The sequence below is a fragment of the Schistocerca gregaria genome, chromosome X (genome assembly GCF_023897955.1).
Source record: "Schistocerca gregaria isolate iqSchGreg1 chromosome X, iqSchGreg1.2, whole genome shotgun sequence".
Lineage (NCBI taxonomy): Eukaryota > Metazoa > Arthropoda > Insecta > Orthoptera > Acrididae > Schistocerca > Schistocerca gregaria.
The window spans coordinates 668,942,337-669,086,515 of record NC_064931.1 but is presented as its reverse complement, the minus strand read 5'-3'; the positions used below and the strand labels follow the sequence as shown (position 1 = coordinate 669,086,515).

Below are 144,179 nucleotides of genomic sequence, written 5' to 3'. Positions count from 1 at the left end.
ATGGGGAGTTAATCGAAAAGTTTCAAATTGGCATTATTTCACACCGAAGTCAGAGGTGGTTCGCAAGTACACAATAAAAATTATATCGCACCAGCTCTTTTGCAGATTCTTGTGCGCTGCAATACTTTCGATTCTACCATCGTATACTTTTCACCAGTGTCAGTTCCACATCTGCATCGATACTCCGCAATCCACCTAACAGCGGGTAACGGAGAGTATCCCATACCACTACTACTAATTTCCTTTCCTGTTCCACTCGTAAATAGAATGAGGGAAAAACGACTATCTATATTTCTCCGTTTGAGCCCCAATTTCCCGTATCTTATCTTCGTGATCCTTAAGCGCTTTGTATTTTGGAGGCAACAGAATCGTTCTGCAGTCAGTTTGAAATGCCGGTTCTCTAAATTTTCTTAATAGTGTTCCTCGAAATGAACGTCGCCTTCTCCGAGCGATTCCCATTTGAGTTTCCGAAGCATCTCTGTAACATATGCGTGTTGTTCGAATCCACCAGTAAAAAATGATACACTCCGCCTCCGAATAACTTCAGAGTCTTCCTTTAATCCGACCTGCTACGGATCCCAAACACCTGAGCAGTACTCAAGAATAGGTTGCTCTAGCATCCTATGTGCAGTCTGCTTTATAGATGAATCACACTCTCCTAGAATTCTTCCAGTAAACCGTAGTCGAACATTCGCCTTTCCTACCACAGTCCTGACATGCTTGTTCCATTTCATATCACTTTGCAACTGTATACCCAGATACTTAAACAACGTGGCTGTGTCAGGCAGTTTTCGTTATAAATGATGACACACACTGTATTTTTTTTTCTTTTTAACTATCGTTTTGCACAGGAGAATGAAACGTATTGGTGCCCTGTTGTTCATTAGCACTTAGTACACGAATCCATATTTTCCTCTAATGCTCTTCGTGAAGTACTGAAAGGAAGTTTGTTTAACTATATCTTTCATTGGGAAGCCAGAAAAACTAGATTAGAAATGTCTATCGAAGCTTCGTCTTATCGGTGCACTTGGACGGCTGTTAAATATTGCAACACGTGTCATCTGCGCCTATACTCTGCAAGCCATTGTGAAGCGCGTGACACAGAGTACATTCCATTGTACCAGTTATTAGGATTTCTTCCCGTTTCATTCGTGTATGGAGTGCGGGAAGAATAATTGTTTAAATGACTTTGTGCGCGCTGTACGTAATCTTAAATGGTTCAAATGGCTCTGAGCACTATTGCACTTAACTTCTAAGGTCATCAGTCCCCTAGAACTTAGAACTACTTAAACCTAACTAACCTAAGGACATCACACATATCCATGTCCGAGGCAGGATTCGAACCTGCGACCTTAGCGGTCGCGCGGCTACAGACTGTAGCGCCTAGAGCCGCACGGCCACTCTGGCCGGCTAGATTTAAGTGTCAGGAAGTCGTTTCTGAAAGTATTTGTATTGAGTGTAGCCATGTATGGAAGTGAAACATGGACGATAAATATTTTGGACAAGAAGAGAATAGAAGCTTTCGAAATGCGGTGCTTCAGAAAAATGCTGAAGATTAGATGGGTAGGTCACATAACTAATGAGGAGGTATTGAATAGAATTGGGGAGAAGAGGAATTTGTGGCACAACTTGACTAGAAGAAGAGATCGGTTGGTAGGACATATTCTGAGGCATCAAGGGATCACCAATTTGGTACTGGAGGGCAGTGTGGAGGGTAAAAATCGTAGAGGGAGACCAAGAGATGAATACACTAAGCAGATTCAGAAGGATGTAGGCTGCAGTAGGTACTGGGAGATGAAGAAGCTTGCACAGGATAGAGTAGCATGGATAGCTGCATCAAACCAGTCTCACGACTGAACACCACAACAGCATGTTATTAACTGAGATTTAATTGAAACAAATCCTACCACTTTCTTGATGAATCTTCAATGTGCTGTTGCCGTAAAACGGCGTACTTTCACAACACGAGAGCGATAACGCGAAAGTAACAAAATACGAAACTTATTTAACCATGTTAGCTTTAGCTAAATCGCCCCGTGTGGCGGCGGCTTAAGCGTCAAGAATTGGAAATAAGTGTCATGCTTTTTCGATGACAGTTGGTTTCAAACAAGTCAGGATTTATTGTTGTCAGTCAATGCAGTTTCATCTCAGTCAGTTTTCGAACGAACGTTACGAAGAGAACTGCATGAAATAGAGATTTGGAGTAGAGTACTTCGCACGTTGCCAATGCTCACAGCAGCATGCAAAGCTGGTAGTCTTCAATGGCCCCAACAACGCGGATACTGGACAGGAGCTGAATAAAGGAGTATAGTGTAGTGTAGTCCTACATGTCGCGATTTTGCCTCTTTTCAAACGATGCAAGGCGTAGAATGCGCAGAAGGACTGGTGAGGCATTTCACCAGCACTTCGTGAAGTTCAGGTCAGAGGTTGTTGTGGTGATGTCTTGCGTACCATTACTTGGCCGCACTCATTCAGTTTTCCGTGAACGTGACTCAGGATGTTTGTTTGAACATTCATAGTGGCCAAGTGCTGCCTTTTCTTCTTCATCTTCTTGATGAGCACCTGTGGACACTAGCGTCTTCCAGAATGACGGCAGTCGCTATCACAGCGATGCGCGCATACGTTCCTGGTTTTATAAACACTCAGGCACATTACCACAAATCAACTGCCCTACTTAATCGCTCCATTTTATTCCCATATGAAATTTCTGGGGCAATTTGGAATAGCTGGTGAAACGTAGAAATAAATAACACCACAATTTGGTTGCTGTTCTATGGGACCTAATAATCAATGAGTATCTTCGCCTGGATGTGGTGGTATACCTGAATAAATTTGTGGACTATCTTTTTCGTTGAATTGGGGACATCATCAGTCTAGAGGCGATGTCACGCGCATTAGCGTGATGTTTCCTGGGGGTGACTCATATTGTGTCTGGTGTGCTCATATGACAGATTTACAGGTTGAGTCAGGAACAAACGTACATGCTTTGAAAGATAGTAGTGTTAGTGATTGTGAACAAAGAACGTCATGTGAACATAAGTCCTATTTCCTAACAGTTTCCGAGGAAACTGATGAAACAATGGGGAGCAGGACAAATGCAGGTGACAGGAAATGAAACATATGTTCTAAGAGTCTCCTACAGATAGACATCAGTGATATTGGGCGGTAGTTTTGTGGATCACTTCTGCTAACCTTGGAGATGGGTGTGACCTATACTGCTTTCCAGCTTCTGGGTACAGTTTTCTATTTGAATGACCCATGGTTAACCACTCAGCCATAAATTCTATATAGACAGATTCCATCAGGCTCTGGAGCTTTGTTCAGTTTTAGAAATTTCACTGTGACACTGACATTTGTGCTGTGAGAATTAAACTTTGGCAGTATTTCTGTATTTTCCTTTGTGAATAACAATTGAAATTGGAGATCAGTCCATCTATTTTTGCTGTGCTACCCTCAATTGCAGTTCTTGTGTTATCCACGAGCTTCTGAACACCAACTTTAATCTTAATGACAACACTTACATATGACTAGAATTTCTTTCGGTTTTGTGGGAGATCTTTTGATAATATTCTGCTACAGTGGTCATTGAGGGCTCCATGCATTGTCGTTTTGATAGACAAAGACATTTTGTGAGGGCTATTTTTGTTTCAATCTCCAATCAGTTTCAAAATGCAAACCATAGTGAACCTTCCACCTTTCTATATAGTTACCACTCCAACTTAGACATTTGTCATAACATTGACCTAATTTCACAATACTCCTGTCATAGAAGGCAGCCATCTGTGCTGTCCACCAGTTTTTAAGTTACTCTGCAGCTCATTGTCTGTGCCAAAATGTTGTCCTCATAGGCAGTGGTTCATTTAAGTAAAGAGATGAAAATCAGAAGGAGCCATGTCTGGGCCTTCTGGTGGGTGATCAAACATAATCCATCAAAAAACAGTGCATGAGCATCTTCTTTGGAGCTGCAGTGAGTTCCTGCAACATCGCCACACTTTGCTGTCATGGATGACAGTTATGTTATTTTGGCTACATGAAATCAGATGGAAACCCTCAGTGCATGGCAGCATGCACTTCATACCCAGTGGGAGACTGTTGTTCTACTTGCTCAGAACTGAAAAGTGCAACATGATGCAATCAGTGGGCATACAAGAGACAATGAATAACACATCTATGCAAAGCCTCAACAGATTTTCACTGTGGTTGTAATTTTTTGACCAATTGAAACTAGTGCAGTAGTCACTGTGTCTTTAGGAATTTCTTTACAGTGATTGTGATGGGAGGTACCCTCTGTGTTATACAAACTGTTCTTCTAGGCACATATCTATCCTGTACTTGATCTACTATTCCTCTAAACTTCGGTCACAGTTCTTTTGCCTACTCCTGCCACCATTAAATAATTTAAATTCCTCCTTGAAGATATGACACTACTGCCTTTTTATCTAGTTTACTTGTGTACTTTGATGGTACACCTTGTGTACATTAATGACCTCTTATCCGTTATATTGCCAGATGCTAAGTTTGTTTTGTTTCCAGATGATACACATTGCAAGAAGTAGCAAATCAAGTACAGATATAGAAATAGCTGCTAATCAAATTTTCACTGACATTAATAAGTGCTTTAAAGCTAATTCACCATCATTAAACTTTGAGAAGACCCAGTATATGCAGTTCAGCACCTGTAAGAGATTTCCTTCCAGCATGAGTATAACATATGAAGACATGTAGATCGAAGAGGTTGACAGTGTTAAATTTCTGTGATTACAACTCGATAATAAATTCAGTTGGGAAGGGCATACCACAGAATTGCTTAAGCACCTATACAAGTCTGTATTTGCTGTGAGAATGATGTCAGTGTAGAAGATATAAATATGAAAAAACTTGCATACTTTGTTTACTTTCATTCTGTTATGTCATATGGGATCATATTCTGGGGCAACTCATCAAACTGAGCAAAAGTTTTTAGGGTGCAAAAGCATGTGATAAGAATCATTTGTGGTGTAAATTCAAGAACATCTTGTAGAAACCTGTTTAAGGAACTTTGTATTCTAACCAATGCTTCTCAGCATATTTATTCCTTAATGAAATTTGTTGCAAGTAATACCTCTCTATTTTCAACTAATAGCTCAATACATAGTATCAATACTAGGGATAAGAACAATCTACATAAAGACCTAAAACCACTTACCTTGGTCGAAAAAGAGGTCCAGTATTCAGGAATACACATTTTCAATAAATTGCCAGCAACCATTAAAAACTTTGTTTCAGTTAAAGCATGGTTTAAACAGAGTTTGAAAGACTTTTTGATAGGCAACTCCTTCTATTCCATAGATGAATATCTTAACAGAGACTGTTAAGATGGCTTAAGTAAAAATATCAGTTAGATTTCAGTTTTGACACCACTTGGTCACAACAGTCAAGATTAGGTATTTTGTGCATGATAAATTTATTAATAGTGCATAACAGTGTCTCATTCTGACTGTGTGTTAATTCTGTAAATATTAGCTGTTCTAGTTTACTGCATTGTATTAACCTATTTTGACTATCTCCTGAAAAATGATCACGGTAGTAAATACTAGATTCAAATGTTTTATGTTTCTATGTTATACTTTCTGACATGTTCCACACCCACGAGAATCATCTCATTTTTTGGGTCTATGGAAGGAAAACTGAATCTAATCTAATCTAAAATCTTAGCTGAGTGGTAATGTGCGTCTCTGCCATGCAGAAGGCCCGGGTTTGATACCTGGCTGGGTTGGAGATTTTTACCGCCTGTGGAGTGGGTGTTGTATTGCCCCCATCATCACCAACACGCAAGTCGCCCATCGTGGCGTCACCTAAAATAAGACTTACACGTGGTGACTGAACATCCCAACCACCTATCATACATGATCATTTCATTTCATTTCGTACTTTGGTTATCATTGTTGCCATAACTGCCTCATGGTTACTAATACCAGTTTCAACATGGTAATCTCCAAAGACGTCAGATTTATTTATTACCACTAGATCTAATATATTCCTATCCTGAGAGGGTTTTGAAACTATCTGTCCTATCTGATTTTCAGAGAAGACATTATGTACTGTTTTGTAAAATGTCTTGATACGCATACCATTTACAGAACTGTAATTATACCAACTGACTGCTGGATGACTAAAGCCCCTTCCAGGGATAGGATTTCCTCAGAAGTTATCAGTTACATCTATATGTTTCATACCTCATTGCAAGGAACATTTGCTTTCTGAAGCACTCCAAAATGTCTCCATAAATGTACCCCTTTCAACTAAGGAATCAATAGGCTTGGCACTTGTGTCACCAACACCTTGTTAAATTGTAATACATATTACATAGTGTGGTATGTTTCAGTTTTGGTCAATATAATGGCAGTTTTGCAGCTTTAATTACTACTATGTTTTAAAGAGTAAAAACTCAATGATGAAATCTTGATTTTAGAATCAACAGTAGTTACAAACTTATTACTTTTTTATTGTGACTGGTATACACTGACATGTTGACTTATGAATTTGTCTAGGAATTTATTCCCATTCTCTGGTCTATACCTGAACGCTAGATTACTGTTTTGTTTGGCACCTGTCAGATGAAACAGTCATATTCACTTTTCACAATAGTTCATCTGTAGTTTATGGTATAGAGAACACTTTGCATGATAATAACACTGGCAGCTTACAGCATAACATTCTCAATTCTTTCTAAAAGTCAAATGTTAACATTTGTCATACCCCATAGTTGACGTTACTTTTCTCTTTTTGCATCTCATTACCTCTGTTCTTTTCCTGTTGGTATTATCAACTCCCGTAGCTTTGCTTTGACTATGTGCACTATATTGTGCAGACTTCTATCTGTTTTAAATTTCTGAGACCACCACTTTTTGGTTCTCATTTCTGCTGTTTTTACAATTGTAACCATTGAAGTCAGTTGTTAATATGTTCAGGCTACTGGTTAAAGGACTGCATTACCATGTATGCCTTTTCTTTTATTCTATGTATTGTCCACTTATGAGACAAAAGTCATTTAACAATTGTGGTACTGTAACACAATAAAATGCATAAAAATTTTACAATAGCAAACTGTTCCATACAGACCACAGTGACTGTTAGGAATTAATGTACAGATAAACGATTAAAGGTTGCATATATGGCCAGAACCAACCAGATATTTGTAACATAATATGCTTATCTGTATTTTGAATCTGTTAAGAGAGAACAAGCTGTTTGTAACATGATGTCATAAGTTTTATGTAAACAGGGAGTGGTAGTGGGTGAGAACTACTGAGGTTATCTACCTCCTTCAGCAATACATAGAGAATACTTAGAATTTTGTTTGCAAATAATTTTGACTTGTACTGCTACTAGCACTGAACTTAATTTTATTTTTATTTTCTCGAATAGCTTATAAGGAATTATTTGATGTTTCTGGTTGTTGTGATTATAGTGGCTCCTAATGTCTATATAAACCTCACAACAGCACAATATTGAAGAATATGCAGTATTTTAATGTGAATTTCATTATTCTTTCTGTTTTATTATTCAGTGTAAAAAATATGCCCACACCAGACTGTATTATATTTTGATTTAATAAATTTTGTTGTAAATTTGGAGTGTGTAGTTGCAAAAAAGTAAGACACAGGGAATAAATACCTAAATATCTAAGTTTAAGAATCATTTATCGTTTCTATCCATTCCAGATAAAAGGAGGGATAGAAGTGTTAAGAATTTACAGAAGGCACAAGCAGACAATGTAGACCCTGAGCTTAGAGTGATGGTAAGATGTATGATGAAAGAAATACAGTGCAAAAGAAGTGAGTAGAGAAACACAAGAGAGGGGTGAAAGAGACAGTCAGATCTATTTCAGTTTTAATGCTGGTACAAAATTATATTGTCATTCAGGATCATTTAAGACCAGTCTTTAAAAAAAAAAAATTTCTGTATTTAATGCTATGAGTAAATTTCAGTTATGTCTCAAGGGAGTCAGGTGTTAATAACAAATATAAACGAATGATGTTAATTCAGTACTGCAGATTTACTCTGAAATATCAAGGTATTTGTATCAACATGGCATTGTCCAACTTAAGCTACTGTCACTAGAAGCTCTCTTCACAGCCAACACAATGGAAGGCTAATAGCTTCTAGGAAGCAGGAAAGACAACAGAAATTGTAACTAGAAATCACTGAGGTATTAAAACTGTTACTTTTAGTACAAAAATGCAAGTAGAGGGAGCAGCAGCCATTTGTAACAACAGTGGTAAGTGGTACAAAGATACCCTGAGTGGTAAAAAATAATCCTGATTGACTGTAAGAATCATTTAAACAATTATTTTATAGATGATGTTGAAACATATGTCTCAATGAAAAAAATGAACAACAGAAATATGAGGTCAGTGATGGAGAATACTATTGCAAGCTACTGGTAGTACACTTTTAAACCACCCAAGCTACTGGTAGTATACATTAAAACCACCCTGCACAAATTAATATCCTCAGGAAAGTAAAAAAAACACTTACGCACATCTGTTCACTTGAACAAACTATCTCAATCTATCTATTTCTATTGTAGAAATGTAACTACGAATTAGGTAAACCAAAAGTGCATATAATGTGTTGTGTTCTTAAAGAAACATGTACGAGAGGAAAAAAGAGAATATTCAGAACTGGGATCTTCTGTGAGCTTGCGAAAGCTTTCCACAGTGTAAATCATTACACGTTATTCAGAGAGCCACCATAATATAGCATCAGAGGCAACCTGCTTGCTTCACAAGAATATTAATTACACAACAGGAAACAGAGATGTCCTAACAGATGTGTAGCACTAAATTCAGAATGCGGAAGTTTAAAGTATAGAGGCCTCGGGGCTCAACCGTTGGGTCACAGATTTTCTTTGTCTACATTAATCATCTACAAATCTTAATTAATAGTGGGGAAATATTAGTGATGTTTGCTGGAGCTGAAAGTATTCTGATCACTGGGAACAGCTCTTTAATGTAGGTTACAGCAAAAACAATAACTAACCACATACAAAAATTGTTCACAGAAAGTGTCCTAACCTTAAATATGTCAAAAACTAATATTATGCAGTGCCATGCAACAAACAAAAAACTTTAACTTCTTGAAATGGATATTAATGATCAGAAATTTAATGGATATATATATAATTTCTAAGCCTCCAGATGGACAGTCTGTTAAGATGGAATGAGAAAACTGATTACCATCTTTTGCACTAAAGGCTATTTCTCATTTTCTTGATAGGGGATATCATCATATTTAGCATATTTCCATTGTGTACTATTCTATAACATAATATCCTGAGGAAATACTGTACAAATTGAAAAAGTTTTTAATCTTCAGGAAACAGCACTGAGAGTAATATGTGGGGTTACTAAGAGAACATGCTGAAGGGTCAGGTCTCAAGATATAGGCCTATATACTTACAAGTCAATACACATAATTACTGATGATGTTTGTATGAAAAAATTGGGAATTTTTTCCGGAAAAATTGGGACATTCACAACTGTGATACAAGAAAAAAGAAAGAAAATTCATCAGTGCTGTGTGACTACCACAAAAGTACACAAGAGATTTACTGAGACAGGAAGAAAATATACAACAAACTCCCTGTCAATATAAAGGAGGAAATTAATAATGCACATGTGTTGAAAAGGAAACTAATAACATTTCTAATATATCCAACTTTCATAAAATTAATGATCTCTTAGAGTTATAAGATAAGTCCAGGTATAAGAATGGAAGAAATCAATTTAACATGTACATAAAAGAGGGGAAAAACGTCACAAGTAGAAACATGAAGCTCAAATAATGAAACATGATAGAAGTGTAAAAATTCCATTAAAAAAACATGGTAATTTTATTCATTATATGGAGATATAAATGGTATACTTTTACTTTCAAAGACAAAAATGTGCTTTTTTTAGATCATGAAGATAAAAATGTGTAGTCTTACTTATTCTCCATTGCTAAGTATTTGCACACAATTGGTTTTTGTAAATTACAGGTTGAAATGTTAAACATGGCCAACTGTGCTTAGTGAACAAGTAATGTTGGATCTTTATGAAGTATAAATGTTTCTTGTAGAAAAAAATGGTATTGTAAAATTGTATTCCCTAATATTGAATATAAACAGTCACATCCACAATAAACTTTTTTTTAATATAAGTTTACTGGTTTTGGTCTGTTTTAGACTATCTTCAGACCAACACCATGATGCAGATGGTGCCTATGAACTAAGCAGGCAATGCACCTCCATGCACATGCTAGTGTGGACATACAGGGCCTGCTTAGTTCGGAACCACCATCTAAATCATGGTGTGGGTCTGAAGATTGTTTAAAACAGACCTTATATATAAAAAAAATATATGTCTATTGCAGTTGTGACTGTTTATATTCAATTTTAAATAATAAATAAACCACTGTACTCCAGAGAGACAAGTTCTCAAAAATTACTGTATTCCCTGACAGCTCCACAGTGGTGTGGGCTGTGTTTGCATGGAATGGACTGGGTTCTCTGGCCCAACTAAACTAATCAGTGACTGGAAATGATAATGTTCAGCTACTTGGAGATCATTTGCAGCCATTCGTGGACTTCATGTTCCCAAAGAGTGTTGGAATTTTTATGGATGACAATATGCAATGTCAGTCACCACAGTTGTTCACAATTGGTTTGAAGAATATGCTGTAAAATTCAAGCAAATGATTTGGCGACCAAAGTTGCCCGACATGAGTCCCTTCAAATACATACTTCCCCATAACTGATAGATCAGTTCATGCACAAAATCGTGCACCAGCAACACTTTTACAGTTATGGAAGACTATAGAGGCAGCATGGCTCAATGTTTCAGCAGAGGACTTTCAACAACTTGTTGAGACCATGCCATGTCGAGAACATCAAGCTGCTGCACTACAACAGCCAAAAGAAGGTCCCACAAGATATTAGGAGGCATCCCATGACTACTTTTGTCACTTCACTGCGTTAGATAACATCTAGATCAACTTCATAAGTGATTAGAGTACTATATCTGCAGTAGTTCAGTTTGTCTGTTGTGTATAAATGTCTAATAACAAGAATCAGTAGTACTGTATCCTCTTTTCTCTCTAAAGCCTCTGTCAAAGTGTTTCAAGGTGTATTTTTACAAGACTTTTCAAACAGTTTTCTCAGTGAAAAACTCATTCTTTTACCGGGACAGTACATATGAAACATACATGACAGTATTCAGAAATTATGTATCATCATGGAAAAGTAACAGAAAGGAAAAGATCCAGTTTATTGATTTCCAATGACTTTGCACATGCTATAGGCAATAAACACCTCCTTTCTATGAAATGTATGATATTTGCTGGTCAGACAGAGCATTTGGTTTATGCCGAGAGATGTAAAATTGTATCAAACATGCAAGAAACTCATTTTCAGAGTGGCAATGTAATAGTTAATCTAATCCATGTCAATGTCATGTACTTAAACCCAAGGGTACCAAAGTAACGAATTGCTGTTGATGAATGTATTCTAGTAGCAAACTGTTCTACCTGTATATGGCAGTTTTTTAGTTTACTTGTACATGACAAATTCCAGGAAAACAGCTATGTATGTGATAAAATATATCCAGTCTACATCTATTAAGAAAATGAGCTATTATACCTTAATATTGAAACACCAAGGGTTTGTTGTTTGGCTTATTATGTATTTTGTTCCACCATATGAAGTAGTTTGGAGGATTAGTTCATGCCAAAGTAATATAAAAATGAAACTTCCTGGCAGATTAAAACTGTGTGCCCGACCGAGACTCGAACTCGGGACCTTTGCCTTTCGCGGGCAAGTGCTCTACCATCTGAGCTACCGAAGCATGACTCATGCCCGGTACTCACAGCTTTACTTTTGCCAGTATCTCGACTCCTACCTTCCAAACTTTACAGAAGCACATGCCCGTGAAAGGCAAAGGTCTCGAGTTAGAGTCTCAGTCGGGCACACAGTTTTAATCTGCCAGGAAGTTTCATATCAGCGCACACTCCACTGCAGAGTGAAAATCTCATTCTGGAAACATGCCCCAGGCTGTGGCTAAGCCATGTATCTGCTATATCCTTTCTTTCAGGAGTGCTAGTTCTGCAAGGTTCACAGAAGAGCTTCTGTAAAGTCTGGAAGGTAGGAGTCGAGATACTGGCAGAAGTAAAGCTGTGAGTACCGGGCGTGAGTTGTGCTTCGGTAGCTCAGATGGTAGAGCACTTGCCCGCGAAAGGCAAAGGTGCCGAGTTCGAGTCTCGGTCGGCCACACAGTTTTAATCTGCCAGGAAGTTTCATATCAGTGCACACTCCGCTGCAGAGTGAAAATCTCATTCTGGAATATAAAAATGGCTTTTGTCTTTTATATTAAGCCCATTATTATTATTAAAAAACTGAAATCAAAAATTAAAAAAAAAGACTGATCTAACAGAATCTATACAGACACAGTATTATGTTACATTCATGTTGTACAACATCCATTACAATCCTAACTACAGTGGTCAATAAAAACATATTCCACAAAGACCTCAGAAACTTTCTAATATCTTTTAAACTCTGGAGACTTATAGAGAAAGCTTGATACTTAGAACAATGGGATATTTAATGGGGAGTGAAGTCTGAAATTATTAATAATGTTCCATATTTTCAGTACCTTTTTTACTGTTTTCCAAGGTAAGAGATACTGTCGTAAGGAAACTGGTGATAAATATTAACAATAATAGTTGTAGTTGCAGTAGTGATGAGAGGGGAAACTTTCATGCTAAATCAATCTTCATCCACAGGATCAGCCACACAGTGAATTAGATACAGCAGCATTCTTTGCTACAACAACAAACAAGAATGATAGCTGCAAAAAATTTCTTTCAGCTGACATTTAAATATTGAGGGATTAATTCTGATGCTGCATCAAGTAAACAAGATTTCTTTCACACACCACATTATTCTGATATGATAGAGTGCCACATAAATATTTTTATTCTAAAAGGTTTACTAGAATTTCTTAGTGCAAAAGTATGATATTTAGCTGCTTCTCTAGAGTGACCATATACATCAGCATATACGCTGTGTCATTTAAAGAAAAAACAGATTTCCACTTTATGTCTTACAATATTGAAACTGGTTGGCCTACAATTCCTGTAACATATTTACTACAGGATCAACAGAAGACCAACAATATAAGCACCCCTCCCCCCCCCCCCCCCTAAAAAAAAGCAAACTTAGAACATTTCACTTCGAGGAGTTTGAATTAATGCATAGAGCATTTCCAATCATATTCCGCTTGTATATTATCAGCTGTACCCTTATGTTGGTGTAAAGAACCTAAGACACATGAGTCTTTAGCATTAGCTTGTGTGTGTGTGTGTGTTGTGTGTGCTTCATCAAAACTGAATGAAAAATAATAAACATTGTCTTAGTGTTAAAATCCACCTACATGAACTTATTGAACTGAAATTATAAAATAAAGGGGAATGAGACAATTACCTTGACAGCACAATAAAATCTCCATTGGTATAATTTAGGAAAGAAGTCAGAAAATCTTAAAATTATTACATCAGCTAAAATTAAAAGTAGATTAAACTGTAAACCAGCCTCTGCACTCTTGTCTGAATATAAAATACAATCACTCCAAGTGTGGGGAAATGAAAGTTATACTCCACAAACACTGCGCACTGGAGGCTCATGCCACTAGTTACCGAGGGCATGTATCAAAGGGCAGTGCCCAGTTCACAGGTATTTTAAGAGAACTTCATCTTCCTTGCTTGAGTGTCAGAAAGAAGAAATACTACTGTCAAATCACTGATCATTGATATCAGCTGTAGTCTGTTGTCCCTCCTTTCTAATCATTCTTCTTCTCAGTAAGGCATGACACAGTGCCTCAATAGCTAGGTCACAACCTGCACAGCACATAGTACCACATACTGTATTTTTCAAAGAGATAGGTTTGGCTCCCACATTGCTTATTTACTTGCCTGAACTTTTGTCGCTCCCTTTTCCCTTTCCTTAACATATCCTTCGCCACCCCCCCCCCCCCCACGCCACCCCCCCCCTCTCTCTCTCTCTCTCTGTCTGTGTGTGTGTGTGTGTGTGTGTGTGTGTGTGTGTGTGTGTGTCCTTCCCTCCTCACTCTCTTCCTCTTTCCTTTTGCTTCCTCTTAGCAGAATGATACTTCTGTTGATAGCCTTTGTAGACTGAGATAGGAATCCAAGATGTACTGTTCTCATGTTTAGGAGTTGTAGGTTTCAAATCGCCATCCAATCATTTGAAATCAAGTTGTCTGAGGCTTTGCTACATCTCTCCATGTAATTGCTGCCCCACTTCAAAGAAAGTGTTTATCAGAACTATTAATACAGGCTTTGGGAGGCAAACATAGCATTCCTTACAAATAACTTGCCCACATACACTGATGAGCAAAACTATTGTGGCCACCTGATTAATAGTGTGTTGATTCACCTCTGGAATGCTACACAGCGGAGATTATGTGTGGTATACAGTTTTTTTTTTTTTTCCTTGATAGATTTCTGGAGGTATGTGGCACCAGATATCTGTGAACATGCCACACAATTTTCGTAAATTATGACCCAGTGTTTGGGCCCTCAAACCACTGTAGTATGATTCTGATCTTGTGACACAGACTGTTATCCTACTGGAAGATGCTATTGATGTTGGGTAAGACATGAAGCAAGAAGGAATGCTGTTGGTCTGCAATAATGTTCACATAGTACACAGTTGTCATAGAACTTTCAATTATTGCCACAGGCCCCATGGAAGCCCAGATGAATGTTCTCTCAGTAGTGTCATACTGCCACCACTGGCCCATTTACATGGTGCAGTGCATATTTTGATCATATCTGGACCTGACCTGATCTATCAAGAAACATGATTCATCTGACATGGCAACACATTTCCATTTATCCATGGATCAAACTCTATGATCCTGTGCCCACAGCAATTTTAATTGACAGTGTTGTTGCATGAACATGTAATGGTTGTTTGTTGTGGACCTCCATGCTAAACAACATGTACTGAACAGAGTAGTCCAAAACACTTGTGCCTGAACCAACAATGTACTCTGTCATCAGATCTACCACAGACCACTGTCTATATGGTTTTACAGAATGGGCAAGTCTCACACCTCCACATCTTGTGATAAGGTGTGGACATCCAACGTCTTGTCCTCTAGACATGGTTTGACCATCTTTCACCCACTTTCCATAGGTGCTCACAACAGTAGCATGCAAACAGCACACCAGCTTCATCATTTTCGAGATGCTCATTTCCAGGTGATGGGCCATAACACTCTTCCCTTTGTCGAAGTCACTTACGTCCATGGATTTCCTTATGTGTGGACTTGTGACTATAATAAGTCTCCATTTGTCTCTCTTCACTTATATAATTCCATACTGTGTCACTTGCCTGAAATTCCACCAGATGGCATTCAGTCAGGTGGCGTGCAGTCGTCCTAATGTTTTTACTTATCAGTGCACGACACACATTGCCAAACCCTCACTTTCCAGCACAGCATAACCAAATCACTGGTGTTTAAACTGCTGCAATGGATTTAATGAGTAGGTCACAGCATGCAGCATATAAGGCCTGCTGTAAATGTAGTGAGTGCAAAAGTATTGGAGATATTAGAAATGTTGCTATCTTAAGAAGGTAGTTCTTTATTTTTTTCATAATATCCTTTCATTAGTGACAATATATGCTTCCCATTCTCATACCAGTTCAGTTGTCTCTATATATTTGAGGTTGAGTAAGAGTTTGTCAAACCTGGTTTGCCTGAGCAGGATGCTGGTGAAAAGTGCTAGTTTTCTATAGGTATAAGCAGTTTTGAAGTACCACTATTAAGCATGCAGTGAAATGTTATATGTCCTAAAGAGTTGTATTCCTGGCTTAACTATCTTATTATGTGAATAAGAGAAATCTCTTCAATAAATAGGAAACATCAGTCTTAACATGAGCTATGTGTTGTGCATTGTGCTTAGTATTATGCAGTTATAGCTTCGACTCTGATGACAAGGTAAGGACATGAGCACTTTCAGAATCAATGCCTTTCAACAGGATCCATGCAAGGCACTTTGCTGTTCCACTCAGTGACCATGTTCTAGTGCTACAATTGTGTTTGACAAGAAAGGTTCCCAAGCTAAGAGAAATTATATAGACATTTACAGCTAGCAGTAGATGCTAATCTGCAAATACCAGCTCTAACATACATACAATGTGAAGACCTATCAGCAAATATGACAAAGAAAAATCAACAGCAAAAATGAACTTATCCAACTCGATAGACCACCACACCTTCATCACTCAAAGAAGACACAGCAAATCAAAACTACCATACACTAAACCAGGCTGTGAAACCAACAAAAGCATCTAACGCAAAAATAGCAACTCAACCAAGTTCCACACCCAAAGACATTCAAGATACAACAAGAAAAACTGTGCACTGGAAAGCAGTACCTACAAGAGGCCCACTAAGGACAACAGCAGATCCAGTCTCAAAAGTACACCAAGGACATCTAATTTTACATGTATCAGTGAACACCGCCAATCAACTACTACCACTCCAGCAACAGGACGACGATCATCAATTCTAGTGAGAAGAAATGGAAGGTGACCATGTCATCTACAAGATTTTTTATTCCCAAAAGGCCTCAAGACCAAATTAGGATAAATAGTACACCTATCAACAACACCTCCAGTAGCAGTCCTTGCAGCAAAAACAGAAACCACATCAACAGCAACCACACCAGAAGAATAACCAAAGAGATGGAGAATTGCCTCTTTTCACCATCAGAATATTTTCTTATGTCCAACAGAGAAAACCAACTCATGCTTCAAGATTAGAAGGAAGATTTCCAACATAATTTAAATTCAGGAATAAAGGTAAGTGGCCAACCAAGTACAATCAGAACAAAACTAAAATCTCACCAGGCCACTCTTCTTCATCAGAATATACAGTCACTTAGGAATAAAGTAATGGAGCTGGAAATCTTGCTATCAAGTGAACTCAGATCTGTTGATATACTTTACTTAACTGAACAATGGCTGAAAGAAAATGAATTAAAGACAGTGAAAATAATGGATTATGTGTTAGCAGCACAAACTTGTAGAAACCAGTTTACACTTGGAGGGAACTGCATATACACAAGGAATGATATCCAATTCAATAACTTAGACAATGTTGAATCCTTAAATACTGAGAAAGATTATGAAATATCAAGCATACAAATTCCAGCATTCAAGTCACTTATAATTTGTTTATATAGATCTCCAGATAGCCACTTTAAAAAATTCAACACTCAGCTTGATACTTTACTAAATAAAGTAGTAACAAATCAAAAAACAGTTCTTATATGTGGAGACCTAAATGTAGACTTCAATAAGCAAAGCAATTCAAAATCTGAATTGATGAACATATTAGTAGCCAATAATTTGGCGATTACAAACCACTCCCCAACATGTGAAATGAAATGAATCATTCTAATACTATGATAGAACAAATAATAATTAGCTCCAAAACAATAAATAAATCAGTTGGAATTAAAGGTGGACTGGCCGACCATCATGCACAGGCTATAAGCTTTTGTGTTAACACTAATCCATCCTATAATTATATGATGAAGACTATACACATGGCAGAACGTCCAAAATTATCTCCAACAAGAATCCTGGGAGCTAGTGTATAGTACAGAAAATATTTCTGATAAGTTTCACACATTCATGAATATATTTAAATATTATTTTGATCTTGCTTTCCAATTGAAAGCTCAAACAGCACATACCACTAAATGCAACAAGTGGATTACTAGTGGTATGAGGAAATCTTGTTTTAGAAAACAGTACCTACACAATATTGAAAGAAGTTACAACACAACTCTGGAGTTTGATAGTTACTTAAAAAAATATAAATCTATCTTAAATATAATAATAAAGGAGGCAAAGAAACAAGACAGTGACAAATACATAGGAAATGCTTCAAACAGACCCAAAGCAATCTGACAAGTTGCAAAGAAAGAAACCCAATCTGATAAAAAACAGAGTCAATAATACTGCATTAAAGGCTGGCTTGGAAAACATTAATAACTCAGAGGAAGTAGCTAATATGTTTAACAACTATTTTATAAATGTAACAGAGAAACTACTACAACAGACCTCCAATAGACAACAGCATACAGAAACGGGGAAAAAAGTCTGAAGCAAATCAGTGTTTCTGCACCCAACAAATGTAGAAGAAATACAGGTTACAATAAAATGTTTCAAAATGAAACAGTCTGCAGGTGTAGATGATGTACCTGATTTCATTATAAAGAAATGTGAGGACTTGATTACTGAGCCCTTAAAGAACCTATGTAACCTATCTTTTGCTACAGGAACTTTTCCTTCACGTTTGAAAATAGAAAAAGTAAAGCCATTGTAAAAGAATGGAAACAAAGATATTTGCAACTACAGACCATTGGCACTTCTGTCTGTTTTTTCCAGAATATTAGAAAAGCTCTTCAATAAAAGACTAACAGACTTCTTAGAGGATAATGACATTCTGTCAGAAACCCAACATGGATTTAGAGCAAACTGTTCAACTGAATCAACAGTTCACTCCTTTCTGTTAGAGGCATTGACAGCATTAGACAACAAAAAACTTACCATGGACATATTTTTAGATTTGTCAAGGGCGTTTGACACCATAAATCATGTTAAATTGCTACACAAGCTAGAAAATCTTGGCATTAGGGGAACAGCTAACAACTGGCTCAGCTCTTATCTTAATAACAGGGACAATTGGTGGAAATAGATCAGGAAAGGGATAATGTCATTAGGAAATATAATCCCAAGCTACTGACTGTTAAATATGATGTGTCACAAGGATCAGTAACAGGTCCTGTTCTGTTCTTACTCTATGTAAATGACCTAAACATAACCAATGACAGCAGTAAAATATTTAAATTTGCTGATGATACGAGCATTCAAATTACAGGAAACCCAGAAGAAACTCTTGTAAAAAAACATAACAGAAGCCACTGACAGGCTAACATTTTACTTTGATAACAATGACTTAATAATAATCACTGGAAAAACTGTAGCTATGGATATACACACAGCACAAACAAAAAATCTGATATCACCAAATCTAGAGCTATATGGACAGACAATTACTAAAATAGCCTGTACAAAATTCCTTGGACTTCATCTACAAGACAACTTGAAATGGAAATCACATATCGAGCAAATGAACAAAAAATTAAGTACTTCTTGTTTTGTGTTGCATACATTAAAAAACTGTACCACCTACAACACTTTTCAGTGTGTATATTATGTGGTCGTACAAGATATTATGTTCTAGGGAAATTCTGGATATGCCATCAAAACATTCAAAATTCAAAAAAAATAAAAAATTATAAGAATAATGGAAGGGGTAGATAATCACAAATCATGTAGACCATTGTTTCGTAAAAGGATGATCCTGCCCCTTCCTTGTACACTCAATACACAGTTAAAGTACAAGAAAAAAAATTTGATGTACATGTTCAAAATGCCAATACAAAGTTATTTCAAAACAGCCTTATCCATTCTAGTATCTTTTTATACATTGCCTTACCAGATACCATTAAACACATTCAAAACATTGGCCACTTCAAATTCAAATTGAAGTCATACTTGGTTGATCACTACTTTTACCCGATAAATGAATACCTACAAAAATAAATTTTTCTGTGTTAACCCAATGTAGTCTCATACAGAAGAGCATTTGTATATTATCTCTCTGTACATATTGTAACAACATTTATTTAAGTATTCATCATTAATTGATATATTAATGTGTGTTATTATGTACAAAGACATATTATATGTAAAATTGTTAATATTGACATAAAAATCCAAATATCTCTTGCACATTGTGCAACTGTAAATGAAAATGGATGAATAAATCAGTAGTATTTGTAACATGGATTCACAGTTTTTGAGTTTGAGGAAGCGACAGTTGGATCAACAACAGTAGTCATTTCTACAAGTTATTCAACAACATTAGCAGGAGGAATAATCTGCATTTACTGCAGCAACAACAATAATAGCCAGCAAAAGCAGCCCCACCACAACCATTTCCTTTTGCTAATTTCGTTGAAGCACAGAAAACTAAGGCATTCTGTCTGTGTCATTTTCTTCTTTATGAAAAGGCAAGCAACATTTCAGACTCTGCTCATCAATGTGCCATTTTACTGTCTTCAAATCATAAACTATATGGATTAGCTGAAAAGTTACAGTTGGTAGGTGATCCAGTAATTTAAAGTTTTCTGTAGTCTGTGACTCACTGTCTGGGCATTATAGGCAGGAATCTCAGTACTGCCATGAAGAGAAAAATGTAATAAGTGCAGAAAAGACCATATCAGTGTTATGCAATATGGGCCATGGAATTTCAAAATATCTCTAGACAATATCATTTTTTGTATGCATCATGCAACATGTAGGCACAGTCCCTCAGTTTTGATGTCATCATCATGTTATTGCCTGACAAACAAGTTAAGAGTAGAACATTAAGTTCCAGAAAGCTCTTTCTTGATGAGGTATGCAAAATGTGCAAGCATTTGAAGTGGCTGTTTCTGCTCAATAAACATTCAAAGACCACATTGATAGCTATAAACACTCTAACAGTTGATGTTGTGAATCAACTGATAACATGAAAGAGTCATTATCCTGGCCATCAGTTACTGCTTCTTTAAATATGCTGCTGCAGAATGTCCAAGCAGTATGGTGCAATGTAGCAAGAAAGTTGGCTATAAGTTGCCCATCAGAACATTGACAGACACTTGCAAGCATATGTGTGTAGTGTACCATTGGCCAACAGTTGTCAGTTTGGTGCACAAATCCTGCCTAACCACCAGATGAAGCACAGCAACTATCAGTGCTGACATAATGATAAAAACTGTGATAGATGTAATAAACTGTGCATAATAGCCACTGTGTGTCTAGGCAATTAAACATCAGCATCATGGTGCAACATTTCACAAGATATTTAAGTAACCATGATACTTAAGAACACATTGATACCCCCCATCTCCCAAAACCATAGCAGCAAGTAGTTTCCTACAGTGGACAGTGGATTCCAGTAAGAGATCAGGTCCAGATTAAAGCAACTGATATACATGTAGCTCAAACTTTAAGCCAGACCAGTAATTAGTTCAACTGTAGAAACTAACATATTCAGTTTAGAAACAGTTATGTTATTATGGTTTAAAGATAATGACTAAATGTTGTTTGTCTCAGCTGTCATATCATTCACTGATTTAGAAAAACTTGAGACATGGCAATGCTATGTTATTTCACTGATCACTCTCAATTAAGAAAGAATAAGTACATAGTGTAGTAAGAAGCATAATAGAATGATATATGGTGGATCATATACTAAACATGGTCTATGTATAATTTACAATTCATTAGTGAAAACCACATCAAAATCAGTCGAGTGGATAATGAGTAATATGAATTTTGAGTTGTACATCAGGATTCGTGGAGATGCACTGCAGCTGGGTTTGGCTACTGTTACACAACTTGGGTCAATGCTGCCTCTAAAGACATGAGGCCTTAACACCACTTGTGGTTCCACATTTCAAACAAATATTAGGCTTATGCAGATTCCATAATATTATGGTATATAAAAGAGATCCACCAGAATATCCTCTTCTGCAGAAGAAAAGCAGGTGGGGAGGATTGGAAACAGTGCTTTCCAAATCAACATGTGGAAACACTCAACATGTGCTACATGCAATTAAGGAGTATGAAAATGTATTGTGAATTTGGGAGAAATTGACATTTTCAAAAATATGTGGAAGTGGTTACAAAAGAGAATCATATGCAATCAGAGCCAGAGAGTGAGTGCAGCTTTTGTACCAGTTCAAGGTCACAGACAGAGTATTCAAGTGGGGGCACTGAGACAATTAGTTTCCATCAATCTTTTTGGTCCACTGTTGGTGTCTAGAGGAAGTTGCATATACTTTTCATTATATTAGATGTTTTCTCTAAACACATGTGGTTCCATTCAGTCTGCAGAGTGAATGCCAAAGTGTTGTTTTTTTGTGCAATCGAAGAACAGTTCTTATATGTGGAGACCTAAATGTAGACTTTAATACTATTGTTAGATAATGGCCCACTCTCTATAGCAAATAATTTTAAGAAATGCTGAAAATAAATAGCACTCAATATATTAAAATTTCACTAATAAGAGTGAGTGGGTAATGAAAGAATTGAGCTAATTATGTTGCACATTTAAACATTTTAGAAACATTGCCTGGGTAAACTTTATTATGGGCTGTGAAGATGTATTTAGTAAGAGGCCATGGGATTTGCACCATGTGAATTAATATTTGGTAGAATACCCATGAATGTCATTGGAGAGGAAGCCAGTTTCCCTTTTGGGCAATTATCAACCTGAGACTAAATACAGGAATTAGCAAAGGATATAATGTTAAAGAAATGAAAGGAGAGAAAGAAATGATATGGTGACAAACCAAGCCTACCGTAATTCAGCCTTGCAGTTTGGTGCTAGTGAAGACCAAGGAGCAATCAAGCAAGGACTTGTAGGAACTTCAAAAGGTTTTGTTAGTTTATCATGATTCTTTCCTGTTAGAAAGTTCTTCACATCCCAATGCCTGATGCTTAGTGTATCCCAAACCAAGAAGGCATTTTGATTTAAGAACTTTGCTACACTTAAAAAGAAATATTCAATAAATATAGAACCAAAGTGTAGAGCGTTACTTAGCTTTGGCAAATCGCACAGTTGGATAACTGTGCAAACTCCAGCTGTGTACAACAATTATTCTTTTCTTTGTTCTATTCTCTTCCATGGCTATTTTCTTTTCATTTATGTATGTCATAGCACGTTGTGTTCAGTTTTGTTGTTGAAGGTATGATAAATTTAAAGAATACAATTTGTGTTACTACAAATTTTTGTGGAATATGCATCAGTATAAAATTCATATAGTAAGAAAGTGGTGGTAAGTAAGGCATTGGATATTGGCAGTAGGTCAGACAACCTAAGTTGTAAGTTGATTGAGTACTGACTGATCTAAAGATGGTAGTGACCATTGGTGTGAACAAGGTTCGAGCACACCAGTTTAAAAATGGTGCAAAACAGTTCATTTTAAAAAGAAATGAGGCAAGAAACTAAGGTACAGGTAGAATGTTACATGTTGTTACAGACAGATTTTTTTGATGCCATAAAGCTATCCTTGTTGAGAAACTTGTTAAATGACAAATATAATTATGGAATACATGAAACAATATAGTGCTCATATCTCCTTATAATTACATATGTCATTTAACAAGTTGCTCAACAAGGATAGCTTTATGGTACCAAAAAACTCTTTCTGTAGAAAGCGCTGGTGGATAGACACAATAAAAAACACACAAATTTCAAGCTTTTGCAACCCAAGGTTGCTTCATCAGGAAAGAGGGAAGGAGAGGGAAAGAAGAAAGGATGTGGGTTTTAAGGGAGAGGGTAAGGAGTCATTCCAATATATATATATATATATATATATATATATATATAAGACTTACCAAGCGGGAAAGCGCCGGCAGACAGGCACATGAACAAAACACACAAACACACACACAGAATTACGAGCTTTCGCAACTGGCAGTTGCTTCATCAGGAAAGAGGGAAGGAGAGGGAGAAATGAAAGGATGTGGGTTTTAAGGGAGAGGGTAAGGAGTCATTCCAATCCCGGGAGCGGAAAGACTTCCCTTAGGGGAAAAAAAGGACAGGTGTACACTCGCACACACACACACATATCCATATTTTTCCCATGTGGAAGTTTCTTTCTGTTTTATATATATATATATATATATATATATATATATATATATATATATATATATATATATATATGTGTGTGTGTGTGTGTGTGTGTGTGTGTGTGTGTGTGTGTGTGTGTGTGTGTGTGTGTGTGTGTTAAGTTTATGCATGTAAGAGAATGGACTAAGCACATGCAGTATATAATAGTTAGGAAATGGCTACAAGCACTATTGTAGGTTAAAATCAGTATGGTGCTGATGAAATTAAATGGACTGAGCAGTAATGAGCGCCTGAGTAGAATAACAAATTTTGATGTACCTATAATTAAGTACTGAAGTAAGATAAAAGTGAGCAACAACAAAGTGTGATATTTATTAAATCCAAAGATTTAATCTAAAAATGTGATGTACCCAGGTTAGCTGAATTGCATTTATGGTCATTGGTTATAAAGGTTGAAAATAAACTGGGAAGATTTCTGAATTTTTCTAGTTTAGGATGAGTAAAATCGAGGAGATATCAGGGAAGATAAGCAATGGAAAGTAAACTGGATATAGTTTGCAACTAACTGTTGTCACATGGATTGGCAATTAGTGGCATTAGGGCACCACTGCAGCACCCAATACTAAGGTTTGTAAACCTAGCCCACAGCTGCATCATAGGCAAGAAAAATAAAAGATTACAGGCAGAGGTTGCAATGATGTGAACAACAGTACCGCTATTGAGTGGATTAGGGGAGAATAATTCCCCCTGTCATTTGTATTTAAATTTATATTGCCTCCAAAACAGCTGGAGAGACTATGTCTGAGTAAGAGTAAAGTAGTGCCAATTTATAAAGGAGGCAACAAAGGGAATCCCAGAAACTACAGACATATAACATTCTCCCCTCCTGTTATCAAAAATTGTAGAAATAGCTATTAAAAACAATATTATAGAACTCATAGAATAATGAAATGTCCTGAGTGAAATGCACCATGGATTTAGGAAAGGAAGGTCTACAAAAACAGCAGCAGCAAGTTTCATTACACACATAATCAGAACTTTGTAAGAAGAAAAGAAAGTTTCCAGCATATTTCTTGATCTCCAAAAGCCTTTGGCTGCACATGCTGTACTACTCCGGCAGAAAAATTGCATAGATATGACATGAAGGGAAATACATCCAATCTAATAAAAATCATTTAAAGAAAACAGAGAACAAAGTGTAGAATTAAGATACATTGTAAACAATAAGATGGAAAACTTTTACTCTGATCTTCAATTGGTAAAGTATGGGGTAGCACAAGGCTCAATACTTGGTCCAGTAATATTTGAATAGTATATGAATGACATGGCAGAATTAGTAAACAAAAATATAATAATGTATGCAGATGATATGTTCCTTATTGTAAGTAGTGGCTCAGTGAATGATTTAGAAAAAAAAGAACTGTCATGGACATAGAAAGGGCAAATTAATATTAAAATGAAAACTATCTATTTGTAAATTAAAGGAAACCTACCTACATGGAAACATCTACATCTACATCTACATGACTACTCTGCAATTCACATTTAAGTGCTTGGCAGAGGGTTCATCGAACCACAATCATACTATCTCTCTACTATTCCACTCCCGAACAGCGAGCGGGAAAAACGAACACCTAAACCTTTCTGTTCGAGCTCTGATTTCTCTTATTTTATTTTGATGATCATTCCTACCTATGTAGGTTGGGCTCAACAAAATATTTTCGCATTCGGAAGAGAAAGTTGGTGACTGAAATTTCGTAAAAAGGTCTCGCCGCGACGAAAAACGTCTATGCTGTAATGACTTCCATCCCAACTCGTGTATCATATCTGCCACACTCTCTCCCCTATAACGCGATAATACAAAACGAGCTGCCCTTCTTTGCACCCTTGCAATGAGAACAACAAATGAAGAGAAACTAAATATAAGACTTAGGGGTGTATTGCTAATAGAGGGTGATAGCAGCAAGTCTCTGGATTGACAACAGACAGACTTATGACCTGGGAAAATCATATAGAAAAGATCAGATCAAAAATAAGCAACATTGTATTTTTAAAGAAAATATGCCATACAGTTGATGTAGATGCACTGTTAAAGATATACTGTGGACCAATTCATCCACATTTACCATACTGTATAACAATATGGGGTATGGCAGTAAATGTGCATATGAACTGACTGTTACAATTGCTAAAAAAAAAAAAGAGTCAGATGTAATGGAAGGCTATCAGCAAGAGAGTCCAGTAAAATCAAATTCAAGGTATATACAAAGTAAAATTATGACCGTACCTTCTATGAATATATATTTGGAAGTATCCTGTACCTCAGATTAAACTGTACACCAATGCTAAATGCAGAACTGCAGAATTCCATCACAAGTGCCTAAGATGACTATCATATCAACAGTAACCAACTGCAACTGGCTGATAAAGACCTCACTAAAGCCAGGTGGTTACCAATCAGTTCAAACAATATAAAAGCACTACCAGTTTTCAAAACAAAGCTGAAAGACTATGGTACTTAAAACAGCATGTTTGTACAGTGGTAAGGAATATTTTGAGACCTGTCCAAAAGTATTAGGATGAATTTTCAGTACTAAAGCAATATTTTGAGAACTGTACTACATACACTGTGTAAATGAAAAATAGACTTCAAAATAGTCTTATGTTTCATCCATTGCAGCAGAAACTGATATTGGTTGCCTACATTTAGCAAATTAAATTAACACTAAATTTTTTGTGAAGCCTGTTTTCATTAATTATTTTGCATATATGCATGAGTGAACTGTAAATAATAATATATGCACTCAGATTGTAATTTCGCCTATAGCTGTAATTTTATGTGTATCCTGACATATTTAATATTACTCTAAACAGCAATCAAATGATTAATGGATGAATAAATAAATAGATAAATATTTCCTCCATAACCTTCTCTACATACATACATACGTACATACATACAATGACCAAAAATACAGGAGACAGAAAATGTTTCATTAATGTGTTATTAGCAAATGAGAGCACAAAAATAAGTGACACTGCAAGTGTAGTGAAGCAAAAAGAGAAGTAGAGGGAAAGTGTTGTATAGCATTTCAAACTCTGTATTTGAGTTGTTATGTGGTTGTTGGTAGTCAGTCCCAGCCTTAGGCATGTTCAAATAGTGCAACCATACAGGCCCCCATGCTTATAGGGGCCCTGCAAAAAGTATTAGAGATTAATTTTAAAACTATCACCCAAAATGTTAGTATTAAAGACAAACTGAAAAGTTTAAGTGTTTTTAAAACAACTTTTAATTTTAATAACAATGTAGTGATGCATTGCAACATGACCATATAGCTACTGTTGTGCATCACAGATCACTATCGCTGCATCAGAATTAAGGGAACTATGAACTATGACAGGGATGTGTGATAGTAATATCTATTGTTAACATCTGGTTACCGCTCATCTGTAAATTAAGAGATATGCAAGTCTTCGCAGCATCCGTCTGTACCCTTGCAACTCATTGTTGTGGATAACAGTCAAGCATTGCATTCATCAGTCAGTAGGTGACTCTCACAGTATAATTTGTCCATTTTCACGAGTTTAAAAGTATGTTTCCAGTTCACCCTGCTTCATATGTTGTGTGTGCATTCTGTGTAAGATATAGTATTTTTCCTGTATTATGGAGTTTAAAGCGCTGACAGGGAAATATCTCATGAGAGGAGCAGATTTGGGAAATGCAGTTCAGGTTCTCAGAATAATAAGAAAAAGACACATCATGAACAATTTTTGAACTCAAAAAAATGTGTTTTCGAAAAGTTTCTTCAACCAATATCTTCACAAATTAAAAAATAAAACTGAAATATGCTTAAATGGTGATGGCATTAATAACAGCCTCTCATTGTGTACTGCTTTAGATAAAAATGAAAATGAAGTATTGGAATGTGAACCTCCTGCTATCCCATATTCAGTAAGTGTACTAGCAGCAATTGCAAAATAATCACAAATCTCGACCCCAGACGCTTTGTATAGTACATTAATATCCTCCATGTCAGACGAAATTGTACAGAAGGGCCCTACCTAATTTTTAAATTTTGTTTATACTTTAAATGACAACAGAAGAAAATTATCTACTCATTTTAATGTAAGAACTTTACCCAGTGGTATTCGAAATCTACTGCCTTTTTTATTGGTTATTTTTGTAAACGTTTTGGATCTCCTTCAAACAAGCTGTCAAGTGATGAGTTTGTGATTGGGTTCATTTAAGAAATTGGCTTCAAGAGCATAAACAATCATTTAATCATACAGAATGTAAAAAAGGTTAGAATGTGAGATACAGTTGAAACAAGAAAGTGTTATTAATCAAACTGACCTTGGACTACTAGGATGAGAGAAGGAAGATTGCTATTGGGTTCTAAAGAGAATTACATTCACCATCAGGTACCTGGCTCAGCATAATAAGTCCTTATGAGAACCAGTGAAAAGGTCTATCAAAATAATAGTGGTAATTTTCTTGGTTTGACTGAAATGAAAGCAGAATTTAACCCTGTTTTGTGGAACATTTAAGGCAGGTAAAAACTCAAGAAATTCATGACAATTATCTTGTAAAAAATGTTCAAAATAAAATCAAAAATTTTTTTGCCAGCAAATCAAAAAATAAATAAATAAATAAATAAAATAAAAATAAAGCATTGTTAATTTTATAAAAGAAAGTAAATATTTTTCAGTCATACTTGAATGTACTCCTGATGCAAACCACAATCAACAAATGAAATTGATTGTTAAGTTTGTAACTGTAGAAGAACACTTTCTTCACATTCTGAACATCACTGCAACAACAGGAGAAAGTTTGACTAAAACACTTTTGTCGAAGCTAAATCAACCAGGTCTTGGTATTCATGACTGCAGAAGCCAATGCTACAATAATGGTTCCAATATGAAAGGTCATCAAAGTGATGTTCAAACACAAATCCTAAAGTGTAACCCAACAGTATTTTATACATCATGTGCTAGCTACAGTCTTAGTGTTGTATTATCAGATGCATCAAAATTTACAGCAAAAGCAGTCACAATTTTTGGTGTGATTCAAACATTATACATTGTTTCCATTGCACCCACTCAGAGATGGGAAATCTTACTGAATAGGGTACCAACTGTAACAGTGAAGAAGCTTTCAGATACTCAATGGGAAAGTAGGGGGGAGAGTGTCAAAACTATAAGGTGAGAAATACCACTAATGAATTGAAAACAAAGAGTAAAGCACACTCACTTGCTGTGAAGGAATAAGTAAACTTTGAGTTTGTTGAAGGCATTGTCATATGGTATGATCTCTTTGCCAACACAGAAATTAAGGCACTTCAAACACAAGTTAAAGTAGGATGTGAAAGTAGGAACTATATCCCTTAAAAGTTTAGTGAAGCATATAGAGAATTTCCATGAGGAAGGCCTTGTTATTGTTCAGATAACTGCAAAAGAGAGAGCTGAAAGTTTACAGATTGAGCCAAAATTGCAAAAAACGTGAATTGGCAAGAAGGAAAAGCAGTTGGGTTATGAAAGAGACAACATATTTTGCAGGACACACCTTCCAAAGGAGAGATACAAATTGATTTTTTATACCCTGTAGCTGACATAGTATAAAAAACATTTGAAAGAAAGCTGTCAAGCTACAACAGTAGGTCTGCTGTAGTAATAATCTTTTGATATATTGGAATAGAAGAGAATAGAAATTAAACTTTATTGCCACATATTATGTCATTCCCAATCAAATGATTGGGATATAGGTGACTCCCCAGTTTAAAGCTACTTTCTAATCAAAAGCATACAGAATAATTAACAGCTATTTTGTAACATTAAGTACAACAGTATGATGTAATATAATCATGTTGAAAGTAAAGTAAAATTAAGACTAAAGGTAGTAAGGTAATAAGTCAGGTTTTAGGAAATGTCAGCAGGCATAAAACACTACCAAAAAAAATAAAATAAAGGACCATCTCTCTAGGTCCCTTCTTGAAGAGTGGTTTGACTTCAGTATCTCTGGGAAACAACCCTCTTCAAAACATTGATTTATTATTTGAGCTAGTGGGTTTGCAAATTCTCAAACATTTCTGTGGATGATGTAGAAAATGCTATTCTAACATTAAGAAACAAAATATCTGCAGATTGGGGTGCAATGCCCACCAAAGTTATTGAAGTGGTACCAAATTGGTGATCCCTCGATGTCTCAGAACATGTCCTACCAACCGATCCCTTCTTCTAGTCAAGTTGTGCCACAAGCTCCTCTTCTCCACAATTCTATTCAATACCTTCTCATTAGTTATGTGATCTACCCATCTAATCTTCAGAATTCTTCTGTAGCACACCATTTCAAAAGCTTCTATTCTCTTCTTGTCTAAATTATTTATCAACAATGTTTCACTTTCATACATGGCTACACTCCATACAAATACTTTCAGAAACAACTTCCTGACTCTTAAATCTACACTCGATGTTAACAAATTTTTCTTCTTCAGAAACACTTTCCTTGCCAATGGCAGTCTACATTTTATGTCCTCTCTACTTCAACCATCATCAGTTATTTTGCTCCCCAAATAGCAAAACTCCTTTACTACTTTAAGTGTCTCATTTCCTAATCTAACTCCCTCAGCACCACCCAACTTAATTAGACTACATTCCATTATCCTAGTTTTGCTTTTGTTGATGTTCATCTTATATCCTCCTTTCAAGACACTGTCCATTCCGTTCAACTGCTCTTGCAGTCTCTGGCAGAATTACAATGTCATCGGCGAACCTCAAAGTTTTTATTTCTTCTCCATGGATTTTAATTCCTACTCCGAACTTTTCTTCTGTTTCCTTCATTGCTTGCTCAATATCCAGATTGAATAATATCGAGGATAGGCTACAACCCTGTCTCACTCCCTCCCCTACCACTGCTTCCCTTTCATACCCCATGACTTTTATAACTGCCATCTGGTTTCTGTACAAATTGTAAATAGTCTTTCGCTCCCTGTATTTTACCCCTGCCACCTTCAGAATTTGAAAGAGAGTGTTCCAATCAACATTGTCAAAAGCTTTCTCTAAGTCTACAAATGCTAGAAATGTAGGTTTGCCTTGCCTTAATTTTTTTTCTAAGATAATTTGTAGGGTCAGTATTCCCTCACGTGTTCCAACATTTCTCTGGAATCCAAACTGATCTTCCCCGAGGTCGGCTTCTATCAGTTTTTCCATTTGTCTGTAAAGAATTCGTGTTAGTATTTTGCAGCTGTGACTTATTAAACTGATAGTTCGGTAATTTTCACATCTGTCAATACCTGCTTTCTTTGGGATTTGAATGATTATATTCTTCTTGAAGTCTGAGGGTATTTTGCCTGTCTCATACATATTGCTCACCAGATGGTAGAGTTTTGTCAGGACTGGCTCTCCCAACGCTGTCAGTAGTTCTAATGGAATGTTGTCTACTCCGGGGGCCTTATTTTGACTCAGGTCTTTCAGTGCTCTGTCAAACTCTTCACGTAGTATCATATCTCACATTTCATTTTCATCTACATCCTCTTCCATTACCATAATATTGTCCTCAAGTACATCGCCCTGGTATAGACCCCCTATATACTCCTTCCACCTTTCTGCTTTCCCTCCTTTGCTTAGAACTGGGTTTCCATCTGAGCTCTTGATATTCAAAGTCTTTCTCTTTTCTCCAAAGGTCTCTTTAATTTTCCTATACACAGTATCTAACTTACCCCTAGTGATATAAGCCTCTACATCCTTACATTTGTCCTCTAGCCATCCCTGCTTAGCCATTTTTCACTTCCTGTCGATCTCATTTCTGAGACGTTTGTATTCCTTTTTGCCTGCCTCATTTACTGCATTTTTATATTTTCTCCTTTCATCAATTAAATTCAGTATATCTTCTGTCACCCAGGGATTTCTACTAGCTCTCGTCTTTTTACCTACTTGTTCCTCTGCTGCCTTCACTACTTCATCCCTCAAAGCTACCCATTCTTCTTCTACTGTATTTCTTTCCCCCATTCCTGTCAACTGTTCCCTTATGCTGTCCCTGAAACTCTGTACAACCTCTGGTTCTTTTAGTTTATCCAGGTCCCATCTCCTTAAATTCCCACCTTTTTGCAGCTTCTTCAGTTTTAATCTACAGTTCATAACCAATAGATTGTGGTCAGAGTCCACATCTGTCCCTGGAAATGTCTTAGAATGTAAAACCTGGTTCCTAAATCTCTGTCTTACCACTATATAATCTATCTGATACCTTTTAGTATCTCCAGGGTTCTTCCACATACACAACATTCTTTCATGATTCTTAAACCAAGTGTTAGCTATGATTAAGTTGTGCTCTGCGCAAAATTCTGCCAGACGGCTTCCTCTTTCATTTCTTAGCCCCAATCCATATTCACCTACTATGTTTCCTTCTCTCCCTTTTCCTACATTCGAATTCCAGTCACCCATTACTATCAAATTTTAGTCTCCCTTCACTATCTGAATAATTTCTTTTATTTCATCGTACATTTCTTCAATTTCTTCATCATCTGCAGAGCTATTTGGCATATAAACTTGTACTTCTGTAGTAGGTGTGGGCTTCGTATCTATCTTGGCCACAATAATGTGTTCACTATGCTGTTTGTAGTAGCTTACCCGCATTCCTATTTTCCTATTCATTATTAAACCTACTCCTGCATTACCCGTATTTGATTTTGTGTTTATAACCCTGTATTCACCTGACCAGAAGTCTTGTTCCTCCTGCCACCTAACTTCACTAATTCCCACTATATCTAACTTTAACCTATCCATATTCCTTTTTAAAATTTCTAACCTACCTGGCCGATTAAGGGATCTGACATTCCACGCTCCGATCCGTAGAACGCCAGTTTTCTTTCTCCTGATAACAACGTCCTCCTGAGTAGTCCCCGCCCGGAGATCCGAATGGGGGACTATTTTACCTCTGGAATATTTTACCCAAGAGGACGCCATCATCATTTAATCATACAGTAAAGCTGCATGCTCTCGGGAAAAATTACGACTGTAGTTTCCCCTTGCTTTCAGTCGTTTGCAGTACCAGAACAGCAAGGCTATTTTGGTTAGTGTTACAAGGCCAGATCAGTCAATCATCCAGACTGTTGCCCCTGCAACTACTGAAAAGGCTGCTGCCCCTGTTCAGGAACCACACGTTTGCCTGGCCTCTCAACAGATACCCCTCCATTGTGGTTGCACCTACGGTATGGCTATCTGTATTGATGAGGTACGCAAGCCTCCCCACCAACGCCAAGGTCCGTGGTTATGTGGTTATGCTCTTACTTTGTTCATTAAATGACTGTGGGGAACTGTATCGAACACCCTGCGGAAGTCAAGAAACACGGCATCTACCTGTGAATCCGTGTCTATGGCCCTCTGAGTCTCATTGACGAATAGCGCGAGCTGGGTTTCACACAACCGTCTTTTTCGAAACCCATGCTGATTCCTACAGAGTAGATTTCTAGTCTCCAGAAAAGTCATTATACTCAAACATAAAACGTGTTCCAAAATTCTACAACTGATCGACGTTAGAGATATAGGTCTATAGTTCTGCACATCTGTTTGACATCTCTTCTTGAAAATGGGGATTACCTGTGCCTTTTTCCAATCCTTTGGAACACTACGCTCTTCTAGAGACCTACGGTACACACCGCTGCAGGAAGGGGGCAAGTTCATTTGCGTACTCTATGTAAAATCGAACTGGTATCCCATCAGGTCCAGCGGCCTTTCCTCTTTTGAGTAATTTTAATGGTTTCTCTATCCCTCTGTTGTCTATTTCGATATCTACCATTTTGTCATCTGTGCCACAATCTAGAGAAGGAACTACAGTGCAGTCTTAATCTGTGAAACAGCTTTGGAAAAAGACATTTAGTATTTCGGCCTTTAGTCTGTCATCCTCTGTTTCAGTACCATTTTGGTCACAGAGTGTCTGGACATTTTGTTTTGATCCACCTACCGCTTTGATATAAGATCACAATTTCTTAGGATTTTCTGCCATGTCAGTACATAGAATTTAAAGACTTTCGAATTCATTGAACGCCTCTCGCATAGCCCTCCTCACACTACATTTTGCTTCAAGTAATTTTTGTTTGTCTGCAAGGCTTTGGCTATGTTTATGTTTGCTGTGAAGTTCCCTTTGCTTCTGCAGCAGTTTTCTAACTCGGTTTTTGTACCACGGTGGCTCTTTTCCATCTCTTACGATCTTACTTTTCACATACTCATCTAACGCATATTGTACAATGGTTTTGAACTTTGTCCACTGGTCCTCAACACTATCTGTACTTGAGACAAAACTTTTGTGTTGAGCCACCAGGTACTCTGTAATCTGCTTTTTGTCACTTTTGCTAAACAGAAAAATCTTCCAACCTTTTTTAATATTTCTATTTACGGCTGAAATAATCAGTGCAGTAACCGCTTTATGATCGCTGATTCCCTGCTCTGCGTTCACTGTTTCAAATAGTTCGGGTCTCTTGTCACCAGAAGGTCTAATATGTTATCGCCGTGAGTCAGTTCTCTGTTTAACTGCTCAAGGTAGTTTTCAGATAAAGCACTTTAAAAAAATTCACTGGATTCTTTGTCCCTGCCACCTGTTATGAACGTTTGTCTCTCCCAGCCTGTATCTGGCAAATTAAAATCTCCACCCGGAACTGTAACATGGTGGGGAAATGTACTCAAAATATTTTCCAACTTATTCTTCAGGTGCTCAGCCACAACAGCTGCTGAGCCAGGGGCCCAAAGAGACATCCAATTACCATGTCTGAGCCATCTTTAACCGTGACCTTAACCCAAATTATTTCACATTTCGGATCTCCGCCAATTTCCTTCAATACTATTGCACTTCTTATCGCTATAAAAACGCCTCCCCCTTCACTGTCCAGCCTGTCTCTGTGGTATATATTCCAATCTGAGTTTAGGGTTTCATTACTGTTTACGTCTGGTTTCAGCCAACTTTCTGTCCCTAGTACTATATGGGCATGACCGTGTATTAATGAGAGCAGTTCTGGGACCTTTCTATAGACTGTTTTATTTGAAGCTATTCTCCTATGCCTGATTACTTATACTGTTTATTTTTGCATGTACTAATTATTCTCCTTTATACACTACTGGCCATTTAAATTGCTACACAAAAAAGAAATGCAGATGATAAATGGGTATTCATTGGACAAATGTATTATACTAGAACTGACATGTGATTGCATTTTCACACAATTTGGGTGCATAGATCCTGAGAAATCAGTACCCAGAAAAACCACCTCTTGCCGTAATAACGGCCTTGATATGCCTGGGCATTGAGTCAAACAGAGCTTGAATGGTGTGTACAGGTAAAGATGCCCATGCAGCTTCAACACGATACCACAGTTCATCAAGAGTAGTGACTGGTGTATTATTATGAGCCAGTTGCTCAGCCACCATTGACCAGACATTTTCAATTGGTGAGAGATCTGGAGAATGTGCTGGCCAGGGCTGCAGTCGAACATTTTCTGTATCCAGAAAGGCCAATACATGACCTGGAACATGCGGTCGTGCTTTATCCTGCAGAAATGTAGGGTTTCACAGGGATCAAATGAATGACAAAGCCATGGGTCATAACACATCTGAAATGTAAAGTCCACTGTTCAAAGTGCCATCAATGCGAACAAGAGTTGACGGAGTTGTGTAACCAATGGCACCCCATACCATCATGCCGGGTGATATGCCAGTATGGTGCGTTCACTGCAATGTCGCCAAACACGGATGCGACCATCATGATGCTGTAAACAGATCCTAGATTCATCCGAAAAAATGACATTTTGCCATTTGTGCACCCAGGTTCATCATTGAGTACACCGTCGCAGGCACTCCTGTCTGTGATGCAGCATCAAGGGTAACCACAGCCATGATCTCTGAGCTGATAGTCCATACTGCTGCAAACATCATCAAACGGTTTGTGCAGATGGTTGTTGTCTTGCAAATGTCCCCATCTGTTGACTCAGGGATCAAGACGTGGCTGCACGATCCGTTACAGCCATGTGAATAAGATGTCTGTCATCTCGACTGCTAGTGATACAAGGCCATTGGGATCCAGCACAGTGTTCCATATTACCCTCCTGAACCCACCGATTCTGCTAACAGTCATTGGATCTCACCCAACACGAGCAGCAATGTCGCGATCCGATAAACTGCAAATGCGATAGGGTACAATCCGACCTTTATCAAAGTCGGAAATATGATATTACACATTTCTCCTCCTTACACAAGGCATCACAACAACATTTCACCTGGCAACGCCGGTCAACTGCTGTTTGTGTATGAGAAAACGGTTGGAAACTTTCCTCATGTCAGCACGTTCTAGGTGTCACCACTGGTGTCAACCTTGTGCAAATGCTCTGAAAAGCTCATCAATTGCACATCACAGCATGTTCTTCCTGTCAGTTAAATTTTGTGTCTGTAGCACGTTATCTTTGTGGTGTAGCAATTTTAATGGCCAGTAGCGTATATTGAGTATTCTGTCAGTTGGTGCTGTATTGGTAGTTTTGAAGTTGATTTCATCTGTATGTGTTTCTTCTGAATGCGTAAGTGTTATATAATGTTTAATTTTGCAGCTATCAATACACTTTCCCTGTCAGTTGTATTCTGGGTAACATGATTTGTTTTGTTCAGTTTTTTAAATTCTGTTTTGCCATGTTGGTTTCTCATTTAGGTTGTATGCTATTATCTCACTTAAACATTCAAATTTATCTCCAATTTTGATTTACTGTTTTTCTGTTGCAGTTATGCTTGTAAGTGGCAGATAAGTTAGCATGATTTCTGTTATCTGAAATGATATCCAAATGGTGATTTTTTGTGCAATTAAATTTAGTGATTTAACTTCTTGTCTGGTTTCCAGAACATTATTTGCTAGGATAGCAAATTCATCAATAAACCCCATTAGTTTAAAATTTTAGCACTTCTCAGAGCTTCTAATTCTTATGTTCTCTGTGTTACCATTTTACCAGTCTCTCATTATATATTCCAGAGACAATTGAATAGTAATGTCCTTAGCCTGTCTTTTCTACTTCAATAACATTCATGTTAATTACAGAAATTTTATCATCAGTATCACATTTAAATAATTCCACCTTTCTTCTGAGCTTTCTTTTACATCAACAATACTTGATTCTTGTTTTTTCCCTCAAGTTTTATTACTTCTTTGACAATTTCAAATTTATTTTTGTTTCTATTTCTTTCAAGATTAGTTCAGAAGTTTCAATCCTACTTTTAACTACTTCCATTTGAGAATTTAATAGTTTTTACCCTGAGTTGGCAATGAGTTTTGATTTATTAATTTATGTTCTGATTTCTGCAACTTGGACACTATTATTCTGAAGTTTATATTTTAGTTCAATGGTAACTTGTGAAATTTTGTCATTTGCTTCTACTATCTGACAAATCAGTTTATTTTCCTACTTGTCAGTTTTTTTATTAATTTCTTCTACCTGATAACCCAACTTTTAATGTATGTAGTCATACAAAAACATTCTTGGGTAATCTTTTCCCTAGATGATGGTTGATACTTTCATTTGTATTTTGAGTGCCCCCATGAAGACATTTACTAAGAAAAACAGGGTCACTCAGGTCTCTAAAAATGGTTCTATTTCATTCATAACAGGCTCAGAAAGAGAAGCTTATTATGGTATATTTGACCACTTTCTTTTGCTTTTTGGGAACCACACCACGAATCTGCTCCTTTAGGGCAAAGTCTGCGAACAGAATGGTCATCTATGGACAAGTAGGTGGCCCGTACAGCTTTTCTCATTGCTGTAACATCATTCAGAGGTGCAGTTCAGCTAATGGCCAGTCCATAATAACTCTGAAGATGGTATATTTCAGCTTCTGTCAATCTGTTTCAGCCAGACAGAGATTTTCCATCAGATAGTATCTTTCCTTTCATTTCTCTTCGTAGCTTCCTCAATCTAGCTCCCATCCTCTTTTGCACATGTTCACAACACTCCACTTTTGTTACCAAGGTATCACCATAAACATTTAACTCATTAATTTTATTGAAAGCTTTAGAGTCCCCATTGCCTAGGTACTTCGTATATCTACTGTTATAAATGGGCACCAACCTCTGAAATATTTGTAGAGCTCCATCACACTCCATACCTCCACTGTAACCGTCATAATTCTAAGAACACTGATGTTCAATATGTTCTTCAGTATTACTGTGGCAGTACTTAGATAAGCACTCAATATCAACAACTTTTGTATTCTCCAGAGACGTATCACTTACAACACCATTCGAGGAACCATGTCCTCGACATTGCAATGTCCCATCAAGTGCAACAGCAATACCTCTGGTTCCACTAATATTTATAGTTTCCACTGCTGCACATTTCATAGATGCTTCACAACTGTCAAGGCATCTAAAAGTATTTTTGTCTACATGCTGAACCTACTGGGAGGAGAAGGAAGATCCATCAAACCACAAAACGCTTGAGCAGCCTTTTTACCTTTTCCTATTGCGCGCATTGCATACACTAACTTCAAATTGACATCATACGAATTATGCACAATGTTTGAAGTCATTTTTGAGGTACATTTATCGCAGGATCTACACAGAACAACTAATTTTGACGCTATGCTCTTCCTGCTACTTTGTTGTTCAGTTACTTCCAGACAGCCTACACCATCACATTATTTACATTTCGCAACTTCCTTTATCAAAAAAGACAAGATGCTCACATCAACAACAACAAATCCACTACAAACAGTGTCATTGTTAACACAGAAATTTCAATCACCAGGAGGCATGTCATATGGGAGGTTCTTTCCTGAAGAACTGATACATAGGCTACTTTCAACAGTGTGGCTTGCTTTGTTTGTGAACTGGTTACCACAGAATTTCCTTTTATTGGATTTCTTAATGTGTGGCATAGTTCTCATAGTCCATATTTATTGCACACTAAAGGATATATACTTCCACAAATAGCTGTAGCACTTGGGCAACAAACATTCAGTAACGCGTGAACTAACTGCTTCAGCAAAACAAAAGTAAATACTAGCAAAGATAATCATTTACAGACACTAGAAACCTGCACTGTTACCAACATATACAATGTATCATATGTGTAATTGTTGGAAACATAAAGTTCACAGTTCTTTTCGAAATAGTAGTGTTTTCCGTAACAGAAATAAAGGTGGCATACATGACCATAACTTTAAAATTTGGTATATATAGGTCATTTTTCATTTGAAACCCTATAATGTATATATCAATGTAATCAGGAAAGACTATAGAATTTAATAAAGCCATTAAAATTGATTTTTCTACAATTTTAAGTACCCCGTATCCTTAAGGAACATACTTCAGTCATTGGCCTTATTCATGATGATCCTTTTTGACAAAGCAGGAGACTGCACTAGAGCTAAGTTCTGCTGCTAGCTTCACTATACATCATACAGCTTTGGCTTCATACATCACAGTAACAAATGTAGCAGCCCACCTCTCAACTGCTTCAAAGTCTTCATTTAATCTGACCTAGTGCAGATCTCAAATACTCAAATATTATTCATCGATGGGTAGCACTAGTGTCATATATGCAGTCTCCTTTACAGATGAACAATGTTTTCCTAAAAATCTCCCAATAAACTGAAGTCAACCATTCACCTTCCCTACTACAGCCCTTACATGTCATTCCATTTCATATTGCTTTGTAATGAGATACTTAATTGATGTGACACTGTCAAACAGCACACTAGTAATAATGTATTTGAACATTATGGGTTTGCTTTTCTTACTCATTTGCATTAACTTAAATTTTTCTACATGTTGAGTTAGCTGCCATTCATCATACCAACTATAAATTTTGGCTAAGTCATCTTGTATCCTCCAACAGTCACTCAATGACAACACCTTCCCATGCACAACAGCATCAACAGTAAACAGCTGCATACTGCTGCTTATCCTGTCTGCCAGATCATTTACATATGTAGAAAGTAACAGCAGCCCTGTCATACTTTCCTGGGGCACTCCTGATGATACCCTTGTCTCTGATGAACACTCGCCATTGAGGACAACATACATTTGGAGTGTTCCAATTTCATGCACACACAGCTACAGAGTCATCTTTTTTGTTGTCCTTCATAAACACGTATAATTTGAGCAAGGAACTACCAGTAGCAGCAGTTCAATAACATGCATTCTGAGAAAACCACATTGTCAATGGGTATGAGTGAGGAGCCTTTATATGCACCACACTGGTTGTCTGTCAACAACATGTGATATTATAGAGCCAATTTAATTGTATTGCCTAGATGTCCATTATTGTTATAATGATTGTTTGAGTAGTTTCAATGTAAATCTGACAACAGGTGCACAGGTTATGTGTACTTTTGTCTTGAGTAATGGTACACACAGATATTTAGTGGAACTAAAGTATTCATGCACTTTTCTTGTTGGTTTGAATACAGTGTCAACAAGTTTTCTTAACACCCCCCTGAAGTAATCAGTGATTGCTTTTATGAATATGATAAAAATGTTGCCTCTAATGTATTGTCGTTCTAATAAGTTCCAGACTTCTTTTGAGTGCAGTGTTCTATTCCTCTCTTTCTCAGAATAGCCATTCCTTTGCTTCTTCTTCAAAGTCCTGTGACTCACAGATTCTTTCACTCTGTGACACCAATGACTTTACTACTTCTCTCTTTTGTTTTGAGTGGTGGTTGTAATACTTAAGATGGTACCAATCAATGTGAGTATACTTTCTGTAATATTTGTGATTAAAGTGTGCTCAGTTCTTCAGACTGCCTCTACATTCCAACTTGATATCTGACACTATATGATAAGAATGCAGTATTTTATGATTTTCCTACCAACACTTCACAGCATGCCAGCAAAGGTTTTAATGTCATTCTCACTTAGCATTGAAAATTTTATTTTATTACAATAAAATGTTCATGTCCATACCTTCTGACAGAAACATACTGAGGTAATCCTGTGTTCCTGGCGGAACTGTAATAGATGCAGTCCTCTTCTGCCTTGTGACATTACCATTCTGCAATTTTCTCTATGTAGAAGCAGAAAATTTTATTATTTTCTAAGTAGGTTCAATCTGTCATTCTAATAAATAATTTATAAGTTGTACAAACTTTCTAAAAATGTTGAAAGTAACAGATCTATAACTCATTGATTATGACAGCTATCAAATATTGACTGTAACATGATGTCTAATAAATATCAGTTTGTATTGGCAAGTAAACCACATATCCCCTCCACTTTTTTTTGCTTGCTTTCTCCAATGTTGTGTCCAGCTGCAATTCTGTTGACAGAAATTGTAAAAAGTGTAAGACTTCAGTCAAATAGCATATTTACTCCATCATTCACTACCATTTTATATCACACATTACTGGGGTGAAGCAGCAGAAAGAGTACTGCGGTAACAGCACGCTTAACAGATTGGGGGCTGAGGGAAAGTCTTCTTCCTACTGGCAGAATATAGGAACATGAGGAGCAGGTGAACTCACATATCTCTCATAGATAAATATTAAGCCTTGTTATATTTCTTGTTTCTGGTTTTGTGTGCCTTCTATGCCTGCATCCTTGGCAAGAGGCTATCTCACCACCACCTTGGTACAGTCCTGCTTACTGCACTATACAACAGGCTTTGGAAAGTTGATTGTTCATCTGCAAAGTCATCAAGTTTTGTTATGTACTGAGGACATTTCGTATGTGATGATATGATGTTACCTGTACTGTAGATTACATATATATGAGCACCTTAATATCCAGGTGCACGATGTAATAAAGAATGGCGAATGTATCTCATGTTCCAGAGCTATTTTAAAGTGATTCCCCACTCTACTGCTTCCTGTGCAAATAGAAAAGAAGTCCAGCCAACAATGAATTCTCATCTCATGGGTATGATCAAGTAGCTTGTTATAAATTACTGTGATATACTGAAAGTGTGACCTAACAGTTCCTTGGACACACTATCCATACTAAAGAATAGCATTAATTTAAATTATATGCCTGCATTTAATTCCATTAAGCTGTGAAGGAATTATAAATATGATTCTTTATTCTAAAATACCCTGCTAGAACATTTAATGAAATATAATTGATTACTCCTATAGAAAACAATTTCAGATCACTGAAATACTTACCATGTCAGTGAAGAAAATAAATAATGGGACAATATGAATTACTGGGCTTATTTCTATGTTATATCGTTATCTTTTATCAGTGGTGAAAAGTGTTTTATCTATCAGCATATACGACAGTGGTCCCTACAACAAGATTTACCAGATCACATCTTGTTTCCACCGAGAGCACCATTCTATGCAGGTGAAACTCGCGCCAGAGCCAAATTGGTGCGAAACTGTGGTCTCTGGGACTGCATAGGTCTAGTGTAGTGAGCTCCAGCATTTGTTTTTGTACACTTAATGTTCATAAGCTACAATCTGGTCGCTTCTCTGATAACAACTTCTGATATGCCCAAAGTGTTTCTACAGTTCTCGTTAGTGCTTCACTAATAAGTGCACCTGGATTCTGTTCTGTCCATTGAAATTTTGCTTTCTACAAACTGTTCTCGAGCTTTGTGTTCAATAAACAAGATAAGTACATCTTTACAATGGCAATGAGTAGCTCTGACTCAATGTATGTACACTATCAACTAGGCAATTGTGCAGCTGTTGGCGCAGCAAAAGCAGCAATTAGGTTTCCAGCAGAAAATAATGATGGCTTTAAAACAACAGCTCCAACAACCACAACAAAACAACAGTAGGCCACAACTCTAGAGGAACAACAGCTTCAGCAGATGGCTGCACAACAACAACTGTTAGCAGCATCCTCAGCAACACCTGTTGTTCCACCACTCCTATCATTTCAAGACAGAATTGATGACTGGAAAATGCATCTGCATTGACTACATCATCGTCATTTTTTCACTTTCAGTGTAAACGAACTTGATTTTCAGAACTCTTTCTTCCTGTCTTGGTTATCTGATCGTAGTAGTGTGTCTTCTTAGAAAACGAACCCCAAATGACAACTCCGATAAGTTGTCATTCTCTAGGATTTGTAAAATTCTTCCAGAATATTACAGTTGCAAAATGCAAATAGTATTTTGTAGTTTAGGAGTCTAGCACTGCTGGAAATTGTAATCTGAATCATACTGTGACTAGGTGTCAGCTCTCACAGAATTGATTCATCACTGTATTTTTGAGTGTGCAAATCAACAGTGCAAACTATCTTATCCTGATTCCCTAATCAGGCAGTGAGTTATTCACAACACACCCAACAAGGAGCTACAGTCTCAGATGCTAATCTTTCCATATCTGTCTTTGGGAAAAGATTACCAAATTGCACAAGTTTTGCATTCACAAAAGAGACTGAAGAGCATTGGCAAACACACACTACATTGCGCGTGGCTATGAGAGGCAAACAACTATTTTAGTCAGTGAAGAAGCTGGCTGCAATTAGGATCAGAAATCCTAGACAACTGAGTTAACCAAAATGTTTGCTCCTGGAGCAAAATAGGCAAACAACTTCACAGTATTGCTCTGATTCTGAATCTTCCTCTGGTGATTCTAGTCACAGTTCAGTTATATTATTGTTTCAAGTGTTGTGTACAGTGCCAACACTATACCCAGAAATCACAATTAATGAAAACTGTTAATCGGTTTACCCATTTTAGATAAAACAATAGTATTTCACTCAGACATAGGAGCAGCAGCACCACTTATTAATTTGAATACATATGTAGCTCTTGGATCATCTTCACTGTAACATTTGCCAAAAAAGTTATGACGTAGTGGTCTCAATTTGCAGATAAAAGCAACATACTAAGCTGAAGTATCATGCAAGTATGTAGCTACAAAAATTTCCTTTTTAGTCATTAGTTCTTTCCATACTGATATTTTTTGTCTAGTCCTTTCTAACCATTTGATGAATTATTCGGTCTGCTAAAAAAAAAAAATCTGGAATTTTGCTACAGAATTTTACTAGACTTACCTTTTACTTATAGTGTACCGCATCCTTCGAAATACTCTCATCCACAATTTATACACCACTCCCAATGCTGTTTACACTTCCAGAAGCCGTCTTGGTATGCCTCTTGCTGGATTGCACAAAGAGCCATCTGCGAATTTTCTTTTATCTTGTGTACTGTCAGAAATCTTCATTCTTTCAATGAAGCTTGGTCTCAACATCATAACTGTAGACCCATATCTTATCACCAGTTCTGATTCTCTTAAGGAACATCTCATTCTCATTTGCACAATCCAAAAACTCATCACAGATTGTGAGGTGAAAGTCTATCTGGTTTGAGCGCATGAGCCACGGGACGAACTTGGCGACAACAAGATGCATTCCAAGATGCTGTGTCAAGATTTCATGATGTGATCTAACTGCAATGTTACATTCTTCTGCAACTTCTCAGAAAATCAGTCTTCGATTGGCATGCACAGTTTGATTGATGTTCCCGACATAAGCGTTGTCGGCAGATGGAAGGGCGTCCGGAACAAGCATAATGTTTAACTTACACCCGGCCACTTTTCAAACTGTGTGAAGCATTCCTAATACTGAGTACAGATAAGAACGTATCACTGTAGGCTTTCTACATTATTTGGTGAGTCTCTGTAAAGGTTTTCTTGAGTTTCACGCAAAATGTAATGCAGACATGTTGCTCCTCTAAGTCTGCCATCTTTAAATTCGCAAACAGTGTGACACAATGTTCTACTCAACACAGCACTGAACAATATCAGATGTACAACACTGAGACTTCTGGCAATTACACATTATACACCGCGATGTGCAGGGGTGCCAACCACATTTCTCTCCAACACACCATTGGCGAGAAATTATGAATGTTCTGGAATTTCTTGAACAGACCTCTTATACACAAACTTCTGATCTTTTCTCTTGTGGTTAGGCTGTGAAAAAAAGACATACAAGCTGAAATTCATGTCAAGCCAACTGCAATTCCCCAGTTTGAAGAAGCCTGACCTATAACACACAATCTGCATTACGGAGCTACAATGAAATATGGCTGCCTACAGAAACATAACGTCATTATGCTCATGTCATCTAGTTCCTGGATGTGTCTGTTAATAATGATTCAGAAGCCAAATGGCTGCCCAAGACTTTATGTGGACTTCAAAGCAGTAAATTCTCCAGTTGTTGTAGATACATTTCCAATTCCTTGTCCCAAAGATTATTTTCCAAACTAAAAGGAGGTGAACATTATACGTAGGTTGATCCATCCAACATATATTTACAACTTCCAGTGCATCCAGAGTTCCAACAGGCTTCAGTTTGAAACACACCATTTGGGTTACATAGGTATCAGTATCAAAGACATTCATACAGAATTTCCAGTTTCCCTGCAATTTTTCATGTGCTATCCAGAACAGCTGATCCACAATATTCCTGTTATTATTTTGCAGACATAATTGTCATGAATGTCAATATACATGAACAGATACAGAACCTGCAGGTACTATTTGCTACATTTCAGGATCTGTGCCTGACATGCAGTCGGAAGAAATGTGAATTTTTCCAACTACCTGTGGAATATCTTAATTTTCACAATCAACAAAATAGTTATTCTTTCCACATGACAACATGCATAGGCCATTGACAGCATGCCCCCTTCATGTGAAAAGTAAACCATTACAGTGGGTTCATTGTCAACATAGCACAGATGTGTCACCTCACAATGCACTTCAGCACGAGGGAGCACATTTCATATGGCCATTAGCACATGACAGAGCAATTCGTACCCTCAAACATATGTTACAGTCTGCACCTTGCCTAGTCCTGTACTCTCCAAGGAAACAACTGATGAATTCTAGTATATCAGGGCACTTTCACTCTCCAATGAGACTATATTTGAAGACACTGAACTAGGCCCAGCAGAATTATGCACAAATAAATAAAAAGGCCTGCCGTTATCTATGCTGTATGCAAATTCCATACATGGTGCCAAGTTTCACCTAATGACCAACCACAAACCACTGTTGGCAACGTCTGTTCATTGATCTCCTTTAGAAGGTAGGGCAGCCAAACGCTTACAATGGTGAGCTCAGTTCTTACCAGCATATGTGTATCGCATCAAGCCAATGTGAATGCACTACCTAGGCTTCTGGCTGGTCAAGATAATGATGTCAATTCTCAGGACATCATTTGTTTTAAGATTTACACAGAGGTATAACACATTACAAAAATTTCCTATTACCACACTGACAATTGTGGAAGAGGAAAAGGAGGATACCATACTACCACAAGTCTTTAAAAGGCTGAAAGATGGCTGACAGGACAACTTATGGACACAGAATGATCTCATGTTGAAATGCCTTTTGCATTAATGCATCACTTAACAGCTCAAGACAGTGAGTTACTATTTGGCACAACAAAATGAGTCCCACAGGATTGCCATTCCATACTCTCTCCACCACTGCCAGATGCAGGACTTTGGGGCACAACCCACCTGAAGATACAATTCTGCTGCCATGTCTTTTGGCCAGCAGTAAATAAGGAGATTGAACTCCTTGCTCGCTCATATTCAGATTGTGCTCCTCAACTAGCTTTTACCCCCAATGTCTTTTCTCCATGGCCTTACCCATTTGGTCCTTGGGATCAGGTTCACATTGATTTCATGAGCCATTTTTTTAACATGATGACTCTTTCTCAAAATTTCCATACATGCAGCAGATACGTTATACAATGGCAGAGACTGTTGAAGGCCCACCATGGACAGTAATCACAGACAAGGGTTCCCAATTCATGTCTGTCTTCTTCACAGTTTTGCATTCATTACCTCCTTACTGTCTTCTGAAACCCAAAATCCAATGGGGACATAGAGCAGATTGTCAGCAACTTTTGAGAAGAAAATTAAGGCAGTGATCCAGGGCCACACTGATTGATGATAAGAGCCTAGTGGAGCTCCTGCATGCCAGACAGCCATGGATCCTCCTCCATTTGTTTCAGCTGCAGCAGCATGACTGGAGATGATCATCCCGTTTTTCACACATGAATGCTATGGCGTGAGTGTGAACATTTGACCAGCAATTGTATGGATGCCTGCAACAGACACTGGAGCACTGTATGAAGCCCCTACTATGTGGATGGCTGTAGGGCACAGGTCACACCCGTCAGGACCTTCCAGTCCATGTGAATTTCAACCTAGATCACTGATGCCTTGTCTACCATCATCACCACTTCATCACCACCTCCAGGAGCAGTGAACCTTGTAGCTGCTGACACTCCTTGAGTACGAGGGATTGGCTCTCTGCATCAACCTCAGAGCTGGCAGCTGCAGCCTCTGCCCTATCGACCGGTTCTGAAGACCACAGCATCAACACCTCACCTGCTCCCAGTGATTTTATCAGTGAGCTGGGATGGTTATCCAACTGTAGCTCCACTGTTCAGAAGAGCCTGAAGAGTACTTTCATCCATTTCACTAATGAATACTCCATTTAAAGTAACCTGGCCAATGTGAAATGTGAATGATGCTCCTGTTGATATGCAAGTGGCAAGCTTTAAGAGGTAATGATTAGCAAGTGGTCTTATACGGAAGGGAAAATATTATTACTTGGTAGGATTTCACATTCAGTAAAAAAAAAACAATTTCATTTAAGTGTCAGCATGAGCTCAATCAGACAGAGATAGCACAGCCAACATAGCCCAGCAAATGTGATAAGAATCTTCCTGGTGTTCATTTGAAACAACTAAATAAATCCAAGGAAAACATGAATTACATTAAACAGAACAAGAATTGTACACCCTCTGCTGCCAAATAAACATTTAAGCTACAGTATGACCACTGGTGGGGGTGGTGGTGCTGGTGGTGACAGGAATTGTACATGGCAGGATGAAGAGAATAGCAACATGATCAACAGTGAATACTGCTGTGGTTTGGAAAAGTTCTACTTTCTGTGAGTAATGACGGAAATGATTCTGTTGTTGAATGAAGACTGAATACATTATAAAAGGCATTACAGATTTCTCATAAAACATATCTTAGCATCATAACTCAATAACTTCATGTATGTTTTGCACATGCAGAGCAAAGTTCTACATGATGTCACTGACTGCATAGATGTTGCTACATTCTTTTAAAGTCACACCTGGCTTTATCAAGTTTACAACCTAATGTAACTTTACAATTCTATTCCTTTGATTAAGTATAAGCATAAGAAAGATTCCACAGTGAGTAGATGGTTGTACAGTTACTTTATTATATTACTGAACTTGGCATCTTCCACATAATGTTCCCCTTAAGTTGAATTTTCATGCTGTTCATCTCTGAAACAATTTGACTTCTTAACTACTTTGATTTTCAGTTTTTGCTTCTAAGAGTTAAATTCCTGTCTTGTGTAATAGTGCTGTAAATTAAATAAATGACCCAAATCAGAGATTGTTGGATGCTGCAGTACCATTTGAGAACTGCTCATTTTTGCTGCAGCTATAATTAAGTTCTAGGTACAAATTTAAATTGCACGGATGATGTGTTTTGATATAAGTTTTATTCCAGAATGTTTCTTACTGCTATTGATGGTTAAAGTGCTACCAAATATTACTCATCTGCACTTTCAGGTAAGAGCTCAAACTTACAGGATAAAATGGAAACAAAATATTACACTGAGAGCTATTTCATTCCATCAACGCCCATTTATTAAGTAAGCAAACAATAAAAATATTTTTGTACATATATCAACTTCCAGTTTAGTGCTGTGTGGTCCTTTTAATTTCAACAAATAAAATTTACAGAATTAAACAAAATTAGAACAGTTATTTTCAGCCTTTGTGTTATCTGGATAAAGGCTGACACTTTAAACAACTGGCCATTGTCTCTGATGAAAATTCTTCAATCTGTATGGTAAGGTTATGTATTCCATATTTGTGCCTCATCTTATATGTTGCCCTTTCCAGCACTTTCACCGACTCCACTGATGAATCTATAACAAAACAAAACAAAGTACATAACATAAAAGTCAAATACAACATTAAAAAAGACTTAATTGATAAACTTTGAGAAATGTAAAGGAACATTTGTTTTTAACTGATTATCTCTGAAGAAAAATGGAGAAGGATTAAAGTTAAATGCTGCATTAGTGAAAAGTTCATTTGAGATGGACTACAAGTTCAAGCAGGACAAAAATGGGGAAAGAGATTGAGAGTAATTATCATGACATTTGCCTTTATCAGTTTAGGAAAATCAAAATCTGGATTGTCTTATGAGGACTTGAACACTGCTAAAATACTAGTGCAATTCCCATACACCTGTAATAACAGTTTTACAATGTTGAAGTTACTTTTCATGAGCATAATATCGAATTTAAATCATTTCCACGAGAGTACATCACAACAGACAGGCTTTCAAAAAATGCTGCCAAAGCAATGCCAGCAACACACATTCACAAACTACGCCATGTGAATGTACCATTCAAGCAGTTAATAACTTTCACGGGGTTACATGACACATTCCCATAGCACATGTCAGGGTACACAAACTTTTTAATTATGAAATGATCAAAATCCACAGTGATCACATTGGGCATTTGTTCACCAAGATTTCAGGATGAACACTCCCTGCTTCTGGAAGGTGTCAACAGATATTGTGGCATGTATGTCTCCCGTTATAAAACACTTATATCCCCCCCCTCCCCCCCCCTGTCTTACTGCAACTCAAAATCATGTAAATGAACTGAGAAAATTTGTAGTTGTTCCTGAATAAAAAAATCACACTGAATGCTTAGATCCAGAGCAACTACTAAATGCTAACTATGGTGCCTGGTGTATCACTACTTATGCACGTCAGTTGTGCACCTGGGGGTGAAGCTGATTCCTGCACATCGTGTCCTGCATAGGTACCTGGTTCAGAATTTCAGGTGAACTGAACATCAGCACTCCAGAAGCAATTCAGTGGTCAATATGGGTAACAAAAAATGCCCCTTCTCAGATCCACAACTATCCATCATCTCAATGAATACTGAAAGTCTTTCACCTAATAAGTGTGTCATGACCAGCATTGTGATTTAATATGCATTCTGGAAACACACAGAGACTTGAGCCCCTGCTGTGCCAAAATCAAAGGGATGAGCCTAGTACTTAAACATCCTCACTGACAACATGGCACTGCCACCTTTATCAAGCCTCATATTCAGGTTCTCTCCATGGGAATATCAGTGGAAGAACATACAAAAATTCTCATACTAGAGCTGAGTAACTGTTCCACAACATCTGTGTATAAACCTACAGGCTCTGAATTTAGATTTGTGGAATTTACTAGCTTCCAGTACAATATATTAAGTTTGTGATTGGTGACTTAAGTAACTGTAATGCTGTATAAAGCTACTCAAATACTGACAGAAGTGGAGAAGCTGTGGCAGAATGGGCAGGTTCTCATGTGACCCCAATCTACTACATGATGAAAAACTTCCAGTATCATTCAACAGTGCAATATGGAACATGGTTCTAATGCAGATCTCATCCTTGTGAGCAAACAAGTATCCCATTACTAATGAAATCAGTGCGACTGATAATTCCTTGCACATAACACCATCCTGTTATATGCCATATATATACACTGTAATCTGACCACAGACACTTCCTTTTCAAAGAAGGTATAATTTTAAGAAAGCTGAAGGGGAGAAATTCATCTCAGTGCTGGACTAAAGCATCCTTACTATTGATTCAATTCCTGACTTGTATGATGACTTTGCGAATTTTGTGAAGCATTGTTCCATATCCCAATCCCATGAGGCTGCAGATAGCAACACATAAAGGGACTGACTTCAGAAACTTAGAAAAATTTGGGAAACTAACCTGATCTCTTGAATAATGACTCTCTGAGTAAAGAGACCCTGCAGGCTGGAAAAGATCTATTAACAGCAATTTCTAAGAACAAGGAAGGTGCTTGGTGTAAATTCATGGAGTAGAAAGATTTGAGCAAGAGTAGCCACAAAGCCCGGAAGCTTCTCAGTTGAGCCTGAAAACTACAGGGCAACATCTTTGTTGTGCAATCTGTTCAGAATTTTCTAGCAAATGTAGCTGATTGTTTGATTCATGTTGTAGAGCCAGTTCTAATACAAGAACAAGCAGGTTTCCGATCAGGAGAAAGCAGTACATTTCAGGACTTCAGTCTCACATAATTTATTTAGAATAATTCTGAAACCCAGAAAATTATAGATGTAGCTTAGATTCAACTGACAGCTGCTTCTGAAACTTTCAGTCATTGTGCATTGTCACAGAACATCTATGGGATAATGGAAGAGTATGGTTCCACCAATCTTACTCAAAGTTTATTCCAAAACAGTAGATTTTATGTGGTATTCCACAGCCAGTGTAGTTGATACAGATGTCAAAGGAAATTGCTTACTACAGAGAAGTGCTCTTAACATCTACAAAAATCACCAACCACTTCCAGCAAACACAAGGAGTTTCCTTTATGTCGATGATCTGGCATTAGCAAGTCAAGTGAAATCTATAAAATGTTGAATTTCACCTGATATATGCATTGTGGGAGTTGTGTGTCTATTAGTATAACAATCAATTTAGTCCAAACTTATTTAAAACTCAGTTGTGAGTTTTCATCTTAAGCACAATCAGACATCTCACAAACATAACGTCACATGGCAAGGAATATAAGCAATAAATATGTCCCATCCAAAATATCTGGGAGTCACTATGGATGTCACTCTGAAGTAAATGCAGCAATGTAACAATACAAGAATAAAGATAGAAGCCAGAAATAATATCTTTTGCAAGGCTGCTGGTAGCACTTGGTGCTCGAGACCACCAACTTTGAGAATGATAGCAACAGCAACATGCTACTGTGCTGCAGAGTATGCATGCCCAGTGTGGTACAAATCTACCCAAGCAAGCTTGGTGGTTAACATGCTAAATGAGATGTGTAAACTTATTATAGACTGTTTGAAACCTATACCATTAGTAAAGGTCTATGAGCACATAGGCATAGCACCTCCAAACATTCATCGTGAATCATCTGCCAACAGAAAGAATGCATTGGGCTCAATGTGAAACCCATTCATTACAAGTGCATGTCCCAGTAGCCCCAAGATTGAGGTCCTGAAGAATTTTCATCAAGACCACTTTGGTCTTCCAAACAATAGCAGTTATAGTAAGGAAACAACTGTAGATTTCTTGACTTGACAAAAACCCCACCTGGCCTCTACCTTCAGAGCTCCTCCCACCTTGGTCTGAACAGAATTGAATCCTGTGAAAGTCACACAACCGTCTTCATTCTGGAGTTGGAAGATTCAGGAGTACCCTCCAGAAATGACACTTCCCTGTGGATAACACCAACTGTGGCTGCAGAGAACCACAGACCATGGAGCACCTACAGGATTGTCAAATATATCTTACATCTTGTACAAAACAAGATCTTCTGCTTGTGACTCTGAGTGCAATTGAAGCAGCACAATTTTGATCAGGGGTAGTGCACCTTGATTATTCTTTCTTTAACTTACTTTTCATGGTAATAACCATCTATTTTATTTCTTTCTGACTCAAATAAACAATAACTCAACAGATTAAAAAGGATATGTTCCCTGACCAAAACTGATCTGCTGTGTATGACATATCATACAATAAAGTTTTTCTCAGTGAGGTCCTGAGACTCATTATATTTAGGATGACAAGAGACAGAGAAGTGTCCAATTTGTAGTTGCTGAATATGGAACAACTGCTGCTGGACTGAAATACTCACAGTGAATCTTTAATTTTTGTGTCTACAAACAGTTCCTTTGTTACAATGAAGGTATGTAGGAAATAAGAGAAAGTGGAAAACACATGTGGAGATAAAGGAGAGAAGCAGAGAAAACTGCAAATTATACATCAGAGACACTAAAGGAACATCTTATGCAGTTAAAGAGACCACAAGAAACAGTATCAGCAGAATGTGAAAAAGGTAGGGGAAATTTGTAAAGTGGAGCAAAACAAGGAACCATCACAGCACACTCGACTTAGTGACTGAAATCACTGAAAGATGTGGAATGAGAGAGAAAACATCACATTATATTATACTCACAAGGGAAACTGCCCATTGCAACCCCCTCAGATTTAATGGTAAAATGGCCCAGTGGAGAGCCTGTCAAAAACTGAACACATATCAAGCATGAAAACAGGAAGAAGGTGCACTGAACTGTAAAAAAGAAGCAAACTAGAAACAGTGAATGATCCAAGCTCAAGATATGCAACATTGAGCGAGTTGCAAGAAGCACTGTGTTGGACTGCAAAGGGAGATATCTGCGTTCAAACCCTCTTGCCCCCCACCCCACCACCGCCCCCTTCACCCTCTTCTTCTTCTTCTTCTTCTTCTTCTTCTTCTTCTTCTCTCTCTCTCTCTCTCTCTCTCTCTCTCTCTCTCTTTCCTGTCCAGTCATTGATGCATCTATCCTCCTTCAGGGGTCTTGGCAGTTGTCATATTATACACTGGTTATGGAACATGAGTCGTGGTAAGAATATATTACTGTCACAAGTAAATGTGATAAATAGCAAAAGCAGGTGAGATGCTGCATAGACCTCTCACAGACATGAAAAAAAAAAGAAAAAAAAATGTGAACCACATTACAACACATGAATTCAAGAGTCAAAATTTCCCAAACGGAATGCAAGAGTCATAACATGTGGCACTTGTGTAGAATAGGAGGTCCTGTCGTTAGACCCCATTGTTGCAAACAGACGTTACACCATGACACAAATTTAAATATGGTGAACAGATATGTCAATGATCAGGTGGACAGTTCATAATTTTGTGAAAAAAAATTATGGGGGTAGGAGGAAAATTTGAATACAGACATTCGTTTTCGCAGTCCAACACCATTACCACATAACTACTACACTTCGACTACTCATATACATTCAATGTTGCACATTTTGCACTTGGACGGTTCACTCTTTTGATTTTCCTTTCTTTTTTCACAGTTCACTACAACTTCTTCCTGTTTTCATGCTTGATGTGTGTTCAGTTTTTGACTGTCTGCTGGGCCATCTTACCACTAAATCTGAGGGAGGTGCGATGGATAGTTTCCCTTCTCAGCTTGATGAACAGCACCAAACTTGGGTTGGAGAATGTGATCGCTGCCATACTCTAAGCAGTATTACCAATGATGATGATGATGATGATGATGATGATGGTATGATTTTGTGGGCACACAACAGCATTGTCTTTAAAACACACACACACACACACACACACACACACACACACACACACACAAAGCAATGAAAATCACATTGCCAAATCTAACACACTAAAAAGGGAAAAAGCAATGGAATGTATTAAAAGGAAAGTGCTGACATCCGCGCCTGGCTGATTGCTGAACCAGCCAGTCTGTAATTCATTAAAATCTCCAACCTAAAAGCTTTGGTCACAGTCCAGACACATCACAAAATTTTAAAAGTTTGAGCACACTCATCTCATAATCAATTAAAGCAGAGCACAGAGCCCCCACTCAAATTTGCTTCTGCCTGCTTGTCACAAAATAAAATGCACCCATTTAAAGTGTGGCATATGTCAACTTGCATGCCACAGGCATCACAGATAAGGAGGTCCTCTCGCTGGAGTACAAAGCCATGTGTGAAGGGACAGTGTCCAATGATCATCCATGAATAAATGATGCATTTAAAATTCTAAGCTTAGTTTAATCATATATTGTTTCCCATACTTATTTTCATGTTAGATTTTATGTTGTAAAACATACCGCAAAATGAACAACCAGGGAAGCCTTTCCATTACTCTAGTGTCAAAAAACTCTTCACTACCAAAGGTGTATCGAGAACAGTATCATGAAAATAAGTTTCATTGAAGTGGCTGCTAAACAGTTAACTGGGGCAATAGCTGCAGAAGAATATCAGCCAGTTCTGACTAAGTCTCTTAGATTACCTGCTCATCTATCATTGCATCTAATAGAAAAGTCTACTGCTGGTTATTAGTGCCCAATGGGTGGAATATTTTGGCTGTCAGACATGTCACAGTCATTGGGTGCACTGACGAGCTGGCCTCCTTGGACTGCATGGCCAACTTATATCCCTTACCCCAGGAGCTATCATGTATGTGGTCTGCACCATGTAAGGCACCGTAGAGGTGACTGAACTGGCATCTGTGGCCAGCGGCACCCAACAGTGTGTCCCAATTGTGCTAGCAAGGATGTAGTTACTCTGTCCGCCCTGGTTGCCAGAACATTGTTCCCTGAGTGTCTTTTTAACTAAATCCACTGCTCATTCCCACACCTTGCTGAGATTATAAGTTTATCAGTACACACCCAAATTTTCCTGATAGCATGCCAGTGTACATACAATAAAAAAGCATTGGTTGCCTCTTTCTCCGTGACTTTGTCCATCATAATAAGTTGCAGTGTAGTGGAGGGGAACAGAGCATGCCTAACCTGTCAGTCCTAGTAACCGTTTTGTCTGGAACACAGTTCTGAGGTTTCCACATCCTGAGAAAAATTCTCTGCATCTGAGTTGGTGTGCCCCATATGTACTAGTGTTTTTAGTACCCCATTCCTCTGTGCAGAATGGTGGCAGCTATCTGCATGCAAGTACAGGTCAGAGTGCATTTTATTCCAATACTCACCTTGATCCATAGTGACATCGGCTCTTCTCTTGACCTTGATGTCAAGAAATGGTAGTCCTCCTGCCTCAGTCTCCACAGTGAATTTGATGTTGGGATGAATGCAGTTCAGATGTGCAAGGAAGTTATCGAGTCTGTCACTTCCCTGGGACCAGATGACAAATGTCATGTCTATATAATGGAAAAAGCAAGTAGGTTTCCATCTGGACGACTTCAAGGCTTCTTCTTGAAAGTGCTCCATATACAAATTCTCAACCACAGGTGAGAGTGGGCTGCCCATTGTGACTCTCTCTCTGTTTGTTCATAGTTATTGTTGCCATTAGCTAGTTCAGTAACTTCGTGATTTGACCTCTCTGAGTTGACGTGCAACATAGAATCCCGGTATGTTCTTCCATTTCTGCCAATCTTGAGCTTCCTGTTGCCAACTGAATCCCACTGTCTTTCTTAAGTCTCTGTCCCATCTGTCTGGTGGTCTTTCCCTCGGCCTTTTTCATAAAGTGGGCTCCTATCTACTATTTGTTTCGACCAAGTGTCATCCTTTCTTTGGGCCATATGACCAGTCCATTGTCATTTCAAGGTAATTCCTTTTTTCACTATGTCACTGAGCTTCACTGTATGTATGATATTTACTACATCTTTCTGTAGCCCAACACTGATCATCCCATTCCTGTTTGAGCTGCTAGGACTTTTCTCATAATGAATTCACTTAACACCCATGTCTCACAGCTGTAAGTTGTTATCGGTACTACACATTGGTCAAAAATGCTTTTCTTCAGCTCAGTCAACATCTTAAGACTTGAAAATTAAATAGTACCTTCCATAAGCCAATTTAACACATCAAAATATTTCTGGTTTTAAGTAATTTTTCGTGTTTAAAAGTTTACTGAGATAGATATGTTCCGTGGCCACTTGTAGTTCTGTACTTCTAGCACATGCATTTCCTTCTGGTGTCCACTCATTTGGTTTTACCATAATTAGTTTTTAGACCAACATCAGAGCAGACTAATGCAAGTTTGCTAATTAATATTTGAATTTGTTCTATGTTATTTGCAAGTAGAACAGTATCATTAGCAAATCTCAGATTATTTAATTTCAATCACAGAACTTGGATTCCTTTTCTTTTCCAACTCAGTTTACACAAAGATTTTTTGGGGATGCTGAAAATAGCCTTTGGAAATATATAGTCAGCTGTTTACACCATTTTCAACAGGAAATTCCCTGGTTTCTCCAACAAAATTCACAAATGCTGTGGTGGTTTTGTACATATTGTATAAGATTTTAACAAAGCCTTGTTCTGCTAGAGCCTCAAACATAGCTGGGGGACTGAGTCAATCAAATGCCTTTCCAAAATTTATAAAGGCAGGGCAAAGAGGTAGAGGGTAATCACTTTTACGCGGAGAGTGAGGATGTGGTCAATTGTATTAAATCATGTGCACAACCCAGCTTGCTCATTGGGTTGAGCCAGATCAAGTGTAGCGCTCAATCTGCTAGTTGAAATTCTAGTAAAAACTTTGTACAGTGTGGACACAAGACTGATAGGGCAAGAATTGTTTATGCCCTTAGTACTACCTATCTTGTGTATAAAGATTATTTTAGCTTTATTCCAATTCCTTGATAATGTTTCACAGTGTAAACAACTTGAAAATATTTCAGCTAAATGTTTTACAGATTCCTCATCCAACAGCTTTAAAATACTGGCTGAGAAGTCATCACTACCTGGAATAGTTCCTATCTTCTTCTTGTGTTCTTTAATGCTCTGTCTGAGAGTGTTGTACAGTTCTGTGTATTCTCTCTTATCTTTTTCTCTTTCTGTTTTCCTTTTTCTTTTCTTCTCCATCATACATATCATTTGATTTCTCAGTTTCTTTGGTTGGTTTTGTGATTTACATAAACCATCCACTTATTCAGCTGTCAAAATTAGTACCTTTGTTACTTCTTCCATTTTATATTATTTTAATTTTCCTCTTCATTCTTTCTTGAAAGTCATTTTTCCGTTCTTTGAGATTTAAAATTTCTCTCTTCCTATGAGTTTCAATCTTTCAGTTTTCTTATTCATTTCATATTCTGCACTTATTAGTTGATGATCACTGTTTGTATTGAGCCTGTTCAGCACAGACATCTTTAACACTTTGAGGCCTATTTGTGAGAATGAAGTCTATCTCATTTTTCCCTTCAAAGTTGGGTCCCCTCCAATTGTGACAGATGTTTCTTGACAAACATATATTCGTAATATGTGTTTTCACGCATTCTGCAAATTGAACCAATCTCTCACATCTTGCATATATTCTATTTGTCAATAACTGAATCACCTCACTTCTGTTTTACAACTTTGGCATTAAAGTCACCAATTAGAAATTTATGAAAGCAATCTCTCCATTTTTTACACATTTATTTCAGACACTCATTGAAGGATTCTCTCTCTCCATCAGAATGACTAGAAGTAGGTGCATATGCTTGAACTATTTGGATTTTATACCTTTCTGATATATTTAGGACCAAATGTGCAATTCTGCTTGAAGTTCCTTCTAATATTGGTATCTTTTCTTCGATGGTTTCGCTCACTAAAAATTCAATTCCCTTTAGTTTTCCATTGTTCATAGTATTCTCCATTACATAGAAAATACATAGAGGTCAAGACATGTCAGTAAAGGTTGGTCATCTTCCCGTCAAATTTATGATCAATGAACTCAAGTGACTCTCACAGAGGCACCCTTGTGAAAAGCGAAACAAATCAAAGCTCATCAGAATATCAGGGTCCTTCAGCCCGAAGTCATCTCTCAAAATCCAAAGAATTGCAGATGTGGTGTGGGTCTTTACCTACATAAGGAATTAGTATTTCTTTCAGGTATTTTGCCAGCAAATACGTACGAGCCTGAAATTGCTGACAATGGGGCATAATGTGACTCCATCTTCATAGAATTTAGGGAGTCCATAATGCCTTTGTGGCGCTGATGCTGAGTAAGTGTTTAAGAAGATCAAACAGCTAAAGTCATTTGTCTCCTATTCACCCCCATGACAGAAATAGTGTACATAATCTTTCTGCGTGTAGAGTAAATTCTGTATGCAAGTGTAAGAAAGTATTCTAAATGCTTGCATAGTGTGTATCTGAAGTGGAATATGGGAACCAGCACACTACTCACCTAGTGGGATGTGGGGAACTGCCTAACAACCACATCCAGCCTGGCCGGAATACTGACCCCTCATCGTTAATCCACCAGGCAGATTTGATATGGGACCGGCATACTTATGTGTCATGGAAGGGGTCCCATTAACATGCTTGGCTACCCAGGCAGGTGGTCCTTGTGGTAACAAGATGCCGTCTGATAAGGGCTTTAACATTTCTGAAGAGATGTTGTGTCAAGCACATTGTGCTGAACTTAGGGTGACACTTCACATAAATTCAGTGGCAGCCAGAGGAATCAAGAAGCAGGCCAGCCTTGCCTTGGTATGTATGAGGAGCATTGAAAACAACTCCCAGGAACTATATCTACACTGGCCACTAATTTTAATCCTCTCTCTCTCCCTGTCCTCCCCAGGAGTCCAGTTTGTTAGTGAATATGATGATGATGACGACATGTCTGATACCTGAAATAGTGTGTCCATAGGACACTATGAACTGACAGTACACCCAAGGATTGTTTGACTGACAAATATCAGCCAGAGAAATTGAAGAATCACACTGCTGCTAACAGTTTGTCACTTTTTCTAGTTTGACAGTTTCATGGTCACTCACTAATGTTTAAATTAGACATCATTCACAGTGCTTCACTATAGTCCAATTTAAACAAGTTAGCATTTGACAGTAATCAGGCTGGATTGACTTGACCAGCAGTAAATCAATGGGAGTCTGCCATTGTCGGTTCCCACTGAACTGCCACTTCCACTGCACAAACCATTAATGTCTGCCATTTATTAGTTAGCTGTTGCAGTAAGGGATTTTCGTAGAGTTTAGTTTCGTGTGCCTGACAATTTCTGATGGAAGTAGTCAAAAGAGGAGCATAAGAGAAACTCTTTAAACTTTATATTTGTTACAAGCTAAACATTAACAAAACTGCAAGAATAATTCCATCTTCTGAGGCTTATATGTATAAAACACAATGCAATACACAACTTTCAAAAGATCTGTTGTTGAGAGATATTGAGAGATCAAGAGTTTTTGTGACTTGACATGATAAGTTTGAAGCTGTTTCATGGACTGGAAATTTTCACTTGTATAAATAAATAAATAAACAAACAAATAAAAACTTAAAATATCTCTGAGCTTAATTAACATTAAGTATAGACTTTTTTACATGCTTAGAGAGAGTACAGTGATTCATACCATTCATTAATTTCACATTATTTCAGATTATTAAGTGATTTTCTAAAACCATGGAGAGTGGAGCACTATGGCGACTGCCAGCAGGCAGTACCTGTCATGATAATGCCACAGCTTTGGACCTCGAAAGTCAGATGCCAATGAATTTGTATCAGATCATAATTACCAGAAAAAATATTAGCTACAAACTGACACTACCATTTTCAAAAACTATTGGTTGTGTGTGTTGATGAAAGTTTGTGTAACAATGTTGCAGGAACTAAGTGGAAAACGCATCAATCTCACTGTATCTTCCACAACTGTTACTTGTTCTGCCTCACACTAAAGGGCAAAAACTTCACATCTGTTAACCAAAATCAAATACACATAACAATACAGTAGGATAAGAAGGAATCTGATTTTGAACTTTAAGATCCTATCTGTGTTGAAAAGTTAGTTGCGCCCACTGAGTGGTTATTAGTTTGCATACACTAGCAGCTTTAATGTAATTATTTAACTACAGCACAAATGCATTGCATTGCAGTATGATGAGATCATTAGTGAAATGACATGAGAAACACAGAGTCCATTTAGAGATCATGTTTGTGCTGTAAGGCAACTAATGTCATCCCCTCTGCCTAAATTTCAATGTTTCCAAGATACCATTAACCAATTTCTGAACATTAAAAAATTGAATATTATACATGAGAAGGCTATAGTGTAAAGTGTGGTGGTGGCAGCAGTTAGGATGTGGTACACACACCTTCATAAATATACTATTATCAGTATTACAACTAATGCAAGTACATTTCTTTAGTACAACTCAATGATTAACAAATTAGATCACCAACCAAAGGAATACTGAATTGTTGTCTGTCCCAGTCACAGCTCTCAATAGTTCCATTAATACACATTATATGTTTCACAAAAAACTTACCTACAGCAAGATGAACAGTTAAAACCGCTTTGTTGACAGACAAGAGCCACACATGTAAGTCATGTACATTCCGTACACCATCAATGTTGTTAAGTGTCTGCATAATTGTTTCATAATTTAGATGCTTTGGAAACCCCTCCAAGAGAATACGCACTGTTTCCATGAATACTGACACTGTTGTTGTCAACACCAGAATGGAAAACACAAATGTACATAAGGGATCAGCTATCTTCGCCCCAGGCTGAAACAGAAAATCGTTATCATCTGCTAAATGATTATCTGCTGACAAGTGATATAAAAAATTACAAATAATAATAGTGGACATTTATGAAGCCAATTAAATCAGCAGGCTTCTGAAAAAAATTAAAACGTACATCTATTCACATCTTTTTAATTTATAGTTCAGCAGTTACAAAACAGAAATAAGATACAGTAGCTTTCACAAAGAGTATTTCCTTCATCCACCAGAAGAAATATAAAGGCTTAAGAACATAAGCTTAATCAAGGATTCATTAGGACTGTCCCACAGGATTCTAATTCAACGAAAGAACAAGACAAGATGAGAAGAAACTGATCATTGCATCATCGTTTTCCTTCACATGTTCACTTTGGAAACACCAAACATGTCACAACATTCTGTGTCAATAAGAAAGACTGAATATAATCTTATTCGGCATAGTCTTAGATTTCCTCCTGTTTTGTATACATGAAATTCATACAGACATACTTTTTCCCTCTTTCTGCTATTCCTCTCTTACCTTTCATTCTTTATGGTTTTCCCTTTCTCTGTTCATCATCTATTTTTTATTTAATGTGCTTTGAAAGTCCCAGCCTGAGTATTTTATGTTTCAACTCTTTACAAGTTGCTTAATTTTAATGGCATGCTGGCAATAACATAAAGATGTGCAACTGTTTTATATTATTTATCTGAATTTTTTTTTCGATAAGTTCTATCTTGAGCAAACAATTTTTTCTCCTTTGTAGATAAGCATGTTTTGCTGAAGTTACAGCATCATCAATTGGTTTTTAATTTTCTTTCTTGTTAGCACAAGCTGTGGTTTTTGTGATGTTCTGTAGTCTGAATTGTAGATTTTTCTTTCTTTCACGTTTCCCCATTAATTTTCACAGTGAAAATGTACTTTTAAACTTGAGCTGTGCACTGTTTACAAGCTACAGAAAAAAAGAACAATTGTGTTTCTCAACACGGAATAATCCACAAACAAATTTATTAGTAAGCCAACATGGATACAAAGAGTGAGCTTCAACAACAAGATGAATATTAGTTATCTTTGTTTCTTTTTTGGATACTGTGTCAGATATGTATGTACATTCTCTGAAATGTTATGTTACTCTATTGTGTGCTATCACATAACTCTGACAGAATTCTAAGATGGGATCTTGGCCTCTGCTTTCTGTCTTCACGTCTCAGCTTTGTCTCTCAAAATATAACTCATTTTTCACAGACACCATCTTTTTTTTTGTACTAAAAAAATACGGAAATAAAGAGCAACTTGTTGCCATATGCATATTTAGTTACAAAGTTACACTCACAAGGCTCCAGTTTGTTCTAAAGCTGGGAGAAAGTTTCACCAATTAAAACTTTCTTCATAGTACAAGGTAGTTCAAAGGATAGTCTCTTGGCCGTTTCCATATAGATTTCCTTGATTTAATGTGGCTCATAGAAGATCTGGTCTTGCACTTTATCTTCACCCCTTCGACCATTTGCTTCTCCATAGCCCACAGCAAGTATGTTAGGAGGTTGTAACATAAGCAAGTGTTGCATATGGCTCAATTAAGATTAAGAGAGGACACAGTGGCATATGTTGGGTCTCATGAGAAATTTCAGGAGGCTCTTTCCATTCAAGATTTATGGGCAGGACTATCAGAGGATTTTCAGAGGAAAAATATATTTAGATACCATTGGAAACAGCTGAACAGCATATCTCAAAGACAGCGAGAGCCATAGAAAATTTTGTAGGTAGGATTAGGAAACTGAATATCAACACTTAACTGACAATGATAACACTCATAAAGCCCTACTACATGAAACAAAACAAAGATAGCTACACACACTTCTGTGGGGCTTGCTGCTGAAGTTTCACGAAAGGTACAAACAAAATTTTCTAAATCAGTGAATAAAGTTGTGGTGGCTGCAATGGCTCTGTCAAAAACAGAGGCAGTGGGTGGACCTAAAGAGTAGTTGTGGTCTTCAGTCCTGAGACTGGTTTGATGCAGCTCTCCATGCTACTCAATCCTGTGCAAGCTTCTTCATCTCCCAGTACCTACTGCAACCTACATCCTTCTGAATCTGTTTAGTGTATTCATCTCTTGGTCTCCCTCTACGATTTTTACCCTGCACGCTGTCCTCCAATACTAAATTGGTGATTCCTTGATGCCTCAGAACATGTTCTACCAACTGATCCCTTCTTCTAGTTAAGTTGTGCCACAAAATTCTCTTCTCCCCAATCCTATTCAATACCTCCTCATTAGTTATATGATCTACCCATCTAATCTTCAGCATTCTTCTGTAGCACCACATTTCGAAAGCTTCTATTCTCTTCTTGTCCAAACTATTTATCGTCCCTGTTTCACTTTCATACATGGCTACGCTCCATACAAACACTTTCAGAAATGACTTCCTGACACTTAAATCAATACTCAATGTTAACAAATTTCTCTTCTTCAGAAACGCTTTCCTTGCCATTGCCAGTCTACATTTGATATCCTCTCTACTTTGACCATCATCAGTTATTTTGCTCCTCAAATAGCAAAACTCCTTACTACTTTAAGTGTCTCATTTCCTAATCTAATTCCCTTAGCATCACCCGACTTAATTCGACTACATTCCATTATCCTCGTTTTGCATTTGTTGATGTTCATCTTATACCCTCCTTTCATGACACTGTTAATAATGAACACTGAAGTTAAGAGTAAATGACATCTCAGCTAAAGGGGTAGCAGGAAGATGCAACCAATACAAACTAAAACTGGTGGGGAGAGAGAGGCAGTTATGTTGAATGTGTTTTTCACGTCTATTTTAAGTACGGTTATGAGATTTTTGATTACATACAGTAATGTGACATAAGTGTGTTTGCAAAGCAAGAGTTCTCCAGAAATAAGGGATCAGTCACTGATATTGGTTGGTTGATTTTGGGGAAGGAGACCGGACAGCAAGGTCATCGGTCTCATCGGATTAGGGAAGGACGGGGAAGGAAGTCGGCTGTGCCCTTTGAAAGTAACCATCCCGGCACTTGCCTGGAGCAATTTAGGAAAATCACGGAAAACCTAAATCAGGATGGCCGGACGCGGGATTGAACCGTCGTCCTCCCGAATGCGAGTACAGTGTTTAACCACTGCGCCACCTCGCTCGGTCAGTCACTGATGGTTGATTTAACTGTAACAGTATGATGTAAAACCAAAAGCTCCAAACACGATTTTTTCCTGTGTTTAGTACTGTGTGTAATTTTTTTCTATATTTTTCTATACAAGTCTTCTAATATTTAATGCTCTAATACAGCTGAATGTAAATACCCACTGGCACACACTGACGCTGTTGCATAGAACCACAGTAAGACAGCAGTACTAGGAATTTAAGTATTGTATGAAACAGTGTCAACCACTGATTTTGTTGATCAATCTACATATTTTAAATAAGTGTGAAAACAGTATAAAATTGCAGCCTAGAACATTAGGTGTTCAAGTGTATATACATAACAGCTAATGTAGTCTCTTTTACAAGCATCCATTTAATAGTTTCTCATGAACCAGTCCCAAGGTAGAATTCGTCGATTGAATTCCCTGAAGAGGGAAGGAACATATGATATAATATTATATCACACTTTCCACACAGCTAACAATTTCAGCGGTGCACTGATCACTACAAGTATTATTGCAGCATTACGGCAAGCCATCAGCATGGGTGCCAAATCAACATAGCAGCTACCAGTTCTGTATGAAGCCACTGCAAACAGCAGCAAAACAAACTACCACCAAAGCATTATTTATGAATGCCCAACCAGTAAACAGGGCATCAAGCTATTCAGCCACTCAATCTGCCCAGTCACCGTCTAGCTATAAGCAGTGTAGTGTAGACATCCAGCTGCCATCACATCAGCTCTCAGCTGGAGCCTGACATAACACTGTGTAAGGTGCCTCCATCCCAGAGCCACTTCCCAAGCTGGGTCCTCATGTTTCCTGCAATTTCCAAAGAGCCACACTTCACATGGTCCGGGGAATGATACCAGATCACACTTGCAGGATGTGGGTGCCTGTTAGAATCCAGCAATGTTCTACCCTGTCGTTAATATGAGAATCTGTGCAGTTGCTGGAATCTCACTGACTAGACCAAGACCACCACAATCATTGTTCAAATGAAAAATGCCTGGATAGTGCGATGCCATCCTGATCAAGAAAATATGCCTTTGCACCCCTCCAGTAGCAGTCTTACAAACCTCACTGCTACACATACAACACACAATTATGACACATTTCTTTACTTGTCATGGAAATTAAAATATCAAGTTTAAATTATGTGATAACAATACAGAAGAACGGAATACTATGCACACCTGACAAGAGCAATACATAAACATTCTGCTACTACTGCAATGTGGATACTTCTAAAATGTTATAGCATGTCCACATATTGTTGTTATTAAGTGGGTATACTGTTCCATTCCACTGTGTTTTAATACCTTCACGGAAACTCTACATTTGAACTTTGATGAGAGGTAAGGGAGGAACATATGACAACATAGCAACTTCTATTTTTAGCACTACAGCTCTGCAAGCTTTTTGCCAAATAATACCTTATTTATGGCTTGTAAATCTGATGACCATAATTATTCCCTGCTGCGCATGACGAGAGATAGGAGATTCATATTCACAGGACATGTACATTAGTAAGTTCTGCAAAAATGATTAACATTTCACTCACCTCCATTCTGCATGTGTCCTGTTGCCTAGTAGGCACAGGGTCCACCACAAGCCCTCATAACTTGTAATATGCATGATGGCATTGATGTATATAAAGCGTGAATAGCACCCTGGGGTATAACCTGCATTCACCTGGTTCCAAAGTTCATCTGTGGTGGTTGGCACCGGGTCACAGCACAGCATCCATTGTTTCACCATATTCCACACATTTTCGATTGGCAACAAGTCTGATGATTTGGCAGGCCAGGGCAAAAGGCTGACATCCTGCGACACCAAGAAGGCACGTGTTCATGCAGTAACATGTGGTCGTGCATTTTCATACTGAAAATGGTGCCTGGGGTACTGCATAGGAACAGTATGGCTACTGGTCACAGGATGTCATTCACGTAGACCACACAGGTCACAGTGCCCTGGACACATACCAACAGTGATTTGTCGTTGTACCCAACAGCACCCTACATCATAAGGCCATGAGTTGGCACTGTATGTCTTGAGTCAATGCAATCACTCTGATTCCGCTCCCCTTGTCTGTGGCAAAACAAAATGCGGTCATCATTTTCAAATAAACAGAATCTGGATTCGTCCAAAAACACTGTATGATGTCATTCTTGTCCCCAGTGACGTGGTTCCATCCACCGTTGCTGTCTAGCACATTTCTGCACATTTGTCAATGGTACGTGGAGAAGTGGAGGACACGCACGTAACCCATGCCATAATAAACGGCTGTGGGTGGTCACCACTGATAGTGTATGATGTGTTACACTGTTTCAATGTTGCACCAGAGCTGAGGAGGATGCAGATCTGTCTTGCAATGATATTCAGATGAGGTGTCGATCTTCTTCCAGGGGGGTCTGGGTGCTGCGACCTGACCCCTGTCGTCATGTTCTATGACCTTCAGTGAACCATTCTGCACACACAAGTTGCACTGCTGAAACACTTCATTCCACATGAGCAGCAATTTCCCAGATGGATGCATCATATTCTCTCATGTCAATAATTTGTCCTCTTTCAAACTCACTGAGTTGATGGTACGGTTCGTGTATATGTCTGCTCAAGTCACACTGATTCATTACCTTCGGTTTATAGCGACAAAGAGCGCCACAGTCACATTTTACTGGTAGGTGGTGTTGCACTGTGATATCGATCTTGACCTTGAACCCACAGGTAACATGGTTCAAATGTTAACGAAATTATTGTTTTGCAAATCATATGCGCAAAACATGGACACACAATTTCCAATCTTCAGACAAGGATTATACCTTAATAACTAAAAATAATAAGTGGATCCATTGTAATGATCTGTTTATAAAGTTACGGAGTCTACCTGTGCCAAGTTAATACATCCAGCAACCTTTTATGAACATTACTATAAAACATGCACCCATTCTAACAATGACTTTGGAGCACAAGACTGGCTTTATTTTCATTCAACAAGGAAAAAATAAATGATAAACTCAAAACAACCTTTTCTACCAGGGAATAAAACTGTGCAACAAGATTACTTGGGTAACTAAAACAAACATATTTAAGATGACAGTAAAAGAATATCTTTACAAAATACATTCTACGTAAACAGAGTGATTATAATTAAAGTTCCACTTTCAAAAAACTGTAAAGAAAGAACCACTGCCCCAGAACATCATCAAATTTGAACAGGATCCTATCAAAGAAGGGTGAAACATTATGGAAACAAAAAAACAAAACAAAAAATTTTAACAAAAATTTTACCACTAGATGGCAGTGCAAGTGGCAGAAAGATGTGAGGTACATGGCTGTTCCTCTGTTTGTATCCCAGACATTTACCATGACTGTCTTAATGCAGGATCATGCACTGCCAGTAAAACTCTTTCACAAGAATGATGACTGTGTGCCAACAGCTCTGCAGAAGTTCTGGACGCTTGAGGGAATGAAAAAAGGCATAGGTTCAATGTCTGCCAAGGGTTTGGAAAAAATGATTACAAAATCTGAAATGTAGCACGGGGAAGAAAAGAAGTGATCCAATGCCAGTAGATGACATTGCCACAGAATAGCAGGAGGGGTCAAGCAGTGATGCACAAATATTGACTGCGTGGGGAACTGCCCCAGCTTTGAACATGTGTGTGAGCTCTGTGCATAAAATGCTACAGAACATCCTGCATTGTTACCCGTACAAAATTATCCATGTTCAGGAGTTGCTTCATACTGATCTGCCAGTAAGACTAGCATTTGCTCCAGAATATCTTGCTCTCATCAAAGTGGACAACGAATGGCTATGTAACATTCTGTGAACAGACAAAACCCATTTCAATCTACAAGGGCATGTCAATACACACAACTGCAGAATGTGGGCAACATGAAATCCTCTTGCACATCAGTTATTACTGCTTCATTTTGCAAAGGTAACTGTGTGCTGCAGTTTGATGGAATCATTACTCATAGGGCAGAGAGACTTCCATGCACCACCATCATCCCAATCCTTCAACAGTATGGATAGGATCACTTTTTTTGCTAGATGGCGCTCCTCCACACATTGCACAGGCAGTGAAGCAGCTGCTACAGAGGCATTTTGGGAACGATAGAATTTTCAGCCAGCCAGCCTGGCCATCCAGATCATCTGATCTTAATCTGTGTGACTTCTGGCTGTTGGGTTATCTGAAAGATGCTGTGTTCAGTACTCTGATTCCAAAAGCAGCTGAACTGAAGGTACACATTGTGCAACATATTCTGAGCGAGACCCCCTGAGACACTCTAATCCAGGGACGGGCAAGAATCCTGCACATGTGCGGTGCACTTGCACGCGTGCAGTTAACAGTCGTTCTGCGTGCACACAGGGGCAAACTGGCCGCCCGCTTATCTCCTCTCCCCACCATACCTTCTGTCCGCTCCTTTCTCTGCAACACGTTTTGTTTCCTAGCTTGCTTTATTGAATGAAGGAATAAGATTAGTGGGAGTGCTTGAAAGATGTCGTGTTTTGAAAGAGTACCTATTACCTACGATATGTTTTATTTAATTATCAGAGGTGGAGTGGAACAAAATTTCTACATACAGACAAACACAAACAGTTACTTAAATTTTCATCACTGATGTTTGCTCTTAACCGACACTCACTAATTCAGCAAATGGTTTTCCAGCTCTCGCTATATTAAGCGTAATCTTATAACTTGCACGTATCCCTGGGCTATTATTGTTGTCGTCCTGAAAAATTGAAAACAGTGCCCCATAAAATGTTAAATCAGTTAGATGAGAGACATGATGAAAGGAAGTCTTAGATCTCTCGTGACCACAGCAACTACGACAGATTCATCTAGTATTGTCAGATCGCTCTTCTTAAGCTCAGTCAATTTCCCCATCCGCTCAGAATCTGACAATAAATTGTACTCGTCCTTGTGAAATTTGTTATAATGGCCTTCAATACTAAATTTCTGCTGACCAGTGAGAATACTGCCACATATTAAACATTTCGAATTTTCATGTTTTTGCACAAAGAAAAAATGATTCTCCCATTACTTTTTAAAAGATAGCAAATCTCCGCTTCTCCGTTTCCTTGCTTCACTCTGCATTTTCCGGTTCTTGAAATACAACGTTCACTACGTAGTGGTCGCTATGCATCGACATCCGCAGCATAGCCTGGTTTTACACTGCCGCAACCTGCCAGCTGTCGCCACTGCCCCGTTCGACGATTGCACGTGAGCAGCACACGTGCAGCGCTGTGCGCTCATGAGCCGCGTGCAACATTTGCCTGCCCCTGCTCTAATCTGTTACGGAAAATGTTGCTTCCTGATTTCAATTTGTGGCAGAAAACTGTGGACACCATACTGAACAGGTCTTGCAGCACTCTGATGACAATTAGAAATTGATTTCATTGTTGATTTCCATGCAGTTTATTGCCTCGGAACAATTAAAAACTTATGTCATTGTTGCTTCTATGTGTTTTTGATCTCGGGGCAATTAAAAACTGGTTTTTCCCATCCGATGGTGTATCACCTTCGCATGGTGGGCAGGCTTACCTAACAGTGCCACAACTGTTGAATGCCAAACTTGTGCAACTCACATCTTGGCCATCTTATTGTGATTCATCTGTCATTTGTAGCCAAATCCATTCATGTTATGATGCTTACAGTGGCATCTAGTGTGAAAATTTTTGTCAATATCTTTTGTTTTCCCTTCTTAAAGCAATTTTGAAAGTGGAACTTTAATTATAATCACTCTGTATTCAAGTTATCTAGATAACATACAATAGAGGTTGGTAAAAAAGTAACATAAATAAAATATTAATCACCTTTGTCATTCTAAACTATATCTTCACAGCAAAACACATCATATAAAAAACTATACTATTTGTGATGTATAATAATGATCTTCTTTCATCTTTCTGAACTGAACATTTCATTCATTGTGGAGGGATGGTGGCCCAATCAACCAGATAGAAAAATACAAAAGCTCTAAGGTCATAACCAAAAAAGCACACGTATTGAGTACTTGCAGGACCATGAGATTAGCAGAGAGAGAGAGAGAGAGAGAGAGAGAGAGAGAGAGAGAGAGAATGTGGGGGCACTGAGTAATTGGTGATCACATATGAATGAATAATGAAAAATTAATTTTGACATTCTCAGATAATTTGTTTGTAACTACATAAATTCAAAAAAGTCTTCCTGTAAGTATGAATTAACTAGTTTTTCATTATGTTTTCTCTTTATGTTAAGCTGATATATTATTACTGCAAAAATAATTCGCGGGTAAGTACAAAATTACTATTTATACTTTTTACACTTTTGCAGACTGCATTGTTTTCTTTTTCTCTCTCCTTCTGAGAAAGTGCATCTGCTATTTTGTTTTTCCTGTTACTTATCAAAATTCTTCTGCAACACCACTATCCAATTAAATATGTAGGAAGTATCATAATACGCACATTTCTCTTGGCAATATACTTGAATGTGGTTTCTTTTATGGTGACTGAACCACATATCTGCAACTACTTGCTGGTTCCTGGAGGAGATTTATGTTAGCTGGTATTTTTTCATTTCTCTTTGGCAAATTATATTTTTTGATTCCTGCATATTAATCGATATGGTGAGTTCTAATTACTGTAGATTATAGCATATAACTTATTTCACATATACTACACAAGTCATTTCAGACTGGAAGACCCTCAGTTATTGAACAATCTGTTAAAACCAGCCATGGTAAAACCGTTAAGCAGATGTGGTAAAGTTTGTAATTGAATCCTACCACTCACCACACAGATCGTGGATGCATAGTTCTTGCTGGTTCATAAACAAGCTTTTATTTTTTCATGTCAGCTAGTCATGTCACCCTGCCTGGACTCTGTGGTAAGTGACAGCTTCCAGTTTATATCACAAAGTGGTCTGGAAGAACAGACATTGTGGTAAGATTATTTGAAAACACCTTGAAACAGCAGGAAACGTTTTATCCATACCTATGAGAACTGGACATTTTTATGTGAAAGAAGTCAGTAAGTTGAAAGAGTGAGAAAACATTCTAGTTCTTGATACGGGTAAATATCACCGAATTTCAGTAAATCAAGTTCATAATATTTGGATTATCGCCATAAGAATACATGCATTAATGGTTGTGAAGAAATGTATTCATACATTGGCTTCAGAAATACAGACAATCTAATGTTCTCATGTGTTAGTTACCATTACAGTTGTAGCTATAGACATAAGAAAATGTATCTGCAATATTGCTTTCAATCAAGGGAGACAAAATTAAATCACTGATTTCAAGAAATTTCAAAATTCTGTGTGGTCCTCCCCACCTCCCCCTTCATCATTCTATTGCATATGTTGCACTTCATCTTAAATGTTAATGAAATCTTCCTTCTCAGTCTTTGTTTGTATTACATCAAGAGTTCCTCATTATTGTTGTAAAGCATATACCAGTGGCACAGTTAGCAGTCTCAACAGTATAAGCATTGAGTACAGAAAAGAGTACATAAGGAGACTACAACAGCTTTTATCTCATCTTGCACATTTAATATTTGTATTATGCAGGACAAGATACACAATGTGGCATGTAATTCACAACGTATTAGCACCATTTGTCCCCTACCTAGTCCACAAATCAATTAGATGCTGAGTATGAATGAATTATAATGACTGCCAGTACATGAGACTGTACTATTTCAATCGTTATGCGACAGGTTCATGGACGATATGCCGGGGTAGTGATATGTTCATGGATTGCACGGTCTCTGGAAACTACATATTGCACACTATTGGCTATTAAAATTGCAACATCAGAAAGCATAGAAAAAAAATGAAATTTTTCTTACTGCGCACACACAGTATAGTACGAAAAATAAATTATTATACACTGACTGACAAAAAAAGTGAAGCACCCAGAAGACATGGTCGGGTGTCAATGTAACTCTGTGCAACTACATACCCTTGGTGGCTATATAAATGATTAGAGGCTATTGTCTGTGACGGGTAGAACTGCCACCAGTTCATTAGTTTATTCAGTTTAACTGTTGTTACCAGGCCTGGTAGGGTATATAAGGGAAATGAACAGCATCAGATGTTGACTGATCACTGTGAAGGACACAGAGGTGTCTTGTACTCGTGTGTGACAGTGTCATCAACACCTAACAGAATTTGAAAGGGACCTCATTGTGAGTCTCCTTTTGGCTGGCTCATCGAATCCAGCAAGATCAAGATTTGATGGGTATTCAGATGTGACAGTGACTCAATGTTGGACTGCATGGGAACATGAGGGAGCCATACTCGTCAAAAAGTTCTGGTCAATCACATCTGACCACCACAAGGAAAATGTGCAACAAGCACATTATAGCCCTTCATGTCTGCACCTGCCATCCAAGAACAACTAATGGACTTCCAGCAACATTCTGTCATTCCACATCATTGGTTAGAGAGTAGCAGCGATCAGATTAGGGAATTATTGTCCTATGCACAGGCTGCTGTTAACACCACAACAGAATGGCTGTGTTTGGGGTGGTGCCATGACTGGGAAGCATGGCCTACTGATGAATTGTGAGGTCCCATTCTTCCAATGTTTTGGAGAAGCACAATGGTGTTGTGGTGTAGGGAGCTATTGGGTATGACTTCAGGTCATGGCTGATAGTGACTGAGGGAACTCTGATAGCACAACAGTACAGCATGGGCATCCAGAGCCCTTATGTGTTGCTCACATGTAACACTATTGCAGTACCATTTTTCAAACGGATGATGCTTGTCAACATATGACATGTCAACATTTTTATTTCTTCTTCATGGATTTTAATACCTACTCTGAATTTTTCTTTTGTTTCCTTCACTGCTTGCTCAATATACAGATTGAATAACATCGGGGAGAGACTACAATCCTGTCTCACTCCTTTCCCAACCACTGCTTCCCTTTCATGTCCCTCGACTCTTATAATTGCCATCTGGTTTCTGTACAAATTGTAAATAGCCTTTCGCTCCCTGTATTTTACCCCTGCTACCTTCAGAATTTGAAAGAGAGTATAACAATCAACATTGTGAAAAGCTTTCTCTAAGTCTACAAATGCTAGAAACGTAGGTTTGCCCTTCCTTAATCTAGCTTCTAAGATAAGTCGTAGGGGCAGTATTGCCACACGTGTTCCAACATTTCTACGGAATCCAAACTGATCTTACCCGAGGTCGGCTTCTACTAGTTTTTCCATTCATCTATAAGGAATTCGTGTTAGTATTTTGCAGCTGTGACTTATTAAACTGATAGTTCGGTAATTTTCACATCTGTCAACACCTGCTTTCTTTGGGATTGGAATTATTATATTCTTCTTGAAGTCTGAGGGTATTTCGCCTGTCTCATACATCTTGCTCACCAGATGGTAGAGTTTTCTCAGGACTGGCTCTCCCAAGGCCATCAGTAGTTCCAATGGAATGTTGTCTGCTCCGGGGGCCTTGTTTTGACTCAGGTCTTTCAGTGCTCTGTCAAACTCTTCACGCAGTATCATATCTCACATTTCACTTTCATCTACATCCTCTTCCATTACCATAATATTGTCCTCAAGTACATCGCCCTGGTATAGACCCCTATATACTCCTTCCACCTTTCTGCTTTCCCTTCTTTGCTTAGAACTGGGTTTCCATCTGAGCTCTTGATGTTCATACAAGTGGTTCTCTTATCTCCAAAGGTCTCTTTAATTTTCCTGTAGGCAGTATCTATCTTACCCCTAGTGAGATAAGCCTCTACATCCTTACATTTGTCCTCCAGCCATCCCTGCTTAGCCATTTTGCACTTCCTGTCGATCTCATTTTTGAGATGTCTGTATTCCTTTTTGCCTGCTTCATTTACTGCATTTTTATATTTTCTCCTTTCGTCAATTAAATTCAACATTTCTTCTGTTACCCAAGGATTTCTACTAGCCATCGTCTTTTTACCTATTTGATCCTCTGCTGCCTTCACTACTTCATCCCTCAAAGCTACCCATTCTTCTTCTACCATATTTCTTTCCCCCATTCCTGTCAATTGCTCCCTTATGCTCTCCCTGAAACTCTGTACAACCTCTGGTTCTTTTAGTTTATCCAGGTCCCATCTCCTTAAATTCCCACCTTTTTGCAGTTTCTTTAGTTTTAATCTACAGGTCATAACCAATAGATTGAGTCCACATCTGCCCCTGGAAATGTCTTACAATTTAAAACCTGGTTCCTAAATCTCTGTCTTACCATTATATAATCTATCTGAAACCTGTCAGTATCTCCAGGCTTCTTCCATGTATACAGCCTTCTTTTATGGTTCTTGAACTAAGTGTTAGCTATGATTAAGTTGTGCTCTGTGCAAAATTCTACCAGGCGGCTTCCTCTTTCATTTCTTTGCCCCAGTCCATATTCACCTACCACGTTTCCTTCTCTCCCTTTTCCTACTACAAAATTCCAGTCACCCATGACTATTAAATTTCCGTTACCCTTCACTATCTGAACAATTTCTTTTATTTGATCATACATTTCTTCAATTTCTTTCGTCATCTGCAGAGCTAGTTGGCATATAAACTTGTACTACTGTAGTAGGTATGGACTTTGTATCTATCTTGGCCACAATAATGCGTTCACTATGCTGTTTGAGGTAGCTTACCCGCATTCCTATTTTCCTATTCATTATTAAACCTACTCCTGCATTACCCGTATTTGATTTTGTGTTTATAACCCTGTAGTCACCTGACCAAAAGTCTTGTTCCTCCTGCCACCGAACTTCACTAATTCCCACTATATCTAACTTTAACCTATCCATTTCCCTTTTTAAATTATCTAACCTACCTGCCCGATTACGGGATCTGACATTCCACACTCCAATCCGTAGAACGCCAGTTTTCTTTCTCTCTATACGCACATGAGGGAAAAAAAAAAATCCTGGATTTTTTCGGATTTCCCAGTTAAAAATACACTTTCTCCCGGGTGAAAATACACTTTTTCCGTGTTAGGTGACGGTATACTTTTCCTCTGAACTGTAAAACTTATCAATCCATTGAATCGTTATGGTCTTATAAATGGGGGAAAAACACATTTTGGAAAGATCTGTTATGTGCTGCACATTTTCATATTACGAAAGTATAAATTCTAATTCCACCACACACCGCATGTTACTTTCCGAAGCATTGAAATCGAGATTGCCATGCGATTTTGTAAGCCGGTCATAGCTCACGTCACGCGATCTAGCCAGCTGATTATGGCGGATATTCAGAGCATAGGACACGTGATGTAATCAGCCAATAGCAACAACACTATTAAGTAGCGAGACCACACAAATAGGAAAGGTTAATGGTTTAAATTAATATACATAGTATTGCTACAAGAAAAGCAAAGCTCTCACATGTAATATTGGTCTAAGATTATTTGGCTGCCAATTTAAGCTTTCATGTATAATGTTGATCTTTTTGTGCATTACACTTTAAGATACATCACACAAATGGGCCAGTAAAATTTTTAATAATGACATAAATGTCTGATCATCTGGGCTAGAAATTCTTCAAATGATTATCCTCACAGAGTCGATTTTTAAATGAGAGTCAAATGCTCTGTGATTTAAGAAATTCATTATACATTCTCACACACAGTTCATCTTGTGTAAAAGGAAATTTACTTTGAAAGTAACACTTTTCGAACCACCATTCTCAATATTTCCCAGCGACCTGTTAGAAATAAGTTCGTTTCATCAGTTGCCAGAGAGTGCCAGGTAACAGGCTCATTGCACTTGCACAGCTACGATGAAGCAAGTAGCCCATATGATCGTACATGTAAAACATTAAAGGATCTTACATTACGCCATAAAAGAAACAAGACATCAGAGAATACTCCAAGAGCAATGAAATTTAGCGAACCATACTAAAATGCATAATTCGGCTTAAATTGCACATGCGGATGTAAATTTTCTTGGAGTACCAAGTACTATATTATCTCGTGTTCGGTTCTTTATTATGGCATAATGCCATACATGCTAGAAGATGAAAACATGCACTTGAAATGCAACGAACAGTTGAAAGCAGCCAGTAGTGTGGAATTAAACACTTCATTTCAAATAAATGGATTGCCTCATTGGAAAAGAGTAATAAAATCTGCAAAAATAACTTCATTGTTCTGCAAGGCAACTAATGCTTGACCGTTAGAAAGGTGGAAATAAAATAAAATCTGAATCTAATAACTTATTTTAGCCTTCCGTGATTATGTGAATGTATTTTAATTCACTTGATAGCTCCCAGCCACAGAAAATCGTTTTGTTTTCATTTGACATGACAGCAATAAATTAAGAGGAAACAGCAAAGTCACTAAATGTAGTCACATGGAGACTACCCTCCTCCCCACTACAACTCAAGAGTGTCCTCCGTCACGGATCTATGATATTTCCGAAGCGGGGCAATACTAGACAGCGGCACCATCCCCCCCCCCCCCCCCCCCCGCTCCACCCCCCACCCTTCCTCCAGCGTTTGAGGTAGAACGCTAAAAATTAAATCGCCTTTTCAAAAAATGTTTGTTTTATAGCACATATCTTTCTGCTGATACATAAAACGCATGTCATTTTCTTTAAGGAAATGTAAGACATGTTATTTGGTCTTTAGTGTGCCAAAGTGCAGTGTCACGCCACTTCACACAGCATTCTTCCATCGCATGTCACTGTATTTTGCTCTGTTGAATTCAAACGTGTATATTTTGTAATGGATGCCTTCAAACTATATTCAGGACAGTGGAAATTAAAATGTCCTGTGGTGCCTAGCCTGCTCCCAGTCAGCTGGTTTCAGATCTTGCACGTTTTTAACCCTTGCAATTAATACTGGATGGAATTATTTGTAACCAGGAGAGAACAAGAACTCTTCAGAAAATTTGCACTCTTTATTGCCTATTAGCTAATAACGTGTAGTTTTGCATGACATAAAAGTAAATATAAGATACATAAAACCAGTAAAGACAAGAGACAAAGCAGACACAGTACACATTTCTCCAATCCTTAAGTCCTAGGGTTTTTTCCTCTCTAATCATGCTACAGCATGCTTTCCTTTCTGCGAAAGAATCTATTACCTCATCGAAGTTTGTCAAACCTCTTGCCATATGAAAAAACGAAATGTCAGTGTCTAATACTGAAAAAGCTGTTAATACAAATAGTACCCAAGACTGGTGTTGCTTCTGGAGCTGATTACGTGTATTTGGTCAATGTCTGCTAGATAAAACAAAATATGCCTGTCTAATATTGCAGCAATTGTAATACACCCCACATAAACGAGACTGTTTTGGAGCAAATGGTCATTTTTATGACACGACAGAATATAATTCACGAAGAACCACTATCAAACGCCTAATAGGCCTACTACAAGCAAAAAGCTTTATGTTAGGAAATAGTTTCACATTTCATTCATGCGCTCCAGCTTCTCATCTTCTCCTTCCTTGTTCTAACAATCAATCTTTTCATCAGTAATTCTGTAACTATTCCTACCTGTGTCGAAACTTATTCACCAGTTAATTTCACTAACCCTGCTACAATCACCGGTTTAGTTATCCCACATTTATTCTCCTGTTAGGCATTATTATGTGTTCACACACCACTTTTTCCATGCTACTCCCAGAATAGAACTTAAGACCTGCTGGCCGGGGACTGTACAACTGGCCCTTACTAGTGTAGCAGTCTGGCCAAAAACGTCTATCAAAATTTCATTTTCTTGGATACACCGAGAAGATAACAAGTAATCTTTATTACCTGTTATTCCTGACAATCATTTATTTCCACTCTGGTAGTCTGAATCTTTGGCTTTCACTAGTAATTATAACAACGCCGATCATTTGCAAATCCAGTCAACCACACAAACATTGGCATTCACCCGTTCGGCTTTATTCCGCTCAGCTCGTATGGCTCCGTCTCCTTTTGTCCGTGGGGATTCCCCTGGCAGCAACATCACGTACACTATGCACGCATTCAAAAATCAGCTTATGATTCATTCAGAAATCAACTCCGAATTCATTCAAAAATTTAAAAAACCAACAGGGATGTGTTTCAAAATCATGTGAATAATTGATAGACCAACGTGCACTGGATGTTAGTCACTCTGTGAAACACGCCCCCCCCCCCCCCCCCCCCACTTCACACCCTGAAATTGCAGCCCAGGGCAGACACCCCGGTTTGTCCCTCCCCTCTTCCGCCCCTAGATCTGGGCCTGTTGTGCATGAGTGAATTTGGCAGCTTGGGCGTGCCAGTAAAATTTTTCCATGTAGCATCTGGCGCTTGATGCTACTGCTTATATAGCTAACAACCACACTTCCATAGCCAGAAGTGGGAGAAGGTATTACTCATATGTGACTCAATTGTGCATACGCATGAGCCTGCTCGCAACTGCTCAAAGGAAACAAATGTAAACAGTTATGACGTCATGCTCATCAGTGGTAATTTGTTGTTCTGAAGCACTGCATAGTCTTCCTAAAGTCTTTGACACATTTAGCTGTTGTCAGATGCTTGTATGAGCACTGTGTTTTGTTGTTGTATATGGAGCATTTCATTTGTAACTTAAGTTTTCTTTTCTTTTTTTTCCTCTCATTCATGTCTTATTGCTGCAGTATTATTCTGCAGTACCAGCATACAGTAATATCCTTTGTTAGAATATTGGTTCTTACCAGCCAAATTTACAAAAATGTAACTGAAAACTAAAACAATGAAAAATTCCTGGAATTCTGCAGAATTCCCGGGCTTTTCCCCTTTTCTCACACATGAAAAAATTTCCGGATTTTTCCTGGATCTCCTGGTTGTCCCGGGTCGTATACACCCTGTTTATGGCACTTCACAAATGAATCAGTGCACGCATCCACGATAGATGGGGTGTATCATCATACTGATAAATGTGCTCTTACTGTCAAGTTCATTGTAAATGTGACTCAAGTTTATAAACACTGAAATAACATCACATGCCCTCCAACCTTTGGAGTTTCATTTTGTTCCCTACTCTCTTTGTGGGGTGCCTCACCTTTTTTGTCAGGTAGTGTATTTGTAGCCGATTTTGGGGTCTACAAGGTGTGGAATTTGTGACACAGAACTATCACTTCTGGTAGTTAACAACAACATTAACCCATCTAGGCAGTGAGTCAAACTGTGTGTGAATGGCAAATATGGGTATGTCAATCCATGCTGTTTGAACTCTATGCCAGAATTCATTAATCATAGTGGCTTTTGAGCTAGTCTCTAAGGAACACATGATCAATTATTTTCAGTGGGTTAGAGATCTGGAAAACATGCTGATCAGGATGACAGTTGAACACTCTCTGCATTGAGGTAGGCCATGACAGCATGGGAAACATATAGTCTTAAATTACCTTGTTGAAACATAATGTTACAGAGACCTCAAATACGGGGCACACACCCACTGGCTATAAAATGATGGAAATGTTAATATCTTCTGTCCAAATTAAAACCTATGCAAACCAGAGGGGATTATGCTGTGTACCCAATGGCACCTCATATCATACACCAGGTGTTGGACCTGTACTACAATGATGAATGCAGTTTGAAAACGTTCACTCTCCTTGGAGCCTCTACACCAGGATACACTCATTATGGTGTTGTATGCAGAATGAGGGCGTATCTGAAAAGATAACACGCTGCCACTCCTGAGGACAGTGTTGTCATATGATGCGCCACTGTCAGCATGACTCACTCTGCTGTTATTCCAAGTGAAGCAGCAACAGTGGTCCATGGTGATCTAGACAGTCATCCTATCTGTGAGGATACTTGTATTGCTGCAAAAAAGTCCATTTTACAAACAGCATACAACAATAACAACAAACCAGTCTTGATAGACCACAAACCTGCCACTATGGAATTCCGACACACACACACACACACACACACACACACACACACACACAGCGGTAGCTGTTTCTCCTCCCACGCGAGGCAGCATAACATTCTCTCAAACAACCAACATTCAAATGTGTTTAAATTTCTGAATGAGTAAACTTTCCTTACACATAGAATGTACATAGCTTTACTCCTACCTACTTTGCCCAGCTGTGTTGGAACATGTATCATTTGTGTATCCCAAGTATGCACAACACTATGTGCCAATTTTACATTTGTTGCACATTGTCTTCATAGTGTTGCAATTTTAATGGTTAGCAGAGTATGTAGCTTCTCTCACAGCAGATAGTTGATCACTTTTATGACTCTCTGCTGATAACAAAATAAACCCATGCAAAATTATGTAACTCTTCTTTGTACCATTGCTCTGTGAGAAAACAGGGAGATGCTACATGGAAGAGGAACCTTATGAATGTGATGTGGTAAGACATGGAGACAGGGAAACAGTACTCAACAACAGGTCTTACATGTGTCCTGAAAAATAATTTTCTTCACAGATTTGTAGAGCTTCCTAGAAACTCACTCAACGATTCTTTGTCTCATGATTACTTTCTTCATTAAGAGATTTTTGTGACTGTTCCATATTGTCACATGCTCATTGCACCCAATTCATAAACATAAGCAGCTATCTAATTTTATACTCATTAAAGACTGTGGAATGTTGACAGACTGCAATAAATACCTTTAATCGCATAATGATAGAAATATGCCATATACACATTTTATACTTGGGGAAGCAACTACAAGATCTTACCTCACACATTATTGGGTAATTGGTACATTGATGCGTGCCACATAAAGTCTACTTATGCAATACATTTCTCACTAAACAACCATTTCTTTCAAACTTCTTGGCAGATTAAAACTGTGAGCCAGACCATGACTCAAACTTGGGATCTTTGCCTCTCATGGGCAAGTACTCTACAACTCAGCTAACCAAGTACGACTCACAACCAGTCCTCACAGCCTTACTTCCATCAGTACCTCATCTCTTACCTTCCTAACTTCACAGATGCTCTCCAGTGAAACTTGCAACACTAGTACTCCTGGAAGAAAGACTACTGCAAAGGCATGGCTTACCTACAGCATGGGGGATGCTTGCAGAATGAAATATTCATTCTGCAGCAGAGAGTACAGTGATACGAAACTTCCTGGCAGATTAAAACTGTGTCCGGCAACTCTCTCGCATACACACATGACCATTGCACTCCACTATATGATGAGTAGCAATCTATCTTTTTCATAATATTGTCATTATTCTATCCCAGATTTTCCATTGTTTCTTGGGGTTACAATAACTGTGATTTAAATTTTTTTTTATCTAACTGGAAAAGTTCAAATAACAGTGTTATTTCTCTGAGTGAAAGACTGAGATCCTCACCAAAACTACAGAAATCCAGTTAGTGAAAATGAATATAAAAACAACAGGCCATATATGTCATCTATTGCTAAGTTCATTTTTCTAACTAAAAGCTGAGATATGGGATATAAAAAACAGCAAAATAAAAATAACCACTGTACATAGCTGAAATGTATCTTCTAGAATGCAATACAAATTAATGACATCACATGCGGCGATCACAAATGACAATCAGTCAGGTACTCATGCTCAAACACGAGGGGAACAGTTTTTTTACATGCTTTTCCCTTTTCCACATATGATATTTCACCTCACTGAAGAACCGTTTTTCTTGTTTTGTTTCAATCATCATAATAAAATTCTACAAAGTGATGGAGCAATTACAATGACAAGGTACATGAAATTGAAAAATCAGTAGGAAACAATGGCAGCAATTAATTTAGACCTAAAATCAAATTTCTGAGAATAACTACTTCTAAAATAGAGGCTTCCAAAACAAAGCAAAGCAAAACAAAGAGTTTCAGAAAACATATTTCGTAGCATAGCCAGAACTGGAGATACAAATGTTCAGACAGAAAAAATACATTCAAATAACCATTAAATCCTTAAAATATGTTTAAAAAAGTGCAGTATGTTGAATAAAACCAGAATATATAAACTGTAACTCACATAAAAATGTATTACAACTGCTGATACAAAAACACCTATGCTCTGGAGCAAGTCTCCAATTACATGTATCACTGCTGCCCTGACATTTATGCCAGATCTGCTATGGCTGAATTCACTGTGGGTGTGCCCGTGTGCGCCTCTGAGACTGTTACAGGATCCATGCAGCACCAATCCCATGCTAAAACAAAATTAAATCATAAATATCCTCTCCACAACTTTCCATATTAACTGCAATACACAACCTTATTTCATAGCATATTTTAATTATTCAAATAACTCTCTAAATAAATCATTCATAAATAAATTAATCTTTTGAGAGTTTTAAAAATGGCACAGACCTAGTGGGAGTAATGTTTCCAATAGAAACACAGAAAGACAAAATTTCAAGCTTACAATAACTACACCACCAAGAGCCACGAAGGGAAGCAATGTGGAAGATAAGGGCTGAGTAGCTGCAATGATGAATGTGACCAAAAGTCTGTAGGTACGAAGTAAAAACCTTCCTTGTCTTTACACCCCCCCCCCCCCCCACACACACACACACAAATTCTAATCTAATAAACTTAATTTAATAGAAGGGCTGGATGAGTATCCAATGGGGTTATGACACAATGATTAACTTCCATGAGATACAAGATCATAAGTACCTTAAAAGGGTTGCATGAGCTCAAAAAGTCACTTTTTGAACCACAAAGGATTTCCTACAAATATTAATTCATGACTGACTCTCTGAAGGGATGTTTGGAGAACATCTGACCCGACCCGCCCCCCCCCCCCCCCTTTAATCCAGTTGGAATATCCGCAAAATGCTGTGACAAATAATAACAAAGAAGGATACACTTATTCACAAGCAAGGAATTTCCAAATGCTCAAAACTAGCTTGGAGCACTACCATGACATGAAAACCACATTTTTTTCTAATTTGAACCCACATAACCTTTTACAAATTGTGTTACAAAGATCTGTTTATGTTAGATGACTTTGTCTTACAGTGTCAGGCTACTGCAGGAAACTACTGAAATGCTATAGCTCAATATTTTTTATATTTCTTCCATCCACTTGGTTGAGGTAATGATACACACAAAATCTGGCTCTTTATCAAGCTGACTGAAGACATATGTGCTATTAGGTACTTATTCCATAACATCTCGATCCTGTCAATGTCCTATCATTTATATTTTCATTTTAGCTGTTCTACTTGTTCATACGTATACACTTTAGTGATATTATAATGACGACCTACTAAAACTGTAAGTAAGTGTTTCCCATCTGCACTATGCACAACAGCCAGAAAAAGGTGTACAAGAGAGATGTCTAGTGCTGACATGTCTTCATGGGCGTATAGAGATAAGTTGTCTGTAGAGCTACCCACAACTGATGAAGGCTGTGATGTGAATGATTCACAAAGTGAACATGATGACACAGGTACAGAGTACCTTCCAAAATGCACTGTACGGTGGCTTCCCGAGTATATGAGTAGGCGATGTGGTCCCACAGATGTTCAACGGGTCAAGATCTGACATTCCCTGATATACATACATCCTTGACCAGTAACACATTTACATATGTAGACTGCAAATCACTGAACAGTGCATGACAGATGGTACTGTTTATTAATATTTATTGCTTCCTTTCTTATTCAGTTTGCAGATGAAGCATGGGAAAAAGAAGTGTCAGTATGTTTCCAAATTCACTGAAATTTGTGTTATTTATTCCAATGGTGCCAAAGCATGATATATGATGCAGTAGAACTGTTACACAGAGTATACTGAATAATGGTTTTCTAAAGTTACCAACAGGGTTTCAAAGGAAATAATGTCAATGCTTTTAATCAGGACTACTTGATAAGTAATTACATATTTAAATTATATGCTGTAGCTGTCACATCTAGGCAGTTGTAATAATAATGTGATCCGAGAGTGTCCTTTGTTTTGGCAGTTTATTTTAATATTGCCCGTGCTCTTCCTGATTTCATGATTGTTCTGATATTTTGAGGAGATTATAATTATGTAAGGCAATCAGTTAATCTATCATGTGACACACACTTCTTGCTGTTACAGCTTTTTCTTGCCTAAATTCGACAGGTGACAGATTTGACAAGCAGCAGCTCCAAAAAAGTTTTGAAGTTTTCAGAAATATGAGGCTGAGTATTTATCTATACCTCAATGTATTTACTCTGCTAGAAGCCTTAGCACATCTGAGAGATGGTACTTCACACATACTGTCACTTAGCCTGATTCCTGCTTCAGCCACAGATACTGTTGGAGGAAGAATAGCTTTTAGTAAGCCTCAGTGTGAGTTCAAATCATTCTAATTTTACTTTCATTGCCTCTTCATGAGATTATTTAAGTTGACTATTATGAAAGTACACTCTCGGAATTTTAACAGTAAACGCACATCACGGTGCAGTGCTCGTCTCTTTGTAATATCTGCCACTGAAGTTAGATACAGTGAAACCCCACTTTTACACTTTTCAAGGGGGGGGGGGGGGGGGGGGAGGAGGAAGAAGAAGAAGAAGAAGAAGAAGAAGAAGAAGAAGAAGAAGAAAAAAAGTTTAAAATGCGGGAAAAAATAATGTTTTAAGCTGTGAAAGTTATGTATAGGATACCCCTTGCATTTTAGCACTTTGTGTATGTGCACATAACAGGTATCAAAATACTTGTCAGGGACTTGTTTATTATCTAATAAAAACTGCTGATATAATGGGAACTGATAATCGGGATGCAGAAATGTTTGTCTCACTTTCATATGTCATTATCAATGTTTTTGGAATGCCTGCTGCTGTTATTCATTATTTAAATAATGAAACTCTGTGTCACTTACATATTTTTTCATGCTTAGCACAGTGCATTATGAGAATTTTTTCTTGATATCAACTGTAAATATTTACATAAGTATTTTGTGTGGTGTTTGCATACGTGGTATTCTGTGTCTCTTGAACTGTAGTCATCTTTTTCAGGTTATCTGGTACTGGGCTTCTACAGTTATGTAGAAAACCACAAACACGCAAACTATCACTCACATTGTTTTTTTGTGTAAAAAAAAACACCATTTATAAATATTGCACTTAATAAAGAGAGTAAATCTTTGAAACATGTTTTGCTCAGCATGAGAATATACATAATTTGCGCTGTGTTTAAACCAAAAAGATTTGAGCAATGCAAACTGAATGCAGGTGTCAACGAGCACTACAAGCAGCCAAACGAAAAAACACACTAAATATGGATCAACAGAGGTGTGATGATGATTACGACAATCGCAAAATTGTGCATGTGCTGCAGAGACAGTTTGGAAATGGTTGTGATTGGTCATGATGCCTTTATTCGTACGAACCTAGTTACTTCTATCAGTCACCATGCAGAGTAGAGTTTGGCAGTGGGAGGAGATACAGCATGAATTGTTCCAACTTATACATGTTTAGCAGTTTAAATCCACTAAGTAGAGCACCCTGGTGTCAAGAAACTTAACCACACAATGTCTGTAAACACTACTTGAAGGCCAACATCATGCCAGCGTCATTTTATGTCAGTTATTTTTACCCATGAACATTTTTTCATAACGCATAAATCGTGAGAAAATGATAAATATGTTGATGCAATATCAGGCGTGAATTAACATTGTGGACATAGGAAATTTGACGGGAGCAATAAAAAATCTCAAACGGCAGGGAAATGTTAATTCTGGGAACATAAAACCAAACTTATACTGCATCTAGTAAGGGCCCTGGACTCAGGAGCAATACTCAAACTTCTGTCAGTTGATAGTTTTGTATGGTCTCTCTCCTTTATGGGTAGACTACATTCACTGAGGATTCTTCCAATCTCAGTCTGCCTTCCCTACAATTAGTCAAACCACTTAAAATCACTCTGTACACATACTCCCAGATATTAAAAGGATGTGACCGTTCAGTAACCATGTAATCAAACAACAACAGATCTTCCTGCATACTTACGCATAATACATTTCATTTGTTTATGATGAGGGTCATATGTTTGGTTTATTTCATTTTATATCTCAAATGCTACCAGTTTTGGCAACTCAATATTGCCACCTTCAGGACCCATACACTATTATTGTATTAACAATCTTATCGAATGGTGCCAGTGTCACCTGTTCACAGGAATCTGTTGTATGACAATCGGATTTATGATTCGAGTTTTATGGCACCATTCAATAAGATTGTTAATATGATAATAGTGTATGGGGCCGGAAGATGGCAATAATGAGTTGTCGAAACTGTTAGTATTTGAGATATAAAATAAAATAAACCAAAACATATGGCTGTTGGTAAAGTTTTTGGGACGAAGAAAACTATACCAGCCAATGCCCCAGGCCATAATGGACTGATGGAAATAGCAAACTCTAATGGTTGTTCACATTTGACTGGGGGTAGGTTGAAAGATACTTTTACGTCAGAACCGAATGACATGACATAGTGGTTAGCAGATTGGACTCACATTCGGGAGAACAGCGATTCAAATCCGTAACCCGCCATTGTGATTCCCCTACATTGCTCCAGGCAAATGCTGGGATGGTTCCTTTGAAAGGCCATGGTCAATTTTCTTCCCCATCCTTGAAACAATCCAAGCTTGTGCTCCGTTTCTAATGACCTCAATGTCAATTGGATATTAAATCCGAATCTTTCTTCTTTTTTACAACAAAAGATTTTTCTGCATTAAGAGTGATGGATTTTCTACACACTCTTTAGATCAATCCCAATTCTGATATGATTTTTCTTATGCTTATATTCTGTTCATTACTATTACTAAGAACCAACTACACATAAACATATCTTTATGAACATGTCCTTTTGTATATTCCAAGTATGGAGTTCCATTACATACTATGATGGATGACTGTAATCTAAATAAACAAGTATTTTCTTTAAAGCCAGAATCAGGAGGAAACAACAATAAAAAAGCAACCAGAACATTATCTATATGTCTCGTCTAGAATTTCTGGAGGAAGAATTGACAAGTAATTTTTGGTGTGACATCATGTGCGCTGGACTGCTGTTGAAATTGCTTGTCAATACTTTTAAAGTTTTAGTTGTCAGTTACTTATTTTAAAATTTATTTGTGTTAATATTTGCTGTTAAAGTAACTTATGAGTGGATTTTCATTCATCTCGGTCTTTCTTCCTGTTTTAGTGACTCGAGTGGTCTGTTATTTGTGAGTGTGCTTACGTCGTTCGTCCAAGCCTCACGCCTCAGTAGTGTGTTTACATTTTGTGGCTGCGGTTGCACCTGTAGCAGTCATAAAGCTAAGTACTGACAAAGTTATTTGTGCACTGTTATGGAATTATTAAATTAAATAGTTTTTAGTGGTGTTTGTTGTGAAATAACAACTTAATAAACTTTTGGAAATGTTTGCTTGTGGTGTGTGTGTGTGTGTGTGTGTGTGTGTGTGTTGAAGTTGTTTAGTAAATTTCATGCTTTAGTTTTCAGCTGACGTTTCTTACTGTTTCTTGTGAAATATTTCAGTAAAATTTTCATTCAGTGTTTTAACTTTGTTGAGTGTTCCAGTACCCGCTTGAATTTCTGGTTTTAGCTAATAATTTTGTGAAGTTTTGTTGGTATTGGTATTAGTTGTGGTTTAGTAGTATTAATACAAGTAGTTGCTTTCTTAGTAGAGACAGAATTTTGAGACCGCTATTGTTAGTTCTATAAATAGTTCTACTGGTGTAACTGAACTTACGTAACGCACATGTGTAGTTTATTTTACAGTAACTGTAGAATTTTACCATGAGTGAGAAGTGTGGGCTCTTTTGTAGGTTTGTGAGTAGTGGGTTACGGTGTGGGATTTGTTCAAAGTATTTTCATTGGGGGGAATGCAGTGGGGAAGCTTGTGGGCATTCTAGCGCTCTCCTCTCCTGGGAATGCAGAATCTGTAGTAGAAATAAGTTGATAGGAGCAGGAGCATAAGATCTGTGGCCTTCAGGTGCAGTTACAACACACAGAGAAGGAACTAGATAGGTTGAAGAGGGAGAAGGGTGCTGGGGAACGGGAACTGGCAGGTGGCAAGAAAGCAGCTAGGAGGATGAGGTATTCAGACAGTTATCCCTTATGTGTATGCAATAGATTTGACCAACTGTCAGAGTTGAGTGGAGAGGAGCCTCTTGTAACTGTAGGTGTAGGGAACATTTTGTATATGATGGTGCAAGAAAAAGGATGTTAATCCAACAGCAATAGAGAGTTTTTTAAACCTTGACAAGCAACACGAGTGGCAGGGTGTTTATAGTGTCGATAACCTAGATGATAAATACACTACTGGCCATTAAAATTGCTACACCACGAAGATGTCGTGCTACAGATGCGAAATTTAACCAACAGGAAGAAGATGCTGTGATATGCAAATGATTAGCTTTCCGGAGCATTCACACAAGGTTGGCGCCGGTGGCGACACCTACAATGTGCTGACATGAGGAAAGTTTCCAACCAATTTCTCATACACAAACAGCAATTGACTGGCATTACCTGGTGAAACGTTGTTGTGATGCCTCGTGTAAGGAGGAGAAATGCGTACCATCACATTTCCGACTTTGATAAAGGTCGGATTGTAGCCTATCACGGTTGCAGTTTATCGGATCGCAACATTGCTGCTCGCGTTGGTCGAGATCCAATCATTGTTCGCAGAATATGGAATCAGTGGATTCAGGAGGGTAATACAGAACTCCATGTTGGATCCCAATGGCCTCGTATCACTAGCAGTCAAGATGACAGGCATCTTATCCGCATGGCTGTAACGGATCGTGCAGCCATGTCTCGATCCCTGAGTCAACAAATGGGGACGTTTGCAAGACAACAACCACCTGCATAAACAGTTCGACGACATTTGCAGCAGCATGGACTATCAGCTCAGAGACCATGGCTGCAGTTACCCTTAATGCTGCATCACAGACAGGAGCGCCTGCAATGCTCTACTCAACAACGAACCTGGGTGCACGAATAGCAAAACGTCATTTTTCGGGTGAATCCAGGTTTTGTTTACAGCATCATGGTGGTCGCATCCGTGTTTGGCGACATCGTGATGAACGCACATTGGAAGCTTGTATTCATCATCGCCATACTGGCATATCACCTGGCGTGATGGTATGGGGTGCCACTGGTTACACGTCTCAGTCACCTCTTGTTCGCATTGACGGCACTTTGAACAGTGGACGTTACATTTCAGATGTGTTACGACCCGTGGCTCTACCCTTCATTCGATCCCTGCGAAACCCTACATTTCAGCGGGACAATTCGCGACAGCATGTTGCAGGTTGTGTAAAGGCCTTTCGGGATACAGTAATGTTCGACTGCTGCCCTGGCCAGCACGTTCTCCAGATCTCTCACCAACTGAAAAGTCTGGTCAATGGTGGCCGAGCAACTGGCTCGTCACAATATGCCAGTCACTACTCTTGATGAACTCTGGTATTGTGTTGAAGCTGCATGGGCAGCTGTACCTGTACACGCAATCCAAGCTCTGTTTGACTCAATGTCCAGGCGTATCAAGACTGTTTTTACGGCCAGAAGTGGTTGTTCTGGGTACTGATTTCTCAGGACCTATGAACCCAACTTGAATGAAAATGTAATCAAATGTCAGTTCTAGTATAATATATTTGTCCAATGTATACCCGTTTGTCATCTGCATTTCTTCTTGGTGTAGCAATTTTAATGGCCAGTAGTGTACAATGCTTTCCTTAACACATTTCTCATGCTCTTTGAGAGTTGCTTTCGATTAGAATGTTCTAAACAGGTACTAGCAGTAACAGGCAACCCGGGTGGCTGACTAGTGTGATAAGGATATCATGTAGAACAAAGTGGGAATTATATCGAAACGTTAGAAGTAGTCACAACGAAGCTACAGTAGCCATTACCATCAGTATTTGAAGGTGCTCAAAAAAGTTATTAGGAAGGCAAAGAGTATGTGGTATGCAAATAGAATAGCTAATTCACAGGATAAAATCAAAACCATATGGTCAGTTGTAAAGGAAGTGTATGGTCAGCAGCAAAAGGTCGACGATATAAAGTCAGTTTGTGGTAAAAATATTTCTGTTACTGATAAGTCAGATACATGTACAGTATTTAACAATCATTTTCTGAGCACTGCTGGGGAATTAAATAAAAATGGCAAGAAGTCATATAACTTTCTTGGCAAATGCCTTTCCTCGATGGAAGTCCGAAATACTCCTCTGTGATATAGACAAGGGGGAGATTGAGCCAATAATTAAATCACTGAAGACTAAGGACGATCATGGATATGATGGAGTGCCTAGCAGAATATTAAAGTACTGTGCACATGTTAGCCCTGTATTTAGCCACATTTGTAATTTTTCCTTTAGAGGTCAGTTTCCTGAACGATTAAAGTAACCCATAGTAAAGTCACTTTATAAAAAGGGTGAAAGGGATAATATAGATAATTTTAAACCTATTTCTATGCCATCAGTGTTTGCTGAAGTTATTGAAAAGGCTGTGTATGTAAGGATAATTGATCATTTTATATCACAAAATTTGCTATCAAATGTACAGATTGGCTTTAGACGTTGCTTAACAAATGAAAATGCTATATTCTCTTTTCTCTGTGAGGTACTGGATGGGCTAAACAAAAGTTTTCAAATGTTAGGCTTTTTTTTATTTAACTAAGGCATTTGATTGTGTTGATCACAAAATATTGCTCCAGAAGGTGGACCATTATGCAATACGGGGAGTAGCTCACAATTGGTTCACCTCTTACTTTAGCAACAGACAGCAAAAGGTCATTATTCACAGTGTGGAGAATGGCTGTATTGTGGAATTTGAGTGGGGTACGGTTAAGTGGGGGCGCCCCAGGGATCAGTGTTGGGGCCACTCCTGTTCCTTATTAATATAGATGATATGCCCACTAGTATTACAGGTAACTCTGAAATATTTCTGTTTGCTGATGACACTAGCTTGATAGTAAAGGATGTTGTGCGCAACATTTGCTTGGTTTCAAATAATGCAGTTTACAGTTTCTAACACACAATTCAACAAATCCCGATGTTTTAATGTCACAGAATGGACATACAATTAGTGAAACTGAACAGTTCAAATTTCTAGGTGTTCAGATACATAGTAAACTGTCATGGAAAGTCCATGCTCACAATCTTGTTCAAAGACTTAATGCTGCCATTTTTACTACTGGAACAGTATCTGAAGTGAGTGATCGTTCAACACGAAGATTAGTCTACTTTGCTTCTTTTCATTCACTTATGTAATATGGTATTATATTTTGGGTAACTCTTCCCATTCTAAAAGGATATTTTGGCTCAGGAATGGGTCGTTCGGGAAATAAGTGGTGTAAGTTCATGAACCTCTTGTCGACCCCTGTTCACGGGCCTGAATATTTTGGCATCGTCCTCTCAATATGTATATATTCCTTACTGGAATTTCTTGTTAACAATATTAACTTATTCCCAAGAATAGTCAACTTTCACTCAGTTAATACTCGCCAGAAATCAAACTTGCATTTGGATCAGACTTCCTTAACTCTTGTGCAGAAAGGTGTGCAGTATACTGCAGCATCCATTTTCAATACGCTACCACTAGAATTCAAAAATCTTAGCAGTAATCCAATTGCTTTCAAATTGAAACTGAAGAGTTTCCTCATGGGTCACTCCTTCTATTCTCTCGGGGAGTTCCTTGAAAAATTAAGCCGATTCTCGTCGTATTGTTGATTGTGTTTACTTACCAAACTTATGGCTTGACTTTTTTTAGTTTCATAAACCTAATATTTTTATCTGTTATTACTTTTATGTTGTAATTTCATGTACTGACACATTCCATGACCTTGGAGATTTGCTCCTCAATTTGGTCCGATGGAACTTTTTTGACGTGTAAATAGTAAATGAATAAAGTGGTTTACCATTTTGACGTACTTCACAAAGCCAACGTAACACAACAAATATTTTTGTGTAAATTTATCTGAGCTTGGTTGTCGGTAGGGTTCTTTCCCTTAATCCAGTTTGTTTACTATGGTCTATGGTATGAATCTGACAGCATTTCAAATTCCCCACCCAGCCCACATACTGATAACAATGTTTAGTCAGAAATAATTATGTTGTCCAGCCTGTCTGTTCTAGTGGTCTCTGTGGAACTGTTCAGTGCAAATGCTCATAGACATGAAAGTTGTTTCCACCTATTCCCGAGTAGGATAGACAAGTGGGAATGAGAACATTCCTGACTGTGTAACTAGTCAGCATTCAGCATGTGTCCTGAGTTTCTGAAGTTGTGTCAGCAGCAGTGGAATTGCATCAGCAAATGTTCCAGCAGCAGTTTACCAACCAACAAGAACAGCATGGAGAATAGAAAGCGACATTAGCAGCAAGTGGGAACTGCAACAGCAACAGATATTGTAGGAGCAGCTAACAAATCAATAGCTAAACAGTGGCAGATGTTAAAACTGCTACAACAGCAGCGCAGCACAACAACAACAACAACAACAACAACAACAACAAAAACAACCACCACGACCTACTTTGATCAAACGAAGAAGAGTTGGATGGTCTACTTCCATCATTTTTTTATTCATTGCGAGGTAAGTCGAATAACTGAGCCTGATCATTAGAGTACCCTTTTACTGTTTTCTTATAACAAAATGTATGAAGCAATAAAGAAATTACACTTGCTCTTGGGCCCCAGGAGTTTTTCTAATGTTTGTGGTTAGCTGACTGACTACTAAGGCCACCAAACACCGGTGGTAGTGACTAGTCTCAAATTTAATCAGTGTGTTAAGCAATGTATACAAACATACACAGAATGGGCTACAGATCTGCAAGACTTAGTATGCAAGCAGAGGTAGAGTTGCAGAAGCTCACATTAGTACTGGAAGTCACCAGTGAAGGTCATACTTTCAGTTGGACACAGCCACAGATGTATTTTAGATTAACATGAAAATGTACTCGCTCACTGATTCATCATGGCTGTAGTACATTCAGCACAAAGTGTTGACATACGATAGGCAGTCAATGCCATTACAGGACCAAATGTCAATCCAAACGAAGGAAACAAAAGCTAGACATCTAAACTTGTGGGTATTAAATTCTTGGACAGTAACTAATATTTTTGGGACAGATACTTTTGCACTTTTTGGCTTTCAAATTCAAGACCACGTAAATATAGTTTCAACCATGATTCTATTCCAGGCATATGATTTTGTGTGTGCACAGTTCACGCAACTGTTCAAAACTACATTATGGTGTGCATGGTATTTTCAAGCACACACAACATTAAAGCTATCTGCAGTACCTAAGTTCTGCAGAGCATGCCTAGAGCCATTCACCATGCTTAATTAAGTTAAGGCAGAAGTAGATACATTAAAAAGCACTGGAGTAATATCCCTCATTTCTTCTTCAGTATACAACAGTGATTCGGACTCCCTACCCACCCCAAGTAACGATATGAAGGAAAGATCAAGGATACTAGGGGTTCATACCATGGCTGCACAGTGCCATTGCAGGTATGTAATATTGGTCCATCCACTGACGTGACAGTGTCCATATATATCATGGCACCACACTTGTCTGGCAGCTCTCACTACTCTCTGAAGCTTTCAATACTCGCCACTGATGGCAGACTGCTTTACCTGCTTACGTTTCTCAAATCAGCTCACTCTCTAGAAAGTTTGTTTATGCTTTTGATGACTTTCACTGTACTCTGAACTTTTCTTCTAGCCATCCACTCACTTTGTAAACTCCGCTGTCATTGAAAAATGGAACTGACTGTTTGTTCCACGGGTTTCTGCGTTACCATAAGTGTGAGTGCTCATAAACTGTATTCTACCTATGCCGAGATGCACAAGATATTCTTCAAGCCAGTGGCCAAATCAAATGGTAGTCATAAAAATGCCTAATGACTCAATCAGAACATGTGGTCATTATAACTCTAATGTTAATCTTCAATTACACACAGATTTGCATTAAATTCCTAGGCTGGAGGTAATGTTAACCAGTTTGGGTCTAAAACACATCATTCTTATGCTTATTTACAGTTGTCTGTCAATAGCAGGACTAAACAAATTGAAGTAATTAATATGCTATTCACTAATGTACCAGTGCAGCTGATTACCATTTGGCCTTTTGAGGTTCAAAGTACCCACACAATATTTAAGACAGGCGGCCAAAACATCAGCTCGCAAGCCCTGCCCAGGTCCATATGACATAGCACTAAGCCAGGATGAACACTGCCGCCATTGTCACACCACTCTGTTTGTGTGAGAGGAGGGGGATGAGGGGAAAACTGCAAATATGCTGTATTTAGATGGCAATGCAGTCGCACTGCATATAACTCCATTTCCTATTTCATACTCCTCAACAAAATAGATCACAAAGAAAACAATTTTTCACTATTTTATTATTATTTTTGGTACACTGATGGCATAACATAGTTTTTATTTGAAATACAGACAGTCACAGACAATTTCACAGATTTTTGCACTCAGGTTGCCACGTAATTGTAACTGACTTAGTTGTGTGACAGAAAAAGGTTCTTCCACACACATATGTTAACTGAAATATTGTAGCACTTTTGCAACCTCATTATGGAGTTGCGAAAATGCTACCTGAGGCAAACAATTTTGATGTCCTGGGCAGTTTTAACATAAAACTATTTGTGTTTAAAATGAGAGTTACAGTGCAGATCAATCAATTACATCTCCAAGTGCAAAGGAGTGCTTCCAACTGAAATGGCAAATCATCTTGAAAACAGCTTCGAAACAGATGCAAGATGAGCAGTGTCCCCAAATATTAGAAAACTTTTGTTCTAATTCTTTCAAGGCTACAATGAATTTTCATATCCCATTTTTTTACACCAGTAAGTTTAGGGAACTGGACTGTTTTTGTCAGAATGTGCCTCTTCTACAACATGATTTTCTTTTTAAATGCATCCTCATGAAATCAGAAAGAAGTTGTTTCTCGTCTTGCAATGTGTGATGGTGGGCAGTGGGCAGTCAAGTCCACTTAAAATGTGCAGTCTGTAGTCCATTCCCCATGTTCTAATTTTCATTCCTGCACTCCTTCTTCCTTCATAAATTCAACAATAACGAATGGTCAGCAGTGCTGACAGCACAATTCTACTGAACAGAAATGAGTTGTGTCAACCAAAAAACGGCACATCATGGCCAGCCCTGATTTAAGAGGTACCCCAAACTACCAATTCATCTCATTCCAAACTTAGCAAATTGCTTAGATGACATAACGGTAATGGGGTCATGTGGGAGCAGCACTTGCAAAGTCTACTAGCATTATTTGACCAACTTCAAGTCTATGGTCCGCATTTTCAGCTATTTTCTTTTTACAATGAGTGTAAAATACTGGTGGAGCATGTTGAGTAAGAAAGAGCTAATGTGCATGCAGGTCTACAAAGCTGCAATAAACTTACCAGTTCATAAGAACTTAAAAGAGTTACTGCCATTTGTAGGAGAAGTTAATTATTACAGGCTGCCCAAATCTCCCATTTCCTCATCAATGAAGTAAAAACGGGTTCGCATTCTTCTGGGCAGAAACATGTAAGAAAGCATTTTATGACCTTAAAATAGAACTAACAGCTCCCACCTACCAATGACTTGGATACTGGCACAGTGTTATCTAACAAATATACCAATGAAACATAAAAGCAAATGCATTCACTTTGAAAATGTTAACTGCAGCTCAACAAAACTTCAAAAACTGAAGTGGTGTTATGATTCATACATAGTGTCATCAAATTTCGCATTTATCTATATGTAACAAAACTATACCTGAATGCAGATCACAAATCCCTAGTTGCTGTGTTTGACCACCAATCTAAGCTCTCTGATAACACAGTCTAATGAGTACATGAGTAGGGCTTATTTCTTAGTAATTACAATTACAAAATCCACTATTGACCCAACACACAGCACGCAAATTCAGATGCACTTTAACATGTGCCTGGCAGACCAGACACAAATTTGACAGGCACAAAGCACAGTGTTCTGCCTTGGACATAACCAGCCATGCATCCCTGAAAAATTCCCAATCACAGCACACTAAGTAACAACAGACACAGGCTGCAGCTTGCGACATTAATGTTCACTAAGAAGTGTCCAGATATTTTTGAATAGGTAGTGTAACAGTCCATCCGTGCCAACAGATGAAGTCCAGCTGAAGTATGCTATGGGCACGGATCACATACTCTCATCATACTGCTGCACCTGGACCAGTGAGCCCATTGTTCATGGACAGTCATATTACAATGCAGTCTCCCACAGATGGGTTCATACATGGTGACAAGTGTTTGAAGTTGTGGCTAGTCCAAACATTAGAACTGGCTCTGCAGTCATCAACCACAGAAAGCACCACAGTCGCATCTCTGATTTCTCCACAATAGACTTCGGCCGATAGACACAGACACAACCACAACAAAACCACACTGCTTTCCCAACCTCCCCTATTGCCTGCCTGTCACTATCATTATGCTCCTGCCCCTAGCACTAGTGATAAAAGGGGTCAACGACGACTCCCGTTGGGAGCTGATGGAGGTGCAACCATTGCCATCCCCTAAGCCTCTTCTCGTTCCCACCACCAAAGACCTTCTTGACAAAAAAGAAAATGGAGTGGAAATCAAATGTTAAGACAATGAGATGTCCGCAGATGCAGAGCAGCTGCTGCTGCCCACCAAGGCACTACTGGCATCAATTTCCATGCAGGTATGTCCACGTAGTTCCCCATAGGCAATCAGCCGCTACTACTACTACTACTACTACTACTACTACTACCCATGGTCCTCACACTGACATCAGATCTGGTCAATTACAACTTAGAAATGCCATGAGTCCCTCTGCTGGGGAATTCAGCATCTTTCTCTCACCTTCTTTGGTGGGTCAGTTGCAAATATGTCCATTTCTTTCCTACATGCCACTTTAAGGGGGAGGTGTTTAATATCTGATAGCGACTCAGATTCCCTGTCCAGCCAGAGTATTGATATTGATGCACAGTAAGAGATACTCAGACAGCCCAACCAGTAAGTTGTCCCATACAGCCATGAAGAGCACAACTGATGTGTCACAACACAAGCAATAAATACTGCAAACACAGACAGCTCAGGCACTCTGTTGTCTTCTACGAAACTACAGATATCGCACCTCACATAGAGTTCTCTGCTGATAATTTATTGATCTCTCTATGGATCACACAATGTACACATTTATCATGCTTTACTACAATATTCTCTATGACCTGTATTTTGCTTCTGACCAACCATTCATTCTGCCACTGTTAACTGACTGGATCTGCCTGTCAGTTCCACCAGTCTCTGTATCACTGTCTATGTGGCTAATCACAGGCCTTGTTTCTATCAACTTACAAGACAGAAAACTCCTCAAAAATAATTTTTTAAGCTCATGATGGGCAAGCTGTTATAACACACACATTGTAGTCCAATCACGTCAAAGAGCCATTGAGTCACATCTAGTAATGTAGTACCAACACTGTTCGAGTGCTCCAACACACTTTTTAGCTTGATTTTCTCAACCAATTTACAAAATGTTGATCTTAAAGCTATTGGTGACGATTTATTCAATAGAAAAGGAGAAACATCATCAAAACCTGCAACCTGAGGGTAATGATTAGCTGCAATGACAACTGCAGGCTGCCTGTAAAGGTTCAGCTCATTTCCACTATCATGTCCATATTCACATATTGGCTTCAGGTGGTTCTCATGATGCTAGTATTCTATGGAACTTCCTGATATATCTTGTTTATCTCTTAGTGGGATCCTCTTTGTTTATGTGCAATGGTTTCAGTTTAATTTGTTCCTTCATTTTGGTGTTTTACTTCTATTCTGTCTACAAGTTTGGTTTAGAGTACATTGTGTCCTTAGAGATTTTTTTTCATCCAGTTTTGCTTTCTTCATAATTTCTACACTTTATTTCAGTGGTTGTGTGTTTCTTTCCATTTTATGGACGAAACAAAAAGGGTAAATTAAACTATAATAGGCACAAAATAAATAAGTAATTTTAAAAATTCCAGGAGATTTATTTTAAAATCTGAGTTGCAGTTGCTATGTGGCAACATGTTAATATATATATGCTCAGTCATCCTAAAGCTTGTAATGACGCAAGATTGATGCCCTATAATCTTTACTACATCCACTGACACCCATAAATAAAATTACTGATACTGTTTTGTATAAATTTGCAGATATCTCAGTTTTTGCAGGAATCTTGTTGTATCCATATTATTTTCAGTATTAGATTTCCTTTGTTCTGATTGAAGTTTATTTGAGAATTTTGTATATAGTGAGCCCCGGAGGTATTGTCAATATCGAAGGACGTGACAGGAATGATCATTCAAAACAAAAAGTTAAGTAAACATGGATTCTCAAAATGCATACCTTTCTGAAACATATCTCTTCTACTGACTACTTGCTGATAACTTTTAAGGGGTGCATTTTGAAGCTCATGTTTACTAGACCTTTTTGCTTGAAATGATCATTCCTGTCATATCCCTGAATACTGACCATTCCTCCTGGTACACCATGTATACTCAGAAGACATAATTATAACATCTCTCAAGAGGTTAGTCATCCAGGGAGTCTTACAGTCTATTAAAATAGAACTTACACCTTTGAAAGTTACCTTTGCTACATTATAGTCCTCAGTCGTACGTTGGAACCAATTGTGGCAAGAGAGTTGTTCTGAGGTATGGTTAAGTTACGGACTGTGGTGGCAATGTACTGAATTTGTGATAAGCAGCATTTGCTGTTATGTAATTACTTCAAGAGTTTGACAAGTTTATATGAAATGATTTATTAACTTTATGGATGTGACAGTGAAGCATGTAATAAAAATGTAGAGATCTAAGAAAAGTACTTCACTCATTTTGTAGCAAGCTCATTTTTGGAATATCTCCATGGAATTTAGCTGCCCCTGGACACTTACATTTCAGCAAGATAATTTGAAATGGTCTTTTTTCTTTTTTTAATTTATGAAGTCAGTATCATACATGAAATCATCTTTAATTCGATAGATTAGTAGTTTCGGCCAACATCTAGCTGTCTTCAGATATAAGCTATAAAACAGATTTTATCGTATGTTACCCACATACAGCAGCTTACAGAACTGTGCATAATATTGTAGTAGGGTTCAACAATATATTAAAATAAAACATTCTTGATTAGTGGTGGTGACACTGCAGCTTCACACTTCATTAAAATCTTTCTTAAAATGACAACACCCATATATGACAGGTAAAAACAGCTTTTCAATCATTTGTGGCCAGGGTAATTGAACAATGGTCATAAAACTGGAAATATACATTAATATAAAGAAGATGCAGTGCAAATAAAAGGACAATATTTGCATATGGAACTACTCACTAAAATGACTTCATGCAAAAAGTTTTGTCTTCTGTAATTAATTCATGGATATACTCTAGAACCCTACTAAAATCTTACATGCAGTTCTATAAACTGTTGTATGCTGCTTACATGTGAAAAAATCTGTTTATTATCTTAGATCTGAAGATGGCTAGATGTTAGCCGAAACTAGTAATCCATTCAAATAAAGAAGATATAACGTGCAATCTTGACTTCATGGGTTTCCAATCCCTCACATAAATAAAAATACAGTAGACCATCAAACACTCTTTATCTTTTTCTCCTTTCTTCCACCATTACTGTTATAATATTCATGCCACTGCAATAAATATGGTACAAACGTAATGTGCAATGCTGATAATTCATCTACACAATCCATTATTAATTACTGCTTGGCAGTAGTAAGGGTTTAGGAGCTTCATTTTTCTTCTTCTTCTCTTTATCTCAACATCTCTTTACTATCTGTGAGTAATTCACTTTTTCAGATGCCATCAGCTCCAATCATTTAGGAACAGTTCCCTTTTATTCAAAACTGTATTCCCCTTCTTGTTCTAACACAATAATGAAGTAATAGGTGCAGAGGCTAAATTCTGTAGCTGTAATTCGGCAGGTTCATGTTAAAATTCTGTTATAGCCTTTTAGCACCACCTCACATGGTTCCTTTCAAATGACCGAAGCCTCCATCAACGTTTAAATTAAAACTGTGCCACGAACAACCCCCCCCCCCCTTTCCCAATAATGGTGTTGTGGCTGATGTGAACACTCAACAGAGATGAACTGGAAAGAAAAAGAGGTGTCAAAGGAATGGGTTTGACTCTCGAAGAAATAGTTCACGGGTGAATGGGTGGATATCAGTGTCCAATGGGCACAATGTTTCGGCAAGCAACCACATTACCATCATCAGGTGCGCTGATTAACTGAGCACCGGTGGGGGATGGGGGGGGGGGGGGGCACAAAGTGCTTATATCTATTCCTCCTTTCCTTCCGATCTGTCGTTCTATGCGCCGCCCATGCCCAGCATCTCCTCACCCACTCCTCCCACCAACACACTGCTCTGTCCTACGTTCACACTCAGGTACATTTGCTGGTGGCACTTCTGCTGTTCCTCCACCTGCCCCTAAGGTCAGTTTGTAGTGGAATATCTCCTTCCTAAGGCAAATTGGGGGAGCCCTGACTTTAAGAAGGATGTAGCCACTCTCAGGACTGATCAGTGGTTCCCTTACTTGAATTCTGATAGATTATTTAATGACACAGTTAAATGTCTGTGTCAGAACCACGGTGTGGTCATAATCTATTTTGTATAATTTGGGAAGGCTAGGTTCTGCGACTGCCAACTTGTTAGGGTGGTGGAATCCGGTGTTCCGTTGATGCTCTCTGGAACAGTCTTTGACAGTGCACACCATCTGTTCTATATATGCTTGCCACATTGGCAGAGTATCTGACAGACCCAAGAGTTGTTCACATTCTTAGTTGAGACTTTGTCAAAGGGAATACGAGCCCTATAAACCAATGTTTTGAGCATGCCATTCCTCTGTGCCCGATGGCGGCAACTGCCTGAATATGGGATCTGTTCGAAAATTATGGAATGTTCATAATTTCAGGCCACTGGTGTGTTGGAGCGAAAGTGGTTGGAATCCCTTGCACATGCCTGTGTTTAAAGTGTAACTGCCAAAACTTCCATTGTTGTGTGTTACTGTTCAGTACTGTATTGAGTAGAATGTTGTGTCACACAGTTTGAGAATTTTGAGATGGCAGAGTTAGAGGAGCAATGCATCTACATTAAATTTTGCGTGAAACTCAAGAAAACCTTTACAGATACACACTAAATGAAGCAGGAAGCCTACGATGATGAGTGCTTAAGCCTTACTTGGTGTTAGAAATGGTTCACACAATTAAAAAATGGTCAGATGGAAGTCAATGATGACCTTCATTCAGGGCACCCTTCGACGTCTACCGACGATGTTCTTGTTAGTAACGTCAACGAAACTGTGCATGCCAATTGAGGACTGACTGTCTGCGAGATTGCAGAAGAACGTAACATTTCAGTTGGATTATGTCATGAAATCCTGACACAGCATCTTGAGATGCATCGTGTTGCAGTCAAGTTCGGTGCACAGCTCATGAGTCAAGACCAATAATACCTTTCCTTGCAATCTGTGAAGAGATTTTGGATCATACTAATGAGAATGAGATGTTCCTCAAGAGAATTGTATGGCCCCCTGCATACTTTTTTTTTTTAATTTCCAAAGTTGAAAATCCTGTTGAAAGGATGAAGATTTGCAATGATAGGCGAGATAAAAGAAAATTCACAAATGGCACTTCGCACAATCCAGCAAGAGGCATAGTAAGACTGCTTCTGGAAGTGGAAACCGAATTGGGAGCAGTGTATCAATTGTGGAGGAGAATGTTTCGCAGGAGACTATGCACAGTAAGTTAAAGTAAGTATAGAAAAAATTTGTGGACAAAGTTAGAGAATTTTTTGAAAAGGCCTTGTATAAGTATAGGCTGGTACGTGTCGTCTTCTGGTACACAATACAGCCCAATGTGCCTGCCACTCTTCATTTTAATAAGACTTCCAGAAAGGGGAGCACTCCATCCACTTTCACTTCCATGGTAAAACTGATGTTTGGGTGTATGGAACTGAGATGTATGATGAAGTAATTCAGCTTCTCTCTTCCATGTAGCCATATTACAATTGTGTCATCTACATACCAGAAGAAAAAGGCAGCCAATTGGGCGGAGTCCAGGGCTTCCTCCTCAAAACATTTCACATACATGTTGGCAAAACTGGTGGAAGTGGACACTCCATGGCTACTAGTTCCGCCTGCTCATAGTAGCCACAGTCAAAAAAAAGAAAGTATATCAACATCAAAACACACCTAAAAAGGTTGGTCTTTTCTATGTCAAATTTATAGCCAGTAAGTTCAAAGGAGTCTTGTAAAGGCACTTGCACTCTAATCAAAACAGACACAAAATCAAAGCTTTTGAGGACGTTGGTGTCCTTAAAATTAATGCTGTTAAGGTGTCTCACAAAATCCACATAGTAGTGAATGCGATGTGAACACTTCCTGGCATAAGTGTTAAGCAAATTCTTCAGGTATTTAGTGAGTATGTACGTCGGGGCACCATTGTTACTAATAATGAGGTATAGAGGTACCCCATTTTTGTGAACTTTCGGCAGTCACTAAAGTCCCAGTGGAAATGACGCTCTGTTGCAGCTTCTTAAGAACCTTGCCTGAAAAGCCAGATTCTTGGAGAAGTGCCATGGTCTTCCTCTCCGCCTTCTTCATAGAATTTTGTCAATTTTCCAGTATGCACCACCTTCTAGCAGGCCAAACATTTTCTCAATCTAATCTTTGTGAGATAGGACAACAGTTGCTTTGCCTTTGATGACTGATAAAAGTGCATATCTGAATCTCCTCTTAATTCCCATATGACTGCCCACTCCATGCAACTGACAATCAGTTTCCCATGTCTTGTTTATGTGACAGCACAATAGGTTTCACAATGCACTTCTTCAGCTGCTTCAGGTGAAATGCGTGTGGTTGCCTGTTCCACTGCACTGATGATGTCCGTGATAGGTGCGAATTTAAGAGTGGGTGCAAAACGGAGACCTTTCTTAAGAACTGAAACCACAACCTCATCCAGTTACTTGGCCGTGAGATTGCTGATAATCTTACAGGGAGCATCAGAAGGTTGTCTCTCTGACGTGTTCCAATTTCGATGTTTGATGTCTGGTGGCCTTCCTTTGCGCGGAGTTCGTTGTGCCCCACGTGACACCATCAATCCATTTCCAGGTCCAGGAACTGAACTGCTTCTCCAGCTGTAGATGTAATTTAAAAAGTTCTTTGTTAGTCGAGTCCAGGCTGCAGCAAGTGGCTAGGCTGGTGTGTTTATCAATTCTTATGACTGCCTCCGAGTCGATGTGATGTGTTACCTTGGTGAAGTTCAGCACCAGATGTTCTTCACAGCATCTCGTAAGAAATACAAATGTACTCAGCAATTGACTCATCTGGTGGTGCAGCTTGTCAAGTCTTTTCATGCTGCAATACATTTTCTCCCAACAGAATTATGTGATGACTCTTGTTCTGATACTTTCTTACATCAACATGAAGAAATTTTAACACAATTTGCCATTTACTAATTAAGTTAAAATTTTAATTGTGAATGTACACTACTACTTCAAATGAAGTACGTATAATTATACTGAACATGAAATTGTTCACATGGAAACATTAATGCTTTCACCAGAAAATGAATTCACACACAGTTATCCAAAACCTCAGTGCTCGATGTAGTATGTTGGTCAGGCATAAGACTACTCTGACTTTCCCTCATTTCATTATTTTGAAACTGTCTAAAGAATGTGTACATTAATTATTTCAGGAAGAGGGACACATTCAGAATAAGGTAATATTTCATAATATGTACTTACATTGCATTTACCACAATTCCTAATCCTGCTACCAGCATCATTGTTTGTGTTTTTATTGTATATTTCCCACTTAACATTCGATGTACTGCCAAGTACACAAAAACTGCAGTTATTAACCATATGAGCAGTATGCTTGCAAGGGCACATAAAATTTCTGAAAAAGGAAAAAAAGTCAGTACCTTCAGTTGAAACAACTACACTACTCCTTATCAATAGCCAAAAATAAACCCCAACACAAATTAAACAAGTTAGAAATTGTGTAATCTTCCTTAATGAATATAATGCACACAAAAGCTTTGAATAAATTACTGACATTAATTCTTTTGTGACACAAAAGACATCAACTTCAATGTAGAATCCTCCTGTAGAATACAGGGTACTTCAACAAAGCAAAACCATGCTCTTCACAATACAAGATATAGTTTACAGCATAAAATCAAATCAGTGTATACCGAGGAAATTGTTTTAAGGGGAGCTGGAATGATCCATCTCGTCCATGTTAATTTTAGCAAAATCGAGGGCTATCCACAAAGTACATTACGTTTTGGAATTAAAAATAAATAACGTATTGGAATTTTTTAAAATTATATACAGATGAAACCCACACTTAAATACTACTTTTCTACATAGTTGCCATTTAAATTAAGGCACTTATCATAGCGATGGACGAGCTTGGAAATTTCTTCATCGTAAAATTTGGCCACCTGTGTCTTCAACCACATCGTTAATCAGTAATTCGGTAGAAATATGATTTTTGTGGATTCCCTGGAAAAAGGCACTACAATAAACTCTCAAAGGTATTGCCAAACTCTGCACAATCTCAGAAGAGCAATACAAAACAAGTGCAGGGGAAAGTTGGGCTCAAAGATTTTGCTGATTCACGACAACGCCCGGGCCCACACGGCAAATGCCACTCGGGAAGTTCTCGAATCTTTTAAATGGGAGTTGTTTCCTCATCCGCCGTACAGTCCCGACCTGGCACCGAGCGACTTCCACTTATTCCCAGCAATGAAGAAGTGGTTGGCTATGCAGCGTTTTGATGACGACACACAGCTTCCAGAAGAGGTAACCACGTGGTTGAAGGTGCAGGCGGCCGAATTTTACGACTAAGGAATTTCCAAGCTCGTCCATTGCTACAATAAGTGCCTTAATTTAAATGGTAACTATGTAGAAAAGTAGTATTGAAGTGTGGCTTTCATCTGTATATAATTAAAAAAAATCCCAATACTTTATTTTTAATTCCAAAACGTAATGTACTTTGTGGATAGCCCTCGTAGAAGGAACATTTTTCCTAAAACTATTAAATATATTGCTGTAATTTGGACTAACATGTTCAGTGAATATTTATCTACAAAGTTATACTGCCATGTTAAGAAATATTTATTGGTTTTTGTTTTACAATTTTTTTTAAACAGATGCTTATCTTTTCCTCTAAAATTTTGCACTTTTTCTTCTATAACTCCTGAATTATACAATATAAATTTCATTGATATACTGTTAGCAGTTTTTGCGAAAATGTTCCTCAAAGATGGAAATTTTAAAGTTACGGGAAATGGCTTCCAAAGTTTTTTAATACATTCCTGCCCCATATGATGGGCATCCTCTTCTTTTTCCAGTGTTCATTTCCTTTTCCCTGGTCTTTTCTTTCGTTTTCCTGCATGTTGTAGGCTTTTGTCTCTTCTTCCTGCAAATCTTAGTCTTTCTTCATCAATTAGGCGCATTGTGGAAATGGTGTTGTGTCCTGGTTGGAAACCTAAACGTTTCAGCACATCACATTTGATAAGGTTTCCTTTCAGTGTATGTTGCCCTTCCATCATACACTCCAAAATGCATTTTTTTTTTTGTCTGTACAAACACACTTTTGGGAATCCTGATCCAAATTAAATTATTTACACTTTCATTTGGATTTTGTGTTTTCCCATGTAAACACTTCTCCAATAAACTTGGCTGTGATAAATCTCTGAAAATGGGATTAATTACATCAATTACAGCATTTGGCAAACAGATTTTACAGGCATCTTCCTTTCCTGATTGGTACTTACACCATGAGTCATCAACTGTGGGGCACAGTGCATGTTGTGAGTGCTCATTTGTTGACGCAGAACGAAAAAATAATGCCCATACTGCTCTCCTCATATGCTCAATGCTTCTTGTATTTTGCCTAATTGCACACCCATAATACTTCTGCAATCTATCTATTGCTTGATGTGTCACTCTTCCTCTTCCTCCAAGGGTCTTACCATCACTAAGCTTCTGGGATCCTAATGTGTGCTTTAGTTTGCGCAAGCAAACCCCCATGTGTTTCTGCACATGTCCAAAGCACTCCTGTTTTTTAATGTGAATTTCATTGCAATAAGGTTTGGGTTCCTCTACAGCTGTATATCCCTTGGAATCACCATATCCTACATAGTTAGTGTATCTTACATTATACCACTCCTGTGCTCTGGAAAAAATTGCTTTCACTCCCTCTACTTCCATTGCTCTACTCGTGCCGTAAAAATTTGCTTCACAACTTTCACTATGTTCGACCTTGGAATTGCCCTTACATCGACAATGTTTTGAGAGAATAGCAACATCAATTACTTTACAATTGTCTCCACTGGTAGCTGTCACAATTCCATTTAGAGATTTATGACCTCTACATTGCCATGATCCATCTAAAGCAACAGTTAAATCTCTACAATTCCCATTATCTGTCACAGCTTCTTCAACTGCTTTCTTCATTGTTGTTTGAGCAATATCTTCAGCAGAAGATCCCACCAATTCATTATAAAATCTAAACTTGGTTGGTGGTTTTGGCAAGTTCATAATTCCACATAACATTGTCCCTGCAGCACTGCCCTTGCCAATGCAATGCAAGTCATACACTAGCCTAACATTTATATCATACTCCTTCTTTTTACTATGACCACTAAGAGGAATACTGTTAGAATTAGAAAATGAAACTTCTGCAGCACATTTGTTACACTTCAATAACATTTTACATGCCAAACGATTGTGTGAAGTTATTTTCAATTCCAGTCCTCTTTCTTTGCAAACTTGGCATAATACGTTATGTTTCAAAATATTAGAAAGCAAGGAAATGTTAATTATTCCATTCACATCATTACTGTCACTTTCATAGTTTTCAAATTTTTCTTTGCTGTCACAAAGTTTCTTGCTGAAAGAAGTTCTATCACATTCATTTGGAGTAGTCGGTGAAGCAGTCTGAGCAGCATCTCCCTTCGATACAACAAAATATTTCTTATTCCACTCATTGTGCCTTTTCCTAAGCACTTGATTGCTGAAACGGGGCATGCTGATATCCACAAACCAAATACGTAAAACAGGTACAAGCAAAATTCATCAAATACGCAAAATTGAACAGCTAAACAACACAAAGCAAACTCCACAAGTCAACACACACGGTATAGCGTTTATGCTTAGCGATATGAACAGTAATTTGTGACAGAGATAAGGCCATACAACACTGGAAAACAAAATACTGTCTAATTCCGCAAAGATACCATACTTGCAGCCAGCGAGCGGCGCCGCCAGAGGTGACACACCAAGTCGCTACAACCGTTTACACGATGCGTCAACTTTGCAGTGATAAAAAAAACACTTCGAATTCACTTAGAAGAGTGAAACTTGATTTGTTTTACTCAGAAAACTCCAAATAATTTTACAATGAAAAAACCAAAAACGTTAATTTTGTCCTTTTCATTGTTCCGGCTTCCTGTAACTTTTACTGATCATTGCAATAAAAAAATTAAAAAAGGAAAAGCATTGCTATAGTGCAGGTTCCAAATTCACAAGAATCACAAGGCAAAAATTATACAAGACAATTAAATAGAGTAATACAGAAAGAAACACATTAATGAGGATACTCACTAAGGAAATAATTAAACAGGCCAAACAAACATGACATCCAATGTCAAGTTCAGAGGAATGCTTTCAGAGTCCTTCAAGATAAAAGCCAGAGTCAGACAGGAAGATGGGAGATCTTCCTCTTACTCTTTAATTACATCCTTGACAAAATGTCAGGGAATGGATCTGAAAAATGAAAGGAAGGATGGAATTTGATTTGGGTGCAAGAAAAAAGGAAACAAAGACAGACTGTCTGACATGACTGTGGTAGTCAAAAGTACTAAGCTCCAGAGACGAGGCTAAGCAAGTTTACAGATCTCTCCTCAGAAGATATGTATATAACCGACATCAAGACAGCTCCTAGATGGATGACGTTATGAATAGAGAAATCCCTAAGCAAAGGGATAGAAACTGGTCTGACAGAAAAAGCAGCTGTGTGGACACAATGAATTTAGCATACAAGCTCATTGTGAACATCTACTAGATTAGATTAGATACACTTTGTTACATCGATCCACAATGATAAGATCATCAAGGTTGTAGAACACATCATAAAATAAGAATATATAACTCATATTTATAAAAATATATATATAAGGTAATGTCCGTTTCACAAATCCTAAGTGAAATGGTCATTATGAATGTAGAATAAATCAAAAAATAGTTTTGCTGAATAGGTAATACCAAACTTGTTTAAAAGAATTTGTTTGATCGATGCAACATTATGACATTACCAGACAGGTAAATAGCAGTATGCAACTATGTCCATGTATTTAAGAGCAGAATGCCACCAGAGGGCACGCTCACGCTCATTGTACTCTCACGTTCACTGTACTTTTGGCTTGTGCCATCTGCAGAGCCACAAGGAACTGTATCTACTTGCTAGCTGTTGTATTTCAGAGCCCATGGTGAAAGTGCAGTTTGATGGGAATCTGCATTAGCCTGATACAAAAATGTTGATTGGACATGTCCTTAGAAAGGACCACACCAGGGCAACACAACAGATATTAAAATTTCTGGCAAGTAAGAGAAACAAACTACACTGGATCCCACAGATGAAAGGGATTTGAAAGAAATGTGATTTCAGGAAACATATTTACAACAAGGTAAGTTTCAAATACAAATTAAGGCTGTCATAGATTTTCAGGGAGAATTAAAAGTAGTGGTTAGGTAGGACATCACAGAATATCAACATTATTTTGTTTTTGCTCACATCAGCACTATATTACAGAATGAAAAAAATAAATCATATGTTACCCAGAATGTTCATATTTTCTTGGGAACTGAGCATGTACTGACTGCTTCTTCACTCTTCTGAACATTTCCTAAAATATCACATTGTAGTTTTTATTCTGGCTGTTTCATCGTGTCAGCTTATTTTCTGATAGTCTTTGTCCATGTCTAGTATTCTTTCATTCTCATACTTTGGAACTTACTTTGCTCTTTTGTGCATGTTGTTTTTGTCCTGATCATTTTGTAGAATCAGTTATGGCAAGGGCGTCACTGCAGCCCGTATTTTAATATGTTGCATTAGACAAGTATGACTACACGACACACAATTTGAAACTATCGACAATCTTGCCTGTGTGAATTAGATATCAGCTATTGCTTTGGAGAAGTTGTAACAAAACATCACAGAAATCTGCTTCAGTAAACACCACAAACTATACTTCTCAAATCTCCTTAAGAGCTCGAAAGACACTATTCCTTGTCTAGCCTGCTCATATGGCGTGAATGAGTATGAAAAACTGTGAGGTACAAAGTAAAAGTCAATACAGACTATCAATATACTATCAGCAGATGTGGTTTCTTGTTTTGTTTTGCAAGATTCTGTAGGCTCACGTTACGATTAATTCGTCACAGTCACAATTACCAGTTTTAAAAACAAAGTGATGTGTTAACTCAAGACATCCTATGAATATGGGCATTCTAACTACAAAATGGCTCTCGTGAGCCCTGAACTGTTACCCTGTGTCTCATTTTGTTATGACCTTAAAAATGATGATGATATTGCCTTTTAGACAATAAAAACATATGCAAATGTGCAGATGTATTTGTGTCGACAGCCAAAAGAATTCAATGAAAAGTAGAAGACCCTGTTAACTACCAGTTGTGCAAATGTTTCAAAATGTATGGGAATTAAATTTTTGGCACTATTCATTTTCATATTACTGCTCCAGATACAATTGTAACACAGAAACTGCTACATTTCTATATCACAATAGGTTTAAGGATGTGATGTGCTTTATGAACACCATAGTTTTCCCAGACAACAAGCCACATTTCAGTAGTACTGAGGTACCCTCAGAGAGAATGTTTTCATTGTCTAACCTGCAAATATTTTCAATGGGAGAAAACTATTACATTATCTGTTAGATGACAATTTTATCTACACTATATGATAAAAAATGTTAGCTTGCCTTATGTTAACCTACCTGGTTCTGAGTTCTTAGTATAGGGGATGGGGTGAACAAAACTGGCAGTTAGGAAGGAAAACGATATGCAACTAAACAATGGTAACTAGTAGGCTTTAATCCTGATTCTGGCAATGTCCAAGTTCATTCTGTTATATAAATCTTTGAATTGTGTCCAGAAGAGATAAAAATAGTTTCTGCCAATTTACTGTTTACTATGTGATTTGGGAACATGAAGATCATTGCTATGTTTTCTGAATTTTTGCATAGATTGAACAAATAATGTATATGAGAAGTTTACCTGCCCTGAAGAATCCAAAAGTAAATTTCCTTGTAGGAGAATGTCTGCTCAACCAGATAGCAAATAAACTCACAAGGAATGCAACAACATCAGACATAAGATGCACTGCATCTGTCATGACAGCTAAGCTCCCAGCTGCATAGCCACCTATTATTTCTGCAACCTGCAAAATCAAATGCTATTACAACAAACATGTTGATATAAAATGTGATGCTTAAGTTGTAGTAATTATTGTACAAAATGAGTATAATGTATCCATCCACAAAAGTCATACAATTAAAAATGACAGATTCTCTTTTAGGTGGTGTAACAATAAAATACTGAGCCCTTATTTGAGAGCAGTACAAATCTCCATATGATTGTTCTGCCTAACATTTATAGTCATTAAAATACTCAAGATATGAAATAAAAACTCTTGAAGGAGGTCATATCTGTTCTCCTACAGTTCCCAAACTGGCGTGTGTTCTGTTCCTGTAGTCCAAGCCATCAACGGTACATCCTACTATAAGAAATAAACAGAGTGAAACATTCCTAATTTAATATTATTTCTTTATTAATGAGTTTGCTTTGTCCACTTTTATCTCGCTCCCACACAGTATGAATTCTCATATGGCTTCTCCTCTCCTTCTTGGCAGCATGAAACAAACAAACTACATGGCAAATTAAAATGGTGTGCCAGACTAAGAATCATACTCTGGACCCCTGCCTTTTGCGAGCAAGTGCTCTACCGACTGGGCTACTCACAACCCATCTTTGCAGTTTTACTTCCACCAGTACCTAATGTCCTACCTTCCAAACTTAACAGAAGCTCCCCTAGAAACCTGCAAAACCAGTGCTCCTGGAAGCAAGGATATTGTGTAGACATGGCTTAGCCACAGCCTGCAGGATGTTTCCAGAATGAAATTCTCACTTTGCAGCACAGTTACAACAGTTACACTGATATGAACCTTGATGTTGAATTAAATCTGTGTGCTAGACTGAGACTCAAACTCGGGACCTTCGCTGAATCAAGAACCATCATCACAGCTTTAAGTTCACCAGTACCTCATCTCCTACCTTCAATTAAAAAAAACACCACCTCACAATTCAACTTGGAGAACTGTGATCCACTGCAACTGGTTTATGAACAATCTACACGTTGAGTACAGATAAAATTTGTCTTACAATCAGAATACAATCTGGATTTTACAGCCATATAAAAAGGTCACTGTACTTTCTTTTTTCTTCCTGTCCACGCTCCTGCATTCGGCTACACTATTAGATGCAACCAGCTGTATCAGAAAAGGCTGCATGTGCCAGAACAACAGCCAGCAGAAAGAGCATTTGGAGTTTTGGTGATAGCTGCAATTGGGTGATATCTTGGTCTTACTTCTCAAGTCTTAATTGAAACGCAATAGAAGCACTAAGCTAGGAAGAAAGATTAACATTTCAAGCCCCTTGGACAATGAAATCATACAAGATGGAGCACAAGCTCGGATTTAGCAGAGATTGGGAAGGAAAGTGGACATGTTCCTTTAGCATACAGAAACTGAACTAGAGGATTACGGGCACTTGGGCAAGTCTCAAATCTCTGTGATGTGTGATAGAGAGAGAGTGAATGAACTTTGCACGGCTTGGTGCAAATGGTTGAAGATGGCAAATACTACCTTATCTAATGACAGTGCTGAGTGCTCAGTGCATATGGCCATGTGCACTCGCTCGGATGTGCCCACTTGCGCATACGTTGCGAAATCTCATGGACAAAATGTGCTTCAGTTACTCACCGCAACACTTTACACTGCACAGCTAACACCAGCGTTTTATATGCCGGTACTGAAATCAGTACAGTCCATTACACATTTATACATAGATTTTACAATAAACACCATTCTTTTAAATATTTATGGTGTTATCAAGATTGAGACCATAACATATAGAATATTTGTCAATATCTTATTGCCAGGAAGTTTAATATCTATATGGGTTGCAAAATAAAACGTTCATGGCCTTGCAAAAGGACCTAATGCTGTGGTTACCTCAACTGGTTAGCAAGCAATGAGAGAATTCTATATGCTGATGTAGCAAAAATCACAGGATAACTCCTAATATTGTGTTGGATCTCCCTTTACCTGGCATAGTGCAGCAACTCAGTGTGGCATTGATTTAATACGTTGCATGTAAACACAGTCCACATCATTATGGAGCCACCGCCAGCTTGCACAGTGCCTTATTGACAACCTGGGTCTATGACTTCATGGGATCTGCACCACACTCTAACCCTACCATCAGCTCTTACCGACTGAAATTGGGACTCGTTTGACCAGGTTACATTTTTGCAGTCATTCAGGGTCCAACCATTTGAGCCCAGGAGAGGTACTGGTGTCAATGTCATGCTGTCAGCAATGGTACTCACATCAGTCATCTGCTGCCATAGCCCATTAACGCCAAATTTCGTGGCACTGTCCTAACGGATACATTCGTAATGCGCCCCACTTCGATTTCTGACGTTAATTCACACAGTGTTGCTTTCTGTTAGCACTGACAACTCTACGCAAATTCCGCTGCTCTCAGTTGTTAAGTGAAGGCTGTTTGCCACTGTGTGGTCCATGGTGAGAGGTAATGCTTCAAGTCTGGTATTCTCTGTACACTCTCAAAATAATGAATTTCCTAACAATGTCCAAAATTGAATATCCCTCAAGTCTAGCTTCAACTGCCATTCCATGTTCAAAGCCTGTTAATTCCCATCAAACTGCCATAATCATGCCAGAAACATTTCCACATGAATTACCCGAGTACTAACGACAGCTCTCCCAATTCACTGCCCTGTTATACCTTGCGTACACGATACGACCACCATCTGTATGTGTGCATATCACTATCCCATAATTTTTATCACTTCATTGTATTCCACTACTATGTTGTTATCTGACTGGCAGCAGCAGACGTCAAGAGGAACTTGTTACTCTGAATAAAAAATACAGAATACAAGATATTGTAGAAATGAATATGCAGTAACTTAACAAATTCACAACTTACCATGAACACAACACACATGCCAGTAGCCAACAACAGTTTCCTACATTCTGATGAAGTATAAGGTTGCGATGAAACATGATGACAGTGTGTTGTCTCGCAAGGTGTGAATGTTGTGATGTTGCTGTCGCCATTGGAAAACTGAAAATAAGAGAACAGAGCTGTAGCCAGTTTAGTGAAAGCAGCCACTAAAAAACAAACCTCACATACAACAAAAACAAAAAGAGCGACACATGATGAAGAAATTATCTCAATGGGATCAACAAATCCCAAGCTGGTTGGAGGGCCTTGCTCCAAACATTGTCAACTGGGGAGAGATTGGCAACCTTGTTGGACATGGTAGAGTTTGTCAAGCATGAAGACTGGCAGAAGAAACTAACCGTATGCAGGCATGTGCCATCTTGCTGAAATGTAAACCCAGGATGGCTTGCCGTGAAGGGCAACAAAACAAGGTGTCGAATATTGTCAACATACGCTGTGCCATATGAGTCCTGTGGATGACAAGGAAAGCGGTTCTGCTATGAAATGTGCTGTCCTGTAAGAGTACTGTGGATGAAAACCAAAGGGATCCTGCTATGAAACATAATGGCACCCCACACCATGACTCCCAGTTGTCAGGCCGTATGGTGGGCGACAGTCAGGTTGGTATCCCACTGCTGCCCATGGTGTCTCTAGACATCTTTGGTCTGGATTCTCCCTGACTGAAGTAAAATTGTGTCCAATGGTGAGTCGCTTCAAGCTGATACCCAAAGACCAAAGGAGATATGTCAGGAGACGCCTGACGCAGCAGTGGGTACCAACCTGACTGTCACCCACCACAAGCCCAACAACCAGGAGTTATGCTCTAGGGTGCCACTTCATTTCATAGCAGGATCACTTTGATTGTCATTTGCAGTACTCTTACAGCACAACAGTATGTCGATAATCTTTTATGCCCTTTTTTTTGTTGCCCTTCATGGCAAGCCATCATGGGCTTACATATCACCAAGATGCCCTTCCACAAATGGCGAGGATTTCTACTGCACGTCTACACGTTTGCCAAACCCTACCTTGGCCAAGAAGGTCGCTGGATCTCTTGTCAACTGAAACTTTACGAGCATGGCCCTCCAACCATCTCAGAATTTTGGTGATCTAACATGCCAATTGGGTAGAATTTGACATAATAGCTCTCAGGAGGGCATCCAACAAATCTAACAATCAATGCTAAGCCGAATACACATCACTGACTTGTTCAATTTGTGACACACTTCCTCTTGGATGAATCATCCATTTTTTCTGAAATTGTATCATTTGTTTGTCTGTACATTAATATGACGTCTACTGATTTCCATCCCATTTGGATAATTCCTTCATGGAGAATCATCTTTCTTTTTCTCTTACACTGTATATCAATTCTGTAACAGGTACCATCCATAAATTTTCACCTTCCTGTTGTATTTACATCTATCTGAAACTTTAGAGTTTCAAACGCTTAAATATTGTACAGCATAACTGCAAGAATTATTCAAGGCAATAAATATCTTAACAGGACTCACATGGAATATTCAAAATAAAGTCTGAATCGTATGAATATCTCTCTGCAATTGCTTTTGCTTTGTACTGCTAACGGTTAACAACTGCGATTCTTAAAATTTTCTTGGACAATAAAGTGTGTGCTATTTTTTGGGCATGCATCAAGAACATAATTAATTATGTTCTGAAATTCTGGGCCTATACCTTTCTGCCACAGCCACGGTGGAGCTATGACAGACCTCTGGCATGAATTTACACTTCAAAGTCAGTTATGGATTTGATAAGATTATGTTTGCAAGGTTTTCTGCCTAAATAATGGAAGAAGAAACCAAATGTTCCACTCTCATGCCTGACTTCTGGTGAAACAAGTACTGGTACATCTTGGCATCCAGAATGTAAGACCATATACAGTCATTACCAATTGTTGTTAACATACACTCCAGAGGGTGCAAAATATACAGGTATTGGCACATTACACGGGCATTCACAGGAACTACAATGAGTTAAATGCAAACATCTTTAGTAATGTGTGTAATGTTGGTTGGAAATAATCAATTACATGCCATGAGAGGTGTAGCTGTTTATCAGCTTGTATTTACTGGCTACTAAAGGGTGACCCAAGAGGAATGATCAATATTCTAGGACATTAATGAAACAGTCAATGAAAGTAAAAATCACACAAAAGTATGCTCTATACCAAATATGTCTAAGTCAGAACACATTTAATTTATATCTTTTTCCACTACTGATGTGGGACTTTTATTTTGTCAAGCTATTGGCCTATTCTTTGCTTTGTGTGTGTGTGATATGAATATATTTCTGCCATGAAACTGCAATCAAACTGTTGTTTGTTTTGAATAAATGACTGACTGATTACAAACTCATCAGAGGGAAATAACAGGCTACTCTGTATCTCCAGCATGCTGGAACTGAACAGGTCAGCAACTTTCATGTTATTGTAAAACTGTTAAACTGTCTTCAGTTATGCTGGAATTTTATTTATTCCCTGATGACTAGTTTCAGGCAGTTCATCCATTACCAAATCATCCAGAGGAAAAAATACAGTAGATGTTACAATAAATCACAATAGAGACATTATAAAATTCCAACACTGTCATAAGGTATGTAACATACCATTGTACGCAAGTCTTGTGTTACAACTAGATGTGCATTACAGGCTACAAAACATTTAAACATTGCACTATACTGCTCTAACAGTCCACAGGTGTACTGCTGGTCCATAGTGTCCAATGAGCTGTACACACGTGCACTGTTCGAGCAAAAAATACGCCAGGAGAAACTGAAGAATCACATTGCACTATACTGATTGCACACTTTTACTTGGCCCCTGAGCGGAGGATCCTGGGAGTGGAAGCTTGCGACTAGCTCACAGCACATACACTGCTGAGAAAAGCTCCGCCTCCTTCTGCCACAGTAGCCAGCTTATAGCTTATAAAAGATATGAATATGGAATGGATTAATGCGTAGCAAAGTGACACAAAAGATCACGGCCAGTTGGCAGCATGTCTGCTCATTTCTGTAAATGATATTAACAATCAGTATGCAAAACACTGCACATGGATAAACACTGCATTCATAACTGTTACTTATTGTTACAGCACACATTTCTGTTTCACAGCTAAGGCTGCCACTGAGCATAAGCATTCCAGAGAACCAAAAAAAGCCAGTCAACTTCCACTGATTACAAAGGAGAAAAGTAAAAGTGTGTGATCAGTATCACGTAGTGTCAGCATGTGAACATTGCCGTATGTCAGAATGTAAACTGATACTGAGGAGTACCTCCAGTGAACATATAAGCTAGGCCAGAGGCCGTTAGTGGTGGCACGTATCAATGGATTTGGGCACTTTATTGTAAAATAACTGAAGTTTTCAAGATCATTGGTAAAGTACAATATTAACAAATTGAGAAGAGTCTACATGATAAAATGTTATAAAATATAAAAATGAGTGAACATTTGGTAATCTGATGTACACATGGTGTACTCTTAAACTGTCACACATGGGAAGGCTTTATGTCAGATCAGCTACACTACAAACAGATTAAAAAAAACATAGACTGATTTAAGGTGTTTGTATTGTGTGGGTGTGATGTCCCATATTACACAAACTTGCACAGTTGTAGTTATGTTCTTCATTAATATCAAACATAAACACAACAAAATATCATTCTAACTACAGAAGTAAATACATGAAATGAGAAAATAATAAAAATAAAAAGAAGGCTTATGGTAGCACTTGTACAAAAGGGTTTGTAAGTTTGACAAAGATAACAGTCATCTAGGTGGAAGTGTTACACTAACAGTACTGTTAAGACGTAAAATTATGAAGCTACTGTTGAAGCAGAACAACCCGCCAACTTAGCCGAGAGCGCTAATGCACTGCTTCCTGGACATAGGCACACCTGCCCCAGATCAAATCCACCAGGTGGATTGAAGACGAGGGCCGGAGTGCCGCCCAGCCTGGATATGATTTTTAGGCAGTTTTCCACATCCCACTAGATGAATACCGGGCTGGTCCCCACATACTGCCTCAGTACGTGCCTTGCAGACATTTGAAAAACATTTGCACTCTTTCATGGTTACACTAGACGCAGACAGCTGGGGTACACTATTGCCGTCCCAGGGGGGTATGGGGTGGCGGCAGGAAGGGCATCTGGCCACCCCTTAAAATTAGCCATGTCAAATCTGTACTTAACCCTGCCAACCACGCGCACAATTCGGGACACAGGTAGTAGCAAAAGACTGTGGCAGCAGAACTGCAAAAATTACTGGGGTTACAAAGGAGTATAATACCAGACTATGAAATTTGCATAAAAAGTATTGTATGCTGTACAGCAGTATTTTTTATACAACATTATATAGTAAACTGAAACGGTAGAATAGACTGAAACCCAGATAATGCAAAGGTGCACATCTGTAACTCCATTGGACGGCTGTGTACCACTTTGCTTAACCATATGTATTGTATATGATATTGTCATCCCCTCCCCTTCTGTTATGTTATCTCTCCACATATGTTTGGACACACAGAAGGTTTACAGTATTAACATATACCGCTTTATTATATAGTGTGATACAAAAATGCTGCCGTGCAGCAGACAATGCTTTTTATGTAAATGTCTTAGTCTGCAGTTATACCCCTTTGTAACTCTCAGTAACTTTTGCATTCTGATTCAACAGTATCAATCCAATTTTATGTCTCCATGTTTTGTACTGTAAGAACAATGCTTCAGCAAAGTTGACTTGTTATCTCTGTCAAACAAACAAACAAACAAACCCTATTGTGCAAGGGCTACTATAACCCTTAATTTTATCATTTTGTATATTTAACTTCTGTAGTCAAGATGGAATATTGTTCCATTTAGATTTGATGTACGTGAAGAATGTGACTGCATCCATGCCGTTTTGTATAATGTGAAACACCATGCCTACATTATACAAATGCCTTATATCAGGCTATGTTTCGTTAATCTGTTTGTATTGTAGTTGATCCGCCATAAAGTGTTTCCTTGTTTCCCTGTGTGATAGTATTACAGTACACTGTGTGCTGTCAGTGTACCTGATGTACATTTATTCTTCAATTTTATAACGTTTTATCTCATAGACTCTATGCAACTTGTTGAGATTGTACTTTATCAATGATTTTGTAAACTGTAATTGTGTTACAATAAAGTACCCCAATTCTTTGATGTTTACTGCCACTAGTGGCCTCCGACTAGTTTACATGGTCACTGGAGGTACTCCTCTGCATAGGTTTACATTCTGACATACAACAATGTTCATATGTTGATGCAACATCTACATATTTTGTGGCCCACATGAACCATAGACCTTGCCATTGGTGCAGAGTCTTGCGATACAGATGGCTGTACCGTAGGTGCAACCACAACGGAGGGGTATCTGTTGAGAGGCCGGACAAACATGTGGTTCCTGAAGAGGGGCAGAACCTTTTCAGTAGTTGCAGGGGTAGCAGTCTGGATGATTGACTGATCTGGCCTTGTAACACTAACCAAGACAGCCTTGCTGTGTTGGTATTGACAATGGCTGAAAGCAAGGGGAAACTACAGTCATAATTTTTCATGAGGGCATGCAGCTTTACTGTATGGTTAAATGATGATGGAGTCCTCTCGGGTGAAATATTCCGGAGGTAAAATAGTCCCTCATTTGGATCTCCAGGCAGGGACTATTCAACAGGACGTAGTTATCAGGAGAAAAAAAATTGGCTTTCTCGGATCGGAGCATGGAATGTCAGATCCCTCAATCAGGCAGGTAGGTTAGAAAATTTAAAAAGGGAAATGGATAAGTTAAAGTTAGATACAGTGGGAATTAGTGAAGTTCGGTGGCAGGAGGAACAAGACTTTTGGTCAGGTGAATACAGGGTTATAAATTCAAAATCAAATAGGAGTAATGCAGGACTAGGTTTAATAATGAATAAAAAATAGGAGTGTGGGTAAGCTACTACATAGTGAATACATTATTGTGGCCAAGATAGACACGAAGTCCACGCCTAAAACAGTAGTACAAGTTCATATGTCAACAAGCTCTGCAGATGACGAAGAAATTGAAGAAATGTATGATGAGAAAAAAGAAATTTTGCAGATAGTGAAGGGAGATGAAAATTTAATAGTCATGGGTGACTGGAATTCAATAGTAGGAAAAGGAAGAGAAGGAAATGTGGTAGGTGAATATAGGTTGGAGGTAAGAAATGAAAGAGGAAGCAGTCTGGTAGAATTTTCAATAGAGCATAACTTAATCATAGCTAACACTTGGTTGAAGAATCATGAAAGAAGGTTGTATACATGGAAGAAGCCTGGAGATCCTAGAAGGAATCAGACAGATTATATAATGGTAAGACAGAGATTTAGGAACCAGGTTTTAAATTGTAAGACATTTCCAGGGGCAGATGTGGACTCTGACCACAATCTATCAAGTAGGTAAAAAGACGAGGGCTTGTAAAAATCCTTGGGTAACAGAAGAAATAATGAATGTAATTGATGAAAGGAGAAAATATAAAAGTGCAGTAAATGAAGCAGGCAAAAAGGATTACAAACGTCTCAAAAATGAGATCGACAGGAAGTACAAAACTGCTAAGCAGGGAGCTACAGGACAAATGTAAGAATGTAAATTAAAGAGACCTTTGTAGAAAAGAGAACCACTTGTATGAATATCAAGAGCTCAGATGGAAACCCAGTTCTAAGCAAAGAGGGGAAAGCAGAAAGGTGGAAGGAGTATATACAGGGTGTACTCAAGGGCGGTGAAGTTGAGGACAATATTATGGAAATGGAAGAGGATGTAGATGAAGATGAAATGGGATATACGATACTGTGTGAACAGTTTGACAGAGCACTGAATAACCTAAGTCGAAAGAAGGGCCCTGGAGTAGAAAACATTCCATTAGAACTACTGACAGCCTCGGGAGAGGCTGTCCTGACAAAACTCTACCATCTGGTGAGCAAGATGTATGAGACAGGTGAGATACCCTCAGGCTTCAAGAAGAATATAATAATTCCAATCCCAAAGAAAGCAGGTGTTGACAGATGTGAAAATTACCGAACTATCAGTTTAATAAGTCACAGCTGCAAAATACTAACGCTAATTCTTTACAGACGAATGGAAAAACTGGTAGAAGGCAACCGCGGGGAAGATCAGTTTGGATTGCGTAGAAATACTGGAACACGTGAGGCAATACTGACCCTATGAATTATCTTGTTGTTGTTGTTGTTGGTGGTGGTGTTGTTGTTGTTGTGGTCTTCGGTCCTGAGACTGGTTTGATGCAGCCTTCCATGCTACTCTATCCAGTGCAAGCTTCTTCATCTCCCAGTACCTACTGCAGCCTACATCCTTCTGAATCTGCTTAGTGTATTCATCTCTTGGTCTCCCTTTACGATTTTTACCCTCCACGCTACCCTCCAATACTAAATTGGTGATCCCTCGATGTCTCAGAACATGTTCTACCAACCGATCCCTTCTTCTAGTCAAGTTGTGCCACAAGCTCCTCTTCTCCCCAATTCTATTCAATACCTCCTCATTAGTTATGTGATCTACCCACCTAATCTTCAGCATTCTTCTGTAGCATCACATTTCGAAAGCTTCTATTCTCTTCTTGTCTAAACTATTTATTGTCCACGTTTCACTTCCATACATGGCTACACTCCATACAAATAATTTCAGAAACGACTTCCTGACACTTAAAACAATACTCGATGTTAACAAATTTCTCTTCTTCAGAAACGCTTTCCTTGCCATTGCCAGTCTACATTTTATATCCTCTCTACTTCGACCATCATCAGTTATTGTGCTCCCCAAATAGCAAAACTCCTTTACTACTTTAAGTGTCTCATTTCCTAATCTAATTCCCTCAGCATCACCCGACTTAATTCGACTACATTCCATTATCCTCATTTTGCTTTTGTTGATGTTCATCTTGTACCCTCCTTTCATGACACTGCCCATTCCATTCAATTGCTCTTCCAAGTCCTTTGCTGTCTCTGACAGAATTACAATGTCATTGGCGAACCTCAGAGTTTTTATTTCTTCTCCATGGATTTTAATACCTACTCCGAACTTTTCTTTTGTTTTCTTTATTGCGTGCTCAATATACAGATTGAATAACATCGGGGGTAGGCTACAACCCTGTCTCACTCCCTTCCCAACCACTGCTTCCCTTTCATGTCCCTCGACTCTTATAACTGCCATCTGCTTTCTGTACAAATTGTAAATAGCCTTTCGCTCCCTGTGAATTATTTACCCCTGCCACCTTCAGAATTTGAAAGAGAGTATTCCAATCAACATTGTCAAAAGCTCTCTCTAACTCTACAAATGCTAGAATCACCAATTTAGTATTGAAGGGCAGCATGGAGGGTAAAAATCATAGAGGGAGACCAAGAGATGAATACATTAAGCAGATTCAGAAGGATGTAGGCTGCAGTACATACTGGGAGATGAAGCACCGTGCAGAGCATAGAGTATCATGGAGTGCTGCATGAAACCAGTCTCAGGACTGAAGACCACAACAACAACAATGCAGGTCTGGTTGTAATACAAGACTTATGTACATGGTATGTTATCTACCTTTGGACAGTACTGGAATTTTATTTTGCTTTCGCTACTATGTATTGTAACATCTACTGTATTTTTTTCTTCAGGATGATTTTGTAACAGACAAGCTGTCCAAAAGTAGTCATCAGTGAATAAACTTCCTACGAAACTTAAGATGGTTAATGTAACAACAGGTAATTGTTGGTAGAAGTGGACACTAAAAATGACACCCCTCCACTATGTGGAATAGATGGATATGGTCTATGTTTACGATGTCCACTTTGAAAATGCTTTTGCTGCTGTTGATGAAAACCATCAACATAGAGTAACTTCTTGTGTTTCAGATCACAAAGTGTTTTCCACAGTTTTCAGTACACTGAAAGAGGTAGGTCGCAACATGAAGTATGTTGTTGGTTAAATGTCACTGATGTTCTACTGTTAACACTATTTACTTTTAAGCTCATATTTATACAGGACGGGATCAATATAACATGTCATAACACTAGGCAGTTACAGGACAACCCACATGACACAGCAATACCAAACTTCGAAGTTTATTTCTCAGTTAGTGTATGATGACAAAATCAGTGATATTTTCATAGATCCCGCTAATCTGGAAGAACAAATAGCAGGACTTTATTACTTGATTTTTTTTTTTAGAAGCCCTTAATGTGGCTGCATAGTATGATCAAGCATAGTGTGGATAACTGAAATGAGCTATTAGGCCACAGTGTGTTGTCATAAAGGAACGTAGAGCTGCACTACAAGAAGTATCACAATATACTCTCCTGAGAGCACAAAAAACTCACTTAAACTAAACCTGGATTCTTTGAAAACTTTATGTAAACTGTTTAAAATTTACTTCGAAATACTGAATATTCAGAATTCTGAAAAACGTGTTATGAACAACTGTAAATTTGCTATCTGACAAATAATAAACAATGGGGTAACATTATTTTGTAATGATGATGAACATTTATAAGCATTTTTGTCGGGAGACACTTGAGTATCATACATCTATATCAACTTTTGTGCTTCTGTAAATCTCTCAAAATATGACCCCTCTTGCTGAAAACAAAATCACAATCCCTGTACTTTAGTACACATACACAGATCTTTTGCCCAGGATGCCTAGTTTCAAGAAATGGCTGAGAAAATTGGTTTCCAGTCCATTGTAAATAAAAATGTGTGTAGATAAAAGTTCTTGACAGCATGCAGATACAATAGAAGCTTCTCCTGTCACCAACTACAATTCAATCTGCAGGACTGTGTATGATTTTCAGGAAGCACATTCTTCACTCTCAGCCTGTAGTGAACTGCCTCTGGCTAATAATTCACTTCCTCATACAGGTATTTGTTTTTTTTTTTCTTTTTTGCATTGTGACACCTTAATTTTGAGATTTAGCTGTGGTCTACGGCATATGTTTCTGTCTAAGATGTTGTCATCTGCTGCAAGAGACTTTGTCCGATTACCTAGATGTACCTACATACTCTGTAAGCCGCCATATGGTGAATAACCACTACTTGTCATTTCCTTTCCTGTTCCACTTGCAAATGGAGCACGGGGAAAACGACTGTCTATATGCCTCAGTATAAGTGTGAAATTCTCTTATCTTGTCTTGTCTTTGCAGTCCTAACACAAAGTGTACATTGGTGGCAGTAAAATAGTTCTGCAACCAGCTGCAAATGTCGGTTATCTAAATTTGACCATCTGTCTTTTCACAAAAAGAACATTGTGTTCCCTCCATAGATTCCCATTTGAGTTCACAAAGCATCTTTGAAATACTCATGTGTTGGCTGTACCTCCTGGTATCAAATCTAACAGCATGCCTCTGAATTACCATGACATCCTTTAAAGAAACCTGGCGGGGATCCCAAACTCTTAAGCAGTACTCAAGTTTTAGTTGCAGTGGTGTTCTATGTGCTTTTCTCCTTTATAGATGAGCTACACTTTCCTAGAATTCTCCCAGTAAACTGAAATCAACCCTTCACCATTTTTAGTACCAACCTTACAAGTTCATTCCATTTCATATCACTTTGCAATATAATGCCTATATAATTTTATCAACATAACTGTGTCAAGCTGCACATCACTAATACTGCAATTGAACAATACAGATTTATTTTTCCTACCCATTAACTTACATTTTTCTACATTTAGGAGCTGTCATCCACCACACCAACTAGAAACTTTGTCTACATCATCTCATATCCTCCTACAGTCACTCAAGAATGATACCTTCCCACACACCACCACAACAATACCAGCAAACTGTCACAGATTGCTGCTCATGCTATCCATCAGATCATTTATGTATACAGAGAATAAGAGCGGTCCTGTCACACTTTCCTGGGCACTCCTGACAATACACTTGTTCCTGATGAACACTCGCTGCCCAGGACAGCATACTTGTTCTATTATGTAAGAAGTATCTGAGCCCCTCACATGTCTGAGAACCTATTCTATATGCCTGGATATTCTTAACAGACTGTGAGCTACATTAAATTGAATTGCATGATTGTACTCATTCCTGGTGTGCTTAATATCTATAACTGATACATACAGAATTCATGACCCAATTATTGTCAGTTATGCAGCTACCATAAAACATCATATATACAGTATAATATTGTCTCAGTTCTACACTTAAAAAACAGTCACAAATGAGCAGATCTATGAACAATTTTACTTTCTCATTTTAAGAGGGCTACCACGATTTGTATCATACAAATCAGATCTGCTGAAATATCTACATCTACATCCATACTCCGCAAGCCACCTGACGGTGTGTGGCAGAGGGCACTTTGAGTACCTCTATCGGTTCTGCTTTCTATTCCAGTCTCGTATTGTTTGAGGAAAGACAGGCTGCTGGTGTGCCTCTGAGTGGGCTCTAATCTCTCTGATTTTATCCCCATGGTCTCTTCACGAGATTTATATAGGAGGGAGCACTATACTGCTTGACTCCTCGGTGAAGGTATGTTCTCGAAACTTCAACAAAAGCCCATACCGAGCTACTGAGCGTCTCTCTGGCAGAGTCCTCCATTGCAGTTTATCTATCATCTCCATAATGTTTTGGTGATGATCGTATAACGAAACGTGCTGCTCTCCGTTGGATCTTATCTATCTCTTCTATCAACCCTATATGGTACGGATCCCATACTGGTGAGCAGTATTCAAGCAGTGGTTGAACCAGTGTACTGTGACCTACTTCCTTTGTTTTCAGGCGGCATTTCCTTAGGACTCTTCCAATGAATCTCAGTCTGGCATCTGCTTTACCGACGATTAATTGTATACGGCCATTCCATTTTAAATCACTCCTAATGCCTACTACCAGATAATTAATGGAATTAACTGCTTCCAGTTGCTGACCTGCTATATTATAGCTAAATGATAAAGGATCTTTCTTTCTATGTATTCACAGCTCATTACACTTGTCTACACTTAGATTCAATTGCCATTCCCTGCACCATGCGTCAATTCGTTGCAGATCCTCCTGCATTTCAGTACAATTTTCCATTGTTACAATACTACAGCATCATCTGCAAATAACTTCAGTGAACTTCAAATGTTATCCATGAGGTTATTTATATATATTGTGAATAGCAACAGTCCTATGACACTCCTCTGTGGCACACCCTAAATCACTCTTACTTCAGAAGACTTCTCTCCATTGAGAATGACATGCTGCGTTCTGTTATCTAGGAACTCTTCAATCCGATCACACAATTCCGACCTTTCCACTATTTCCCTAAGGGGCTCCATCACCCGCCTAACATTAGAGCTCCCAACCACTTATAAATCCTTCCCCCCGTGTGCCTGCTTGGACCACACTGAAGGAGTGGCCACATGTCTACTCACAGGCAGAGCGGGCTATGCCACATGGCCAGCCTCCACATTGACCCTCTGCCTCGTGCGATACGAACGCCGTTGAACCCACCACTCCCCTTGGAGAGAGGGTGACTCAACCACGAACAGTACCCGGAAAGATGCCTCAACAGCAGGGACTGTGGGTGAAGCATGTAACACCTGGGGTGTACCATGCGACGCACCAGACTCTCCACTGCTGCTACACCCTGAGGCAGCAGCCTGAAGATGGCTGACCGTGGCCATCAGCACGTTCAGCTGTTCGCGAACAGTGGCCAGCTCCTCCTGCGTCCGTACACAGTAGTCACACATCCTACCCATCCTAAGAAATCAACAATTTGCTGCAGAGAGTTAATCAACTTTTAAATAGACTGCTAATTCACTAAGGGTGGCTGATAGCTGACTAAACTGTGGTTACTAGACACTTCTTGTTGGAAACAATGAAAATAAGCATAACTGTCTCTGGACTGTGTTCAAAGCAAACACGAAATCTATGGAACACTATTACTATTACTTTAAAATTAAAGCTTCCTAAAAGCAAAAACACGCAGAAAAAGAAGTGATAAGTAAGAAAAACACAGTTAATACTTAAATTTATGTAGCTTGCTGCACAGGAGATGTGAAGCAGACGACAGTTATGATGACACTTGGAAGTTCTACATGTAATAAGCTTTCACATACCAACATAAGTTAGCCAGGCAATATATGGAAAACTTTTACCATAGATGTAAATATTTTAAAACAGAAAATACCTCACATTATGTGGGGAGGTGTAAGATTTGTACCAACTTTCCCAGAATCTAAAAGTTCAAAATAAATTCCTTAAAATATATACATCTATCGCATATCTCTGAATATGTATGGGCTATGATTCAACTGGAGTAGAGAATGAAAGACAGAGCCTTATGAGTCTAAAATAAATATCTTTACTGTAAAAACAAATAAATATCAGTATGTTTGAATGTGCACACCTTTGCACATCTATGAAATAAAAATATGCTGCCGAGTAATGCTCAATACTGAGTTGCTACATCTCGTGCATTGTAACAAGATTGGCCCTTGTCCTTGTAGGCATACTGTCTACAAGGTTGTTTATATATTGCCACTCTTTGATTACAACTGGTTCCAAGTGCACTCAATTGAGTTCATGTCAGCAGATTCTATAGGCTTTTTCATTTATTCTCACTGGCGAAATGTGGTGATGAGGTGGATGTGTTGTGATCACGTCTTATCTTGAAAGATGAATCCATTGCCAAAATGTCAACAGCATGGCTGGAAAATAGATTGGAGGACCCTGAACAAACACTGCACAACCCCTAGACTACTCTAAATAGCAATGACAATATCCAACATCTGTACATGATACACGCTCAAAACATGACTGATCCCTCCTTGCTATACATGTGGGATTGTGTGCCAGAGTACTGCACTGAAACCTGAATGCCTCCATAAACTTCTATGATGATCAATAGGTGCCAGACTAACGCAATTGCCAGTGGAACAAACATGGTGTCATTGATCCACGGCTCGTTCTAGGTGTTCCTTGTTCACCTTCTTTACGAATGACAGCACTAGGGGCATCTAATGATACTTAGAATGGATGCCTAGAAGCCATATTAATTGTATGAAGACAGTTGCACTCTGTCCAGATTGGCACAGCTTTCCCATATGCCTCCAGTAAGGCAGCGCATAGTTCTGGTGCATCTTGTTCAGTATACCCACCAGCCATAATTTGTAGATAACAGTCACTGAATGATCTTTTTTACAATGTGCAACCACTACAAGGTAAACCTACAATGTTTTGGGTGCCACAAAGCAATGGAATATTCAAATGCTGTCACTGTGATATGTAGCAGTTTGATGGACAACTTGCCACACAGACAACTCTTCTTACTGAAAAGTGACTATGCAGACATGCTCTAAGCTTGAAATGACCCTGTGAGCCACACTCACAGACTAAACAAGGTACACAAGTAACTTTCTCCCATTCGCAACTGGAGACAGTGTTCTACTGAACTGCTCTGAGAATGAAGTTAGCTTCACAGGTGGCAACACATAGCCATCTTCAGTGGTTAACTCAATACTGAGAAAGAGGTTCAATATAGTTCAAATAGATTTCGGGCTTGCAGCCGGTCGTCGTAAACTTCTTCGCACGATATTTCGGCTGGACAACTGCCAGCCATCTTCAGGTGAGCCGAACGAGGACTGACGAAGACGTTCTCCGTTCCGTCTTATATAGTGCGCTGATAATACTGCATAATCGGCAGTATTATCAGCGCACTATATAAGACGGAACGGAGAACATCTTCGTCAGTCCTCGTTCGGCTCACCTCAAGATGGCTGGCAGTTGTCCAGCCGAAATATCGTGTGAAGAAGTTTACGACGACCGGCTGCAAGCCTGAAATCTATTTGAACAATTGATTTGCCGGGAAAATTTCAAATTTTAGGTTCAATATAACCATGCAATTATTGTCATAGTCACTGGTGCAGCTTCCAGGTTGGAAGGCCGTGCTCCATGGAACTTTTTCAATCCCGACTTTTGTGCAACATAGCATTGGACATCTTTAGAGGTTTTCCCTATTCTGCAGAGTTGACAAGACTTCATGGATCCAGCAGATCCTCTAAGAATGTCCCATGAAACAACCTGGAAGATCCTTGGCAGCTATTTCAATACTGGTTGATTTGTATGTGTCACGAAAACCACCTTGCTGTCCTACAGTAGAATTTATGTAATAATTTACTCAAAAATAAAGCTTTTACTAATCAATATACTTATAACTTCATATTGCCTCAAGAAACACTATATGAGCATGTTCCTAATGTACACTCATTACACAACTGCAGCCTTTCTGAAAATTCAGCTGCCACGGCCCACCAGGCATTAAAACAATGTGTCTGCATCCAAATGAATGCTATGTCAAGCAATACATTTCCTAAGGCAATTGAGACATTTCTGTTACTAAATTAAACTCTGATGAATTAGTTCTCTTAAGTCAAGGCACGTTTGCAACATTAACAACACTACATCCGAAAACGAAGTGTGTGCCAAGTAAAACTAACATGCAAATGCTATATTATCATCATTTAATTAATGTGTACTAATGTTCTATAGAGCCACATTCCACTGCAAGATGCATTAGGAGTCAGAGAATACAAATATTGATATTGTGTATGTAGCTGTTAAATTTACGCCCAGTGTCATTACATATTACTATCATGCAAATCACTCACTACATACACAATGACTTCTGAGTACAGAGTAATGTTAAATGCAGACGTAAGCGTACGTTGACAAGTAGGTCACGAACGGACTACGAAATTACGCGGCTTGATGAAACATGCTAGCCAACTCAGTGGATTAAGTATGTAAATAATTTTGAACGACGTTACTCATATGACCCTCTGTTACAAACAAATGACAACTAGGGAATAATAACAATTATGTTACAAATGGGGCGTCTGCTACTAACAAGATTTTTGTCATTCGTGTCTTCCGCGCTCGAAGCACATACGTTATTGACGCTCACACACAAGTGTCTACTACTCCTGCCTTCTGAACATCTCATGCAAAAACTCGCTTCTTCCGTTTTAAGCAGAGGATTAGAAAGCGACGCGTCCTCCTCGAAAGTTTCTTCGTCTGATGAATTGTCAGCATGCTGTTGTTCATACATTCCAGTTAGTCATGTAACAATGATGTTAACACACATTTACTGTTACGGGGTCATACTAATTTCACTAAATGCAAGCACATACGATCAAAATACTTTTTACACGCACTCACTATAAAGTATTTGTTTTTAAACCACGACACCAAAATACACCAGAGAAATATATGCAATAATATGCATTCAAAGATATTACTGCAAAAGGTGGCCTTTTAAATATATCTACACGAAGCTTTGTTAACTACAGTTTCATTTCTGCCTATATAAGACATTTCGTCAGTAAGAACAGGATGAAAACATTATGTTCTCTCTATTAAGTAGGCATCGTTTTACCAGAAGTCAACATCGCGTAACAGCTAACTACCCACACAAGGGACCGATTGACCCCGCTGCTTGGTTCCCTCCCCCAAATCATCCAACCAACCATACAAATCTGAATCAGAGTACAATTTATAACATGTTAATCTACACGTTTCCTCAATAGTGTACTCCAGCAGTCTCAAATATTGAGCTATATGAGCCTTGCAAATGGAAAAGAATACGTTATGGAAAGATAAGTTTGTTTGGAGATTGTAAATACTATGTTCGTTAGTAGCTCAAGAGTAGTAGACCAAGCGCTGGATATATACATACCTAGTAGAACAGTTCATAATGGATAGGATAATTCATGATTTACACTGTTAAGAAACTTCTAAATAGACAACGATTACTGTATAGTGCCATAGGGCTACAGAGCTGAATGAAACGCATTTGGCTTTCAAAATGGTAATACGCAAAGTCTTCTGTGCTCATCGTTGCTGAATCTCATCAAAAGATCTGACAAAACCCTAGGAAATTTTGTTTGTTTGTAAAGGACATTAACGGTAACAAAATTAGTGTAAAGACTAGTCAAATGAAGCTATATGGCTCCAGAGACATTTTCAAGACTCAAACATATATTATGTATATATGCTGACTGAAGCGACGAATGAAAATTTATACCAAGCCCATGTTAGAATGCTGGCCTTGGTACAAATTTTCATTTGTCGCTTCAATCTGCGTATATACTTCATAGTGTAAAGACATTCATGAATGACAGAGAAACCGAAACTGAGTGAATCAAAGTGAAAGCAAAAACGCTGAACTCCATTTTCAAATGTTCCCCTAGAAAGTAGGTACACTTGCAGTACCTCAGTTTAATTCTCGCACCACTGCAGAGATAGGGATACAGATATTAGAGGTAAGGCGTTCAAAAATAGTTGTAAGTAAACAAGGGTCCGACATAATACCTCTCAGATACTACACTGAATTAACCGTTGAAGTAGCTCTCATTTCTGCCATAGTATACCATAGATCACTTGAGCAAAAAATCTCGCCCACTTGTTGAGAGAATGCACAGGTCATCTCTGTCTTCAAGAAGGGTAGCAGAAGTGATCCATGAAACTATTGTCAAAATCTCTTTGACACTCCTCTGATGAAGAACACATTCTTAGCTGAAAAGTTGTGAGGTATATAGAGCATCCTGAAGACCACACATGAAAGCATGCAGTGTTTCTTGACATCCCAAAACTTTTAACCAGATACTAAACCAAGTTTTATTAACAAGAGTACAATCACATGGAGCATCAAATGAAATTTATTGCTCGATTGAGAACGATTTCATAGGACGGCCGCAGTAACAGAAGCAGAAGTAACTTCAGGTTTGCCTCAGGAAAGTGTGCTTGGATTCTTATTGTTCGAATTTATACTAATGACTTCAAACTTTTTGCAAATGCTGCATTCTTTGTAATTAAGTATTACTGGTGAATGAAAAAAGCTACACACTAAGTTACTGACAAGGTTTGAAAATGGTGGCAAGATTGGCAACTTGCTTTAAAAGTACAGAAATGTAAAGCTGTGCTCTGCACAAAATGAAGAAAGCAGTATCCTATAGCTACAACAGCAATGAATCACAGCTAGAATCAGTCACATCATACAAATACATCGCTGCAACCATTTTTATGGATATGAAATTCAATGATCATATACGTTCAGTCATAAGTGCAGTAGGTGAGTTTCTTTAGTATATTGGCAGAATGCTGTGAAAAGGCAGCCAGTCTATAGAGGCGATTGAAAATGAAATACTCATTCGACCCATCCTACAGCACTGTTCTAATGTATGAGAAATGTACCAAATAGGACTAACTGGATATACTGAAAGTGTTCAAAGAAGGGCATCAAGGATGCTCACATGCGTGTTTGACTCACTGGAGAGTATCACAGAAATACCGAAAAATAAGAACTGGCTAAAATTTGAAGACAGTCATAAATTATTCACTGAAAATCTAATTACAAATTTTCAAAAACTAGCATTAACTGAAGACTCCAGAAATATACATCTGCCCCCTAGAATTGCTCCTGTAGGGACCGAGAAGTCAAGGTTAAACAAAGTACAGCGCACACAGAATCATTTGGGTAATCATTCTCCCCATGCTCCACACGCCATCGGAACAGGATGGACCTTCCCAATGGTACAGAACTAAGTACGATCTACTATGTATTTCATAGTCGTTTGCGGATTACGTGTGTAAACAAGGACTGTTAATTGTTTGATCACTTATATTCACAATAATTATGTAGTGAAGCTACATTTCTGGAACAGCTCACACAGTTCATCAAAATTGATTTTATATAAAAGCCATTGACAGAATGCTCACTGAAAAACTAGATGTAAGGCTCTGTCAGTTCGTTTTCTGTCCGTCTATATATATATATATATATATATATATATATATATATATATATATATATATATATATATATATATACTCCTGGAAATGGAAAAAAGAACACATTGACACCGGTGTGTCAGACCCACCATACTTGCTCCGGACACTGCGAGAGGGCTGTACAAGCAATGATCACACGCACGGCACAGCGGACACACCAGGAACCGCGGTGTTGGCCGTCGAATGGCGCTAGCTGCGCAGCATTTGTGCACCGCCGCCGTCAGTGTCAGCCAGTTTGCCGTGGCATAAGGAGCTCCATCGCAGTTTTTAACACTGGTAGCATGCCGCGACAGCGTGGACGTGAACCTTATGTGCAGTTGACGGACTTTGAGCGAGGGCGTATAGTGGGCATGCGGGAGGCCGGGTGGACGTACCGCCGAATTGCTCAACACGTGGGGCGTGACGTCTCCACAGTACATCGATGTTGTCGCCAGTGGTCGGCGGAAGGTGCACTTGCCCGTCGACCTGGGACCGGACTGCAGCGACGCACGGATGCACGCCAAGACCGTAGGATCCTACGCAGTGCCGTAGGGGACCGCACCGCCACTTCCCAGCAAATGAGGGACACTGTTGCTCCTGGGGTATCGGCGAGGACCATTCGCAACCGTCTCCATGAAGCTGGGCTACGGTCCCGCACACCGTTAGGCCGTCTTCCGCTCACGCCCCAACATCGTGCAGCCCGCCTCCAGTGGTGTCGCGACAGACGTGAATGGAGGGACGAATGGAGACGTGTCGTCTTCAGCGATGAGAGTCGCTTCTGCCTTGGTGCCAATGATGGTCGTATGCGTGTTTGGCCCCGTGCAGGTGAGCGCCACAATCAGGACTGCATACGACCGAGGCACACAGGGCCAACATCCGGCATCATGGTGTGGGGAGCGATCTCCTACACTGGCCGTACACCTCTGGTGATCGTCGAGGGGACACTGAATAGTACACGGTACATCCAAACCGTCATCGAACCCATCGTTCTACCATTTCTAGACCGGCAAGGGAACTTGCTGTTCCAACAGGACAATGCACGTCCGCATGTATCCCGTTCCACCCAACGTGCTCTAGAAGGTGTAAGTCAACTACCCTGGCCAGCAAGATCTCCGGATCTGTCCCCCATTGAGCATGTTTGGGACTGGATGAAGCGTCGTCTCACGCGGTCTGCACGCCCAGCACGAACGCTGGTCCAACTGAGGCGCCAGGTGGAAATGGCATGGCAAGCCGTTCCACAGGACTACATCCCGCATCTCTAAGATCGTCTCCATGGGAGAATAGCAGCCTGCATTGCTGCGAAAGGTGGATATACACTGTACTAGTTCCGACATTGTGCATGCTCTGTTGCCTGTGTCTATGTGCCTGTGGTTCTGTCAGTGTGATCATGTGATGTATCTGACCCCAGGAATGTGTCAATAAAGTTTCCCCTTCCTGGGACAATGAATTCACGGTGTTCTTATTTCAATTTCCAGGAGTGTATATATATATATATATATATATATATATATATATATATATATATATATATATATATATCACACTTACTCATAACATTTCTGTAATGGAAATCATTTTTAGAGAAATCATTCATGATGCTGACAGATTCTGTAAATGAAGAACACCTTTATTAATTGTTTTAAAAATTTTTTGTTTGTTATAACATGATACCACTTTTACAATTGTGATATTAGGGTAACTTCAAAGTTCTTGTGAATGACACTAGTATGTGGAAAGCGAAATCGATTGTTGTAACGAATTCAATCAGAGAGCAAGGGCATTGACGAAGGGACTGCACCTACTGGTCATCATCGACTTTGTCCAATGTGCAGGGCTTGGCCAGAAGTGAAACTAACAGAAGTGGGAGGTCCAGATAGTCAAGCGGTTAGCAAAAATAGTATTTTTGGCGTGAGTTGGGCGAGGCAGCATAGTTTTCGTGCTGTGGTTGCCGCAGTGGTAAGAGTATAGCACTATTTTATTTGAAGCATCGTGGGATTGAGGCCCCCTTTAAAAAATAGTTTTCTTTTCAATTTTTACGTTACTTACACTGCAAATAAACCGAAATAATGCTCAATATACTATACTGTATTTATTAATATTTTCATAAAAGACATGAAAAGGAAAGACAAAATATTACTTGCGATTGAAATTAAAGTTCGAGGAAGGGACTGTAAGGTGTACAGAAGAACTTTGTATTTAAAAATAGATCCTTCTATTAGTTTGCAGTTGATGATTTTGTTTTTCCTCCCCACGAAACAATTAACAGAAGAAATTTGTTCTACTGCACAAAGAGATTCATCACATCAGTTAGAAAATTTTTATATAAGGCTGATGTAAGTTTCCTAGATTTTGATGAAGTAATGACGATATTCCTATATTTTGCTGCACACTCATCCACTGTTTTCAGAATCCACAGTTCAAAAAAACCAGTACTTTTTTGTGGGCATATATACACTGTTGGCAATAATTTTCCAGACAATGCTATAACATACTGTGCTGTATACAACGGATTACTACTTTGGTCCATTGTTCAGTTATAGGTGGACTGGTACTTGCAACCTGTAAAGACAACACACAAATACAAATGTTTTATTTTACATGACGTTAAAAAGAGTATTTCACTTGATGTTGACAAATGAGAATTCTCAACTCTCTGTCCGATCGGTGTTGATAACAAAATGCTTTGTCGTAATTGGGGATAAGAGCCCGAGTCTGACCTCTTAAACTTCTCTGTTGCAGCAAGAGCTTCCTCAATAGTGGCAGCCTCTCTTTCAAATATAAATTTCGCACTTTTCCTCTGACAAATCTTACACTTTCGTTTGAACTCTCTGACCTACGTTTCTGAGACTTTGAATTCCAAATTTGGAAACTGATTTACAGCAGGAAGTATGCATTGTTGCAGTTTTCTTGTAATGACTTGTTGATTACAACTCTGCACTTCCACGAAGCGATTATATATTCATGTATCAATAGTGTTGTCCCCAGTGGCTGTTGGGTCGAGTTTACCTGCTCCAAGTGACTTATTGCTCACAAGCGGCTGTCATGGTCTGCTCAAAGGTTAAAGTGAAATTAACGAATACGAAGTCCTGTACGCTTAAATTACAATCCTTTCTTAGATAGTTACTTGGAGATTTCTCATAGACGTCAGTAAATCCTTTCTTGAAAAATAATTTGCAGCAACAGATTTTTCTTTCCCTGCCCTTTATGAAACTATTAATAACTACTATGTAGTGCGCATTTTTAGATTTATTTACAGTCTAAGTAACTTAAAAATTGGGAAAAAAAGATTCTCCACATACAGACTCGACCCCCACGACCCACCAATTAGCATTCTGTAATCTTTCTAAATGCCTGGTAGCTATGTTAACCTAAATGGCTCATATCTCATCAGGCTGTCACCAAAAATGCCATTTTTTCTAAACACTTGGCCATCCGGAGCTCCCTGTTCTCTGACTTTCATTTCTGGCCAAGCCCTGCATGTATCATAAGTTTTGATAAAATCGATGATGACGAGTAGGAGTGGTCTCATTGTGAGTTTCTCTTGATATCACCAATCACTTTAACCGATATCTGCAGGATTCAGATATCTGAATGTGAAACACAACTTAAATATTTGTTACAATAAAACATCTTCAGCTAAGGCAGGAAATGCTCCAAAATGTTATGTCAAAGGAAATAGCCCAGTATAAGGAGAAATGTGTGCTGTCTTAATGACATCTTTGTTGGAGGAATGGGCAGCTCTCAGCAGTGGAAGTGACTGAAAGTAGCATGGTAGAAAAAAATGAAGGTGAGAAGTTTCTAAATTTTAGTCCTGATCAGGATTATTTCTTTATTAGGGCATTCCTGAAGATAATGTGATGGAAAATAAAGGAGAAGGGGGTGTAAACGAGTCTGGAGTGCAATACTTTGAGAAGAGTTTAACAAAGCACTGAAAAACCAAAGACAAAAAAGACATCGGGAGTAGATGACATTTCAGTAGAATTATTAAGGTCACTGAAGGAATAACTATGACTTAAATGCTTCGCTGAAGTCACACATGTAAGATATGGCTGCACTGATACTTCTGACACTTTCATGCTGCTGTGTTTATAGCACTCAGTTAGCAAATATTAAGTATATTTTACTCTTTAGTTTCATGTAATTAATTACCCATGTTGTCATTATATTAACAATGCCTTAGTTCCACAAAGAGATAAATTATTTTTTAGCGTCTTCTGGTAGAACTTGTCTTCCTGAAGGCATTGGAATATACCATCATTAGTCTTCTGACTACTATACCACACACGCTTCCTTGTCTATTGAGACTTCTGTAAAGAGTGACAAATGATGTTTATGTTCGCATATAGAGGTCACATTTTACTAGGTTCCCATTGTATTGTATTGTATTGTATGTTAACTGTGGACCTAGAAACGACAGAGAGGCTCCGTCCATGATGCAGCCCCAGTGGTCCACCCCATGACGACTACCGCAGTTATTGTGTGGTTCAGCCCCCAGTGGACACCCCCCCCCCCCCCAGGAACGTCTCACACCAGATGTGTGTACCCCTATGTTTGCATTCATCTCGACACAAATCCTCCAGGCGGATTCGTGCCGAGGACCAGGCACTCCTTCCCGCCTGGAAGGCCGTGCGTTAGACTGCATGGCCAATCGGGCGGGCACTAGATTCCCATTAGTTTTTATTACTCTTGTGCATCTAGATTTTAACTGTAAATAGCCATCTTCAGTACTGAACTACAAGAAAATCACAGAATCAGAATTAATTTACTTTACAAAGAACAATAAGTAAAACATCATGTTATACAATAACAGCTATCCACTCTGGTCAACATACCATTGTAATTACAACCCAACAATTTCGTGGCTGCACATCTCACCACAAGATCTTACTGGTGCATAGGCAGAAGGAAACTGAGGTTGCTAAATAACTGACAGTGGCCAAAGTAACAAAGTCAAGAGGATAAAAAAATAGAAAATGGGAACAGCAAGAAAAACATTTCAGAAAAAGAGAAATATGGTAACAATGAATATAAATTTAACTGTTAGAAAGTTTTTGGAAAGTATTTTTATAGAGTGTAGCTTTACATGGAAGTGAAATGTGGACAATAAAACTTGTGAATCGGAAGAGAAGTGACCTTACGGAATGTGGTGCTACAGAAGATTAGATAGGTAGTTCAAGTAACTAAATGAAGAGTACTGCATCGAATAGTTGGTTTGATAATTGTAGGAGGTGTAGGTGATAGATATTGTTGAAGGACACCAGGGCTTGAAAGCAGTCAGCAGGTGGAAATAGATGTAAGGTGCAGTATACACTCCTGGAAATGGAAAAAAGAACACATTGACACCGGTGTGTCAGACCCACCATACTTGCTCCGGACACTGCGAGAGGGCTGTACAAGCAATGATCACACGCACGGCACAGTGGACACACCAGGAACCGCGGTGTTGGCCGTCGAATGGCGCTAGTTGTGCAGCATTTGTGCACCGCCGCCGTCAGTGTCAGCCAGTTTGCCGTGGCATACGGAGCTCCATCGCAGTCTTTAACACTGGTAGCATGCCGCGACAGCGTGGACGTGAACCTTATGTGCAGTTGACGGACTTTGAGCGAGGGCGTATAGTGGGCATGCGGGAGGCCGGGTGGACGTACCGCCGAATTGCTCAACACGTGGGGCATGACGTCTCCACAGTACATCGATGTTGTCGCCAGTGGTCGGCGGAAGGTGCACTTGCCCGTCGACCTGAGACCGGACCGCAGCGACGCACGGATGCACGCCAAGACCGTAGGATCCTACGCAGTGCCGTAGGGGACCGCACCGCCACTTCCCAGCAAATTAGGGACACTGTTGCTCCTGGGGTATCGGCGAGGACCATTCGCAACCGTCTCCATGAAGCTGGGCTACGGTCCCGCACACCGTTAGGCCGTCTTCCGCTCACGCCCCAACATCGTGCAGCCCGCCTCCAGTGGTGTCGCGACAGACGTGAATGGAGGGACGAATGGAGACGTGTCGTCTTCAGCGATGAGAGTCGCTTCTGCCTTGGTGCCAATGATGGTCGTATGCGTGTTTGGCGCCGTGCAGGTGAGCGCCACAATCAGGACTGCATACGACCGAGGCACACAGGGCCAACACCAGGCATCATGGTGTGGGGTGCGATCTCCTACACTGGCCGTACACCTCTGGTGATCGTCGAGGGGACACTGAATAGTGCACGGTACATCCAAACCGTCATCGAACCCATCGTTCTACCATTCCTAGACCGGCAAGGGAACTTGCTGTTCCAACAGGACAATGCACGTCCGCATGTATCCCGTTCCACCCAACGTGCTCTAGAAGGTGTAAGTCAACTACCCTGGCCAGCAAGATCTCCGGATCTGTCCCCCATTGAGCATGTTTGAGACTGGATGAAGCGTCGTCTCACGTGGTCTGCATGTCCAGCATGAACGCTGGTCCAACTGAGGCGCCAGGTGGAAATGGCATGGCAAGCCATTCCACAGGACTACATCCAGCATCTCTACGATCGTCTCCATGGGAGAATAGCAGCCTGCATTGCTGCGAAAGGTGGATATACACTGTACTAGTTCCGACATTGTGCTTGCTTTGTTGCCTGTGTATATGTGCCTGTGGTTCTGTCAGTGTGATCATGTGATGTATCTGACCCCAGGAATGTGTCAATAAAGTTTCCCCTTCCTGGGACAATGAATTCACGGTGTTCTTATTTCAATTTCCAGGAGTGTATTTCCAGATATGAAAATATTGACATAAGATAGACTAGCACAGAGAGTTGCAGCTAGCCAGCCTTCTGACTGATGACTTTTACAAAATAAGAGTAGCAGTCAAGCAGTCATAATATATTTATTTATTTATTCATTAATCCATCTGTAGACAACTTCTTTTGTATAGATATAGACAGGACATGCACAATATCAGTTTCATTTACACATGCAAGATAAAACAGACACATCTAATTTAGCCAAAATTTAATTTATTATCCTTTAGATAAACACCCAACGCCAAACAAAGATTTCATTAACAATAGCTCAATGAGAGAAGAGCTCAAATAACAACAATATAATGTCCACAAGGAATTCACTCACTCGTGATTCAATCTTTACATTTTCACAATTTTGCATTAATCTTTACTATCTTAACCTCCACGAACCTCACTTAGTAGCGTCACGTCTATCCAAGACACTTAGAATGATAAAAAAAGAGCAAACAGGAACAGTATCATTCTTATATTACGAGAAGAAACATATATTGTGTATTTGTGCTTCCTGGTTGATGTATACACAGACATTTTATACTGTCCTTCTTGTTTTGAATGACATCCTCTATATCTTTTAGCTTCTATGTATTCTTTAAGGCTAAGCAGAGATAAAGAGACAAAATAGCCTCTTAATCTATTTTCGAAAACCTAAGTTTTTTCAATGGATTTTTTTCTGTGCGGTAATTTTTGTACAAAATGCGCCCAACGGTTATGGGCTCTTTCTCTGTTAACTTGAGCCAATTCTGATCTAGATAATCATTCTTGTTCCTTATAGTGTACTCTTACATGTCTCTATTTAACTGTATAGTACTATTTACTTTCAAGCACATAATTGTTGCAAATATACAGAGTGTCTCCCCTTAGAGTTGTCAGGCTCTCTTTCTCTGATGTTTTGGCAGATATTTGCAACTTCGTTTTTGCATCATGTGGCCGAAGCTTTTTTATTTGTTTCTTAACAACATGCTCTATTATGCAATATTCGTAATACTATATGTATGCATTTCATGTACATGTATGTAGAGTAACGTTTGTGTCATATGATGGTGATGATGAGGGAAGGGAGAGGGCGAAACCTGGTGCCGGTGCATAGCCAACTCCTGACAAATAACATCTGCAGATGGCTCACCATCAACAGTGTCACATGCCATCACTTCATAAGACAGTGCGGAGAAGTCTGGTATTTGAACCATGAGGTTGGTTTAAGGTCTGGCGATCAGGAACTTTATCCAACCACCTCTCCTCTGCCTGCCAGCCAAATATTGGCAGTGAACATTTTTTCCACCTCCAGTATTCGAACCGGCTTACCCTGGGTGTGTCGAGCTGGAGTCAGCCCAAACAAATACAGCTTGTCACCTCTTTCATGTGACTCTCATTGTCAACAGAAACAGTCAGTTTGTTTCCCATTACAAACGAAATTATTTTTAAATCGGTATTTTACGTGCCCATTCGGTAAAGCACTCTGGAAATATTCTAGTCCGATATTAGTTTTATCGATATGTATTGATAGGGACACGAAGAACAAACAGCAATTCAGCAGCGACTCAATAGAGCTGCATTCTTGGCAGTAGCAATCAGTGCAGACCAGGACAGCGCTGTTGTTGCTGGAGTAATGGTTATTCTTCGTGTTTTAGTGTCCCTGTTAATACATATCGATGGAACAAATATCGAACTAGACCAATTTGAGACAGCTCCATCGAATGGCACCTAAAATTCCGCTATAAAAATTAGTTAAGGGGAAACGAATAGGCCATTGCATGAAAGACATGATGAGCAATATTTGTTTGGGCTAACTCCAGCTGCACAATACAAAAACAAAATTGCAAATATCTGCTGAAACCCCAGAGGAAATGAGTCATAGGAGAGACAGCCTGTATATAGTGAGTAATGTAACGATATTTAGCCCTCTAAACTTATTTCTGCAGTATTGTTGTGGGGTTATATTTGCAATGCATCTAATAGCTTTCTTTTGATGCAGCTCTAATCTATGTGCTGCATTTCTCCAGACTATAGTGCAGTATGATGGGTGAGAGTAGACTAGGCCATAGTACATTCTTAACTGTACACGTATGTTTATAGTCCTAGACATCTTTCCCCAAGAATTTGTGATTCCCTACCTCTTTGAGAACTAAATTACCTATTTCAAGGGAGGTATTATCAGTCCCTATAGTTTTAGTTGCTTGTAACTATACAAGCAATTACAAACAAGTTGTTTCCACTGTAATATTTAAAAGCCTCCCTCAGATTTGTAGTGACACTTGGTTCCATAACGTTTTACTACAGGTGAAGTGTCATCTGTAAATATTACTGCATTGTCACCTACTGCTGATGTTACATCGTTTACAGAATGAAAGGAAGGGTTCCCAGAAATGATCTCTGTGTACTTTTACTAGCTGCATAATTTGGTTTTATTTGTAGGATTTCCTTTTGTGATTTACTTGAATGACTGAATTTATCTCTCAGCACACTTTTCCTTAAATTATTAGTGCATCAGCCAAAATATAGATAGCAAATATCATTAAAGTGGTACATCTTTTACAGAACGTTATAATTTACATAATAATGTACTATGATAAATTCCAAGATTCCACAGTTAGAAATTTGTTTCCTAGGAACTTGAGTGTCTTGTTTGGGAATGTGCACTTCTTAAGTATGACTCTGTTGAAGTATAGCATTATGGGAAATGATAGTATGTTGATGTGTAGCATTATGGCAAGTGATAAACCTACATCCATTTGAACTTCCTTGATGTAGTTTAGTCTTGGTCTCCCTTTAAAATTTGTAGCCCCTCCCTCCAAATGTCACTCCATAACCATATCAATTATTCTGTGATGTCTCAAGATGTAGTCAAACAACTGAGCCCTTATTTCACCCAAGTAGTCCCATATTTTTCTTTTCCCCCTAATTTGAATCAGTATCTCTTAATTGGTTAGCTGAGCTACACATCTAACGTTTGGCATTCTTCTATAGCAAAAAATTTCAAAAACTTCTATAATCTTTTTGTGTGAACTGTTTATTGTCCACATTTCACTTCCATGCAACACTATATACCCGACATATAACCACAAAGAAGACTTCCTAAACATTAAATTTATAATTGATATCAACCAATTTCTGTTATTCAGATTTTTTTGGTATTGCTAGTTTACATTTCACATCTTCACTAATTTGGCAATAATCAGTTATTGGGCTCCCCAAATAGCTAAACCCATCTACCTCTTGTAGTGTTTCATTTTCTAATGTAATTCCCTCATCATAAACCGAGTTCAGCTACATTCCATTACTCTTGCTTATTTTTATTCGTCTTATAACCACTTTCTAAGATCCATTCTGTGTAACTGATTTTCCAGGATCTTTGCTATCTCTGACGGAATTATAATGTCACTGGAAAACCATATAATTTTAATTTCTTCTCCATGAACTTTAATTTCCCTTCCAGATTTGTCCTTGACTTACATTATTGTGTGTTTAATGTACACGATGGATAACAGTGGGGATAGACTAAGCCTCTTCTCACTCCTTTATCAATTACTCATTCCCATTCAAGTCCTTCAACTTTTATAACTGCAGTTTGGTTTTTGCAAAAGTTCTAGGTAAAGGGACAAATAGGTAGGTATTGACATATATAATAACAGTCGTTTTGTAGAGAATCTTTGTAATGCCGAATTTCAGTGTGTGTAACTAAAAACATTCCACTGGTCCATATATTGAATTTTTTAAATGAATCTAGTACTGTAGTAGGTGGATTCGTCTCATTTTTGGGTGCTAAATTTAATGGGGCAACCAGATTTCCTATATCAAATTACATTTATTAGATACAATATAATAATAAAATTGTATCGATTTTATTTCCACAGTGTGTGGAACATCAATAAAATCAATGTATGAGATGCATAACCTGAAAACTATCCTAATATTTACATAAAACAACAAAACAATCACCATATTATAAAAGTCACATATACCATCAGGACATTAATCATAATTGCAAATGTTAATGTATTTCAGAGTTTTAATATAATATTACCTTGCCAATTTGGGTGAAGACTTTATCATTTGTGAGATGTCTTATCACTCGCCCTAAAAAAAACTAACAATAAGCAATCATTATCAAAGGGTTTCAGTGTCATTCATATCGATGTTCTATGGTAAGACTGACTTGGTGGGAAGTGTTCACCCCTGTTCATCGCTAATAGTATCCAAGTTTTGTGGAGAAATTGAAGGTCGAATTTAAAAAGTAAATTTTTAGTGACATTCTGTAACCCTTTTTTTAGTTGTTCAATTGTTGTGTCACTATAGAAAGATATTTATGTTCTCTCCTATAGCCCAAAATTCCATGACCAATGACTTCAAAAGACATCCAAGTATGTAATTTGACATTCATGAGATTAGCATCAGAGATCTCACCATGAACAATTCTTTTGTCTCATAAAGTCACCTTCTTTCAACTTAACCTCACTGATCTTGCGAAAAACCTGTTTCAAATGACTGGAAGCAACACCTTGTTTAGTAACAATTGTCACAAAATACTACACCATGCATAAAATAATATGAAGTGGAGGCAGTACGACTTTATTTGAAACTGCTAGTGGTGTGTACCTAGTATTTTCCTTTGCTGCAGTATGCATTTGTCTCATAAACCATTCTTTCATACAAAACATGTTTCAAAAGCAAATGTACTAGATTTTTATATCTTTTTAGAAAAAATGTAGTTGAAAAATTACTGGATATTATTGATACACTGACCAATCCTCCACATAATCACCATTCCATTCAATGCATTTGATGAGAGATGGCACAAGCTTCTTTATGCCTTCCTCAAATAACTCTCCTGCCAGCTCCTTCTTCCACTTCAGAACCTAATTCTGCACCTGCTCGTTGGTTGAAAATTTAATTTCACTTACGTGTACCGTCAGTAAGGTGGAAAGATGATCATCTAAAGGCATTAAGTCAGGAATATCTGGGGGGCATTCAAAACATCGCAACTAAGTGAGTCCAAGAATTCCGTGTTGGCAAAGGCTGTGTGAGCGCAGGCACTGGTATGCAACAAGCATACCCCTCTGGTCAGCATCCCCCTCCTTTTGTTTTCAATGGTCTTTTTTTATTTTTTTTTAGGATATCACAGCATAGCTCTGCATTGATGGTCTCCCCCTGAGGCAGACGTTGATCAAAATGTTGCTCCAAAACGCTGAGCCATGGCTTTTTTTTGCCCAAAATTGTGGTTTTGAAATTTTTGGTAGATAGGCAATTGGTATGATGCCATTGTGACGACAGTATTTCTTTCTCAGATGTATAATGAGTCACCCAAATTCCATCTCTATCCACAACTGAGCTCATAAAATCCTCACCTTCCAATTTAAGTCGCTCACTACTGACCTTACC

At 38.5% G+C, this 144,179-nt stretch overlaps 1 protein-coding gene across 1 annotated transcript; it reads right to left on the bottom strand.

Moving 5' to 3' along the window:
- Positions 1 to 48,412: 48,412 nt before the first annotated feature.
- Positions 48,413 to 129,502, bottom strand: LOC126297634 (zinc transporter 2-like). Its single transcript, XM_049988656.1, has 7 exons — positions 129,117 to 129,502; positions 113,215 to 113,352; positions 110,200 to 110,362; positions 103,636 to 103,789; positions 81,869 to 82,046; positions 60,595 to 60,835; positions 48,413 to 48,719 (listed from the first exon to the last, which is right to left on the bottom strand). Exons 1-7 carry the CDS (start codon positions 129,315 to 129,317, stop codon positions 48,571 to 48,573), a joined length of 1,224 nt encoding a protein of 407 aa, XP_049844613.1. The 5' UTR covers positions 129,318 to 129,502; the 3' UTR covers positions 48,413 to 48,570.
- Positions 129,503 to 144,179: the final 14,677 nt, after the last annotated feature.

Bases quoted from the DNA above. Each gene is read 5' to 3' on its own strand.
- LOC126297634 (XM_049988656.1), bottom strand. From the start codon at position 129,317: ATGTATGAACAACAGCATGCTGACAATTCATCAGACGAAGAAACTTTC. The intron at 82,047-103,635 runs GTAAGTACATAT...ATTTTGTTTTAG, and splicing joins GGAATTGTGGTAAATGCAAT to CATGGGATTGGTGCTGCATG. The intron at 60,836-81,868 runs GTGAGTTACAGT...TTTCTGTTTCAG, and splicing joins CAGTTGTAATACATTTTTAT to CCTGGGGCGAAGATAGCTGA.